This window comes from Rhineura floridana, chromosome 8 (assembly GCF_030035675.1).
Source record: "Rhineura floridana isolate rRhiFlo1 chromosome 8, rRhiFlo1.hap2, whole genome shotgun sequence".
Lineage (NCBI taxonomy): Eukaryota > Metazoa > Chordata > Lepidosauria > Squamata > Rhineuridae > Rhineura > Rhineura floridana.
Window position 1 is genome coordinate 42,191,128 of NC_084487.1, and position 119,084 is coordinate 42,310,211.

At 43.3% G+C, this 119,084-nt stretch overlaps 3 protein-coding genes and 1 long non-coding RNA gene across 11 annotated transcripts; 1 reads left to right on the top strand and 3 right to left on the bottom strand.

Moving 5' to 3' along the window:
- Positions 1 to 2,118: 2,118 nt before the first annotated feature.
- Positions 2,119 to 9,774, bottom strand: C1QTNF6 (C1q and TNF related 6). 8 transcript variants are annotated; one of them, XR_009764401.1, is made up of 4 exons: positions 7,329 to 7,715; positions 6,676 to 6,925; positions 4,702 to 5,600; positions 2,119 to 3,642 (listed from the first exon to the last, which is right to left on the bottom strand). XR_009764401.1 is itself a non-coding variant. In XM_061639057.1 (4 exons), exons 3-4 carry the CDS (start codon positions 6,917 to 6,919, stop codon positions 5,053 to 5,055), a joined length of 792 nt encoding a protein of 263 aa, XP_061495041.1. In that variant the 5' UTR covers positions 6,920 to 6,925; positions 8,163 to 8,184; positions 9,555 to 9,774; the 3' UTR covers positions 2,120 to 5,052. The 8 variants fall into 8 exon arrangements, 7 of the variants coding, with proteins under 7 accessions (XP_061495036.1, XP_061495041.1, XP_061495038.1 ...); XM_061639057.1 differs by lacking the exon at positions 7,329 to 7,715 and adding exons at positions 8,163 to 8,184; positions 9,555 to 9,774 and having other exon boundaries at positions 2,120 to 5,600; XM_061639054.1 differs by lacking the exon at positions 7,329 to 7,715 and adding exons at positions 7,920 to 8,184; positions 9,555 to 9,774 and having other exon boundaries at positions 2,120 to 5,600.
- LOC133390448 (uncharacterized) lies at positions 9,499 to 52,014 on the top strand. Its single transcript, XR_009764402.1, has 3 exons — positions 9,499 to 9,621; positions 48,039 to 48,205; positions 51,691 to 52,014. It is a non-coding gene; the product is annotated as an uncharacterized LOC133390448 (long non-coding RNA).
- Positions 52,015 to 56,589: 4,575 nt separating this feature from the next.
- SSTR3 (somatostatin receptor 3) lies at positions 56,590 to 72,177 on the bottom strand. Its single transcript, XM_061582793.1, has 3 exons — positions 71,960 to 72,177; positions 71,765 to 71,829; positions 56,590 to 59,070 (listed from the first exon to the last, which is right to left on the bottom strand). Exon 3 carries the CDS (start codon positions 59,023 to 59,025, stop codon positions 57,796 to 57,798), a length of 1,230 nt encoding a protein of 409 aa, XP_061438777.1. The 5' UTR covers positions 59,026 to 59,070; positions 71,765 to 71,829; positions 71,960 to 72,177; the 3' UTR covers positions 56,590 to 57,795.
- A 14,657-nt stretch (positions 72,178 to 86,834) lies between these two features.
- Positions 86,835 to 110,327, bottom strand: RAC2 (Rac family small GTPase 2). The gene is made up of 7 exons (XM_061639060.1): positions 110,148 to 110,327; positions 105,558 to 105,629; positions 103,017 to 103,134; positions 99,609 to 99,671; positions 98,140 to 98,299; positions 94,519 to 94,651; positions 86,835 to 88,162 (listed from the first exon to the last, which is right to left on the bottom strand). The coding sequence occupies exons 1-6, from the start codon at positions 110,180 to 110,182 to the stop codon at positions 94,521 to 94,523; spliced, it is 579 nt and encodes a 192-aa protein (XP_061495044.1). The 5' UTR covers positions 110,183 to 110,327; the 3' UTR covers positions 86,835 to 88,162; positions 94,519 to 94,520.
- Positions 110,328 to 119,084: the final 8,757 nt, after the last annotated feature.

The window sequence follows — 119,084 nt, forward strand, 5'->3', positions numbered from 1 at the left end:
TAGAGCATAAAGATGTAAGAAGAATCCTGCTGAATCAGGCCAGAGGCCTATCTAGCCCAGCATCCTGTTCTCGGTGGCCAACCAGATGTCTATAGGAAGCCTGCAAACAGGACCAGAGTGCAATAGCACCCACCCCACTTGTGATTCCCAGCAACTCATATTCTGAGAACGTAGAACAGTCACATGGCTAGTAGTCTTTGCTAGCATTATCTTCCATGAATTTGCCTAATTTGTCTTTTAAAGCCATCCAGGTTAGTGGCCATCCCTGCCTCTTGTGGGAGTAGAGTCCATAATTTGCCCATGTGCAGCAGGCTGAAAAAGTCCTTTCTTTTGCCTGTCTTGAATCTTCCAACATTCAGCTTCATTGGATGTCAGTGAGAGATAGAAACATTTCTCTCCATCCACTTTCTCCACACCATGTATAATTTTATACATCCCTATCATATCCCTAGTAGAGGCTTAAGAATATGAAAAAGGTATCTTAAATCTTGTTTCCCACATGCCTTTGAATCAAATCCTACAGCCTTCCCATGTAATTATTCCAAAACTTGTACAAGTCAATTTGGAGATTAGTTTTTCTCTACTATGGCCTGTGCGGACATACAAAATGGACATGCAAAACAGACATACAAAACATTCAGAGGGAAGTGCTGCAGTTCCAAGCCGATCAGGAAATGCTATGAGTGGAAAAGACATCTGTTCTTCCACAAGACTCTATTTCCAGCCTCGTAAGTTTTATATATAGGGCCCATGTCAGTCAGGTGGCTTTGTACTCCTCTTTTCCAGTACTTCTCTAGTGACCCCTGCAGGTTATGTTTTGTGAAGGAGAAGGCAGGCCATGATAACCAAGTTACACTGAGTGAGAGTGAGCAACATTAGTGACTCTTGTCCTATCACTCTGAAAACAGTGACTGAAGTCCCATCTGAACTATATATTTAAAGCACTATCATGCCACTTTAAACAGTCATGGCTGCCACCAAGGAATCATGGGAAGGGTAGTTTATGAAGGGTGCTGAATTCTTGTTGTTATATGCCCTCAAGTCGATTCCGACTTAAGGCAACCCTATGAATCTTTTGTTGTTGTTGTATTCATAGGGTTTTGATGGCAAGAGGTATTCAGAGGAGGTTCATTGCCTTCCTCTAAGGTTAGTCCTCTCCAGCTGGCTAGGGCCTGCTCAGCTTGCCACAGCTGCACAAGCCAGCTCCTTCCTTTTAGCATCTGTCAGCTAGGGGCAACTGGGCTCCTTAGGACTATGCAGCTTGCCCACGGCTGCGCAGGTGGCAGGGCACGTAACCCCTGAGCCACTCCCTGTGCAGGTGATCTTTAGCTGGCCCTTGACACCCAGGAGACACAAGCGGGGATATGAACTCACAGACTCTGGACTCCCAGCCAGGCTCTCCTCCCCACTGTGCTATACCAGCTGAGTTGTTAGGAGACCCTTTTCCCCTCATAGAGATACAATTCTCAAAAGTGGTTTAACAGTCAACCTCTCTTTTGAGGGAACTGTGGGAATTGCAGATCTGTGAGGGGAGCTTGACTGTTAAAAAAAGAAAAAAAGAAATGCAGATCTGAACAAGTGCTACTTATGCTAGACACAATCATCACAACAATCTCTGTGTTCCGCTTTCAAAGGGGGTCCTAACTCAGGGGTGGGCGGACTTCAGCCTTGTGGGATCCACTTTTGTTTTTTAAATATGAACATAGGAAGCTGCCTTCTACAGCTACTGGAGTCAGACTATTGGCCCATGTAGCTCGGTATTATCTACACTTTGGCAGCAGCTCTCCAGGATTTCAGGCCAGGGACATTTCCAGCCTTACCTGCAGATTCTGGGGACTGAACCTGGAACTTCCTGCATGTGTAGCCGTGGGCTTTGTCACTGAGCTACAGTCCTTACCCAGTTCCAGCCCTAGCTCCATCCTGAGTTTCCCTCTTTTTAGAAAAGCCTCTCTTCTGCAAAAATGAAGTTTGTCATTCTTAAGGACCTCAAATCTAGACAGATTCTGCAGTGAAGTAGAAATGATGCAACATGGGTCTCACACTTACAACAGTGTCATAACTACTTCTGAGACAAAAAGAACAGAATGCAAGAAAGAAAATCCATCTCCAAGTGCAATAAAGAAGTTTTAATATTTAGGAAAATATATATATACACAAGACATCTGGTTGGGTGGTTTGGGTTTTCTATAAAGCACCATAAATCCTACAGTCCACTGTGTCCATATTTCCTCAACATATCTCCAAGTAAGCACCAATTATTCTCCAGTATCGTGGTTTAGCACCAAAGGGGCTCCTTTTAACACCAAGGACCAGAAGCCTTGTTTAGCACCAAAAAGCAAGCAGCCAACCCAGTCAACACTCTCTACACACATACTTAAGTCTACTTGACTTTAAAAATGCAGCTTCTTCGTAGAAACGCTTGAGAGCTCTGCTGACATTGGAACAGAGGCAAAGGATCGAAGAATGTAGAGCTCAGGTCTGGAAGCTATTCAGTGCTAGAAATTCCTGCTGTTCCCTAGAGAGACACAGGGACGCCACGCGTTGCAAATATATAACAGCTGGTTTCCCAGTTTATGTCTTGCAGAGAGGAGGAATTTCGTTTCTTGTTCAATCAGTCTCAGACTTCCCTAAGGAAGCATGATCCTCTTTCCTGCCTCTCTTTTTCATAATCCTGCTCTGCAGGGCTCCTGCAGGTGGGGGTCAAAACATAAATGCATGCCCCCCACTGCCTTTTTTTCTGGACACTCTTGAGCTACTTCAGGGAGTTCTATTTTTCAATCTGTTGTCTTAATACACTTGGCTACATGGGAGTGAGAGGGGCAGAGAGTGTACTTGGCAGGATGTGTTTTTAATCACCACGCATGCATAAAAGTTACTTCTAAAACACTGTGTGGCAATAGACCAATTCTTAGCATCCTTATAGTACCTTGGAATATTCTGTGCTTTACATAAAGTAATTTCTGCAATCCTAACACCAATCCTGAAGGGCTGATCAGCAATATCATCCCCACATGGAGGGTTTTGGTTGAGAGAGAGTGCGGCTTGCCATTGGTTCTGTGGGGAGGGTCATGCCTTTGTATCCTCCGAGACGACCGTGACTTGCTGTGTGTGTGTGTCATGTGGATAGGACAGGGAACCCTGGGTAATCACTGCCTACTATATCTGCAAGGCTAACACATGGTATTGCACAAGATGAATAGAGAAATCACCTGCTACTCCTTGTTCTGATGAAAAACATATGAAGATGCCTTATCCTGAGTCAGACTATTAGCCCATCTAGTCCAGTACTGTGTACTCTGACTAGCAGCAGCTCTCCAAGGATTCAGTCAGGGGCCTTTCCAGCTCTGCTATTTGTGATCCTTTTAGGTGGAAATGCTGAAAACTGAACCTGGGACTTTCTACATGCAAAGTATGAGTTCTACCTGTAGCAGAGCTGTGGCCCTGCCACTATGATGGACAGGCTGCTACCATGTCCCTGCTTTATCTTTGACTTCTGGATGAAATGCCTGGATGATCAGGAGACAGTCGATGTTGTCCCTGCCTGCCATTTGATTTCACTTTTTTTATCCCACAATTAATATGCTGCATGCTAATATAAAGTTCACCGTCTCAGTGGGGATCCTTATGTAGTGAAAACAGCACCTTCAACACAAAAAAAAGAGTTATCAGCAGTTGGGGTAGGGGCACAGGTTTATATAATAAATCTTTTTTAAAAAAATCCTGAAGTGGGGGGAGAGACACACAAAAAAGCCCAAATGAGGACTGAGCATGCCCAGTAGGCACAGAAATCTAACTGACCATTTGAAGGGGGGCAGGGGGAACAGGAAGGTAGGGGAGAGGGGAAATGGAATGGAGTATTCTCAAAGAGGGCATGGCTGGCTGGTTCAAATCCTGAACAAAAGTACTCTGCACTGCAATATATAGTTGTAGGTATCACTTGTGAAAATCAGAAAGAAAATAATCTCTCTAGAAGCCTTCCTTTGATATTTATCCATGCCCGAGCTGACCTATTTCTTCTAGTGTTAGGGTCTCGTCAAAGATAGGCCAGTCTAGGATAGTTCATTGTCTCCATATTTGCAAATGGCCCTTGATGCCTGTGGTAAACAGAGGCTGGTACAAAAGTAGTTCTTTTGCTTATAGTTTCCTGTATCTTTTGCACATGTATTTTAAACAGTGACTATTCAGCTAACAAGTTCTAAAAATCACATTCCACAATCCAGCTCACAGTGTTGTAAGATGAATCCCTATTGATTTTATGCACAATTTGTGGGCTGGAATTTGGCCTTTGCTCAAACAGCCTACCAAAGAGTTCTAAATTTCAGCCTAACCAATTGCAACAGAGCTGTAAAACCTGTTCAGGCATTACCGTGGAAGATCCTTAGGTACATTCTAGCCTTCTGATTTCTGCGATATGTCTGATTTAAATCATAATACAAAAAGGCTAACACCGGTTTAGCTTGCTACTAGGTAATGAAGGTACCTAATCCTATATACTGGAATGGCTAATTTAACCATGAATTGTAGACCTATCTACATCAGACTTGCACAACTTGTGACTCACTGAGCTGTCTGCAGCCCACCAGCCCTGCATGGCTTTTGTTTCTGCTGTGTTTACCATGGAATCTATATGAAGACATAACTCACTTGAGACATCACAAATCAATAGTTTCCCCCATGTAAACAACAGCACTTTCAACCTACTGGTTAGGAAGCATCACTTGCAAGTCCATGCGTCAACATCTGCACGAGGGCAATGTCTGAGGTAACAGATGCAAAGGTTTCAAGCAACCTAGGAATCCCAGCTCCAATCTCATGGCCTCACCTGAAAGCAAGCGGGCTTATGAATCAGTCAGCACAATGTTTTCCTTGAACAAATGATACCTTTTGATCCCAAGAGACTGCTTTCTTCTGTCTTAATTCTCTAATACAAATACCTTCTTCAGTGGCCCCACTCTTCAGATCCTTTCAGTCCTTCTGTACATGATTTGCAGCAGTTTGCAGGCAGTGAACAATATGCTGAGGAGGCAGCAGAGGTGCTCAGGAGGAAAGCAGCTACTCAAGGCTGGGCTTGATCAGGTAGCCGCTGAAGGTGATGTAGATGTCCACGTCATCGCTGTAGATGGCATTGTTCCGCTCTCGCTTGTAGAGGCGCACCCAGACCTCATCGTTCTCTCGCAGCTCCAGCATCAGGCTCTGGCTCTGCATGATGCTGCGGTCGCTGGGCTGGGCATAGAGGATGACCTCCTCCTGGTCATTCCGCATGACGTGCATGTAGGTCTCCTTGAAATTCCAGGTGTGGACATTGAGGCTGAAGAAGTAGAGGCCAGCCACATAGCAGTAGAACTTGCCCTTAAACATGTCAAAGTGGCTGTAGAGGTTCACAAAGACAGTGTCGAATATCAAGGCCTGGTAGCCCTCGCTGCTGTGGAGTGCCTTCTTCCGGCCCACCGAGAAGGCTGCATATTGGTGCTTGCAAGGATCTCCTGGGGCGCCCATCTGTCCCTTGCTGCCCTTTGGGCCCTGGGCTCCCTGCGCACCTGGGGGTCCCTCTTTTCCCCATTTCCCAGGAATTCCAGGTTCTCCTTGATCTCCTTTTTCTCCTGGGGGGGGAGAGGAAGGGAGAGAAGAAAGGAAGACTACAATGGAGGTTCAGGATACCCATGGCTTGTGGGTGGCCTTGGAACTCTCCCCCACAATGTGTCTCCATGCACAAGCAGCATCCTTGGCAGTCATGATAAAAGGCTAACACAGCTGCCATCGAGGGAGGTGGTGTGTGGATGGGGAGGGGAATGACACATGGTGGAAGGCAGGGGCAACTGCAGCAGCTCTGTTCCAGATGAAGTCCTTGAAAAGACATCTGGAGAAGGAGATTCTTTAGAACCTCTCAAAGAAAAGAGGCTTCAACCAAGTAAAGTATATGGTACCACTAGAGAGCCTTTCCTTAATTAGACACAGGCTGCTGCATGCAGCTATCTGTTCTACAAGCAGTCTTGCATTTGGCCTGATGGGGAAGATATCTTTGATCCTGGGCCTGTACTGATTCTGAGCTTTTCTAACCAAATGGAGCCATTCTGCAAAATTTTATCATTCTACTACAGGGATCTGCACAACATCCAGCACTGAGAATTGTCGCTGATGGGCAACAGTAGTTACACATATGGTTGTACTAGGCACGCACGCAGGTGGCTGGTCCATTTGGGCAAATGGGGTACTGTCCCACCAACCTCAGCAAGCCCTTAGCCAGTCCCCACCTGCCTGCCTTCTTACTTACAAGCTATTCAGGGGGTGGCCCTAGCTGTCAGCTTCCTCCTCCTCCTCTGTCTCAGTTTTGCCTTCGTAGAACTCAGCATGGAGGAGTATGGGGGCAAAACTAGAATTAGTTGGCTCTGCTGGCTCCATCTGCCATTGGCCTGCTTGCCTTCCGCCCTACCAGTCTCAATGGACACCAGCCATCACATACATACACATGTGTGTGTGTGTGTGTATATACAAAAAAATTATACATTTACACACACAGAGTACCAACAATGCATATGGCAACTGACAAAGAGGCAAACAAAATTAAAGTATTTGCTCTGGGGAGCTTAAAATACGATTGTAGGCATTGGGGGGAGGAAAGAATGAAGGGAGAGGAGGGTGAAAGGCAAGGATATCAGAGGCCAAATAGGCACTTACCCTTCAGAATGGTAATGTTGATATATGGACGCACCTCTGGCATTATATACGGCAAGGACGAGGGATTGTTTGTGCCAGGCCGGGCCTCAGGGGAGCCAAGTGCGTCCAGTGAATCACAGCAACGCTTGCAGCCGTTCGAAGTGATCGTGACTTCTTGGGGGCCAGACTCATCAGTGGGAGCCCCAAACACAAAGAATGGAAGTACAAGGAAGGCCAAAGGCACTTGCATCTGGATGGTTTCCATAGTGACCTGCAGAGAAGAGAAAGAAAAAGAAAGGGCAGCAAAATGGAGAGGATGCAGAAGGGCAGGGTGTTGTTAGGCCTTGATTTTCCATGACTAAAAACACCTCAGAAACAAGAAGAAGAGAGGGCAAGCAGAAAGAAGATGAGCCCTCTCTACAGAGGTGCTGTATCAATCCTTTCAGGTTTCAAAAACATGGCCAAGTTCCTCTAACCACAAGGGAATAACACTCTTTATATTTTAGGGGAATTGAGGAGGGGGATTGTGCAAACCCCTACAGTACAGGTATCTTCTGTCTGCAGAGATGGGAAACAGCAACACTACAATGAGCAACCCAGGTTTACCCTTAACATTCCTGCTATGATTGCAGAGGTAAATAGCTCTTTTGGCCCACAATCCTCAGCATACTTACTCGGGAGGAAGCCCTGCTGAGCTCAATGGGTCTTATGTCTGAGTGGACCCACGCAGGATTGCTGTGTTGGTTGCACAGATCGCTAGGTGGAGCTGCCCCATCCCCAGGTGGCATTTCAAAGAAATGACTTCCAAACCAGCCATTTCCTCATAACCAGCAGAAAGTTTGATAAACCCTTATAAACCACATTTCCCCCCTCAAAGAGTTCTGGGCTCTGTAGTTCACCCCTCACAGCTACAATTGCCAGCAACCCTTAACAAACCGTATAATCATCATCATCACTGTTTATTTGTATGCCGCCTTTCCATAGCAATCTATGCTCAAGGCAGCTCACAACATGAAAAAAAAAGTTACATAATTCACTGTTAGAAAATAAATTCAAATAGTCAATAAGTTAACAAAAACATCTTAAGAAACGTACAATAAATTGATTCACCCTTATAATTCCTAACAAGTTCCAACAATAAAATACAGAAGCATAAACAGCAAAACAAAAACATTGACCAGCAGAATTAAATTTGTACCCAGACAGCCGCCCCTAAAGAACACCACACAGCCAAGGTGGTCTCTGACATCTTCAGGTAGTGATACCTTTTATAGCTGCAGTCAGTCAAGGCCCCACCCTTCCAGGCCAGGTGGAAAGAGGCCAGCAAGCAGGGAGAGGGTCTTGCAGGTCTTACAGTCAAGGTGGTCTCACCATAGTGCCATAGAATTCTTTGAGGGGAAAAACCGTGCTTCAAATGTGCTTTAAAGATGGAGTGCTTAACAGCTTTGGGAGGTTAAGATTGGGAAACAACATGGGGAGGGGTTAGAAAGGGTAACCCCTTTACCCACCTCAATCCAAATTCTCCTTCCCCTAGAAGTTGTAAAGAAAAAGACATAAAGAGAACTGATCAACAGATCCTCCATCTCACATCTAGTTTTGGCCCTATAATTTTCTATCTATGAATTAGAAATGTACTTTAAGCTGAAAACCAACATTTTTCACGTTCAGAAGCTTTCACACATCCCTTAAATAAATAGTAACTTCCTTAAGTTACCCTTTACACCCTCCCTTTAAGCATCCTGCCACTACAGTAATTATCACAGTAATTACATGGGGTTTTTTTTCTCTTCAGGATGATTTAAGGCTATTTATAGTGCTCTTAAAATATCCATTTTGCTTCTGGAGGAATTTTGAATGAACAGACCTGGGAAGCTCAGGAGGGTAGAGTTTAGATTGTAAATGTGTTTTTTTTTTCTCACCAGAAAGTTTCCTGTTCCAAACACAAGTTCTCATTCTTTAAATTGAAGCAATCATGTTGGAAATGTTAAAAGTCTGGAGCATATGTTTAAATCTGGGGAACATACGAAGCTCGCTAAGTCAAACGATTGATCCATCTAGCTCAGACTGACACAGTGGCTCTCAAGGCTTTCAGGCAGGGGATATTCTCTCCTTAACTGGAGATACCAGGGACTGAACCTGATACTTTCTGCATGCAAAGCTGATCCTTTACTACTGAAGTAAGGCTTTTCCCGGTATCAAATCTTAGGTGGGGCAGTTTGTTCACGGCCTCTTAAAATCCAAAAAGGATGTGTATTCCAAATTGAGGGTGTGTGTGTACAATTTAGCATTCCAAATAATCCAGATATATAGAACATCCTGCCTCAGTTTTGTGATCTGCTAAATGGTAAGAATCGCTGGAGCGAAAACAAAACGCCAGCATTCATAGGAATGTTGTTTGATGGGGCATTTGCAAGTATTTTTAAAGTTGCTATTTTTGCTGGGGTGGGGGCGAGGAGGAGAGAAGAAGTTTGCTCGCTTTCCAACAATCCGTGCCTGCTAAGACCTACCTCGCTGCAGTTTCTGAGGATTATCAAACAGGAGATGCCTTCTACCCTCGGGTGAAACTGCACCCTTGCATTTCAATGCAAAAAACCCAAATACATCCAAAAGGATGCGTATTCCCCTCCCCTCCTTTGGAAGGTTGCAGCGTGGCTTTGGAAGCAGAAATATGCAAGCTTTGCAGAAGAAGCGGAGGGCCTGGCCTGGAAAGGGAACAAGGCATGTGCATCTGATTAGCGGCGCCTTGGCCAGAGTTTGGAAAGTTCCACATACGCACACAAAGGTGATGCGAACAGGCTTGCGAATGGACAGAAGGGCCGTGAGCTGGAGGCGGCCCTGGCCAGCTTCCTCTGCCCGCCCGGTTCCCTCCCCCGGGGATATCTCGCCACCAGCAGGCTCACCCGAGAGGAGAGGCGCATCGCCGCAGCCTTTAAGAATCCCTGAAAGTTCCAGCTCCTATGCTTGCGGGTCAGTTCCCTCTGCTCACTGGATAACCTCTGCTAGCCAAGCCAGCCTGGAGTCCCATTTCTTTAATAGCGTGTTGCTGGCAGAGGCGCCTCAAACCGCCGGCTTTGGTGCGCAGCCCGCCTGCAAGCCTCCCTCGCTTCTTTCCCCCTCCTCCCTGGCTCCCTTCCCCTTTCTTCCCCCTGCATTTGGGCTCCGCGGCTCCAGTGAGTGTTAGGTTTCTGCTGCGTTTAACTCTTTCCTCTGCAAAAAGAGCAGATGTCGACTTTCTCTCCCCCACCCCCCAAGCTAGGGCCTGGTTCCTCTAAGAACAGAAGGATCAGGCCAGTGGCCCATCTAGTCCAGCATCTTGTTCTCAGAGTGGCCAACAAGATGCCCGTGGGAAGCCCGCAAGCAGAGGTGTAGTCATCCAGGGTCTCAGTGGTCTTAGACCCCTTACTTTTTTGGGAGCATGGTCCCAGCAGGGTCCCTATGTCTCCAGCATCCTGTGAGGCAATCAGCATGAAAAGGGAGCATGTTAGCCTCTGAGAAGAGTCTTCTCACATGCTTCCTTGTCCTTTCCTGGTGACTGGAATCAATTAGAGTGAAAGGAGGTGAGTCGGCCACTGAGAAGATCCCTTTCATGTTGATTGGCTCCTGGGGACATCTGTTGTTGTGGGAGATGGCATTAACAAGGGTCTCATTCTCAACCCAGCAGCAAAATGGGGGAGGGGCTGTGACTAACATGAAGGGACCCTGCACTTCTGAATATGCCACTACACTACTGCCTGCAGGAAGGACCTCACCACAACAGCAGTCTCCCCTCCTGTGCCTTCTGTCAGCTGGTTTTCAGAAGCATATTGCTTCAGACTATGGAGGCAGAGCACAGCCATCATGGCTAGTAGACACTGATACCGTTATCCTCCATGAATGTGTCTAATTTTCTTTTAAAGCCATCCAACTTGGTGGCCATCACTGCCTCTTGTGGGAACAAATTTCATAGTTTAACTATGCGCTGCATGAAGAAGTACTTTCCTGACTGTCCTGAATCTTCCAACACTCAGCTTCATTGAATGTCCACGGGTTCTAACGTTGTGACAAAGGGAGAAAAACTTTATCCGCTTTTTCCATGACATGCCTAATTTTATACACTTCTATCATGTCGCCTCTAACTTGTCTTTTCTCTAAACTAAAAACTCCCAAATGCTGCAACCTTTCCTCATAGGGGAGTCGCTGCATCTCCTTGATCATCTTAGTTGCCCTTTTCTGAACCTTTTCCAACTCTACAATGTTTTTTGGGGTGAGGCGAACAGAACTGTACACAGTATTCCAAATGCGGTGGCACCATAGATTTAGATAACATCATTAATGATATCAGCAGTTTTATTTTCAATACCTTTCCTAGTGATCCCGAGCATGGAATTTGCCTTTTTCACAGCTGGCGCACACTGGGGCGTCATCTTCATTAAGCTATCCACCATGAGCCCAAGGTCTTGTTCCTTGTCAGTCACCACCAGTTCAGACCTCATGAGCATATATCTGAAATTAAGACTTGTTTACATTGAATTTCATTTGCCATTTTACTGCCCATTCATTCAGTTTGGAGAGGTTCCTTTGGAACTCTTTGCGATCCCTTTTTGTTTTAACAACATTGAACAATTTAGTATCAAAAGCAAACTTGGCCACCTCACTGCTCACCCTTAACTCTAGATCTGCTGGCCCCGTGCCTGCTCATCCCGGCTTCCTTGGTTGGGCCTGTGGAGGGCCAGTGAAAGGATTTGAGGAGGGGCAGCTCCATCCTCTGCATGTCTACTTGAGAGTAAGACCCACTGAGCCCAGTGGTTCCTTGGTCCCAGCCCAGGGAAGGGAGTAAAGGATTGCAACCCATGGTCTGTGGAACAACGTAAATGAATGATCATTTTAACAGCAGAATTCTAAACTGAGGTCAAAGGAAGAGGACTCCTGAGGTACTGCTGTGTCTTTGCATCACCTCAAAAGATCTACCTAAAATTTGCACATGCTGATTTTTAGTTGTTAGATGCCACTCTAGAAAGATACATCTCAACACAATGAGGAAGGCTAACCAGGTGACCTGCATGACTGCTCAGTTTCCTGTCCAGACTCCCCCCCCCCAAATAAACCCAGCAGCAAAAAACCCCAAAGTCATATATCATCCAGAATATAATCTCCATGGTGGCTATTCTGATACCTATGGAAAAGCCCCCAAGCAGGACAATAGCACTCTCCCATTTGTGATCCCCAGCAACAAGTGTTGCCTGTGATTTTGGATGTAGCCATGATGACTAGGGCCACATTCACACCATACATTTATTCTGTTATTATTCCACTTTAAACAGTCATAGCTTTCCCCCAAAGAATCTTGGGAAGTGTAGTTGGTGAAGGGTGCTGACAGATGTTAAAAGACCCCTATTCCCCTCAGAAAACTACAATTCTCAGAGTGGTTTAACAGTCAGTCCCTCTTCCCCAATAGTGTAGTGGCAAATTCAGAAGTGCAGGGTCCCTTCATGATAGTCACAGCCACACCCTCTACAATACTTTTTTTTTGCTGCTGGGTTGAGAATGAGATCCTTGTTAATGCCCTCTCCCACAACAAAGACATCCCTAGGATCCAATAAGCATGAAAGGGGAGAGTGTTAGCTACTGAGAAGATTCTTCTCAGTAGTTGACTCACTTCCTTTCACTCTGATTTGCTCCAGTCTGCAGGAAAGGACAAGGAAGCATGTTAGAAGACTCTTCTCAGTGGCTAACACTCTCCCATGCTCATAGGATGCTGGAGACATAGGGACCCTGCTGGGACCCTGCTCTCTGAAAAGTAAGGGGTCTAAGACCCCCTGAGACCCTGGATGACTGCACCCCTGCTCTTTCCAGAGAACTCAGGGATTTGTAGCTCTGTGAGAGGAATAGGGGTATCCTAATGGGATTCTTTGGGGAAAACCATGACTATTTAAAGTGGAATAATAGTGGAATAAATGTACAGTTTGAATGTGGCTTAGGATTCATTGATAGTCTTATCTTCCACAAATTCCCCTCATGCCCCTTTAAAACCATCTAAGTTGGTGGCCATCACCGCATCTAGCAGCAGTGAATTCCATAGTTCAACTATGTGCTGTGTGAAGAAGTACTTCCTTTTGACTGTCCTTTTACTATTCAGCTTCAACTGGTGTTAGAAGGGAGGAAAGAGAGGTTGTGTGAATTGTTTCTATTCTAATGCATACTGTAGGAGATCAGGATCAGGCAGAGCTTAAACACATTTGGTGCAATTGTGAAGAAATATTGGATCTGTGCAATTAGAGTAATAGAAGGAAATTATGGATACACGTTATTAATAGTTCCCACAGTTGCTATGCTGTTGGGTAGATTGGATGGGTTAATTCTGACTAAATGTAAGAACATGGTAGGCGATATATTAGATCCAGCTCAAATATTAATGGCCAAAAATGGAAAGAAACAAGAACTTCCATCAGTAGAGGACTGGAAAAGAAGTATATGGCACAGAGTGATGATGTATAAGATAATGTATTATAAAAATATGTGGGAAGCATGTGTGATATAAAAAGACTCTCTGGGTTGTTGGCAAAAGTTTATTCAGTACTGAAATCAAAGAACAAATTATGAGAATGTTGGGAAAGGAGTCTTGGAAATAATTTAAGTAAACATGACATGAAGGCAACACAACAGTAACAACAATATGGTTTAAATAATAGATAATTAAAGTTAAAATGTGTGCATTTGTATATATATTCATCTGTGTAAATGACCTTTTAAAGAAGATGATACAGTTTTAAAAAACTGAAAATAATGTCTACCCATGCTGCACTGCCACTGAAAATTGCCCCACTGAAGTTGCCGTTTGCCCTTGGAGGGAAGCTTCTGTTGGTGCCAATATCTGAGCTTAAGTGAACAGGTGAAGTGAATGCTTTTTCTTTCCCCATTACCCCCGCCTCCCTCTTCCTGCCTTCCCACTGTTGCCTTCCTTGTGTCAAATTTTTAGATTGTAAGCTCCTTAGGGCAGGGATCTCTGTTCGTGTTACTTTGTAGAATAATGTGCACACTGATGGCACTATATAAATACTGTAACCACAATAATAAGATTGTAGCAGTCGAGGTGAGACCTGACTAGTTATGTGAACCAGAATTTTAGCTGAGGAGTCTTCTGGTCCCTCCACTGTGTCCTGGCAGAACCATTTAGAGCAGGGGTAGCCAGTGTGGCACCCTCCCTCTAAATCAGGGGTAGCCAACATAGTGCTCTCCAGAAGTTGTTGGACTACAGCTCTCACCATCCCAGATCATTGGCCATGCGGGCTGGAGCTGATGGGAGTTGGAGTCTAACAACCTCTGGAGAGCACAATATCGGTTACCCCGATTCAGAGTGACGCTTGGCAATTTGTTACAACACTGCGTTAAGCACTTTTGAAAGGGGAGAGTGGGTATGCTTCAGATGCTTGCAGAGTGTGCACACTGTCCAGTATTCTCTGGTACAATGGAAGAACAACAGGCAGAAGAGTGGAGCACTCATGCATCACTGGGGAAGGTTCATAGCTCAGCAATAGAGCATATGCTTCACATGCAAAAGGTCCCAATTCCTGTCCCTGGAATCTCCTGGTAAGGTTGTGAGAGACTCCTTGCCTGAAACCCAGGAGAGCCACTGCAAGTTAGTGTAGACAATAGTGAGATGGACCAATGGTCTGATTCTGTATAAGCTAGCTTCCTATATTGTGTCTATGTTGCTCCTGTGTTCATGGCCTGGGATCTGCCTTGAGCGGTTGCTAGTTTGTGTTCTTTGATAACTGTGAGACCGACCCATGCAAATGCTAATCTTCCCAGATGTACCCTAAAATATGGTGCCAGTCATCTCTTTGCACCTCTTGTTTAAGGGCTACATAGCATTCACATGGACAGCTACCGCCACTGTGCAGTACTTTAAAGTGCATGAGCGCACTGTAACATTCAATTCATGCACTCTTAAGTGCTTCATTGGAAAGGATTTTTCTGGCTTTGCACCCTCCTGTTTTGGCAATTAGCAATGAGGTTATTATTTCTGGCGGGTTGGCAACCCTAACTTGGAGAATTTCCTGGCTTCTTCTCCTAAACCCTCCAAGAAGGTTTGATGGGGCCATTCCTGGTTGAGGCATAGGGGAATGCAGGGCAAAGGGAAATCAGTTTTGCTTCCCACTGAGGGAAGAACAGCCGCATCAGCAGGTTTACTGTATCTCTCAAGTTATTTGAGGAAAAGCTGGAGAATGCCTAACATGAGGCTCTGGAGCGGACAAATTGTTTCCATTTGTTTAGATTAGGGAGTCAGAGATGGCTGCAGCCAAATCTGGTTTTGCTTCCCACAGCTTGGCAGAAAAGCAGAGAGCGCTGAGGAGTAAATGAAGAGCCAGGGAAAGTATGCCGAGGAAACGTGGAGGGGAGGAGAGAACAGAAGGTACTGGGATGTTGTTGAAAGCCATCAGGGAATGAAAATGGAGTGGATTTTCTTTGCATTCCTGGAGGAAGTGAGGTCCTCGTAGGCCAATGGTGGCTGAGATGTGAATCTGAGAACAAACCAAGATGTTTCAAATAGTCATCCCAGCTCTGCTACTGGTCATCTTGTGACCTTAGCTAGGTCATTTCATCTTTGGGATACTTTGATGGCTCCTTAAGGAATTCTCCAATGTGTCTGGGGTAGGACTGGTGGAACCATTCCTCTTTGGCACGTTCTCCCTCCCTCCTTCCCCCACCCAGAGTTCTACTTCCAAGACGATTCCTGTCAAATACATAAAGCCAGATCCAATCTTCTGCCATTAGGTTTCCAGCACTAAGATAAATCTGACTGTTACATCATCTTCAGATTTAGGGAAGCGGCAGCAACCTCGAGTGCTTGCCAAAAATGTCTCCTGTGTCCCCCCGCTCCCAGTATTCTCCATCAGGTAACGAGGAAAAAATGCATTTGAAAAATTATCAAATACAAGATAATTTTTTTTAGTAAACTTCTCATTGGTAGGATGCAGGGTTTTAGTTTCACTCACCTTACTTTCAAGGTGTCCAAGTGGTGTTTGTGAGTGTCCTTTCTTTCATCCTACAAATCATCCCACTAGTGGTCTGCGGTCTGCAGCCTTTCCATGTGTCTGTGCTCCAACCAAAGCCCAGGAGAAGATGTCATTAGGTAACTCCTGCCATGGGGGCTTTTTCAGATCAGGGAGCATGAGCAGCTGGGGAGGCTGCAGGGAAGCCGGAGAAATGTGTACTGGGAAGAAGAAAATACATGCCTGTCCTGCCCAGAGTGCGAATCACGAAACGGAGGCGAGACTGGAATTAATTCCTGTTTTATTAGAGTAACATCAAAGGCAATGCAATTCATAGACTTAGCTATGCTAACTCACTACAGTCCCTAACTAAGCTACCGAGGCGTACTCTGCAGCGTGTGGACTCAGCAACCAGGTCGGGGGGAGCGCCACCTTATGTAGGAAAGGTCTTCGCCCTCAATCCCTGACTCCTTCAAGTCCCACTTTCTCATGATGTCTTGTACACCCCAAAGGGGGGAGAGCCTCTGCCGGCTCATCTGACAGTATAGGCTCGCTAGATGCCTCAGGAGGTGGGAAAGCATTTGAAGTGCCAGGCGGGGAAACCTGGGTTGTGTGTGTGGAGCTGACGCGCCCACCCGGTCATCCCCAACGGCTCTGTTGGGGCGTCTAGGTGGTGCAAAGTCTGCTTCGGTGGGAGAACTGTCTGTGGGAATTGGCAGGCTGTCAACTACTCCCCCTCCCTCATTGTCCTTGAAAGTCTCATCTACCTCTGATTCCTCCCCCTGCTCTATCTGAGGAGGCTGGGGCTCTGCCGGCTCCCCTCCCTGATCCCCCTGGGAGAGCTGGGGCTCAACAATACCACTTCACAACCATAAGGTAAGCTCAAAAACCCATATGGAAATTCTTTTTTTTTTTTTATAATTTTTATTCAAATTTTTCAAAAAACAAACAAAACAAAATCAAAAAAACATAACAATACAACAAAAAATAAAAATAAAATAGTTGACTTCCGATTTGTCGCAGATCAGCTAAAAGTATATAATATACATCAAACCTGTCCCTTAATATATACATACAGAATCCCTTTTCTCCATAGGCTATCTTAATTAGTCGTCAAATCCCAGTATCATCATTTTATTTTGATCTTTCAACAAAAAGTCTAAGAGAGGCTTCCATTCCTTAAGAAATGTATCTGTCGATTTTTCTCTAAGTAAACATGTCAATTTATCCATTTCTACTAAGTCCATTAATTTCAATAGCCATTCTTCCATTGTTGGTGTTGATTCCATATTCCACTTTTGTGCATATAATAATCTTGCTGCCGTGATCATATATAGTATTATTCTTCCATATTTCTTTTCTATTTGTTTATCCATAAAACCCAATAAAAAAAATTCTGGTTTTAACTGAATATTTATCTTTAGAATTTTTTGCATCATCCTACCTATCTGTGCCCAAAATGATTTTGCCTTTTTACACAGCCACCACATATGATAAAATGATCCTTCTTGTTGTTTACATTTCCAACAAACATTAGAAACATTACTATACATTTTTGACAACTTTTCTGGAGTCATGTACCAACGGTACATCATTTTATAAAAATTTTCTTTAAGATTATAGCATAGTGTAAATTTCAAGCCTTTTTTCCACATATTTTCCCATTGATCCATTTGTATGTTATAACCAAAATTTTTTGCCCACTTTACCATACACTCTTTTACTTGTTCTTCCTCCATATCCATTTTCAGTAAGAGTTTATACATTTTCGCAATTATATTTTCATCATTTGTACACAATCCTATTTCAAAATCAGATTTACTTATTTCAAACCCATACATTTTCTTGTCCATTTTATATCTTTCTAACAATTGTAAATAGGCAAACCATTGAAAACTATATCCTTCCTTTATCAGTTTTTCTTTCTCTTTCATTATATATTCTCCATGTACATTTTCTAATAGTTCTTGATAAGTTAACCATTTCTCTTTTCCAGCCATTTCTCTTCTGTAAAACGCTTCTTGACTTGAAACACATAATGGTATTTTCGAATAAAACCTTGGTTTATATCTATTCCATATTTTCAACAGAGGACGTCTTATAAAATGATTATTAAAGTCTACATTTACTTTTACTTTGTCATACCATAGATATCCATGCCATCCCCACTTCAAATTATGTCCCTCCAAATCCAATAGTCTTTTATTCCTCAGTAAAATCCATTCCTTTATCCAGACTAGACAGCAGGCAGCAAAATAGAGTCTCAAATTTGGTAATCCCAGTCCTCCTCTTTCTTTGGCATCTTGTAGTAGTTTAAATTTAACTCTTGGTTTTTTTCCTTGCCATACAAATTTAGAGATATCTTTTTGCCATTGTTTAAAAGGTAAATCAGAGGATATTACAGGTATTGTTTGAAACAAAAACATCATTCTCGGTAGTACATTCATTTTTATCACAGATATTCTACCCATTAATGACAGTTGTAGTTTATCCCATCTTAGCAAATCTTTCTTAATCTCTGTCCATAATTTTTCATAATTATTATGAAACAACTTTGAGTTTTTATTTGTCATAGTGATACCTAAATATTTCAACTTTTTCTCTATTGTAAAATCTGTCTTGTCCATTAACTCTTTCTGTTCCCTTAAAGTTAAATTTTTCACCAACATCTTTGTTTTTTGATTGTTGATCTTAAATCCTGCTAATGGTCCAAATTCTTTTAATTTGTCCATCAATACATTAATTCCTTCCAAAGGATTTTCTAGTACAATTATCAAATCATCAGCAAATGCTCTCAATTTATATTCTTCTTTTTTATCTTTAATCCCGAAATTCTTTTATCTTGCCTTATATCTCTAAGCAGCACTTCTAAGACCAGAATAAATAAAAGGGGAGATAAAGGACATCCCTGTCTTGTACCCTTTTGTATTTCACATGAATCCGTTAAATCTCCGTTAACAATTATCTGAGCCTTCTGAGATGTATAAATCGATCTAATCCATTTTATAAAATTGTCTCCAAACTCCATTTGCTCCAAAACCTGAAACATAAATTTCCAATTCAAATTATCAAATGCTTTTTCAGCATCTAAAAAAATCAAAGCTGCTTGTTTATCATTTCGTTGTTCTAAATATTCCAAGACATTCAAGACATTCCTGACGTTGTCACGTAATTGTCTTTTAGGTACAAACCCTGATTGATCTTCCTGAATAAATTGTTGCAATATTATTTTCAATCTTTCTGCCAAGATCATTGTAAAAATTTTATAGTCATTGTTCAATAGAGATATTGGTCGATAGTTTTTTGTTTTAGTTAAATCTTGCTCCTCTTTAGGTATTAATGTTATGTTAGCATTTTTCCAACTATCCGGTATCTTTCCCTCTTGTAAAATAAGATTCATTGTAAACTGTAAAGGTAGTAAGAGTTCTTCCTCCAAACATTTATAATACATTGCAGATAACCCATCTGGTCCTGGTGCCTTTCCTAATTTAATTTTGTTTATAGCTTCAGATATCTCTCTTGACGTAATAGGGCCATTAATAGCTTGTCTCTGAAAGTCTGTAATTTTAGGCAAATTCTGTTTAGATATATACTCTTCTATTTTTTCAGATGGAATTTCCTGACATTTGTACAATGTTGAATAATATTGATGAAAAATCTTTTTAATTTTTACATTGTCTGTCAACGTCTCATCTCCTTCTTGTATCTTTAAAATAATATTTTTTTGACGTTCTTTTCTTAATTTATATGCTAACCATTTCCCAGGTTTATTTGCAAATTCAAAAGTCCTTTGTTTAGCAAAATTTAATTTTCTTTCAATTTCTCTAACTGTCAGCATTGATACTTGCTTCTGTAACATTTTAATTTGATTTACAATAGAGACTTTAGTTGGATTCTTTTTCAATTCTTCCTCTTTTTGTTTTATTTCTTCCAAAATTAATTGCATTTTCTGTTGTTTCTTTTTTTTTAATTCAGAGTTACATTTGATAAAATATCCCCTCATAAATGCCTTACTTGTATCCCAAACGATATTTTCACTTGTTCCTTTATGTAGGTTATGTTCAAAAAACTCTTTTAATTTCTTCTTACATTCTTGTACTACTTTGTCATTCTGTAATAAAGATTCATTTAGTCTCCATGTAAATCCAAGATTTTTTTTTTTTAAAGTTAATATCACAGGATTATGATCCGAAAAAGTTTTTGGTAATATATCCATTTTAAAAGTATCCTTCGCTAAAATTTTAGACATCCAAATCATATCAATCCTCGAGAATGTTTTGTGTCTTTCTGAAAAATAAGTAAATTCCTTTGCATTGTCATTTATATATCTCCAGGTATCCACCAATTCTAAATGTTCCATCAGTTCAAAGCAAATCTTCGGTAATTTACCCTGTGTCTCTTTGATATTTTTTTCAGAAAGCCTATCAATTTTTGGTGAGATTACCCCATTCCAATCACCCATGACACACCAATGATCATATGAAAACTCTGACAATTTTTCCATAAGTCCTGTGTAAAACCTTGTTTTATCTTCATTAGGGGCATAGATACCCACTATCAAAATGTTTGTACCCTGTAGAGTAATTTCAACCCCCACAAATCTACCACTATCATCCAATAATACCAATTTAGGAAGCAATTGTGGGTTAATGTAGAGAACAACTCCATTTTTTTTTTTTGGTCCAGCCGAAATAAATTCTTCACCCAAATTTTTACAAATCAAATATTTGGAATCTTTCTTCTTAATATGAGTTTCTTGTAAACAAATTATATCCAATTTTAATTTTTTCAAATAATGAAACACTTTCTTTCTCTTCTGCGCCGTATTAGCTCCATTTATATTCCAGGTTAGATATTTGTAATCCATCTTTAAGCGTGTATTTTAAAATGTGCCTGATGCTCCTTTTAATCCATCATCTTCCTTCCCTTCCTCTGCATATCTTTGTTGACTTTGTTCCCCAGGAATTATATCCATATCTTTAAGTTTTAAAACTTTTCTCAAGAAGTCCCTTGCTTTTTGAACAGTATTCAATCTATATTTCTGTTGTCTGAATGTAAAAATCACTCCTTCTGGAACATCCCATCTAAATTGAATTTTGCGTTGCTTAAGTTTCTCTGTAAGGAAAGCATATTCTTTTCTCTTACGTAAAAGTCTAGTAGGAATTTCTTTCATCACCAGTATTTCCTTACCATCAATTTTAAAGGTATTTTTAAAGTGTTGTTGTAATACCATATCTCTGGTCGTCTTCTTTATAAAATGAACAAGTACATCTCTTGGAATTTTATTCATTGTTGCATATCTGGAATTGATTCTATACACTTTGTCTATTTCAAATTCCATCCTATCTTCATTCAAATCCAGAAATTTTACTAGAGCATTAACAATTTTATCTCTGATGTCTTCACCTGTTTCCTCAGGGATTGCACGGAATCTCAAACAATGTTCCTTATTTCTCATTTCAGTCACAGCCATATAGTCCAAGTTTTTTTCTAATTCCAGATTTAATATATCTGTTCTATTCTCCAAGATTTGTACCTTTTCTTTAGTGTTTTTTGCATCCTCCTTTATTTGCCCAATTGTCCCTTTAATCTCATCCACTTGTGTTTTAATATAGTCTTTTATATCTGTCAGTTCAGTTTTCATTTCCTGTTTTATATCATTAATCCCTTCCATTATTTTTTGAAACATATCTGGGGGTATAGCCCCTTCCTGTGGTTCAGTAGAACCTCTTCGCTCCTGGGCCTTAGTTGCTCTTTTAGTTGTCATTTTCAAGAGAAGCCTTTAATTTCTGTTATTAATCACTGTTCCAAAACCTAGAGGCAGTCTATTTCTTTTTTTTTCCTCCACCAACAAAAGAGATAATATTCCAGGCCTGTTATTGTAGTCCAGCCAGCACAGCACAGTTCTTATCTACGTCCAAGAATGCAAAACAATTCTGGTTCCCAACACCAAACGTTTAGTAACATATATGAGCAGCAGATTCGTCCAAAAAGAAATAGTCCAAGGAGAAAAATAGTCCAAAATATATTTCCATCAAATAATAATTACCTCTCATCCGTTTTTAAACTTTAAAACTCCAAATTCAGGCCAGCTTTTTGTCGTAGAAAAAGTATATAAGTTGTTTACATTTTCTTTCTTCCTTAGTTATATTTAAAAGAGAAAAAGTATGACTCACCCAGGTTTCTCAGTTGCTGATTCGTAAACAAATCCCTTTTATTGTAGTAATTTAAGCCGAATGATAAGATTTAGACAGAAGTAGGCTCGCTGGTTAAGGACTTTTTTTAAGAAGAAAAAAAAACGCTTCGCTTTTTTCCAGTACAGCTTGCATGGAAATCCTAGCTCCGTCTTCAGCCGCTCGGCATGCCTTCTTATCTCAGGGCTTTCCTGATCAATTCCAGCTGCCGACAGCTCAACGAAGCCTTGTGGAAAATCTGATCGGTTCTCCTATACCTTGGAGAACATTTAAGCCAGTCAAAGTTTCCTCTTGACTGGCTTTTAACCTGAAAAAAGCTTTCTCTGAGGCAGAGATCTCTCAGAGACAGTCACCAGCTGAGCACTCACTTCCGGGAAGTCAAAAACCCATATGGAAATTCTAAAGAAATTCTCAAGTGTCCTGAGAACAAGGCAGAAAAATGGAGCCCTCTTTTACAGAGGAAGAAAACTTTTAACAAATTGGAGGACAGATTTTGACACAGTATTAATTATTGGTTTCAAAGTGGGTACCACACCCACTTATCTGTTACTCATGTCTTGAGCCTCTAAACATGGGTGAGGAAAAAATCCATTAAATTTACAAATAAAGGGATAAGCAAATGAAACAAGAACATTATTGTTGTAAGTCGTTTTGGGTCACATTTGTGAGGAAAGCGACTAATAAATATAAATAATAATAACGATAATAATTCCCTCTCAAGAATCTAATGCTGGCTCTTGTTGTTTTCAGGAATCATGACAGTGTTCCCCAAAAGTAGCACAATGAAAACTAAACAAAATATGCTTGTGTTCACTTGGATGGTTAAAAATGCGGAGCAGCTCCCCTGCAAGAATCCCGGGAACTGTCATTTGTTGAGGGTGCTGGGAATTGTAGCTCTGTGAGGGGTAAACTACAGTTCCCAGAATCCTTTGTACTTTAAATGTATGGTGTTAATGTGACCTTAGGTTACTGCAAACCAAACCTCACCTCAGTTCCCTTTGGTTAAACAGCCCGAATCACAGACCTTGCAGATTTATTTGATTCAGTATTTGAATTACAGGAGGTAGCCTTTGTGATCCCCCCTCCCTTGTGAGCTGCTCTGAAAGGTTTTTCTGAAGAGCAGCACAGAAATACTTTTACATAAACAAAAATACTTTCGGCATCCCCACGTGCCATGCATGCACACTGATGATGGCACCCTACCTTCAGTGCCTTTATGTATTCACAAACAACCAGCAAAGTGAGTTACCGCTTTAAATAAACGGTACTGACAATTTGGCCCATGGTGTTTCGTGCTACGCACACAGCCAGAATCCATACCATAGTCTTAAAACAATACGAAAGCACTTTCTGGCTTGAAGTTTGTTCAACTGACAAACCAGAGATGGAATGGAGAGCCTTTGGCCCGCCAGATGTTGCTGGACTGTAACTCCCATTGTCCCTGACTATTGGCGCTGCTGGCTGGGGGTGATGGGAATCAGAGCCCAACAACATCTGGAGGCTTGCAAGTTCCCCATACCTGAACTAAAAGAACTTGGAGGTTCTTGGGGAAAAGGACTGTGAAAATCCAAAACAAAAACCCCTTGCAGTTTAAGAACGTACTTATAGCCAACAGATATTTCTATCAAACTTTTAAAAGCAGGTAAATGGGGCAGCTATAGTGAATGCACCAGGGGAGCAGGAAACCTGGCCTTCTCTTTGAGATACTATACTGCCCTCCAAATTTATAAAAATGCAAACACAATTTGGGTTCGTCTTTCATAGTCTAATTCACTTCCTGCATGAAAAAAATGGAAAAGGACTGCCTTCAAGTTGATCCCGACTTATGGCAACACTACCCTATGAATAGGGTTTTCATGGAAAGCAGTATTCAGAGGTGATTTACTATTGCCCGCCTCTGAGGCTGAGAGGCAATGACTGGCCCAAGGTCACCCAGTGAGCTTCATGGCTGTGTGAGGTAGCTTGGAAAAATTTGGTAACATGCCTCTGAGCATATGGTGAGGGGTGGCAACACCTGCAATCAGGACTACATCTCCAAAGATGGAGAATTACATTTTTTGTATTTTGTTGATATTCTTACTTCTTTCTTGTGTTACTACTATTTCTACAGAGAATCTAACTTAGACAATTATATTTCTCTAGAAATCTGTGTTAAATTTATTTTCATTAATTTCAAATCCATTTTATTAATCAATTTATTTTTTATTATTTATTTTATTTATTAAATTTATATCCCGCCTTATGGCCAAAAGGCCCTCAAGGCGGCTTACAAAAACATGAATATAACACATCATAAAGCATAAATACAATAATGCAATTCTCAAAATTAAATAACAAATAACATTATTAAAAGAAAAGAAAAAACATTTAAATGTGTCACAATAAGAGAACCAAACAATTTATAAAAAGGCCTAGATAAAAATCTTCAATTTCCCAGCAAATAAGTAGCATTTTTATTTTTAACATATAAATATACACAGTATATAAGTAGCCAAACAATAATAATAAACAACAAACTAATGAGAACATCTCAATAAATATTCAATTAAACAATCCCCACACACTTCACAACAGTGTTTAACAAAAATATGCTATAGTCCAAATAACAGCAATGTCATATGATGGTGAAGACAGCCTTTTGTGTTTCAAATTGGAGGTTATGTTCTATTTCTATTTTGGGTGCATTAACAGTTGAAACTGAAACTGCAGTTTGATGTAAAATCAGACAGATTACAATATGTTGCTACTTAAGCAATGACTCTAGCTGTTGGAAAAAACAAACTTGGCCTGCCCAAGATGCATTTGTTTAGCCTGCTATGCTTAAGTCACACCACTTAAGGAAGGGTGGGTATGGTCAAAACATCTTGACATTTGCTAGAATATATTTCACCTCCCACTGTTTTATCTTGTGCAAACTGAGACATTCTTCATCTCCATTGGAGGCAGAATCGTGAGTGCCATTATTCCACAATTGTTTTTGGAGTTTTATTAGTGTAAATTATGCAAAGTGTTGCTGTACTTCAGGTATTCACATAAATAGAAAAAAAAGAAAATGATTTACTATAGGAAACTTCACTAAAATTGCAAAGTAAATCAAACATATTTAAAGTGACTATCTGAACTAAATCAATTGTTTTAATATTCTTGCTTCCTCCCTGCTAAAACAAGATCAGGACACCACTTGTCTTGTTTCAGTTATTTGGGCTGATTGCAGGTGTTGCCACCCCTTACCATATGCTCAGAGGCATGTTACCAAATTCTTCCAAACTACATAGGAAGTCGATTGGACTATGAAAGATCAACCCAAATTGTGCATGCATTATTACAAATTTATAGGGCAGTACAATATCTCAGAGAGGTCTCCTCTCCCCAGGTGCATTCATTATAGCTGCCCAATTTACCTGCTTGAAAGTTTGATAGAAATATCTGTGGGCTATAGGTACATTCTTAAACTGCAAGGTTTTTTTTGCCTTTTAGTGAATTTCTCTGCTTTTTAATCCGGGTGGTAAGAAATGGAATCCTGTGCAAGTTAGCTGAGAATGGATTGATCACTTGCATACTTATTGAGTTCAGTGGGATCTACTTCCCTGCAATCATGCTTAGGATAGGTGAAACTGACCATGGGGGGGGAGGAGAAGGGGTAGGGAAGGGCAGATTTGAACATTTGCATGATTGAGTTCAGTGGGATTTCCTCCCATGCAATCATGCTTAGGATAGGTGAAACTGACCATGGGGGGGGGGAGGAGAAGGGGTAGGGAAGGGCAGGTTTGATCATTTGCATGATGGAGTTCAGTGGGATTTCCTCCCATGCAATCATGCTTAGGATAGGTGAAAGTGACCATGGGGGAGGAGAAGAGGGAGGGGGGGCTGGAGTGGGCAGGGGAAGAGGAAGAAGGGAGGAGAAAGTGAAAGGAGAGGGGAAGGAGAGAGGGGGACAGGGAGGGGAAAGGCAGATCTGATCATTTGCATGCTTATTCAGTTCAGTGGGATTTACTCCTATGCAATCATGGTTAGGATAGGTAAAACTGACCATGGGAGAGGAGGAGAAGGGTGGAGGGAAAGAGATGAGGGGGAGGGGGAAGAAGGGGGGAGGAGATTGGAAGGGGAGGGGTGAGGGGGAAGGGGCAAAGGAATGGGGAGGGGAGGCAAGAGGGAGGGAAGAGGAGGGGAGGGCAGGTTTGATCATTTGCATGCTTTTTGAGTTCAGTGGAATTTACTCTTGTACAATCATGATTAGGATAGGTGAAACTGACTTGGAGGAGGGGCAGGGAGGCGGGCAGAAGGGGAAGGGGAAGAGAAGGGGAGGAAGGGTATGGGTAGGAAGGGGGTAGGGGTAGGGGTAGGGGAGGGGATTGGGTGGATGGCACTGGGCAGAGGGAAAGCCCCTTTCCAAAAGGAAAACAATGTAAGCAGTATCATTGTTTTTCAGGGTTCCCTCCACCTTTTTATTCTACAACATGTGTAGTATCCCACCCAAATTTAAACCAAAGCTGTCTCTGGCCACATCCACACCAGACCTTTATTTCACTTTAGACAGCTAGGAGACGCCCTTTTCCCCTCACAGAGTTACAATCCCCAGAAGAGGGACTGACTGTTAAACCACTCTGGCCGCTGGAGCTCTGCCAGGTGAATAGAAGTCTCCTATCAACTCTCAGCACCCTTCATAAACTACACTTCCCAGGATTCTTTAGGGGAAGCCAAGACTGTTTATAGTGGAATAAAGGTCTGGCATGGGTGTGGTCCCCTGATTAGCCAAGCCAAACAGCTGTGAGTCTGGCTTTTAGAGAACTGGCAGTTGGTTTTTACTGAGCATGCCTGTACTTATCATTGACTCCAGTGTTAAATTTATTAAATTAATTAAAAATCAGCCAAGGCATTTTAAAAAAAACTTTTAAGCAGCAGAAGATGAAGGTTAGGGTATGGGGCAAGGTCAGTAATAGGATTACAGATACTCTGTGAACATGGATGAGTTTTAATTAATATCAACCAATCTTGAGATCACTGTCAGAAAAAAAGTCCAACAGGGATCCGGATTTTTTTCTTTTATTTTACAATTTGAATTCTTGATTCTCTCTGAGTGTTTTGTGTGTAGCTATGAAAACGTAGAGGGTTGTTAAGCGTTTCTGAATTCAGAAGTTCGTAAGTTTTCTAAGATTTTGTTTTGAAGGGAGTTTATGGGAAGCAGTAAAATGGTATGTGGGGTGTTTTCAATTTAACATTGCAGAATGTGAAAAATCCATGCTGGCTATAGCATGCAGCCACTCTTCTGGTGCCTTTCTCACTATGCCTAAGGTTCCTTAGTATTTTTATATATTCCAAGAGGAAGCCTCCTCCCCCCCCCCTCTCTCTCTCTCTCTATATATATATAGAGAGAGAGAGAGAGAGAGAGAGAGAGGATGCTTGCGGGAGGATGCTTCCTCTTGAAATACATAAAAATATTAAGGAACCTTAGGTGTAGTGAGAGAGGCACCACAAAACATTCCACAATAGATGGAACAATCTTCTGTGGAGGACTGTGTAATCCATTATAAAGTTTTTGATGATTAAATATTAGGTAGGTCAGTATGAAGAATAATGATGTTGATGATAAACCAAAACAGGAAAGAAAAACAAGCAGATGCTTTTTAAAAAAGAAGAAATCCCACCTCCCACCACACAAAGCAAACAAACAAACATGGCTGGGGAGACACACTCCTTGTTCAGTTCCAAGGTATTCCACAATGCAAGACCACGTCTTTTGCTACAAAAGCACTGGGCCATGGTCAACAGTCTGAGATGAACCAGGAACGTGAAGCTAGGGATGGATGGACCCATTACAGCCCAGTCTGTCCCAGTTCTACATGGGAACAGGACCAAATCTGCCCTGCAGAAATCCTTTAAAATCCATGTGGAAATGCAAACGTAAAAAAAGAAAAGTATGTAAGAGGGAGTCTGAGCTTTTACAAAGCTCATGAAGCCTTTCAGCTGCTCAGAGCTTGGGGCAGTGTGTGTGTGTGCGTGTGTGTATGTGCGCGTGCGATGTGTGCGCGTGTGTGCATCCGTGCGTGCACACACACACACCTGGAATGCCTTGGGAGTGCAACATGATCTGACATATATGGTGTCACTTCCAGGATATTCCAGGAGGTATGGCGAGCTCAGGGCTGGGGAACTAGATCTTGCTGGCAGACGTATCTCTCCTACCACTACCACCCCCAGTGGGTCAAATTTGACAGAAGGACAAGGCTGCTCACCTGTCAATCACCTGATGTCACATTGACATCAGGCAACATGGTGCTTTGAAGGCCCGGCTGTCTACTGATTGTTGGGACTTCAAAGCACTGCACAGGGCTCTTTGTAAGGGGCATGCAAGGGGCCCTACATTCTGAAGGCTCAATGATGAGCTGCTGGTTGTCGGCACTTCAGAAGCATTTCTGAAGCTCCTCCAATCATTTGGTCATAAGGACTTCAGAAGTCCCTTTTGACCCAGCCCAGCTCCCTTTTAACCTGCCCATGCTTCATGCCACTTCATTATGTCAGGTGATCGATTGGCTGATGCGTGTGGCTTGTCCCAAATGGTGTGGCTGTCTTAATTAGGCCCACCGACTGGAGTCTCCCCATTCCTGGGCTAGCTGGAAAATTTTGGAGAGAACCTCAGGTCACTTTCTGTTGGCTACATTTCCCAGAATGCCTCAGGAGTGATGGATGTGGGGCTTTAATTTAAAAAAAAGAAAAAAATTGAAAGTCCATGTGAGCCTCATAAGGTTAAGCAAGATAAATGGCAATTCTCTCCTGAAAAATTCAGATAATTTTCTCCCTGCCCATTATTTTAATTTCAGAAGGGTTTAATTTCACCCTCACCCACCCAACAAATGATTGCCAAACAATTTTTCAGCACAGATCTAGCATTTACAAGCAGAACAGAGCAAGTCTGCAAATCTTGCTATGATATTCTTAAGTAATTGCTTTGGTGATTTTACATTTTGTTAAAGACGCCCAAGACTTCACCCTGCAGCTTAAGATAAACTTTACAAGGGGTTGGTTTCCAAAATAAAAGGTTTACAATTTATAGCAGGTCAAATTTTTGTTAAACAGCATAAGATTGTTCTGTACAACTTAAGATAAGCTTTACAAGAGGCTGGTTGCCAGAAGCAGGATTGTATATTTAAAAGCATGCATATTTTATTAAAGCTTGATATATCCCTGAACCCATCTTCAGTGCTGGCCCCATCTGCAGAGCAAGAAGATTGGGGCAGACAGATCAAGGGAAAATGGGGAGGCAAATTTGTAAAGGACCGTAATGTGAGACTATAGAATGTGTTTACTTCTTACATTGTAAGAAAACCACAGCAGGCATTTTAACAATTTTAACATGCTTTTTTGGATACATGAGTGTATGTGGAAGTACCTTAAATCTTTTCTTAAAACAAAGAGTGTTTTTTTAAAAAACAACAACACACATTTAAGATCAATGTACACATGTGTAGGTACTGATTCATATAATGGTACCATCAGGGCAGTACTTGAGGGCCCTGAATGAGCACCAGGATTTCCAAACACAGCAGGCCATCTACCCTGCCCCCCCTCAAATAACAAGGAATAAGAGGAGAGGCCCTCTTGTGGATCAGGAATTGGTTAAGTAGCCATGAGCAGTGAGTAGGAATAAACAGACAGTTCCCATAGTGGAGGGCTGTAGAAAGTGGAGTCCCCTAAGAATCAGTACTGGGACCTGTGCTTTTTAATTTGTTCTTAATTGATCTAGAGCAGCCTTTCCCAACCAGTGTGCCTCCAGGTGTTGTTGGACCACAACTCCTATCAGCCTCAGCCAGCATTGCCAATGGTCAGGAAAGATGGGAATTGTAGTCCAACAACATCTGGAGGCACACTGGTTGGGAAAGGCTGATCTAGAGTTAGGGGTGAGTAGTGAGATCGTTAAGTTTGCTGATGATACTAAATTGTTCAGGGTCACAAAAAATGGCATTATTCGTCTTGCTGTCCACTATGGTGAAATTATGAAAATTAATTTGAGTAATTAATTTCATAAATTACATCATCATGACATTATCCCACCCTATTCATTTCAGTGCAAAGGACACACAATGCCAGTGGAGGGTGGGGGACTAAAGCAATTATGTATAATTTGTGCACTGAAAGCAACAGCAACAGTGAATATTGATAGTGCTCTCTGGAATGATTTCTGTTCTGGACATGGGACAAATATTTCCACTCCCATTTCTGTTTTTGTTGGAAGTCTCCAAAATACCTAATCCACACACACATAACTTTGTGAGCTAGCCCTTCATTTATACTTCGGTCTTGGTTGAGATTATACAGCCATTACTATAGTCAGTATGGATTTTTTGCATTCTGCAATGTTAAATTGAAAATACCCCCCATGCCATTCTGATGCTTCCCATAGGCTCATTTCAAAACAAAACCTTATAGAACATATAGTCCTGAACTCAGAAACGCTTGCTTAACAACCCTCCAAAAATTTTCATGGTGCTACACAAAACAGTCAGAGAGAATCAAGATTTCAAAGTGTAAAAAGAGAGAGAGAAAAACCAGACCCCTTTTGGACTTTTTTCTGTCAGGAGTTCTCATAATTTGTTGAAATTAATTAAAAATCAACCATGTTCACAGAGTACCTGTAATCCTTTTAACTGACCTTGCCCCATACTCTGATCTTCATCTTCTGCAGTTCAAAAGTTAAAACAAATGCCTCCCCTTCAAATCCTCTCCTTCCCCCTCCCCTTCCAATTCCCTCCTTCTGCTCCCCTCTCCCCCCTTCCTCCTTCCCTCTACTCTGCCCTCCCTCTCCTCCTCCCCTATGGTCAGTTTTACCTATCCTAGCCATGATTGCACGGGAGTAAATCCCACTGAACTCAATAAGTATGCAAATGATCAGACCTGCCTTTCCCTTCCTTCCCCTCTCCTCTTCCTTCCCCCTCCCTTCCCTCTTCCTTTGTCCTCCTCCCCTGCCCACTTCAGGCCTCCCTCCCCATGATCAGTTTTACCTATTCTAAGCATGATTTCACAGGAGTAGATCCCACTGAACTCAATAAACATGCAAATTATCAAACTTGCCCTCCTCCCGCTCCTGCCTGCTCCTATCCCCCTCCCCCCTCCCCATCCCCTGTGGTCAGTTTCACCTATCCTAAGCATGATTGCAAGGGAATAAATCCTACTGAACTCAATAAGCATGCAAATGATCAATCCATTCTCAGCAAACCTGCACAGGATCCCATTTCTTACCTCTCGGATTAAAAAGCAGAGAAATTCACTAATAGGCAAAAAACCTTGTGGTTTAAGAATGTGCCTATAGCCAACAGATAATTTCTATCAAACTTTAAAAAGCGGGTAAACTGGGCAGCTATAGTGAATGCACCAGGGGAGCAGGAGATCTGACTTTTTCTCTGAGATAAAAGAATCATATATAACAATAAAATGTCTTTGTGCTGAACAAATCCCATCGATAACAGTAAAATGTCCATATTAAACTTATATGTATAAGATACAAGTTGGTGGCCATCCCTGTCTTTTGTGGAATTCCATAGTTTAACTATGCACTGTGTGAAAAAGTACTTCCTTTTGTGTGTCCTGAAATTTCCAGCATTCAGCTTCATTTGGATGTCATCAAGTTAAACATAAGAACATAAGAACGTAAGAAGAGCCTGCTGGATCAGGCCAGTGGCCCATCTAGTCCAGCATCCTGTTCTCACAGTGGCCAACCAGGTGCCTGGGGGAAGCCCACAAGCAGGACCCGAGTGCAAGAACATTCTCCCCTCCTGAGGCTTCCAGCAACTGGTTTTCAGAAGCATGCTGCCTCTGACTAGGGTGGCAGAGCACAGTCATCACGGCTAGTAGCCATTGATAGCCCTGTCCTCCATGAATTTGTCTAATCTTCTTTTAAAGCCATCCAAGCTGGTGGCCATTACTGCATCTTGTGGGAGCAAATTCCATAGTTTAACTATGCGCTGAGTAAAGAAGTACTTCCTTTTGTCTGTCCTGAATCTTCCAACGTTCAGCTTCTTTGAATGTCCACGAGTTGTAGTATTATGAGAGAGGAAGAACTTTTCTCTATCCACTTTCTCAATGCCATGCATAATTTTATACACTTCTATCATGTCTCCTCTGACCCGCCTTTTCTCTAAACTAAAAAGCCCCAAATGCTGCAACCTTTCCTCGTAAGGGAGTCGCTCCATCCCCTTGATCATTCTGGTTGCCCTCTTCTGAACCTTTTCCAACTCTATAATATCCTTTTTGAGATGAGGCGACCAGAACTGTACACAGTATTCCAAATGTGGCCGCACCATAGATTTATACAACGGCATTATGATATCGACTGTTTTATTTTCAATGCCTTTCCTAATTATCGCTAGCATGGAATTTGCCTTTTTCACAGCTGCCGCACACTGGGTCGACATTTTCATCGTGCTGTCCACTACAACCCCGAGGTCTCTCTCCTGATCGGTCACCGCCAGTTCAGACCCCATGAGCGTATATGTGAAATTAAGATTTTTTGCTCCAATATGCATAATTTTACACTTGTTTATATTGAATTGCATTTGCCATTTTTCCACCCATTCACTCAGTTTGGAGAGGTCTTTTTGGAGCTCTTCGCAATCCCTTTTTGTTTTAACAACCCTGAACAATTTAGTGTTGTCAGCAAACTTGGCCACTTGACTGCTCACTCCTAATTCTAGGTCATTAATGAACAAGTTGAAAAGTACAGGTCCCAATACCGATCCTTGAGGGACTCCACTTTCTACAGCCCTCCATTGGGAGAACTGTCCATTTATTCCTACTCTCTGCTTTCTGCTTCTTAACCAATTCCTTATCCACAAGAGGACCTCTCCTCTTATTCCATGACTGCTAAGCTTCCTCAGAAGCCTTTGGTGAGGTACCTTGTCAAACGCTTTTTGAAAGTCTAAGTACACTATGTCCACTGGATCACCTCTATCTATATGCTTGTTGACACTCTCAAAGAATTCTAATAGGTTACTGAGACAGGACTTTCCCTTGCAGAAGCCATGCTGGCTCTGCTTCAGCAAGGCTTGTTCTTCTATGTGCTTAGTTAATCTAGCTTTAATAATACTTTCTACCAGTTTTCCAGGGACAGAAGTTAAGCTAACTGGCCTGTAATTTCCGGGATCCCCTCTGGATCCCTTTTTGAAGATTGGTGTTACATTTGCCACTTTCCAGTCCTCAAGCACGGAGGAGGACTCAAGGGACAAGTTACATATTTTAGTTAGCAGATCAGCAATTTCACATTTGAGTTCTTTGAGAACTCTCGGGTGGATGCCATCCGGGCCTGGTGATTTGTCAGTTTTTATATTGTCCATTAAGCTTAGAACTTCCTCTCTCGTTACCACTATTTGTCTCAGTTCCTCAGAATCCCTTCCTGCAAATGTTAGTTCAGATTCAGGGATCTGCCCTATATCTTCCACTGTGAAGACAGATGCAAAAAATTCATTTAGCTTCTCTGCAATCTCCTTATCGTTCTTTAGTACACCTTTGACTCCCTTATCATCCAAGGGTCCAATTGTCTCCCTAGATGGTCTCCTGCTTTGAATGTATTTATAGAATTTTTTGTTGTTGGTTTTTATGTTCTTAGCAATGTGCTCCTCAAATTCTTTTTTAGCATCACTTATTGTCTTCTTGCATTTCTTTTGCCAGAGTTTGTGTTCTTTTTTATTTTCTTCATTCGGACAAGACTTCCATTTTCTGAAGGAAGACTTTTTGCCTCTAAGAGCTTCCTTGACTTTGCTCATTAACCATGCTGGCATCTTCTTGGCCCTGGCGGTACCTTTTCTGATCTGCGGTATGCACTCCAGTTGAGCTTCTAATATAGTGTTTTTAAACAACTTCCAGGCATTTTTGAGTGATGTGACCCTCTGGACTTTGTTTTTCAGCTTTCTTTTTACCAATCCCCTCATTTTTGTGAAGTTTCCTCTTTTGAAGTCAAATGTGACCGTGTTGGATTTTCTTGGCAATTGGCCATTTACATGTATGTTTAATTTAATAGCACTGTGGTCACTGCTCCCAATCGGTTCAACAACACTTACATCTGGCACCAGGTCCCGGTCCCCACTGAGGATTAAGTCCAGGGTTGCCGTCCCTCTGGTCGGTTCCATGACCAACTGGTCTAGGGAATAGTCATTTAGAATATCTAGAAACTTTGCTTCTTTGTCATGACTGGAACACATATGCAGCCAGTCTATGTCTGGGTAGTTGAAGTCACCCATTACTACCACATTTCCTAGTTTGGATGCTTCCTCAATTTCATATCTCATCTCAAGGTCTCCCTGAGCATTTTGATCAGGGGGACGATAGATCGTTCCCAGTATTAAGTCCCTCCTGGGGCATGGTATCACCACCCACAATGATTCTGTGGAGGAGTCTGCCTCTTTTGGGGTTTCGAGCTTGCTGGATTCAATGCCTTCTTTCACGTATAGAACGACTCCGCCACCAATACGTCCTTCCCTGTCCTTCCGATATAGTTTATATCCAGGGATAACCGTATCCCACTGGTTTTCTCCATTCCACCAGGTCTCCGTTATGCTCACTATATCAATGCTCTCCTCTAAGTTCTAGTATTATAAGAGGGGGGGGGGAAATTACCTGTATTCATTTTCTCCATATATAATTTTATACACCACTGTCTTGAAGCTTACTCAAAGGCCCCATCTGCACTACACATTTAAAGCAATATTCACTAATAGGCAAAAAAAAAAACCTTGCAGTTTAAGAATGTACCTATATCCCATAGATATTTCTATTAAACTTTAAAAAGCAATTGGGCAGCTATAGTGAATGCACCAGGGGAGCAGGAGACCTGACCTTCTCTGAGATATTGTACTGCCCTACCAATCTGGCAAAATGCAAACACAATTTAGGTTGGTCTTTCACAGTCCAATCTACTTCCTGTGTAGCTTGAATTTGGTAACGTGCCTCTGAGCATATGGTGAGTGGTGGCAACAACTGCAGTCAGCCCAAATAACAGAAGCAAGACATGTGCTGTCCTGATCTTGTTTTAGCAGGGAGGAAGCAACAATATTAAAAGTTGCCATAGTTCAGATAGTCACTTTAAATATGTTTGATTTACTTTGCAATTTTAGTGAAGTTTCCTATAGTAAATCATTTTCTTTTGCTTCTGTTCTGTGAGCATGTGAAGTGCAGCAACACTTTCCAAAATTTGCACTAAGAAGTCTCCAGAAAGAATTGGGGAATAATGGCACTGACTTCTGCAGAATTGTCTCCAATGGACATGAGGAGTGTCTCAGTTTACACAAGATAAAACAGTGGGAGGTGAAATATATTCTAGCAAAATTCTAGGTGTGCTCTACGTTTTTAATTGACCATGCCCACCTTTCCTTAGTGAAGCAGTTTAAGCATAGCAGGCTGAACAAATGCATCTTGGGCAGGCCAAGTTTGTTTTTTCCAACAGCTAGAGTCATTGCCTAAGTAGCAACATGTAATCTGTCTGATTTTGCATCAAACTTCAGTTTCAGTTTCAACTGTTAATGCACCCAAAATAGAAATAGAACATAACCTCCAGTGTGAAACACAAAAGGCTGTCTTCACCATCATATGACATTGACCAATAAAAAGGCTTTGAAATTAATAAAAATAAAATTGACACAGGTTTCTAGGATGAATAATGAGAGAAATATAATTTTCTAGGTTAGATTCTCAGTAGAAGCAGTAGTAACAGAAAAGAAGCAAAGTAAGAAGAACAGCAATAAACATACAAAAATGTAATTCTCCATCTTTGGAGATAGCAGGTGTTGCCACCACTCACCATATGCTCAGAAGCACATGTTACCAAATTCTTCCAAGCTACATAGGAAGTGGATTGGACTGTGAAACCCAAACTATGTTTGCATTTTGACAAATTTATAGGGCAGTATAATATATCAGAGAGGAGGCCAGGTCTCCTGTTCCCCTGGTGCATTCACTATAGCAGCTCAATTTCCCTGCTTTTTCAAGTTTGATAGAAATATCTGTTGGCTACAGGTACATTCTTAAACCGCAAGGTTTTTTGCATGTTAGTGAATTGCTCTGAAGAGGATGATTGGGGCATGCCTCCTTCCCTCAGCCCGAGTTCACAAGCATTGCCTACAAAGCCAAGTTGCTTGTTTCTCAAAATAACAGAGGTGGTAATAATTCTTCCTGATAGCAGCCCCCCCCCCATCAAGAAACATTATTTTAACCATTTTATAGGACAGACTGACTTAATTCCCTCTCAGAAATGAGACATTTCTTCTGTGGAGCAGCTACTTAAATTGGTGACCCTGACATAGTGATGTTGTGAATCTGTCTTAAAGGCTTTCACTGTGATGACTTGCTCACTTGCCAGACTGGAGTCTGGCTGCTTTCCTCCACTCATCAGCTCAGCTCTTTTGAAGTCTCTTGAAGAATTGTCTGATTCAAAGTACAATTATTTACAGTTTGCACATCAGGTTTTGAATTTTGGATTGCTGTCTCCTGACCCAGAGACAACACATATTTGTGGGTTTGATCTCCCATGCTAGTGCAGCAGAATCAGTGGACCATTTCTCATCCTTAAGACCAGTGGCAGCTGGCAGCTTCATGTCAGTGAGGCAATGAAATCCGCTCCAGGTTTTAGTCTTAAGTTTCTAGGAGCTGTCCAAGGTGCTGAAGCAAATTGAACAGCTCCTTGAAAGTTCAGACTAAAACACAGAGTGGATTCTGCCCCGCTGACATGGGGCCACCAGCGACCACTGCTAAATACAGTGGGTGCTTTCAGACAACTTGTTTACTGAGCATTCATCCTGATTTGTTTGCAGGGAGATTAGATGACATTGGCTATTATTTATGGAGGATAAGTCTATCAATGGCTACTACCTAGGATGGCTATGCTCTGCCTCCACCTCCTTCTGAATACCAGTTGCTGAAAAATGAAGGAGGGGAGAGTGCTTGGAAATTGTGTTTTTTTTGGGGGGGGGTGTTACTTTCTTGTGGTCTTGCTAGGAATTTCAGCAGGTTGGAATCTGTGGAGAAAGTCCCATGCCACTTCCTGGAATGCCCCAGGAGCAAGGCATTCCAGAAAGTGCAGCCAATGGGAAGCTGTGGAGAAAGCCTTGTGCTGCTGTGAGCAGTGTAGACCTTTTTTTTTTAAGCTTAAAACAATTGAGGGAAAAGATGAAAAACTCTTGGCCTCCTTGTCAGGGTTAGTAATGGCAACCTTCTCCCTGAAAATTTTGGAGAAATTTCTTCCCCTCCCCAAAATGGTTTTTAGGAGGATTTCGTTTCAACCCCACCCACACAATCCACACAATGAATGGGGGGAGAAGATCAATTTTTTCAGCCCCACTCCATCACAGAGCAATCACATAGGTACACTTGCTCTAATCTGTCATTAATTCTGGAACTTGTGTGTCATTTCCATGCCAACTAAGAACGTAAGAATTGCTTTGCAGAATCCATCCAATTTCTTTGCCCGTCTCCATCAGTGGCCAGCTGTGTGCATACTGTGCAGCTCACAAACAGTCCAGTGATGGTAGCCATCCCTTCTTGCTTGTCCTCAGTTGGCTACTACCTAGGATGGCTATGCTCTGCCTCCACCTCCTTCTGAATACCAGTTGCTGAAAAATGAAGGAGGGGAGAGTGCTTGGAAATTGTGGGTTTTTTTGGGGGGGTGTTACTTAAGGAGAATATTGCCTCTGAACATGGAGGGTCCATTTTTTGTTGTTAGGGCTGATATCCGTTTATGCTAGAGGCCATTTTGGTCAATAAAATAGGTAGATCAGGGATGGGGAATGTGTGGCCCTCCAGATGTTGCTGGATTGCCATGCCTTTCATCCCCAATATGGATATGCTGGCTGGGACTGATGGAAGCCACAGGTTCTGCATCCCTGCCATACATTGATTATGCACTATGCAAGAAAGGAAGGAATATTTGCTTTTATTTGTCTGGAACCTAATGCCTATCAGTTTCATTGAATGACCCTGAACTGAGGGGTTTTAAAGAGCAATCTTTTGGTCTTTCTTCACTGCATTGTATCTAATTTGGTAAACCTCTAGCATGGCTTCTTGGCTGGTGGGGTACATCCCATAGGTCAGTTGTGCCTCTGGGCAGAACCAATGTACAACTAATTGTGGGTTTGTACTCTCTTCAGGCCACATACTTGCAAAAGAAGCAGATACCACCTCCAGCGTGAGAGATGGCCTATTTTGGTTTCATTTCTATTAACACCAGTTACCTGACTTTTCCCATAGAATTCTGGGAATCATAGTTTGGTGAGATTGTTGAGAATTCCCTATTAAAAAGTTGTGGTCCCTCACAGAACTACCTTGGAGAGAGGCAATGACTGTTAAACCAGTCTGTAGTGTAGACACATCCTATAAACCAGGAGGTTTTCCCTTAGTTATCTTTATCTATCTAAGCCTTCATTCTCTTGGCTGGTGTGTTCCCTTCCCCCTCAAATCTCATTTGATAGAAACTGGACTTGGAAGGCAGGGCTTTCACCTGAACTGCATAATTGTTGAGGGGAAGGTGGGTTGACGATGACATTTGCATTATGAACCTCTGTTAGGTGAATGGCTCCTCCTACAGGAGAGCTGGGGAATTGCATGTGGGTGTGGGTGTGGGTGCGCGTGCACACACAGAAAGAGCATCTGTTTCTGCAGTCTTTAGCCTTATAGTATTAGCACAGCACATGGTCTCCCAGTTTCCTAAAGCGATCCACAAACTTGGTCCCAACCTTTCACCTGGAAGGGAAATTCTGTTTGTACTGCTGCATCTGTTGGACAGATATTGTGTTGGCCTATATTGGGTGCATTTGAACATGTGCACAGGCTGGTGTTCAAGATCTGTGGCATGCTGGGAGAATCCACTAGTGGGATCCAGATGTGAATATATTTATATCTTAGCATATATTACATTACAGGGGCCGTATAGAAGGGGGTATTCAGACATGGTTTTGAATATAAGGCTTTTAAAAAAGACTAATCTCTCCCTATCGTCTCCCCCCACCCACCAAAAAAAATATAACTCAGAAGTTTATTTTTATCTATATATGCAGTCCATTTCTCATTCTATTTCTTTTGATCTCTGTCCATTGGGTGGTGCCCTCCTGTTGTGCTATATTTGAGGTGTAAATTAGAAACTAAGATGAACTGAAAGCAAGTCAACAAGATCAGTCAAAGATCAAGGGTGTTCAATTCAACCCTCTTTCGGTCACACAATACATGCATATATAGAGAGGAAGGATTGTTATTGCTCATGTGTGGTCAATGGCAGAGTGCAAGTGACCAATGAATTTCACCAAGGTAAGTCAGCAAGGATGTGCAAATGAAACACAATCCAAGTTGGCAAATACGTGCACATAAAATGTGTTGGAGTCTTGTTGCTTGTGTGTGGGCTAGGGATGGAGGAGAAATGTATATATTGGGAGAAAGTGTGCATAAAAAGGAATATATTTATGAAAATAACATACAAAATGCATTATAGTAAAGATACTTTTTGCAAAACTGTGTATATTACTTAAAGCTGCATACAAAAATTGTTTATTAGGAGAAATTCACACTAGAATTTATTTTTGAAAAATTGCAAATTGCTGCAGAAATATGGAGAACTGAATTTAAGACTGGGAAAATGAGAAAACCGAAAGTGACAGATCCTTCCATCCCTAGTATAGGCAAGATTTGTTGCTGGGATATGGACCCTGAGATAACATCTTTGAAATAACCTTCAAATCCTAAATTGTCAAAACCAGCTCTACATCTTGTTAGGAGTCCCAGTGCAAACTCGCTGAGGCTAATGGAGAGAGAGAGAGAGAGACCTACTATATACTAAATAAATATTTTATTTTATTTGGCTGTGGGATGGTGGATACAATGGGGTGGAAAGCTATTTCCACACTCCTCTAGCAATTAAATTATTGTTCTCCCTGGGAGCAGCTGCATCTGTTGTTGAGAACAGCAGGGACAGGATGTGCTATGCAGGAGGACCTCAGTCTGCAAACACCTGTTCTTGGCTTAGCAGGGGGCCTTGACACAGGGCCATCCCACGTACAATGTATGTACTGTAGGCATACATTTGGTATAGCACAGTGGGGAGGAGAGCCTGGCTGGGAGTCCAGAGTCTGTGAGTTCAAATCGCCGCTCGTGTCTCCTGGGTGTCAAGGGCCAGCTAAAGATCACCCCCACAGTGAGTGTTTCAGGGGTTATGTGCCCTGCCACCTGTGCAGCCGTGGGCAAGCTGCATAGTCCCAAGGAGCCCAGTTGCCCCCACCAGCTAGTAGACAAGGAAGGGGCTGGCTTGTGCAGCTGTGGCAAGCTGAGTAGGCCCTAGACAGCTGGGGAGGACTAGCCTCAGAGGGGGCAATAGTAAGCCCCCTCTGAATACCGCTTACCATGAAAACCCTATTCATGGGATAGCCATAAGTCGGGATCAACTTAAAGGCAGTCCATTTTCCATTTTTAATATTCCATGTTAAGACACAGTGTAAATATTATTTTTTCAGGTAGATCCACTTGCATTCTGTTGGCCTAGATATGTTCCCAGGCAGTTGCCGGTAGCTGTTGGCAGAGTGAGATGGGGTGGGGTGGCTCACCTGGCTTTTCAACGTGGAGGTTGTTGCCAGTAACTGAGAGGAAGATGGGGTGGGGCGAGGTGGCGGGGAGATTGGTGTGGTGCAGGGGCAGCATCAGGAGCATCAGATTGGCTCCAATGCTGTGCCGCACCATGCTGACCACCTCCCCACCTTGTCTCTCCTCATCTCCCACTTAGTGACTGGTGAGCAGAGGATTCACTCCTGCGGGGTGCAGGGGGCTGCTTCGAAAATGCCTTCCCTGCAGGGAAGATGCTTGCAATGGAGGGCTCCACAGGATCCCAACTCCCCAATACACACCAGGCCTCATTATGGTCCATTCCCAAGGCCCTGTTGCCACAGCAACTGCCCATGCCTATTGTTTTGGCACCGTCTGCAGAATCAGACTTGGGATTCTTGGCCTGGTTATTGCTCATGGCTTTAACCCACAGTTGAGCACAAGATTGGGATGCAGTTCACGTTGTACAGCACTGAGGTCACAGCAAGGCACTAGTAGGTGTGGCTACCCAAGCCAAGACACCCCCTGAATCTCCCTTATGAAAGACAGGGCAAGCACAGGACTTTTTTCTCCGCTCGGGACTGGGCAAGCAAGTGGCCATTCTGACAAATATGCTGGTTCACAGGTGCAGTCCTCTGGTGAATCTGTGGCTTTGGGGGCGGAGATGCCTTGACCAGATAATCCCCTGGCTCTGCCTCTGGCACCCTCTCCTATGCCAGAGGCAGGTCAGTGGAGAAACCACTGCCAGAGGCAGGGGAGGAGACAGGACTAGCAGCTCAGCCTCTTCATCCATGTCAGAGGATCCCTCGGGGGAGAGGCTGTCAACAGGTAGGTCATGTGGCCCTTCTCCAATAGCATCCATCACTCCCAGACCACTCTGCTCCTCCCCTGGATCCCAGACCTTCTCCTCAGATCAATCCTGCTGAGAGTCCTGCATGATACCTACTACCCGCCACAGCTGGGCTTTAGGTGAAACCAGAGGAGCTGTGCTGTGAAGGCCCTGCTCTGGAGGTTGTGCTGTGACTGGAGGTAAGGCTGGGCAGTTGCTGCGGTGTGGGGTCTTTGGGAATGGGCCGTGAGAAGGCCTGGCAGGGAGGTATTTGGGGAGGGGGAGCTGGGATTCAGTCCTGCCAGGCCCTACTTCTTAGGTGCCTTCTCTCTGGCAAAGGAGCACCTGCAGGACTGTATCCTCCTGTTTTTGGTTGGTAGGGGAGGAGACACAGCTTCTTCTCCTGCCTCCCTCCTGGCCACATGTTTAATTAGGGTCCCCTCCTCAAAGTGATCCATAGCTGGATCCAGGGCAGGGTGAGTGGTCCCCAGGGCAATGAGGAGCCATATAAAGCCCATATAAAGACATAGAAGAAGAGAGAACGGTAGCAGGGAAATTGCCCATAAACAGTTAACACCAGAACGGCAGACTGAGCAAGCACACAAGCTAATCTGCTCACAGACTTCCCTACTATGATGAAATTATTATGTTTATTTATAGCAATTTATGAATTTGCATCAATACATATACAATTTGCACATGCAACCTGTACACAAACATGTCCTCATTGTTCTTTTTTTTGCTGATGAGTTTTTTTGGGGGGATGGGGTGATACTTAAGTGGCTACCCTGAGTACATTTCAGACCTGCCTCTTGGTGGAATAGAAAAGTACAAATGCTCTGCTTTCAAACTTTGATTCATTTTTCTTGTTATCTTTCAAGTACCTTAGGCATTTGGGGCCTACTTTGACCCCCTGGACAGTATTCATTGAAGTGTTTCCACTAGCGCAAGGAGTTTTGGCTGCACAACAGAAACTTCCCCTCCCTTTCTGCTCCCTCCCTGTTCACCCCTTAAATTTGTCCTAGAGTTTTCCCCTGCCTTCCAGAGCAGATTTGGGGAGGTGCATGGAAAGAGGAGGAAAAATTCTGTTGTGCAAGCGAAAATCCTTGTATTAGCGGAAGCACTTTATTATATCTGTTTTGAAGAAGAAATGTGCAAATGTACCATTTTTTATTTTTCTCGTAATTCAGATACCTTGAAATTACACTTCTACCACATTTCTCTAGGTCTTTGTGGAAATCCCCATACAACTGCAATTTCCGAATGCATGTGTATGTAAATGAATGGAGTTCACATGGACACCCTCATACATTGAGACCATGGTTCATTGGTTTACAGGGTCGTGCTAGTCAGCCCCACCTTTCACATGCACAGTTCAGCAGCCCTGCATGGTGGAGGAGCCACAGATGCACACATCTGTGCATGTGAGGGACTGGGTCAAAGAGGGGGGAAAGCACCAAGAAGTAATCAAAACAAAAGGGGACAAGCTCTGGTGCTACATTGATGGTTTATTACGTGCTGTACCTCTTTCGGAGAATGTATCTCCTTCCTGAAGAGCTAAAAACAAAAACATTCAACTGGATAGAACTGATATCATAAAGACAACACCTTGGTCATTGCTATGGACATACTTTTACTACAATCCAAAGACTTTATTGTTAAAACTTAACTTTCTAAAAAAAACACATGTTTTATTGCAAATGGTTGCATCCGCAGTCACACAGCATAAAATATTACCATGCCCTGACCTTTAGCTAGATGAATAATCTGCCATATTTTGCAACTGCATAGCCATTGACAACTCCTGCTCCCCCCAAAACAACGCCCTGTACTGACCTGGGGAGCTGTGTGTTTTCTTCGCTCTGCCAAACTACCAGTCAGAACAATAAAACATAAAAATCCTTTGCCCTGATAACTGTGTTTTTTGGGGGCATTGGCAAAGGATTTTTATGTTTTATTGTTCTGATTGGTAGTTTGGCAGAGCGAAGAAAACACACAGCTCCTGGGGAAGGAGATATATTCTCCAAAACACGTAGAGCACATAATAAATCATCTATACAGCACCAGAGCTCGTCTGCTTTTGTTTTGACTAGTACTTGGTCCTTTTTTCCTCTGGACTCTCTCCAGGCAGTGCCTCCCTAGCCACGCCCCCTCTCCCCAGGCCTCACCCCTCCCCAACCCTTCTTTGCACCCTCCATCAATATATTGGCCTGGCTGGAAAGTGATCTTGAACGCCGATAATGCCTCTTCCGTGCCAGGATGGAGGACAGAGAGGGGTGTGTTCAAGTATGTGTAGAAACTAGCCTGCTGTACAAAGGTAAAATTAACACTCATTGGTCTGCCCACTTTGCCTTTGGCACCACCCCCTTGGCATGTCCCCCCACCCCCAAAGATTGCCCAGAGGGGAATGTGGAGTTTAGGCTGAAAATGCTTCCCCAGTCCTGCACTAAATTTTCATTTTGGGGCAGGTATTTAAACTGGGCCATTAAAAAAAAGTTGGCAACCCTAGTCAATGTGGCAAGTCGGCATTCTCAAAGAAATTGATAATATTCAGCTGTGGTATGAGGGGTCTGCCATGCCAAAGATTCAGCAGGAGGGTGGTTTAGGGTAATATGCCTGTGTGACGTGGGAGGGTGGGCATGCTGTGTGAGACTCTTGTATAGTTTCTGCTTGAGAAAGCACAGAACAGCAAGTTTTTGTCAGCAAATATTTGCATATTTTCCACTCATTCAAGCGGATGAAGGGTTTTGGTTCCACATTACGCATCCCCAAAAGAGTTGGGGAAGGGGGTAGGGTTGATTCTTACCCATTTGTGCCACTGATGTGAACAAAAAAATAAAACCTACACCATGCCCATTCTTCATCAAGTGTTGCTCTGATTGCCCGCACTGAGATCAGAGGCATGATGTGCTGTGTGGCTAGCTCTTCACCACATCAGAACTGCAGCGAGCAAGCAGGCAGCCCGGGCCTCTCCTCCTCCTGATAATAGTTGACTGCAATGGCAAGTGTTCAGGCAGCCTGCGCAAGTGATTAAGATGCATCGCCTTGGAACAGGCACTACGTTATGCCAAGTCAACCCACTCCTCCCTGTCTCCCCTCCTCCTCTTGAAATTTCTTTAATCCCAGCCAAAGTCTTCTTTTCTCTCGTTCTCTCTCTCTATCCCCCCCCCAGCTCCCCAACGATGCTATGACTGTGGCTTGAGGGGCTAAAAAGGCAGCATGGGAGGAAGGAGACGTGACTGATTAGTGTGGTGGGTACATTGAGCTGAGGGGTGTGTGTGTGTGTGGTGGTACGTGGTGTGTGTGCTGCCTGCGTGGGTGAATTTTGTTTGCTTGGGAGTGTGGTGTGTTTGTGCAGTTTGTGGGGGCGGTGGCGGTGGTGGGCCAGCTGAAACTCTATGTGGTCACAAAAGAGAGCCCTCCCTCTCCACCAGGCAGGCGGACATAGACTTGCTTTTGCCTTTACAACTGGTGTGTGTGTATACTTGTTTGTATGCAACCTGCCTGTGATCAAACAGAAGCTGGGAAGAGGCACTGCAGGCACTGGTGTGGCCGCAGCAAGCCTTGCAGCTCTGATTCCTGTGTGCTATAACAAGGAAACCTTTTGCCCACTGAAGAGCCTGAAACCCCCTTATCTCTCAGCCGCTGCGCTTGGAATGGAGGGCTGGGAATCCATTTCGACAGTGGACTGGAACAGATGCTCGTCTAGGACATGTCCAGAATGCAACTCAAATGCTGCTGCTGTCTGTGATGCTCCTCTGCCGTCATCTCCAGCACATTCCTGTTGCGCAGTGCGCAAGCCAGATGGGACTCTCCAGGCTGTTCAAAGTGCAGGAGCAAAAACGCTGTTGGCACGTCTCTAGGATCACAAAGGCCCTAGAGGCTCCATGAGAGCAGATCTTTCCATGCTTCCCCACCTCTTCCCAAACAGAACGGCCAGTGGGGTGGGGTGCAATAGCCTCCAGCCTTTTCCTACCCACAAAGATCTAGCTTCAGCCTCATGCTGTAACGTGGGATCCACTTGTGCAGCCTGAGCTGAGGCATGTTTACTTGGTTGGAAGTAAGTCCCATTGGGTTCAATGGAGTTTACTGCCCAGTGAACAGCCAAAGGCACTGAAGCCTTAATTTTTTTATCATCTATTGTCATTAAATGTTCACTGTGTTTGTTTTATTTCTTTTTTAAAAATTCCACATTTTTGTGTTAACTCTGTAGACCAAAAAAGAAAATGGAAATAGACATAAATGTGACTCGCTTTAGGTCAGGATGTGACTCAATAGGGGGCCTTCCTGTCCCATTAGCTAAAGACCAGTAAAATAATGGATGATGTGTAGAGTGGGGACAGCTGGGTTCAGATCCCTGCTAATCACAATAAAGTAGTCAGTTACTCTATCTCAGCTTAATATACCTCAAAGGGTTGTTGTGAGGGGGGAGATTAGGATAGCCCCACGTACACTTCTGTGCACCCTCAGATGAAAGGCACGATGTGTGAAACATGAACTGACATGTTTCTCCTTCCCTGAATAAGATACTATGCCTTTAAAATGTTTTAAGTTTGTATTTCAAAATGCTTGGATTTTTTAAAACATTGCATTTGATGTCATTTGTTACTTGCTTTCATTGGTTCACTTTTTCATTACCCTAAAAGTGGGTGGAATTGACTGAAAATGGCACACTCAGGGCACAATCCAGCCAAAGTTAAGGACAGTCAAGTCCATGTTCAGATCTCTCCCACTAAAATCAAATGGCATTAAATAAAATTAAATGTGTTGATTTTAACCAAGCTCTGCTCTTAGTAATCATTCCCAAAAGCATAAGTGATAGGTGAAAACCCAGTTCAGGTCCAATTGATCTTAATCCAATAAGCTTCTTCTGGGAGGAAGGGCAGGATATAAATTTAAGTAAATAAGTAAATAAATAAGCAAGCAAACCAGGGTTTATGAAACTGAAAGTGAGTGTTGTGCTCCCTCCTCCCCATCCCTCTTTCCTTCTCTGTTGCACCCTTCACACACTTTACAGGGTTTGCTGAACTATAGTTTCCCATGATACCTGAGCCAGGAAACTGATTTAAGCTCCGACTACAAACCAGGATTGCAATCCATGGTTTGATCCTGGCTTGGAAGACGGGATTGTAGTCAGAATTTAAGAGTTTAAGCAACAGTTTCCCAGTTTGGAAGACTTCCATTAAAGCATGTGTGAGATAGAAGGAGGAAGAAGAGGGAAGAGAAGGGAAGGGAATCAGCAGCTACAGTGATAATTGATTGCAGATTCCTACCCTAGGCTAATGAAAACAGACAGTTTAACTCAGTAGAAATCTCATTTCCTACATTGCCACAAAACCAATCAGTCTTGTAGCACCTTAAAGACGAATAAACAGATTATGGCATAAACATTGATGGGCCAGAATTGGGTCCACACCAAGCATGACTAGGCCCTTGGGCACCAGACTCCCCAGGCCCAGGTCATCATGCTCCCTAACGCCCCCTCCTGATGCAGGCAGCGCGGGCTTAAAAAGGCCTGCCTGCCCCACCTCCTGCATTGCCACATCAGTGTGCTAGCACACTATGTGTGCACCACTGGCATCATTCAGTTTAATTAAACATAAACATCCAAGATGGCATCAGGGGCATCAACCCCTTAGGGACACCCCCACCCCCACCATCTTGGGTGATAGCAGGTGTGTGTGCACAGCATGCAAATGCAATGTCGCAGGGAGTAAGTGGGGTGGGTGGGCCTGGCCAGAGTCCTCAGCTCACATCTGACTTGCAGCCACTAGAGGTGAATAAGCATATCAGCAAGATGAACAGTGTAATTAATAAACAATTAAAGAAATTGTGGTGGGCTAAGCATTCCCAATGTCTATTGAGATGAAAGTCCATTGGGTCAGATTTGATAAAATGAATATAACTCCGCAGGTTCCATGTTGGAGTCTCCCTTTGAAACCTTTTTTGGTGGAGCATGCTATGTCTATTGGTGGTGATCATTACACCCACCCTGATTGGATCTTGTATGATTCTGCTCAGAAGGATTGTGTGTTTGACTGATGCCACATTCAGGTATTTGCCTCCATACATGAGCTGAATTGCATGCAGGAGGGAGTGGAACCATACCTGCTTGCCCTGGCTCTGATATCATGCACCATGTTCCTCCAGATTCATGCATTTGGTATGGTGTGTAAAAATGGGTTGCTGTGTTATCAGCACATAATGAATGAAGAAAATTCCCCTGTATCCACTTCTAATATGCAAAACCAGGAACAGCCTAATACAGGATCAGGTTCCAGAATCAACAAGGAATGGAAATTCAAGATACCTTCTTGGCAAGGCAAAAGGCAAGAAATACAAGTTTTGCAGAGTACTCTTGAAGGACAAATTGCTAATGAATCTGCAAGGGAGTGAGGAAGCGGAGAAACCGTCTCCCCACTTAGAAAATGTCAAAGGGCTCCTCCAGACATCCTTTTTATTGCACATTCATGATGATTTGTACTCTTGATGTTATCAGAGAGGTCACACATGATCTCACTTTCAATACTGTTTGCGCCTGCAAAATTTTTGTATACAACTTTTGTTGCTCTATAAGCCCTCCAGACAGCAATAATGTGGTAGTATTGGAGAAGCACTGCACAACAAACTAAAGCAGAATAAACCCACCACTAATGCATTAATTACTATTGTGTCAAGAACATTGTTGCAGAATACACCCGCAGTAAAACACTAACTGGAGGGGTCCAAGATTCAATGGTTTGGTTTCCTCAGTCCTTCATTTCCATTGATCACTGCTGTCCTTACTGGCTCTGATAACTGTTGCTTTAATAGCACATATGTTGATTGCAGCCATCTGAACTCAGATTGGAATATGCAGAGTACAGACAGAACAAACAGGGAGAGATGGCTTATTCCTGCCTCAACTGGGAAGATCTTTCAGCCTGTCCTACTGTGTTGATGCCAGACTGCTCCTGAGAGTCTGATAGCCTGGACACCATCAGTCTCATGCTAGAGAGGTGAGGGTGTGCTATTTTGCACCTTTACCATTTTAACCAAGGTAATTGTGCATGACAGGACCTGTTCTTGCATGTTTCCAGCTCTGTAGTAAATAAGGCCAGAGTGAGACTGTCTGAAGTAAGTGCCTTTCTGTTCACATTGCTCTGGTTTCGTACTGTGGGAAGTACTTCCTTCCTCCTTCTGTTGCCTCCCTTCAGTTGTTGCATCCTGGTCTTCAAAGCCAGGATCCTTATTCATACATTTTACAGTGTCTTGAGTCCTGTGCAGCAAAGGTCCAGCGCAACTTTAATTAGAAGTTTTTTCCCCTTGTGGACTCTGTTTCTAATTGCTTTCTGTTGAGCGTGGCAACAGCACAACTGATGAATTTATGTTGAATTGTATGATGTCCTTCCCTGGTTCTCCCTGTCAGGTTCCCACCTGCTTGTGGCTACTGCCTTTCACTAGGCACCACCAGGGATACCACCAGTCCGGACCGTCCTTTATATGGTTTCTCACTCTGCTCTAGCACAGATCTCACTAGATCCCCCTGCTAGGCAGCACCACCAGTCACGTCCTATAACCAATACTCCCAGAGACTTTGCCTGAGTCTCTCTCTAGCTGGTTACTTTTGTGACTGCGTGCTTATGCTGTTCCCAACCCCCTTGTATCTTTATAGATAACGCATACAACTCTGGGTTGCTCTGGATACTTGAATTGTTATTATTCCTCCCTTCACCGCTGCCACCATTAGATACTGTTTATGTTCAGCTTTGGTAATTACCTTGCCCTCCCTTCTGATATGTATATCCCCCAGCCAAGGATCAGGCCTTTGGTAAACCAAATAAGTATTTATTAAATATCAGAAATAACAAGATTAGTTTTAGAATGTTTCACAAGCGTATGGTTTCATCTATTCCTGTTTTATACTTGACTTATTATTAATCAGAACTCCAACTCCCTCTTTCTCCACACTCCTGACCTCCACCCTCAAACACCTCTTTCTCCACCCTCCCAACATCCACCACCAAACACCTTCTTCTCCACCCTACTAACATCCACCACCAAACACCTTCTTCTCCACCCTACTAACATCCACCACCAAACACCTTCTTCTCCACTCTACTAACATCCACCACCAGATTCAACTGTCATTCTTTCATTTATACTCCCAGCCATTCAAACGCTCAGCCAATCATCCAGCATTTTACTGCTCATGTACTCCCCCCCTCCTCTTTCACTCCACTTACCATATGTCTTCTATATAAACAGCACTTACCATATTTACACTATAAGCAGGAACATCACAAATTGCCCTTGTTTCCCTTGTGGGTGGGAATAGCCCACTTATGTTTCTATAAGAGAAGGAAGGAGAAACTAGTAATAAATGTCCTCTTTCTCTGCAATGAAAGGAATGGATTAATTTGAGAGGAATTAAGAGTCAATTCATTTGTTATTCAGTGAGACTCTTGGCTGCATCAAACAGGAAGCAGTGTGAGGCACGGGAAGCTTTTCCTTCCAGGGTAGGAAGTGCCTAATTAAAGACACAGTAGCCTGAAAAATCTGAGGCTGGGCTAGCACTTCAAGGGTGTGTGTGGAATTGCCGCAAAATCATGTATACATTGGCCTCCCACCCTTCCCCCATCACTCCCCTGGAATGAACTTGTAAACTTTGAAATCTTGAAATCTTTTTTCTCAAGCAAACCCAGCACAGGAAAGATGCATCCTGGTTGCTAGGGTAAAAGGAAGGGCAAACTATGGAGATTCCAAGGACTAGAAAAAAAGACAGAAGCAGGAAAAGTGCTCTCCAGTCCTTCTGGGAGGAAGAGTGGGATATAAACCTAATAAATAAATATTTATTTATTTATTTAAAATATGTTTATCCCGCACTTTTACCCTGCAATAGGGCACTCAGAGCAGCTTACAAAAATAAAATCAAACACGTACATAATAAAATGTAAACAATAAAATAAAACATTAAAATACAATTAAAATACATAAAATACAATTGAAATACATAAAATACTATACACACACACACATATATATAGGGAGTGGTACTAAAGGAGACTACAAGGGTAAAATTTAATGTAGAAGGCATAAAATCATAAAATCAGTGTCAGGCTCTACCTTCAGTCCCTCCCAAAGGCTCTCCGGAACAAGATCATTTTCAGAAGTCTCTGGAAAACCATCAGGGAGGGAGCAAAGTGAACTTCTTGGGGTAAGGTGTTCCAAAGCTTGGGGGCCACAGCTGAAAAAGCTCTCTGCCGCTTGCCTGTCAGTCTAACGTCTTTCACTCCAGGCACGCAGAGGAGACCAGAGGCAGATGATCTTAAATCCTGGGCAGGTACATATGGGTGTAAGTGGTCCCTCAGGTACACTTGTCCAAGGCCGTCTGGGCTTTAAAGGTCAGAACCAGCACTTTGAATTGACCCTGGAAGCAAATTGGGAGCCAGTGGAGTCAATAAAGCACAGGGGTGATATGCTCCCTGCACCATGCTCCAGTTAACATTCTGGTTGCTGCATTTTGAACCAACTGTAATTTCTGAACCATTTTCAAAGGCAGCCCCACATAGAGTATGTTACAGTAATCAAGCCTTGATGTCACCTATGCATGTGTCACTGTGGCCAAGTCAACTGCCTCCAGGAGTGGATGCGGCTGGTAGACCAGTTTGAGTTGGCCAAAAGCACTCCTGGCTACCACAGCCACCTGCTATTCAAGCAGCAGGGCAGGATCCAGGGGGACTCCCAAACTGCGGACCTGCTCCTTCAAGGGGAGTGCAACCCCATCCAGAACAATGCAACTCCATCCCTGGTGCAGTTTTCCCCTTGACCAGCAGTACTTCTGTCTTGTCTGGATTAAGTTTCAGTTTGTTAGTCCACATCCAGCCCTTCACAGCCTCCAGGCACCGGTTTAGGATGAGCACTCCCTCCCTCCAATCCCTGCAATAATAAAAAGGAGGATGAAACAGCAGCTATTTGGGACCCCAGGATTCCTGTTTGCTGGTGTCCAAAAAAACTCTCTTATCACTTGTCATGTGCCAATGAGCAAAGTCAGAGCTGTGATGTTGACATTTCACAGAAAATGCTTAGAAGGGTACCTGCACATTTTGCCCCATAACATTGTTTCTAGGAGGGCTAGAGACTTATTTTTAATGAAAGCTCAGTTTAACTGAGGGCACCACTGAAGACCTTCACAGGTGTCATGGTGCCTGCAGGTGATGGCTTGGCAACCCCGACCTAGAAGAACAATATTATGGTGATATTTATATCCCAATCTATAACGTAGAAATGAAATCAGTAAGCCCCTCGAAAGCTTTCCTCAATTTGGGAAATATCGTTTTCCCCATACATATATATCACTAGGCTGGGAAGGTGGAATGTTGTCTACAGAACAATAGTGAACATTACTTGATTCAGTATTCACTATGTTCACATGAAAGATATCTCAGCTGTATGACAAACCCTTTACTCACTTTAAGATCCTATTCTATTTTCTCTTAAACAGGTGTTAAAGCAAGGGTGAGGAACCTTTTGTTGGACCACAATTCCCATCATTCTTGATCATTGGCCATGCTGGCTGGAGTTGGTGAGAATCAGAAACAGCATCTCGAGGGCCACAGATTCTCCATCCCTTTGTTAAAGTTAAAAGTCAGATTATGAGTAGCATTGCATACATAAACACCCTCTCTGTGACAGTTTGTAACAAAGCTCTAAGGCCACTCAGAAGATTTGTACCAACAAATTTTGAAAGCCCATAGTAATATCATAGGTAATACTTGGATGGCATGTAGTCTGACTGTATATGTGTACACTCAGAAGTAGAAATGTGAACGATTAAGTAGTATATAAATGTCTTAAATATAATAAAGTAAATCCCACTGAGTTCATTGAAACTTACTCTCAAATGAGTGACCAAAACTGCTCATTTTCTCCAGCCCTCTCTCACAATCAGTTGCCTAGTACTAAGTTGCCCAATGCAACTGTGACATCACAGCAGCTAAGCCAATTGTACCCAGAAGGTCTGTTACTAACGCTAACTAGAACCCTTACTTTACCCATAGATATGCATTGAAAGGGTGGGGAAGATCTAGCCCATTGATTGTTTTTTAATGACTTTGCACATGAGGCCAGGTTTTAAAAGAGTAACATAGCAGCTTTAAATTGTTTAGTATAGCTTTCAGAACGGGCTCTTGTGTGTTTCTGCTCCCATGACTGAAAGCAGTTTCAGGCAGGAGGGGGTTGGTTTTATATTGGTGAATCTTCATAGTCCTGATCCAAATAGGGTCCTCTCTCTCTCTCTCTCTCTCTCTCTCCCTCTCTCTCTCTCTCTCTCTCTCTCTCTCTCTCTCTCTCTCTCTCTCTCTCTCACACACACACACACACACACACACACACATATGGAAATGTGCATCGCATCTTCTTTGGCCCATGCAGGATAAGAAAATGTTCAGGTGTTAAACACAAACACTATCATGGTTTCTCACAATTACAGCAAGGCTGTGTGGTGGGGGGAGGGAGATGTTTTGGAAAAAGCAATGTCTGAAGTGAAGGCAAGATTTCTCAGTTTGCATTTCCCCATCCCTCTCATTTTTTTCCCGTCAGCGCATCAAACCCCTTGTCCTCCTGGTCTCCATGAATTTTCTTTCTCGCCCACCTTCCTATTCCTGAAAGCTCCCTCTGGAGGATGGTGCCCAAAATCACAGGACTCCAGATTGAAGTTGGTCTGTATGTATCTTAGCAACGGCCATGTATAGAAAAGTTCAAAGTGTGGGGGTGAGGGAAAGGTATATATAAGCACTTGTAGAAGCGGAATAAGGCTGAAGAAAACATATTTGGGCCCACTTATCCATCATCCACCCACATGCCCTTATTCCTTGCCATACACTCTCCCATGCATTACATGATTGGGCTCAAAGAAATGCACTTATTGAGACGGCTTCTCGGCACAGGAAATGCAGTGAAGAGGCCACCAAATTTTGCCTAAAGCCAAAAGCACAAGCAGCTGCAGGCAATTCAAAGAGGCTGAAAGGAATGTTGACAACTGATGACAAATGTTGAGGGCAAAATATCTTGGAAGTGTTTGTGTGTGTGCTTGTCTGCCTATGTTCATACATCTCTCTTAATCTGCTGGATTTTTGTCTGTTTAGCTTTTAAAAGCACAAGAGCTCTACTCAGGGACTTACAGAGGCAGGGGGAGATTGTCACATGAACATAGGAATATCAGAATAGCCTGCTGGATCAGGCCAAAGGCCCATCTAGTCCAGCAACCTGTGCTCACATTGGCCAACCACATACCCCAATGGGCAGCCTGCAAGCAGGACCTGAGTGCAACAGTGGTTTCTCTGCTTGTGATTCCCCTGCCTTCTACTACGTATATTAGATGTTAATAGTGCTATCAGCAGGATAAGGCTTTGGGACAGATGTCCAGGGCTCTTCTCAACACAATGAACAAGAGAGCCTCAAAACACAACAGGGATGACCTACCCCATTTTGAAGTAAGTAAAGTAATAGACCCTCCGTGAGTAAGTAAAGACCCTCCGTGAGTAAGTAAAGACCCTCCGTGGTGCAGAGTGGTAAGCGGTGGTAACGCAGCTGAAGCTCTGCTCACGGCCGGAGTTCAATTCCAATGGAAGGAGGAAGTTGAATCTCCGGTAAAAGGGGTCGAGGTCCACTCAGCCTTCCATCCATCCGTGGTCAGTAAAATGAGTACCCGGCATATGCTGGGGGTAAAGAAAGGCTGGGGAAGGAACTGGCAATCCCACCCCATATATACGGTCTGCCTAGCAAACGTCGCAAGACGTCACCCTAAGAGTCGTAAACGACTCACACTATAAGTGTGGGGACACCTTTACCTTTAAAGTAATGCAAATCACCTTCAAAGGGGGGGGCATAAGACCATTGAATCCAGAGTCTAAAATTACTGAACTGTGCTGCTGTTAGCAATGTATAGATATATGCTTTATGCCAATTGACTTGTCATGGCCTCCTCCAAAGCCTCTCAACCCCAAATTGTAGTTTGGTGTGGGCTTTGAGTTTTTTTCTGAGCTGGAGAATGCTAGACTCATTCCTATAGAATTCAGTTCTCAGAATTTCCAGATCAGGTGGCATGGCTAATTAACTCTTTAAAATCTGTAATATTAATATGTCCCTAGGGTGCCCTACAATTAGGGATGTGCGAGAAATTTGATTCAGTTCACATTTGAAGCCAAATTTGCACTTTCTGAAACAATATGAGAACCAAAATGCATCAATCCTTTAAAATTTGCACTTAGTTTACAAAAATGCATATGCTGGGGGAAAGTCTGTGTCAAAATGAAAGTGAGTGAACATAACATACAAAAATGCGTTATATGATGAGAATCTGCTTGCAGAAATGTGTACATTTGTCAAAACTGCCTACAAATATGCATTTACAGTAGGGCCCCACTCATACGGCGGGTTACATTCCGGACCCCCGCTGAAAAGCGGAACTCATTGAACAGAATGGTGCATGATGCCTGAAAACCGCCGTAAAAATGGAACAAGCACCGTATGAGTGGGGCTTTAGTCTAATTGTGTCTAATTGAGGCAGCCGCATTAATGAAGCGCCATAAAGCGAAGCGCCATAAAGCAGGGCCCTTCTGTATTAGGAGAAATTTACACAAAAATGCTGGAGAATTTGCATGAGGATTTTTTTTTTTAATGCAAATTGCTGCAGAAATGTAGAGAACTGAATTTAAGATTGGGAAAATGAGAACCGGAGAGAACTGAAACTGACAGAACGTTCCATCCCTACCCACAATACATTCCTGAAGTCAACACACTCAAGAAGTGCATCTGGTATCTTAAGCAAACATCCCCAAATCTGCCCATCACAGTCTGTGCCCCTCTGCCCTTTCCATCAGAATGCACATTTTCACCCACACATCTTTGAACAATTCTTCACCAGAAACAAAAGGCAGTTACAGCCAGCATCCTCCTCCGTATTACCATCATCGTATCCACAGGGGTTCTTTAATTTTTGCTGCCATTTATCCCAACATTATATGGGTGGTTTATATAAACATGGGAGGCAGAAGGGCAGGGTTCTCCCGCCCCTGTGGTTTTAAATTAGGGGTTGGGAACTTGTTTCAGCTTGAGGGCCGCATTCCCTTCAGGTGGGGCAATGTGATTTCTGGGCAGGGGCAGAGGCAAAAAGTGGGCAGCACAACAGAAGCTGCTCTTAGCTTCATACATTAGGCTACATTCCAGCCACACAAAATTCTACACACACACATACACACAGGCACACGCATCTCCACCCAGATAGGCAAGAGGCATTGCTACAGTCCAAGGATATATTCCACTACTTGAAGTGAACACAGAGCAGGGACAGTGAAGAGGTTGGACTGGGGACATTCCTGACAGATAGAGAAGCTGGGGGGGGTATTTGGCCCCCAGGCCTGAGGTTTCCCATCCCTGTTTCAATTTCAAATTCATTTTAGGGTACAGAGGATTGTTATGTGAATACTCCTTAAATGTTTCTCCTATATCCTCCCTACCCTTCCCCCCCAGAGCTTGGAAAAGTTACTTTTTTAAACTACAACTCCCATCAGCCCCAGCCAGCATGACCACTGGATTGGGCTGATGGGAGTTGTAGTTCAAAAAAGCAACTTTTCCAAGCTCTCCCCCCGCATCCCACCTAGAAACCACCACAGGTGCTAAAATGAAGGACAGTGCATTTGGGAGAATTCTAAAGATCAACGTTTTTATTCTCCTGAAACATAAAGGCCACAAAGACAAAAGTGGGCTAATACTTGTGGAGGGAAAATATTTATTGTATTCGCTTCCTGAGGAAGTGGTTCCTCATCAGAAAGGGTGAGTATATGTGGCAGCTCATCATAAAAACAAACTCTGCCTCCTTTACTGGTTACCACAAGGGCACATGACAAACATGAACCTTTACATTTAAAATAATGCTTTACTGAACAACCTGTCCCTGACACATTCCATATGCCGGAGAATAAAGCTGCAGTGAGGATAATCACAATACACATCACTTTTTTAAAGATAGCATCCCAGAGTATTCATTGTACCACACATTCCTTCAGTCAATAATTCTTACAACAGCCCTGTAAGGAAGGTGTGTATGATGATTCCCATATGGCAGATTGGGGTGCTGAGATTGACAGAGTGGTGGCCTTAACCAAACCTCCATTGAGTCAGCCTCAGTACTCCAGTATGTTGTATGGAAATAATAATATAAGAGAGGAAGTGAGAGCTGAACCAGGGACTCCCTGGTCCATAACTCAAGTTGTAATCCCATGGATACTTTCTTGGGAGTGAGTCCTACTGAATGTGGGATGTACTTCTGAGTAAACATGCACAGGATCACACTGCACTTTATCATAGTGACTGAGAAGTGCAGTATGATCCTATGCATGTTTGCTCAGAAGTACATCCCACTATAGGGCTAACCGCTAGGAAAGTACCCATAGGTACTCAGCCCCTATGATGCACTAACTCTGAAAAGGTCTGATCCACATTCCTCCAAGAGACCCTATTTTCCAGGAATGCTGACAATTTTCTAGTATTTTTCCTCAGTCATCACTGTTGTCCCTTTTTTGAAGGGTTTTATTAATTTAAGTACATGTGGAACCTAGGGAGCTGCCTTATACAGAGTCAGACCACAGGTTCATCTAGCTCAGTATCTGCACTAATTGGTAGCAGCTGTCCAGGATTTCAGCTGGGGGACATTCCCAGCCCTACCTGGAAGATGCTGAGGACTGGACCTGGGACCTTCTTCATGCAAAGCGTATGCTCTACCATTGAGCTATGCCACTTCCCCAGATCTTCCTTTCTTCCCAATTGTCCCATCCCCATGACACCTAGTCAAAACAGTAATAAACAGTACTGAATGCATTTGAGTTGTAGTTATTCTCTAAGACAGGGGTAGCCAAAGTGGTGCCTTCCAGATATTGCTAGACTACAACTCCGTCATCCCTGTCTATTGGCCACGTTGGCTGGGGCTGATGGGAGCTGAAATCCAGCAACGTCTGAAGGACGCCTTGTCGGCTACCCCTGCTCTAAGAAGCACAATCAGAGTTGTTGCAAGATTCATGTTATATTAAGGGTGTGTTTGTGTTTTCAAGGAAACTTATGGTCAGGTTATTAACAAGCCCTGTTACAGAAGACAGCATGGGAGGGGCTCTTGCAGAGTATATTAATATGGAATGCCTTCCGCAATGTGTAATAATGCGTGGGTGGAGGTGGGATCGCTTGTTGGCAGTGATCCTTGATGGCATAACAGAAGTTTAATAAATAAGAGAACCCCTGTTTTTCAACTGTAGAATGTTGGAGAGTACACTTAGACTCTCTTGCCCTTGCTCAGCTGACATAAAAATCATTAGAGTTACTTTAATAATCATGCCAGCTGAAGGAGGACACTTCTTCCAAACCAAATCCCAGAAGACTTTGCTCTACCCATTGCTCTGTTTATTAGGCATTGCTTTGGGGTTTGAAAGTGGATCTTTATCTACCTACATCCCTTGCAGGCTTTCCATCTTTTGGGAATCCTTTGAATTATGAATTCTCCTCTGTTTGTTGCTCCACATGAGTCACTTCCAGAGCACTTCAAAAAGAAAAACAGTCCCTATAAGTAGCTAATATTCATAATACTGGGTTTCTCAGAGCTAACCGGTTCCTCGGGGAGTTGCTTCTGTTCACTGCCTCCCCCTGCCCCACTGATGGGGGTGCACTCCTGCCTGCCATTGCCATTTTGGGCAATCTTGCAGACCTCACTTGCTTCTGCCTCCATTTCATTTTCCTCCTCTTCCTCTTCTTCCATCCTATCACCTGTGGTTGCTGCTGCTGCCATTTCTTGGCTCAGCACCCGACGAGAGGGTCTCAGGATGGCTCTACGGAAACCCTGCTTGAAGCGATAAGAGAGGAAGCCGTAGATTATGGGATTGGCACAGCTGTTGGCGTAGGGCAGTACCACAACAAGGAAGTAGATACCAAAAAGGGATGGCTCCTCAGGCAAGGTCCAGGTGACATTGATGATGTTGAGCACATAGAAAGGGAGCCAGCAGAGTACAAAGACAGCCACCACAGCTATCACCATGCGCGTGACTCTCCGTTCAGAGTGCTTGCGCTTGGCTGTCAGTGCTCGAACCTTTCTGCCTGTTGACCGGACCTTGACAACAATAAGCAGGTAACACAGGCAGATGACCAACAACGGCCCAAAGAAGCCAAGCACAGCTGTGTAGACAATGAAGCCAGTTTCCCATACTGAAGCTGGCTCAGGCCACTTGATGTGGCATGTGCTCATGCCCTGAGGGACATCTGAAAACACGACCACTGGCAGCACCACCACTGAAGACAGCACCCAAACGGTGGCGCTGACTGCCTTGGCCACACGTGCTGTCCTCCATTTTGATGATTTCACTGGGTGCACCACTGCCAGGTAGCGATCAACACTCATCACAGTCAGGCAGAAAATACTAGTGAACTGGTTGATAGCATCCACAGCCATCACAAGCCGGCACATGAATGAACCAAAAGGCCAATAGGACAATGCATTTTGTGCAGCTAAGAAGGGTAGGCCAAACATGAAGAGTTCATCTGCCAGGGCCAAGTTGAAGATGTAGACATTGGTCACCGATTCACTCACAGCATGACACAAAACCACATAGATGACCAGGGAGTTTCCAGCTAGTCCCACCACGCAGACGATGAGGTAAACCAGAGGGATGAGAATGCCGCTGACATCCAGACCAAGATTGGCAGATAGGGATAAATTCCCAGAAACAGAGGCTGCCCTGCTGGCTGTTGAATTCTCTTCCCATGAAGCCAGTATTCTGGAGACGTTGAAACTGTCCATGGCAGAAGAGTGGGTGATTTTCCCACTGGATCAGTTGGGAAGGGTCTGTATTTGGGAAGAACAGAAACAGAGAGAGCTTAGAATTCATCTTATGGTTCAGAACTGAGCAAACTAAAGGTAGAACCAGAGAGAAAAATGAGAATTGGCCCTGCCCCTGACAGTGTTAAAGAACTGGTAGGTAGGTGGTAGGCTATGACCCAATTGGCCTGCTGCCGAATCTCAGTGCTGCAGGTAATACTCACCTGCACATCTCTGCTGCCTCTAACGTTGGCAATAGGGAAAGCCAGGGATTTGGCCCAGGAGCTGCCAGTTGGTATTTCCTGTCCTCCAGTCATAGCATGGCCAAGAGCTGGAGCCAGCAGGGAAACTTCCAAAGATGATAGAAACGGAAGAGGAAACGGAAGCAAAAGCAGAAGCATGCAATGTGTGCAAGACTGCTGAGAAAAGCAAGACAATCTTTGTCTTCACTCCATCGCAAAGCAAAAGGTGGTTGTGAGGAACGACTGGGCCATTGGACTGTTATGGAAAGTGGGAGATATCTGAAATCTGTTGAATTAATCAGAATAAGATTTGGTCTCCATTAGTTTCTCATCCATTTGTAGATTGTCCCATTTTAAAATGAGGCAATCTACAAATGGATGAGAATCTAATGTACATTTAATTGCAGTCCATTTTTTTTTTAAATCTTCATTTGTTAGATTCTTACTAAAAATCCAGGAGCACATCCCCCAAAGATACCTAAAGAAGGAGAGCTTGGAAGGAGGATCTCTGAACAGAGAAAGCCCATTTAGCTGGGCATGCATATGTTGTTCTTATATTCTGGCTGAACAATCTGTTGCTAGATCATTTAACCTGTACCTTTTAGCCAGTTACTATGACACCCTACTTCATGGCTGGATTAATCATTATGCTCAGTGTATCATAGAATAAAGGCCCCTGTTAAATTCAGTTATTTGTTGTACTGTAATCATCCAAGACACATCTATACATAGGAGGGTACTGTCCTACAGTGTTCTAAAAGCTTTGTTTAAAGCCTTGGTGGCTTTAGAATGTGGTGGCTGTTCCTCCACAGGGGAACAGCAACTATGTTTCTTGCTGAATCCATGGGAAACTTTTGTATCCATCATGGAAGAAGTTTTTGGATCCTACTAATTTAAGGGAGTTGGATTAGTAGGGAAGGAGAAGAAAAGTACATCTCCCTACATCAGAGTCTGGAGAACCTGGTGCCACTCAGGAGTTGTTAGGCTGCAGCACCCATCAGCCCCAGTCAGCCTGGCCAACCGTCAGGGATCATAGGGAATGAACAACACTGGAGGGCCACAGATTCCCCATCCTTCTTCTAGGAATACATAGAAGCTATAATGATGGCCACTGGCCTGAATGGCCTGAAGCGGGGAATAGACACATTCATGATGAACAGGCCTTAAAAATCTCTATTTGTCATGATAACTGAATGGAACAACCATGTCAGGGTGGATGCATTTGTGGAATAGGAAATTCATTATAAAAAGAGGATAAAAGAGTTTTGCTTAAAATTCACATATGCTGATTTGTATGTATAGATATACATTTAGAAGGGATTTCTGTAATTTGAAGAGAAATACAATGCATACCATGGTGGGGAAGACTGTCATCAGGTGACTTGTGTGCCTGCTCAGTCTGTTGTCCAGGTGCTGTATTGATCGGCAACTTCAAGGCACCTGCTCTGTGCCCTCCTTTTTTTAGGGCTGTTTATCTTTAAATTGGATATAGACTAGATAGCCCATCAAAGAGAGGACTCTTTCAAATAGAGAACTCTCCTGTATAAATTTGGCCACCCTACTCCATGTCCAGAGGCAGTATACCCTATGCATGTAAGTCCTATTGTGTTAAATTTCAGGAAAGTGTGCACAGAATTGTAGCCTACACAAATCAAATATGTGGGAGGCAAACAGCAGCGGAGGCTGCTGCCTTCATTACCTCCTTGTGGACTTCCCCCTCTGTCTGGTCATTGTAAGGACCAGGGTGTAAAACTAGTGGGCAGTAGGGATGGAATACTCTCCTTTTTTAATGAATTTTTAAAAATAAACATTTCAAGGAGCTGACCAAGGTGCTTCAACACCTTGACCCCATTTATTGAGCATTCATTCTATTTGTTTGCAGGGAAGTTAGGTGAGGTTGCATCAAAGCAAGTGTCATGCCACACTTTGCAGTACATCTCCCCTTCACTTTCCTTATTGCAAAAAGTCCAGTCTTCTTGGGAAGTAGGTTTGTTGTGCACGATCTTCCATCCCAATCAACTATAATTGTACAACTGAATTGCCATGACTTGTATGCAAAGCATTTTGAGAGTAAAATTGCTTGTATCCACCAGGACCTTGATTCTACACTTATAGCAGATGAGTTTCAAGAGGTGTCCAGATCATAGTCTTGTCCAGTTGTGGATGAGCTTCAGTTAGTGAGGTTTGAGGATGTAGACAAGGTGCTCGGTTTGGTCTGGGCAACCACTTGTTCTCTTACCCCTTGCCCTCATGGCTGATAAAAACTAGCAAAGAGAGGACAGCCAACTGGGTCAGGGAGGTGCTTAATGCTTCCTTGAGAGAGGGGCTGTCCCTGCCTGTCTAAAGGAGTCAGTGGTTAGACCACTCCTTAAGAAACCTTCCCCGGACCCAGAAAATTTAAATAATTATTGACCAGTTACCAATCTCCCCTTCTTGGGCAAGGTTCTTGAATGTGTGGCTATGGACCAGATCCAAGTTTTCTTGGATGACATCAATTTTCTGGATCCCTTTCAATTGAGGTATACGTACTGGCATGGAAACTGCCTTGGTCTCCCTGTATGATAGCCTATGTCAGGAGAGAGACAGGGGGAGTGTGTCCCTGTAAAGTCTCCTTGATGTCTCAGTGGCTTTTGATACCATCAACTATGGTATTTTTCTGGAGTGGTTCTCTGAGTTGGAGGTGGATGCTACTGCTTTGCAGTGGTTCCAGTCCTACTTGGATGGCTGTTTTCAGAGGATGATGCTTGGGGAATTCTGTTCAACCCAGTGGAACCTTCAGTGTGGGGTTCTTTAGGGTTCGGTTCTATCCTGCATGCTATTTAATATCTACATGAAACTACTGAGTGAGGTCATCTAGAGTTTTGGAGTATGTTGTCAGTGGTGGCCTTCCAGTTGTGTAAGGCTCTCCTCAAGTTGGCCTGCCTGTCACCATCTTTATCCATCCTTAGGAGCCAGCCAAAGACTTTACTCTTCACCCAGGCCTTTGGCCATTGATGTGTGGCATCCCAGCTACTCTTTTTGTATTCTGTGCTCCTTTTGGGAGGAAGGGTAGGATAGAAATTTAAAAATAGTAGTCATAGCAGAAATAGTATTAGTAATAATAATAATAAATAATTGATGGGTTTTAAGCTTTCAGTAAGTTCAGTAAGTTTTTATAGACTACTATATATTTCTTTGTTTGACTTTTAATGTATTGATGAGTTCTAGATTCAATTGACTATGTGTGTTTTTTATCCTTTTTTTACTATAAGTTGAAAAATGGAAATGGGCTGCCTTCAAGTCGATCCCAACTTATGGCGACCCTCTGAATAGGGTTTTCATGGTAAGTGGTATTCAGAGGGGGTTTACCATTGCCTCCCTCTGAGGCTGAGAGGCAGTGACTGGCCCAAGGTCCCCAGTGAGCTTCATGGCTGTGTGGGGATTCGAACCCTGGTCTCCCAGGTCATAGTCTAACACCTTAACCACTATACCACACTGGCTCTCGCAACATCATCTAACCTCCCCAAAACCAAATCAGAATGAATGTACATTAAATAAAGATGAAGCCTAACCAGTGCCAAATGAAATGGACTGCCTCCAAGTCGATTCAGACTTACGGCGACCCTATGAATAGGGTTTTCATGGTAAGTGGTATTCAGAGGGGGTTTACCATTGCCTCCCTCTGAGGCTGAGAGGAACTCCCCTTGATGACAGTTTCTGAAAACACAATTTCTCTTGACACAGTTGCTGATACCAGCTGCTAAGTGGCTTTTAACTCAGGCCAGATTCCCTAAACCTTCCTCCCCAACCAAATACTTGCACAACTCAGTTCAGCTACAGGGGACGATCTGTCTCTGTACCCCAAAACTCCTCTGGTTGTGCTCCTTGCTGCTGGGACAGGTTGAAATGGAAATGGACTTCCTTCAAGTTGATCTCAAATTATGGCAACCCTATGAATAGGGATTTCATGGTAAGCGGTATTCAGAGGGGGTTTACCATTGACTCCCTCTGAGGCTAGTCCTCTCCAGCTGGCTAGGGCCTGCTCAGCTTGCCAGTCCCTTCCTTGTCTGCAACTGCCAGATGGGGGGCATCTGGTCTCCTTGGGACTATGCAGCTTGCCCACGGCTGCACAGGTGGCAGGGCACGTAACCCCTGAGCCACTCACTGTGGGGGTGATCTTTAGCTGGCCCTTGACACCCAGGAGACACAAGTGGGGATTTGAACTCACAGACTCTGGACTCCCAGCCAGGCTGTCCTCCCCACTGTGCTATACCAGCTGTCTTAATGTAGGTTGCTTTGAGTCATTTCGGTGAGAAAATTGTCTAGCTAATTAAATAATTAGTTTGGATTGGATCCAGTCCACCTGAAAATATCAAATGTCTGGAAGCACCCTGAATGCATTGTATTCTGTTTCATGTCTGTGCTCTGTTGTGTCAGGTCTAGTGATGGTCCTGTGCCATGTTCTTTATTCTCCATATTCTTTATATATGTAAACAGTACATCCTGCAATGACACTGCCACAACTCTAGATGTAAGCACAACCCCTGCAAAGGTCTATTTCAGTACAGTTCTGAGCAACTGCTGGTGCAACTCAGGGAACCTTCAAGCATTGTAGATTAAATGAAAGCACTTTTTAGAATCCTTAAACACTTTCATTTGGGGTGGAAGATGAAGACCATGTTGCTGTGACAAGCCTTTGGAGTCACACCTGTATCTTAGAATCTATTCAAGTATAATGAGATCTCGAGGCTTCCACAGTAAACAAACAGGGGTGGCCCTGACATTTTGCTGCCTGAAGAGGGGCAGCAAATGATATCCTCCATCCTCCAAAGTCAAGGTGTGTTTTGGTCAAGGTATTTTGGTACCTGAGGCATAAAATCCGATAAGTGCCTCTCCCATTCCTGGCTGCAAAACTACCACAATAATAAACTAAGTAATTTATTTGCTGTGCTTTCATGGCACCCTAAATCAGCTGCCTCCTCCTTCTGCCTAATGGTAGGGCCAGCCCTGTCTTCCCAATGGTAGGGCTGGCCCTGGCAACAGCAGACCTTACTCAAACAACTTGTTAATAAACATCAATAGTACTTTCTGTCCTAAATTTGTCAGTTCCTTTATTTACTTTTGGCTATCCCTACACGATATCATCCTCATGTCCTTGATGGCATTTCTGCATTCAGTGCTCTGATTCTCCATGCAACAACAACAAAAGGCCTTCTATATGAATTGTTTAACTATGTTGGATGAAAATGCTACAAGTTCAGGAACTGAATTGTTTTGTGAGACAAAGTGGGAAGAAATTGAATCATGGGAAAGTCAAGCTGAGAATCCAGAAATGCAATACTTCATTGTGCCAGAGACCCTTCATTATTCAAATGTTGGGCATTCAAAACCCCTTATTATGATCTGAATTTGCTGCAGGGCTTTCTAGTTCTCCTGTGTCAGTATCACCCTGTATTGAGAGCTCTCCCATCTTCTCCAGATGTCTGATTACATTTCCCAGGTCATTTGGAGAAATGATTGTAATACACAGTGAAATCACTAATCTTCCAATGAAGTCTCATCATTTGAGTCTCTTGATACTATGTTAAACAAAGCCCAGAACTCATTGTCTTGTTCTCTTCGATAAGAGGGAGGCCTAATTAGCTCTTTTCTGCTTCTAATTCCTTTTGTTATTGTTATTATTTCCTTTCTGCTGTTTTCATCCATCAGAATAGATATTATTCTTGGAGGCATGGTTAGTGCCAGAGGATGGCAAGGCAAAGCAGTTGCCACGAGACGGACTGGGGCTGAGTGGGGAGCGAGCACCACTGTAGAGGTGAGAATTAGCTGGACATAACCTTCAGACATAGACGCCATGTGGGCTTGGTTGCCCCTTGACATTTTAACTAGGTTTCCCGTTGCCCTCATTTGATGCCAGGCCTGTATACAAAGCTCCCAAACAACATACTTATATAGCAAGTTATAACAGCATTGCAAATTGGGCAGCTTTGGAATGGAAAATGAGGGAGCTGATTTAACTTATGCCCCATCTGCACTTTTGTCATAGCCCCATGGAGAACGCTTGGCAGGACTGGTCAGAGGAGGAGGAGGTTTGGCATCTAGGGGAGGGGCCCGGTTGTCTGGGAGTGTTGGAAGAGGTTGCCCGAGAGGGGCCTAGTGATCTGCTAGCTAACAGTCCCTCCACACAGATGTAGATAGAGTTGGAGTCTGGTGAACTGTCTATCTAGCCCCAAAGCCTGTCCTTGGCAGCTGAGCCACTTCCTTGAGAATGGAGTTGCTGAGAGTTATTAGGAGACCCCTATTCCCCTCACAGAGCTATAGTTCCCAGAGTTCCCTGGGAAGAGGGATTGACTGTTAAACCACCCCGGGAATTGTAGCTCTGTGAGGGGAAAGCAGTATGATACTGCTTTAACTGTACAGAGCAGATGAGGCTTTAGATCAGAGGTTGGGAAACTTTTCCAGCCCAAGGGCCACATTCCCTTCTGGGCAACCTTCCAGGGGCCACTTGTCAATGGTGGGCAAAGCCAGAGGCGAAAGTGGTCAGAACCTCAAATGTCAATTTTACCTTTGTACAGAAAGCTAGTTTCTGCCAACACTCTCACACACCTCTCTGTCCTCCAACCAGGCAAGCAAAAGGTATTATGAGAGTTTGAGGACACATTCAAACCAGGCAAAAACATGAAAGGAAGGTGCAAAGCAGGGCAAGTGAGGGCTGTGGCCTGGGGAGAAGGGTTGTGGCTGAAGAGGGGGTAGGGTGTGAAGAAAGTCAGGGGGGCTTGGAGGGCTGCCTTTGGCAGTTGGGTCTGAGGTTTCCCCTCCCTGATTCACACCATGGAGAGATCTGAAAGGAATTTTGAGAAGTCTCTTGGCTTAGGGTGAGCTCTCAGATTGTGACCCCTTTTCCCATTCAGCGCTTCACTGGCAAAGGGGTGTCTGACCTACTGAAGGTATTTTGTTCAGGGGCCACTCCCCAGACCCCAAATCCTGAACCAGCCCTATTGAAAGCCTTCCTTCCTTCCTTCCTTCCTTCCTTCCTTCCTTCCTTCCTTCCTTCCTTCCTTCCTTCCTTCCTTCCTTCCTTCCTTTCTTTCTATATCTATATCTATATCTATATCTATATCTATATCTATATCTATCCCAACTTTCCTCCAAGGAGTTCAAGGTGGCACACAAGCATGGTTTTCCCCCTCCCAATTCTGTCCTCACAACAACCCTGTGAGGTAGGTTAGGCTGAGAGACAGTGAGTGGCCAAAGGTCACCCAATGAGTTTCATTGCTGAGCAGAGATTCAAACACTGGCCTCCCAAGTCCCAGTCTGACACTCTAAGCACTAAGCAAAAAGGAGCAACAGTCACAGGCTTTGGAGCAAGCAAGAAATAATGACTTGGTACAGTGTAAAAGAGAAGCAGAATGAAGTTATGAGTTGTCACCTTTCCAATGTTAAATCATAACGACCTATGGGAAATTTGCATACATTTCAATGCAGTTATGTAAATGAGAAACGGCAAATATATGTGCAGCTTCCCCATGCCCTTAAAATCTGCTCAAATGATTAGGAGACTCTCTACAGCAGATTCTGGGTGTGCACAGTAACAGGAGAGGAAGGGGAAGTCCCCCTGCTTGAGTGGAACTCCATGCATACTGGATACGACCCCCAAAGTTACCTTTTTGTAGCTCCAGGTACAATTGCTAGTGGAGTGATTGTGGAGAATGTGGTGAAAATGTATAGGAGTGGGATGCAGATAGGACGAGCCCTTTAGAAGGGCATCTAGGTTATTGCAAGAATGCTGTGATTCAAGGATCACCATCACCTATGGATCCTAGTTGCTGATCTCATAAGCATATAAGGTCTTCTTAGCTGCAGTACTATGAACTGGAGCTTGCACTGTAGCAAGCTACATTTTGCAAAATGGGGGAAGCCATACAACTCTTCCCCACTTTCACTTGAGAGTCTCATTGCAGGAAAATAACCAAGAATGGGAGGAAGCCAAGGGATGGTCCTCTGGGTTTTTGCTCATGGGCGATTACAATATACTGCCAGCTGCAGAAGGTGCTGACTTCTGATAACAGCAGCAGAGCTTGGAAAAGTTACTTTTTTGAACTACAACTCCCATCAGCCCAATCTAGTGGCCATGCTGGCTGGGGCTGATGGGAGTTGTAGTTCAAAAAAGTAACTTTTCCAAGCTCTGATACAGCAGCCAGTGTGAACTGGGGTTTGGGGCTACAGCAGGGGCCATAAATCTCTACCAGGTGCTTACATAGCATTTTATGGGCCATTAGGTGACCTCTGTCTTTGGAGGTTGTTTTTTTTTTAAAAGGTGTTGACTCCTCATTTAGGTTTGCTTCAGCAGTGAATTTGTATCTAGCGCTCTGATCTTTCATCTCCTCAGTTATTATTAAATAAGTGACTCCTCTGTTTGAAGGGAGTAGATTACTCTGGGGCCAATGTGGCTATCTGTCAAAATGTTGGACAGTAGTTGCTGGTTTCCATCAACTGTTTAGCTTTTGGAATACCAACCTCTTCCATTCCCAATCATCTTGAAATAAAATCACTAGAGCACAGCATAACTGCATATTGTGACATTGATTGCATCTGTTTCTGAGTTAATTTCTCATCATGGACGCTGCTCAAGGATGAACGAATGTAGCTCAGCAACTGTGCATTCCTTGGAATGACCAGCTTGTTGCCTTTGTAATTTGGACACCTTTTCAGAGCTGTATGATTTGGTTTTTAAAAAGAGAACACACAAAATGAAACCTCTATCTTTTAAACCAAAGGCATGAATGAGATATCATTTTGATGGTGGATCTATGGGATTTACATCCACACACCTTGTGGGGAAGGGTGGTGGCTCAATGGAAAAGCACTGGCTTTGCAGGCAGATGGTTCCAACTTCAGTGTCTGGCATCCCTAGATAGGACTGGAGAAAACTCTATCCTGAAACGTTGAAGAGCTCCTGGTAGTAAGTGTAGTGAATACTGAGCTAGATAGCTCAGTGGTCTAACTCAGTATGCGATGGCTTCCTGTGTTCCTGAATGTTGCCATTCAGTGAAGCTGGAAGGTGGAAAATTCAGACAGATAAAAGGAAGTATTTCTTCACACAGTGCAGAGTTAAACTAGACTGTGGGATTTGATACAACACGATATAATGATGGCTGCCAATGTGGACAAATGTAAAAGGGGATTAGACTAAGATCACATCCATGCCATACATTTAAAGCTCATTTAACATATATTTAAAGCACATGGCTCCCCCCAAAGAATCCTAGGAACTGTAGTTTAGCCTTTTACAAAGCTATAATTTCTAGCACCCTTAACAAATGACATTGACCAGGATTCTTTGGGGAAAGCCAAGTGCTTTAAATGTGTGGTGTGGATGTACCCAAATTGATGGATGAAAGGGTTATCAGTGGCTATGAATCATAATGACTATGTACTGTCTCAATATCAGAGATGGTATACTTCTAAAAAATGCCAGATGTCCAAGCTGGATTTAGAAAAGGAACAGATACCAGAGATCATATCACAAACATACATTGGATAATGGAATGGACCAAGGAATTTCAGAAGAAAATCACCCTGTGCTTTATAGATTACAGCAAAGCCTTTGATTGTGTAGATCATGAGAAACTGTGGGATACTTTAAAAGAAATGGGGGTGCCACAGCATCTGATTGTCCTGACGCGCAACCTATACTCTGGACAAGAGGCTACTGTAAGGACAGAATATGGAGAAACCGATTGGTTCCCAATCGGAAAGGGTGTGAGACAGGGGTGTATTTTATCACCCTATTTGTTTAATCTATATGCAGAACATATAATACGGAAAGCGGGATTGGACCAAGATGAAGGTGTGAAAATTGGAGGGAGAAATATCAATAATATAAGATATGCAGATGATACCATACTACTATTATCAATATCTTGGAACAGTCATTAACCAAAATGGAGACAATAGTCAAGAAATTAGAAGAACGCTAGGACTGGGGAGGGCAGCTATGAGAGAACTAGAAAAGGTCCTCAAATGCAAAGATGTATCACTGAACACTAAAGTCAGGAGCATTCAGACCACGGTATTCCCAATCTCTGTGTATGGATGTGAAAGATGGACAGTGAAAAAAGCTGATAAGAGAAAAATCAACTCATTTGAAATGTGGTGTTGGAGAAGAGCTTTGCGGATACCATGGTCCATGAAAAAGACAAATAATTGGGTGTTAGAACAAATTAAACCAGAACTATAATTAGAAGTTAAAATGATGAAACTGAGGTTATCATACTTTGGACACATCATGAGAAGACCTGATTCACTAGAAAAAACAATAATGCTGGGGAAAACAGAAGGGAGTAGAAAAAGAGGAAGACCAAACAAAAGATGGATTGATCCCATAAAGGAAGCCACAGACCTGAACTTACAAGATCTGAACAGGATGGTTTATAACAGATGCTCTTGGAGGTCGCTGATTCATAGGGTCGCCATAAGTCGTAATCGACATGAAGGCACATAACAACAATAACATACCTCTAAATTCCAGTTACTGAGGACCACGAGCAAGAGACTATTTTTGCTCTCAGGTCCTCACTGTGGGCTTCCCATGGGTATCTGGTTGGCCACTGTGAGAACAGGATGCTTGACTAGATGGGACATTGGTTTGATCCAGCAGAGCTCTTCATACATTAAACTGAAGGAGGAAAATTACTTGCCTTTCTCTATGCCAGTTTATTTGGAAGTAGCTATCGGTTAAACATTAGAAACAAAAACTTACTAGCCAGGAGAGCAGTTCCTGGTATAAATAAGAATGACAATGAAATACAGATAAAATAACCAGATTTCTGGTAGTGGATTCAAGGCTGTATCATGCAGATCTGGGCAGAGACTCCTAAAGGGGTTTTGAGGAGTTAAAATACTACGAAAAAGCAATATCCCAGAAACAGAAGCGCAACTTTAAGGAAAGACATTTGGATCCCAAAAAAGGAATAACAAGTGTGCATTGCATTGTACAAAAAAAAAGAAATCATCCAAAACGATGCAGGTCAAGTGTGCTGGACTACAACCTGGGAGACCAGGGTTCGAATCCCCACACAGCCATGAAGCTCACTGGGTAACCTTGGGCCAGTCACTGCCTCTCAGCCTCAGAGGAAGGCAATGGTAACCCCCCTCTGAATACTGCTTACCGTGAAAACCCTATTCATAGGGTCGCCATAAGTGTGAATTGATTTGAAGGCAGTCCATTTCCTACTAGCACTGAACTGTGATAACCTCCTAGTGCAGACTCACTGTTATTCTGTAAGCTTTTGGGGGCAGTAACTTACGCATGGACAGTGTATAATTCAATAGAACCTCAGTTTGGTATTGGCTATAAGTGTTTCAGATATGCACATTCTTAAGACTCCTAAATGCCTAGTTATCAGGCTCCATTTTTATCGGTTCAAAACGTCAAGCAGTCTTTTGGAAATGAAAGCCCTCTTTACCATTTCATCATTCGAGCAATGAACAGGGGAGGAGGAAGGGCCAGGATCCTACAAGAAAGAATGCCATCTCTCCCCAGATGAGACCATGTTGACTTTTACTCATAAAGAGAAATTTGTTTGTTCAAAATTGCCTTCCACTGACGGGGGGGGGGGGGAATCACAGTGACTTCCACCTGCCCAGTAATCAGTGTGGATTATATTTTAAACCAGCATGGCAATAAGAATCTCTAAATAGCATCAAAGACTTTTGAAAGATTTCAACAGGATTCACATTCGTGTGCAGATTTATAAACTTCCCTTATGAGGACCTCATCTAAACTGTAACTCATTTCCCAAATCTGCATGCCATCATTACTGCTTCCAGAGTTCTTTGTGTGTGCAGTGGTGTCGACAAGTACCAGTTGTTGCACCCTTTCCCTTTTTATTGTTCACAGCATAGTCACAAAGTCCCAGTCCCAAGCAAACCCCTGTCATGCCACTCAGTACAGATAGTCTCTGCCCCGAAAGGCTTACAATCCAAGTCTGCAATCTGCATCCCAGTTACTCCGCAACAACCCTATGAAAGTCAGTGGAACTTTCCTGGAGCAAACAGTCGCAGACTGCAGCGACAATCAAAGTGTGAAATGGAAGGCAACAGGTGGATGCTGCGGACAGACCCAGGAGAGCACAAGCCAAGGATAAAACAGCAATGAACTTGAAGAGAGACAGCTCTGTCACCTAGCCCATTCCATCATCTCACCTGTCTCATCCCACTTTAACTCAAAGCTCAGGCTCCCTCTGTCTCTGGCATGCAGAAGGTCCCATGTTCCATCCTCGGCATAGCCAGATAGTTTAAACAATACTGAGCCAGATGGGCCAGTGGTCACCCTGACTGTAAGGAGATATATATATATATATATATATATATATATATATATGAGAGAGACTGGGGTGGTGGTGGAGTACAGCAGAGAGCTTTAGTTTTACAGGTGCCCAAAGTAAACTTTTGCATGCAACAGAATTTGCAGGAACAGGAGGCAAGTTGGTACTCACGTATCAAAAGAACGGATATCTGCCTTCAGTCCCCAGGACGATATTTAATATTTCCTTTTCTTCCTCTTTTTTTAAAAAAAGAGAAAAAAAGAAATGAATTTCTGGGTTGGTTAAATCCACAATCTGTGATGCCTTCTTCCATCTCTCCTCTCGCCGCCCCGCCCCCCGCTCCTCTCCTTTCCTCCTTTGAGGTACCTGGTTGTTTCCCCTTCCTCCTCCTCCTCCTCCTCCTTCTGCTGCTGCTGCTGGAGAGGCGGCATCCCTGCTCAGGCCCCCTGCGCTGCCCCCTCCGCTGCCGACACTCTTCCACCTAGTCTCCAGGGCAGGTAAGAAGGCAGCCTTCTAGCATTGGCGGAGTGGAGCCCAGCCGGACTGCCCCCGCCCCCAGCTCTCCTTCTGCTGAAGTGGAGGGAAGGGGGGGGGCTTGTCTCACAGAGTTAGGTAGATCAAGCTGTACGCCAATTACTCCCGCTGGGCTTGGGGCCACCAGCCAATCGGGAGAGTATCCGAGGGGAGCGACCGGGAGAGGAGGCACGCGGGGCCAGGATGGGGGCTGGGGGAGAGAATGAATGGTTAAGGGAGAGGGCGAACGAGGAGGGGACGAGGCGGAGTGACCTGGTGATGGTGACGGAGAGAAAGAGCAGGACAGAAAGGGAGGGAAGGAGGAGGGAGGGAAGGAGAAAATGAGGGGGAGGAAGAAGGGGAAATGAGGGGGTGTGAGAGAGCAGTTGTGACAGATGGTGACAGAGGAGAGTACGGGGGGGAGGGAGAAGGAAAGAGAGAAGGGGGAAATGTAGAGAGAAGCTCCGGCAGGCTCCTGGAGTGGAGTCGAAAGGGAGGCAGAGTCGAGCATTCAGCGCAAATGCGGGATTTCACACGCATCCCATCATCCCCCCCCCCCAGTCTTCTTTGAAGTTTTGCAGACTTTCGGCATTCAGAGCTAGGAAGAATGCTCGCCTGCTTCGCCTTCCGTACCTCCACAGACCAGCGTTCCAGGCTCGTCAATTCATAGATGCGGTCTGTCCTTTATTGATTGGGTGTTATGTAACTTGTTTATGACTGTCTGAGCCCGGGGCCATCTCCACAAGTGACACTTAAATGTAAATGCTTCGCATTTTCGACGTCTGTAACGAGAATCTATTCATAGGGTCTCCATAAGTCGGAATCGACTTGAAGGCAGTCCATTTTCATTTTTCAACTAGAATCCTCATCAGAGGAACAGAGGAAGCTGCCATCTAGCTCAGCATTGTCTACACTGACTGACAGTGGCTCTCCAGGGTTTCAGACATTCCCAGCCCTGCCTGAAGATGCTGGGGATGGAACCAAGGACCCTCTACATGCAAAGCAGAGGCTCGACTTCTAAGCTACAACCCATCATCATAATCATCATCATTAAAAAATAATAATCTATGACTTGAATATACATTTGATTTTTAAAATACTCCTCACCACCATTTTGAGTTCAATAAGTATATAATTTTATTGCTGTACGTGATCAGACCAAGTTCTATCTTGTCCAAACATTCTGCAAAGACCAACCAGATGCCTGGGTGGATGGTGGATGTCCAACCTGTCCTGGATGGCATTGCACTCCCCCTGAAGGAACAGGTTTATAGCTTGGGGGTTCTCCTAGAACCATGTCTGTCACTTGAGGCTCAGGTGTGGCCCAGCTATGCCCCTATCTGGAAAGGGATAATCTGGCTTCAGATGGCCATGCTCTGGTAACCTCCAAGTTAGATTACTGCAATGTGCTCTACGTGGAGCTGCCTTTGAAGATGGTTCAGAAACTGCAGCTTATGCAAAATGAAGCGGCCAGATTGGTAACAGGGACCAGATGGTTCGAACATATAAAAGCGATTCTGGCCCGCTTACACTGGCTGCCTGTATGTTTCCGAGCTCAATTCAAGGTGCTGGTTTTAACCTATAACGCCTTACATGGCTTAGGACCACAATACCTGATGGAACGCTCTCCCGACATGAACCCACCCGTACACTACGCTCAACATCTAAGGCCCTCCTCCGGGTGCCTAGTCTGAGAGAAGCTGGGAGTCTGGCAACAAGGGAGAGGGCCTTCTCAATGGTGGCCCGCAAATTATGGAATGATCTCCCAGATGAGGTGTGCCTGGCGCCAACACTGTTAACTTTTTGGTGCCAGGTCAAGACTTTCCTTTTCTCCCAGGCATTTTAGCATGTGCTTTTAAAAAAATTTAAATTGTGTTTTTAAGTTGTTTTTGTGTTTTTAAATTTGTATATTTGTTTTTAATGTTTTTAATTGCTGTAAACCGCCCAGAGAGCTTCGGCTATGGGGCAGTATATAAATGTAATAAATAAATAAATAATGCCTCTGTAAAAACACACAAGCAGGGCACCAAGGTGACTGCCATCTCAGATCTTAGTGCCTTCATCTCACCAACTGTTCTTCAATATTTATTTATTTATTTATTTATATCCCACCTTTCCTTCCAGTAGGAGATCAGGGTAGCAAACAAAAGCACTAAAAACACTTTAAAACATCATAAAAACAGACTTTAAAATATGTTAAAACAAAACATCTTTAAAAACATTTTTAAAAGCTTTAAAAACATATTTTAAAAAGGTTTTAAAACATCTATTTTTTAAAAAAGAAGGTTTAAAAACATATTAAAAACATATTAAATTTTTTAAATCAACATCAGTGATCCTTTCTGTTAGTGTGCCTAACAGGCATTGTTAGATGTGTTTTTCATGAATTTGCCTAATCCACTTTTAAATCCAGTGGATCTAAGCTGGTGGACTTCACCACATCTTGAGGCAGTGAATTCCATAGGTTAAATTTATGTTGTCTGTAAATCATGCCTCAACACCATTCACAGGTGACTCATTCTAGACCATTTTGTATATTACAGTCAAAGAAGTTTAGCTTACATCCGAAATGTGTGTTTGTATGGACTTGTCATTTTTTCATGATTTGTGTACCATGGAAATGTGCTGTGTGGAGCAGTGATTGGCTCTCTTGCAGCTTGTCAGGAGCAGTGATGTTCTCACACTGAAAAACAATTGTGTGATTGCCTCACATATTTGTTTGTTTGGTTGGTTTATATTCCGTCCTTCCTCCCAGTAGGCAGAAGCAGGTGTATATGCCTGCTATATTTTTAATTTCTTCCTGCTTTTACTGCAATGGAGACAATAAAAATGCTGTTTAGGGTCATCAGTGAAAGCGTTCTGAGGTTTGCTTGTCACATTCCACTTTAAAGGCAAGTCATACCAGTTTCTAAGGATACATGTAAATGGAGTCAGTTCACATGATTACTGTCTGCATGGCTGCTGCTGTTATGTGCCTTCAAGTCAGTCATGACTTACGGCAACCCTATGAATTAGCAATCTCCAATGGTATCTGTCGTGAACCACCCTGTTCAGATCTTGTAAATTCAGATCTGTGGCTTCCTTTATGGGATCAACCCATCTCTTGTTTGGCCTTCCTCTTTTTCTACTCCCTTCTGCTTTTCCCAGCATGATTGTCTTTTCTAGTAAATCGTGTATTCTCATTCTCGTTATGTGTCCAAGTATGATAACCTCAGTTTCATCATTTTAGCTTCTAGTGATAGTTCTGGTTTAATTTGTGCTAACAAACAATTATTCATTTTTTGTTTGCAGTCCATGGTATGCACAAAGCTCTCCTCCAACACCACATTTCAAATGAGTTGATTTTTCTCTTATCTGCTTTTTTCACTGTACAACTTTCACATCCACACATAGAGATCGGGAATACCATGGTCTGAATGATCCTGACTTTAGTCAATTCTTTGCATTTCAGGACCGTTTCTAGTTTGCATTTGAGGACCTTTTCTAGTTCTCTCATAGCTGCCCTCCCCAGTCCTAGCCTTCTTCTGATTTCTTGACTATTGTCTCCATTTTGGTTAATGACTGTGCCGAGGTATTGATAATCCTTGACAAGTTCAATGTCCTCATTGTCAAGTTTAAAGTTACATAAATCTTCTGTTGTCATTACTTTAGTCTTCTTGACATTCAGCTGTAGTCCTGCTTTTGTGCTTTCCTTTTTATCTTTCATCAGCATTCGTTTCAAATCATTACTGGTTTCTGCTAGTAGTATGGTATCATCTGCATATCTTAAATTATTGATATTTCTCCCTCCAATTTTCATACCTCCTTCATCTTGGTCCAATCCCATATGATATGTTCTGCGTATAGATCAAACAAATAGGGTGATAAAATACACCCCTGTCTCACACCCTTTCCGATGGGGAACCAATCAAATTCTCCATATTCTGTCCTTACAGTACCCTCTTGTCCAGAGTATAGGTTGCGCATCAGGACAATCAGATGCTGTGGCACCCCCATTTCTTTTAAAGCATTCCATAGTTTTTCATGATCTATACAATCAAAGGCTTTGCTGTAATCTATAAAGCACAGGGTGATTTCCTTCTGAAATTCCTTGCTCCGTTCCTTTATCCAACGTATGTTTGCAATATGATCTCTGGTACCTCTTCCCTTTCTAAATCCAGCTTGGATGTCTGGCATTTCTTGCTCCATATATAGTAAGAGCCTTTGTTGTAGAATCTTGAGCATTACGTTACTTGCATGGGATATTAAGGCAATAGTTTAATAATTACTGGGATCTTTCTTTGGAATTGGGATGTATATGGAACGCTTCCAGTCTGTGGGCCATTGTTTAGTTTTCCATATTTGTTGACAAATATTTGTCAAACTTTGGACAGATTCAGTCACCACATTAAGGTGTGCATCCTAGAGGGTGTGTGCATGGACTGACTTCTAAAAGAAAGTGGGCGTGGGAGTCTGGATTGCTGTGCATCTAACAGACAGCTTGACTGCATTCATATGATCATGTCTTGCCTTAATAAGCTGATATATGAATGAGCCTTATCCCCATGCACACAGTCCTTTTCTCTCTTCCATTCAAGACACATCTGCATGTAATTTCAGAGTGCTCAATTAACCATTGTTTCCTGTTTTGTCTGCACAGAGAAACTATGGTTACCAGCTTTGGAACAAGCCATGATTTTAAGCCATGATGTGAAGTTGGTTCAAGATCCTGGCTTGTTCCAAAGCTGGTAACCATAGTTTCACAGTTTGGATGAAACAGGAAACTATGGTTAATTGGAAACTTCTGGGGGTAACTTCTGCACATCATGAAGGTAAGAGAGAATGGACTGCATGTCTGGGCAAAAAATCCATATCTTAGCTTATTATGCTGAGATATGATCATCCAAATGCAACTGTATGAATTATTTGCAGGGCTGGCCTGAGTCTTTTTCCTCCCATGGGCAGAATTGCTAAGCCCCCTCCCGCTTGTTGCCTTTGTCCTCTTTCTCTTGAATTAGTGTCCTCCTCCTCCTCCATACACATGGAGCGCATGAACAGACTGCTTCTCCTGCTATTCTGGCAGTGCATGTGTTGGAGACACAGCCTATAAGATGGCAGGCAAGACACATTGATGGCAGGCAAGATCACAGCATCTCTGGTGACACTGCTATAGAGAGAAACTCTGTCATCGTGAAGTATCAGAGAAGTCCCTACTTCCAAGCAGGTTACAGTCTAAGGCAAGTCTTTTGGGAGCACAAATCATGACTGGCTTAGTGGTGCATCCAGATTTTCAGCATGGGATTTACACTTTACAGCAAGACTAAACCACAGGGCTGCATCCTAGTTAGCCCAAGTATTACTGCATCATTCTAGCTCTGTACAGCCTGTCGGCACTTCCAAGGGACCCACAAGTTGGATCATTTTGTTTCTAAATTTGCCTTGTAGGGTCGGCCCTACCATTTGACAGAGTGAGACAGCTACCTTATGTGCCAGGTCCTTGGGGCTAAGGGAGCAGTGGTGGCAAGCAACCCTCACCAACCATTCCTCCTAAGCCCCAAGCCATGCCTTTCTCTTCAAGGACAAAGTTGTATACATCACCCAGACAGAGTGTGCAATCCCTAAGCTAGCCTTTGACACCTGAGATATGTGTTTTCAGGGCCCACCAATTTCCAGTGACTGTAATTTGTTTTAACTGCTCGGGGACCTGCTGGTGAAGTGCAGGTACTGAATAAATAAATTTGATAATAATAATAATTCATAACCATAGCCTGTAGCCATCAGATGTGGTAGAGGATGCTGTCCTATTGGCAGTGTTGAAGCAAGGTTCAGTTGACAGTTTGGTTGGCTTCTGCCTGTGGGATGGGGTGCAGGATAGGGGGAAATGCTATTTTATCATTTGTCGCAAGCAGCAAAATAACTTGGGCTGGTCCTGTTGCTTTATGTTCTTCCTTGAGAGCTGCATGTTTATGCCACCGGCATTTACCAAGAGATCTATGGCACCCATAGGAACACAAGAAGGCCTGTGCTGGATCAGGCCAAAGGCTTATCTAGCTCAGCACCCTTTTCTCACCATGGCCAACCAGATGCCTGTGGGAAGCCCATGAGCAGGAACTGAGAGCAACAGTGCACTTCCCTCGTGGGGTTTCCAGCGATTGCTATTCAGAGGCATACTGCCTCTAACAGTCAAGGAAGAACAGAGTCATCATGGCTAGTAGCCCCTAAAACATTATTCTCCATGGATTTGTCGAATCCTCTTTTTAAGCCATCAAAGTTGGTGGCTACATCATCTTGTGGGAGTGAATTCCATAGTTTAACTCTGCACAGTGTGAAGAAGCACTTTCTTTTGTCTGTCCTGGTCCTGGATCTGCTCACATTCAACATTACAATTGCAAGCTGGTCATTCAGATATCGCAAATGAGACATTGGCAACAGTTGGCATTTTTATATCAGTAGTATTACGTGGACAATGTCTATGAGAAACATGCATGCTTGGACAGCACTGATCCCACAATAGACACCCCTCTGGAAGCACTCATATAGGTGTTGTTGTTTTTTTGGTGTTGTTTTTAGTGTAATTTTATTTTAACACAATTTTTTGGACCAAACAAAACAAAACAAAAGGCTCCCAGAATAGCTTACAAATAATAAGGCAGTCTCGGCCCTCAAGCTTACACTCTAAAGGACATGACACAAAAAGAAAAGGGTTTGGGAGGGAGAAGGAAAAAGCAAACTCAGGCACCAGTTCTTAGTTATAGAGTTCTCCTAATGACCAGCTGGAATGGAAAGAGTTCAAAGAAAGGAGGAGCCAAAAGTTGTTGATCTCATGCCAACCATTCCAATAGAATAACTTCAGTGTGCACTTTGGATAAGGCGGGCAAATTGTTCTGCTGGTTTTCCTCTCACTGGAAAGCAGAGTCTTGGGTTTCAGGGCATGTGCAGAGAAGAGAGCATCTTTGGTCAACTGGCTAGATGATTCCAAGAGACCAATATGAGTAGCTTTGTGTATTTACAAACAATCATCCCAGAGTGCAGGAAATGGAATAATGGGCTCAAGTGACAGGAAGCCAGATTTTGACTGAACATCAGGAAAAACTTCCTAAGTGTTAGAATGGTCCAACAATGGAACCAATGACCTAGGGAGGTGGTGAGCTCTCCAATATGGAGGCATTCAAGAGGCAGCTGGACAGCCACCTGTCGAGTATGCTTTAATTTGGATTCCTGCACTGAGCAGGGGGTTGACCTCTATGACCTTATAGGTTCCTTCCAACTCTACTATTCTATGGTTCTATTATTCTACATACAATTGGGGCATAGGTAAAGCAGTAAGAGCACTCCTAGCAGGTAACAAATCTCCAACATACCACATCCACAGAGAACAGAGCTCTCCTTGAGCCCTGCTGGATCAGACCAAAGTGCGGGGCAGGAGAGACTATGTTTGCCATCAAGGGGATGACTGCTTCCACCTGCCATGCCTCACCCTTCTCCTGCTCAAGGAGCTTTCACCAGGGAGCTGCTAAAAGAACTCTGAAGGGATTTCTGGCCTTTTGAGTCTAGGTAGAAAGGAAGGGGTGGGTTGCTAATGCAAGGGTCACCAGCCTTTGGGGGCCCTGTGGCGCCTCGCAAACTGGAGAGACTTGCACACACTGCAAGCAAACACCCACTGCCATCTATTCAAATGTTTTAACTGCTGTGTTGTTTTAATGGGATTGTTTTATTGCATGTTTTAATTATGGATACTTATATTTTAATGGTTTAATGGGATTCCTTAATGTGTATTTTAATTATGTATGCTTATAGTTTAATGGTTTAATGGGATTGCTTTACTGTGTATTTTAATTATGGATATTTATAATTTAATGTTTGTGTAACTATTCTTTGCAAACCATTTGGAAGCCTATTTTGGCATTAAGTGGTATATAAATTAATTTAATATATATTTCTTTCAAGCCATATTTCAGCTGGGGGAGGGATAGGAGAAGGGATCCTGTGGGTGCCAGGGAAAGCCTCTGTGGGCACATGGGCACCCATGGGCACCAAAGTGGTAATCCATCTACTAATGCCATCAGCTTTTGGGCTACTTAGGGATTTTGTTAATTGGCTGATTGATAAGCTTCAGTTCTGATGTATTTTAAATGAATTGTTAACGAAGTTGTTATAATTTTTATTATGTATAACGGTTATTGTATATTGTACTATTGCATTAAGTCTGTTTATTTTTTGTAAACTGCTTTGAGCACAAAAGTATCTGTGGAAAAGGCAGCATATAAATAAACAGACTATGACTATTTAGTACAGTATTTTGTTCTCCAAGCGGCCAAGCAGATGCTTACAAGAAGCCCCAAAGTCGCATTCTCCTGATGTTGATCCCCAGCAACTGACACTGGAGGTCATAGCCATCATGATGAGTAGCTATGGACAGCTTTATCCTCCAAGAATTTGCCTAATCCCCCACTAAAGCCATCCAAGTTGGTGGCCTTCACTACTTCTTTTAGGAGTGAATTCTTTAATTTAACTATGTGCTGTGTGAAGAAGTATTTCCACTTATCTGACGTGAATCTCCTAACCATCAGCTTCATTGGAGAAGCCTAAGACCTAGTATTAGGAGAAACTTCCCCGTGCCCATTTTCTCCACACCATGCATAATTGTTTAGACCTCTATCATGCCAACCCTTACTCACCTTTTTTTCTATGTTGTAACCTGTCCTCATAGGGGAATTGCTCCAATATAATGTATATTTCTCCAATCCCTTGATCATTTTGGTTGCCCTTTTCTAAACCTTTTCCAATTCTGTAATATTCTTGTGGGATGTGAAAACGGGAATGGTACATAGTATTCCAAGTGTGTTTGCCCCAAAGATTTGTACAGGGGCGGCTGTTGGCTCTATGTCAGTGGGGTAGTGGAACCTGCTCTAGGTTTTAGTTCAAACTTTCAAGGAGCTGTCCAAGCTGAAGCACCTTGGGCAGTCCCTTGAAAGTCTGGACTAAAACCCAGAGCAGATTTCACTGTCTCACTGACATGGAGCTGTCGGAGCACCGACAGGAGCTACCAACTGCCGCTGGATTTGTATAAAGGCAGAGAGAAGTACCTGCAGTTCAAGGAGCCCTCAGCTTACTGCTCACACAGCTCAGTTATCTTTCTCTCTGAATCTCTGTCCCAACCCTTATTTTGTTTACACACAGAGACGCATGTACACACGTCCATACCTATCTACATACCTTATACCATCCCTCTCCCCAGAGCTAAGGTGGGATGGGATCACCTTCCAGGTCCTACTGGCCTCTCCAAGTCAAACATTGACGACTACTTTCTAATCATACACTCTCACTGAGAAAACATCAACAGGGTTGGAAATGTTAGGGTGCAACTGAACTTGCTCTAAAGACTGATATGTCTGTATGGGAAACACTAGAGGAACGTCCATGCTTCCTAGACCGTCCTTTCCTTTCTAACTTGTGCTGATCTATTTTCCAGGGCTTGACCGATATTCTTAGGGTTGCTGGCCTCACTTCCTACATCTTCCCTCTCTTCTTCCACTCCTCTCTTGGAGAGGAGCCCTTTGGATCTCTCTTCTTTTGAGATAAGGGAGCAAGCATAAGAAGCTGCTTTCTATAGAATAGAATTAAGAAACAGAGTAAATAAATAAAATGCTCTATCAGACTATTAGTCCATCTAGCTCAGTACTGTCTTGTGGTTTTTATGGCATTTTAAATATATCGTAAGCTGCCTTGAGAACTTTGTTTAATAGGTAGGGCATAAATACTCCAAAATAAACCAATAAAATACATTGATTGGCAGAAGGTATCCTGGGCTTCTTTCCCAACTTTACCTGGAAATGCCAGAGATTGAACTTGGGGGTCATTTGCATGCAAATCATATACTCTGCTACTGGGTTCTTATAGCCCTTATGTTAAGAGTTCGTTTTAGTTCACAGCAAAAATGACACAGTCTCCCAGCTGGTAATTCCAAAGAACTGGCTTTAAGCCTATTGCTGTAGTTAGTCTCTAAAATAAAATGCCTGGTAGAGAGGATTATCCCATGCACAGAGTTGTTCTGTGCTAGAAACTGCCTCTCTCTCTCTCTCTCTCTCTGTGTGTGTGTGTGTGTGTGTGTGTGTGGTTCTTCTTGGTGGGCAACAAAGCAATGGGACTCCTGTAAAAAAAAACACCACAGTCCTTTTGGGGAGATGTTCACAAATGTATCCTACCACCAGACATCAGGTTGTGCCCCTCTCCTCTCCCGGTCCATAGGGCATCCAGCGTCAACCCCAGAGCCCTTGAAATGAGTCAGTAATACAGGTGGCAGCAGCTGCCAATTCTATTGCACCACAGGGACAGCTCTCCTCAATTTTATTTTAGCAACCCATAGGCTATTAGTCTTGATGGGTGACTCATTCCATCACCTTCTTGTTCTTTCCAGCTTTCAGTTTCTGTCTCCTGCTCCTTCTATACGAATTACTGTGTGTATGAGATTGGAATATAAGTGGAGCCGTGCACATAATTCCTCATAGGTATCCTTGCGGACTCTAGTAAGATGAAGCAGCAGCCAAGAGATGGTCCTCTCCCCGAGTCCAGAGTGTCTCCAGTCCCCTCATAAATTATGCAGGCTCAGTAATTGCCAGGCTAGTAGGCACTGACTTTAATTGTGATGCGCTGGTGCAGCAGCTATCCCTTTATGCCCTTTGGCACCCTTTCTTGTGTCTGGGGGATCAGCCAGCACACTGATGTAAAGTGATCTGACGTCTCAGTAAAAATAATCATCATAATTACCATCCCACGGAAGTTGTTACCAACCCATCCCACTCACACGCACAAACCGCTGTGTCACAGGGTAGCTTGAGTGGCAGGTTAGGCAAAGCAGCTGCCCATAAGGAATTTCACCTCGAGTGGATGGTGGGGGAATTTGCAGCAGGTGTTGGAGGAGAGGGAAAAGCAATGGCAGAAAAGGAGGTTTACATAGGGTTGGCCCTAACATAAGGAAGAGTGAGGCAGATTACTCAGGTGGCAATGGTTGCAGAGGGAGTGGCTGCAGCTCCCTGGACTAGGCATGGAAGGATCTGCCAGTTTCAGTTCTCTTGGTTTCTCATTTTTCCAGTCTAAAATTTGGTTCTCCACATTTCTGCAGCAATTGATGATTTTTGTAAAAAACATGAAAATTCTTCAGCATTTTAGCGCACATTTCTCCTAATAAACACACTTTTGTATGCAGTTTTGACTAATGTTCACATTTTTGCAAGCAAATACATTTTAGTATGTTATTTTCACTAATGTATTCACTTTTATGCACACTGTCCCCAAATATGCTTGTTTGGAGAGCTGCATTGCAAAATTTAGATACGTACAAATTTTGAAGGATGGCTGTGTTTCAGTTGTCAGATTGTTTCAGAAACAGCACATTTGATAGATTTGGCTTAAAATGCAGACTGAATCAAATTTCTCCTCCATCCCTACCCTTGACCATTTGTGTGTTGTTTTTGTGAGCCCATAGGGCACCCTCTTTGGTTTGAAGACTGAGCTATACATGCCACACAGACAGCTGTGTGTGTCCCCTAAGATAGCCTGTTGCCCTCAGGTACAGTGGAGGATGCTTTCCTGCCACTGAGGTTGAAGAATACAAGAAGAGACCTACTGGATCAAACCAAAGGCCCATCTAATCCAGCTTTCTGTTCTCACCGTGGCCACAGAAAAATCCACACACTAGGAGCAGCCAGTGTGTAGAGGAGTGCACCTGGCCTCTCTGCAGCAGAGTCTTTGCCATTTACCCAGAGGGAGAGGGGCAAGGTGGTGGGGAAGTTGGCCCTGTGCACCCCTGGGAGTTGGTTCTGCTAATGTGCTGTGCAAGGCAGACCTCCTCGTCCTCTCCCCCACTCCCCCTCTCTCCCAATAAGTGATAGTGATACCACTGCTGTCCCCCCCACCCCTCCCCACCCCTCCCCACCAGTCACTCCTCTCACACCCAGGACATGAGTGTTACAGCACTCTTCCCACTCGTGATTCCCAGCAACTGGTATTCAGAGGCATACTGCCTTCCAGAGTGGAGGTGGAACATTATATTGCCATCATGGCCAGTGGCCATTAATAGCTTTATCCTCCATGACTTTGTCTTAACCCCTTTTCAAGGCCTCCAAGTCGGTGGCCATCTCTACATCTTGTGGTAATGAATTGCACAGTTTAACAATGCATTGTCTGTTCCTTCCTTTTGTCTGTTCTTTTTCTTCCAACATTCAGCTTCTAGTATTATAAGAGGACAAAAATGTCTCTGCATCCACTGTCTCTACATCTGATAAGTAAGATGTCATTGCCAGTCCAGTTGACTTCTGCATATGGAGTGTGTGTGTGTGAGTGTGCGCGCATGCGCATGTGCGCCACCTTGTTCTTTTCCTCAGGTAGCAAAGTGTCATGGGCCGCCCCAGGATTTATGTGTCCTGAATATTTATTTATCATTCTCCTAAATGAATCTCCGTATATCAAGGACAGGAGAGAAGGTAAATCAGCACCTAATGATAGATCACTGGATGATTTGCACAGGCTTCTGATTCTCAGTTGTTTACCAGCAGCAAGAACAAAAAAGGCTCCCTTCTCCCCTCCCAGTTTTGGCTGCTAGAATCCCTGGTCTTTCATAAGTGTAGGTCATTCCAGTATATGGTTCAGGGGGGTGCTGTAGATAATTAGCCTCTCCCCTGAACCACCTCTTTGTGGGGAAGGGCCGTAGCTCAGTGGTAGAGCTCTGGCATCTCCAGGTAGGGCTGGGAGAGAACCCTGCCTGAAATTCTGGAGAGCTGCTGCCAGTCAGTGTAGACAATATTGAGGTAGATAGGCCAAGATTCTGACGCAGTATAAGGCGGCTTCCTATGTTCTTTATCTGGATCTGCCCCTGAGCTTCTAATTTACACTTGACTCCAGCATGTGGTCTTCATGGTTCCAATATCACAGGGTAGCTCCTGGAAGCAAGGTGTCACTGAAACATGTACGGGGAACCTGTAATGAAGTATTTCCCCAACACTTTCCAACCCACACAACCTTAATATAGGAGAGCTGCATAAATTATTCTAGATCCAAGCATCAAAGACATGCTTATTCCACCCACCAACATGCCTCAAGGCTTTCTCATACACAAAGACAGACATGAAACAAGAAAGGCCCTTGGCTGAAGCTCACTGAAGGCTTAGGCTCTTCTTCTGTAATGTGAAGCCATGGCAACACATTGACAGGAACTTAATATATTAGGTCTGGGCTCAGAAAGCTAGAATTTCAGTAGGCCTGGTCTGAATAATGCTCGTCATCAGTCACAGTGGGAGATGGTTTACAGGTCCCAGTAAATGTTATTGCATGTGGCATCATTAACATATCTACTCTTATTGTGTATTAGATCCTGTATCAAGTGAAAATTGTAAGACGTGGCAAGGTCCTTGGTGCATATACAGGCAGAGGAATACCTGCAACAAGGAACAGTGGTGGCTTGTGTCCATTTGTTAGAGCAGCCTTCACTGACCAACTGGGTGGCCTCCAGATGTTTTGGATTACAACTCCCAGCCCATCAGCCCCAGCCAGCAGTCCAAAACATCTAGAGGGCACTCAGTTGGTCAAGGCTGTTTTACAGAGAGCACAGAAATGAGCCTCATCTAAGCCTTGTCACATCACCTGTTCTGGCCTGTTAACTGTCCAAGTGGCTCCTGCAGGTTTTCTTGCAATTGGCCCCTGTCAGATGTCACTTCACTTGTAGCTCTGCAGCTCAGCTGGCTTGATCAAATGTTTGCACAGCTGGACTAGAAATGACACAGCACAGCCATCTCAGAAGCCCATTAAAAATATCCTTGAAGGAAGAGACAAGAATTGGAGGACTGCAACCAACTTTGTAAGGGCGGGGGGTAGGGGAAAAATACAGAGACACTAGCTAATGGGTAGGAGGAAGAACAACCAGCCACCCTTCCCAGAAGACTCACTGGTATAACAGGTTTCTGAAGGTGGGAGAAAGAAAGCAGCATTGACAGAACACCTTGGGTAGCTCACCTACATATCAAGATGGCCACAGCAACAACATGGGATGGACCATCAAATGATGAAGTGAATCTTTCTCCCCTTAGTCATTGGAGAAGGAACTCAGGTTTATGCCAAGGATCGGGGCTGAGCTGTCTGAGGCAAAAGTGGCCATGACCCCGCACTTACCAGGACATTTCACATTTCCTTTGGCTTGAGCTCTGTAATAGTACCCAGGTTGAACTCCTGCAGAAAATCCCCAAGGTCCCAAATTCAGACTCTGATGTAGACCAGAGTCCTTAGGGTTGCCAGGTTCAGGGCCTGAGAATGATTTTGTATCTTTAGGAGAAAAGAAAGTCAGCCAAGTGCAGGTGGTCTTGCAACACTGTAATGGGAAAACCACAAAGTGGAATTCTCCCTTCCCCCTGCACAACTTTTAAAGATACAGAAGACCTCTTGGAGGCCGGGCCTGCCAACCAAGAGGTCTTCTGTAGCTTTAAAAGTTGTGCAGGGGGAAGGGAGAATTCCACCTTGTGGTTTTTCCCATTACAGTGTTGCAAGAAAACATGCACTTGGCTGACTTTCTCTTCTCCTAAAGATACAGGATCAATCTCAGGCCTGGCAACTCTAGTCCTCATAGCACTTTGCAAAAGGAGATTCAATGTATTAGCTATGCCTTCCTAAGTGGCTGATATGACACCATCAGAGCAGCCCAGTCCAGCCCTGAATATCCATCTCTTTATCAAAGTCCTAAGGAACCAACAAAAGACATGGGTGACAGGAGCAAAGAGAGAGCGTTTATTGAGTCTTATTTGCTATGCAGTGATCAGTGGCACGGGCAGAGAGATTGTACCAAGAGAGAACTAGGGTTACATGCAAGAGCCCTTTAGCACAGGTGAAGCACTGCTTTTCCACAATAGACCAGAAGTGGAATGAAAATGGAGTTATTGCATGAGACACTTTACATACCACTGCATTATCAAGCAATGTTCTCCCTCATTCTGTAATGATCACTCAGAAGAAAGGTCCATTCAGCAAAGGTCCTTTCTTATGCCAGTAGCAGCTAGTGGTTCCCTGTCAGTGGGGCAGTGGAATCCACTCTGGATTTAATCCAAACATTCAAGGAGCTGTCTAAGGTGTTGAAAGCCAGTCCTATTATAAACTCAGCACCTTGGACAGCTTCCTGAAAAGCACGGACTAAAATTCAGAATGGATTCCACTGCCTCACTGACATGGAGCCACCAGCCACCACTGTCTAATGCTATTTGAAAGCCTCCTGTTTTACCGGTTTTATGGCTTCCTGTTGATATGGGTTGAGGATTAGTGGTGAATAGTACTCTTAAATCACCTCAGTGTCAGTTTCCCTTCCACTATGGGGCAGGGAGATTATTTACTTTCTCTCACTTTTTTCTCTTTTCTTGTGTAAATGTTCAAATGGCACTTTTATTATGCTATTTCACCATTAAAACAAGTGAAGAAAAGAATAATAGATATGAAATCAATAATTAAAAGCTCTGTCCCCATTCACAGGGGGAGAAAATAAATTGGAGCAATTTAAAGAGGCTATTATTTATTTTATTGTATTTATTATTTGATTTATATCCCACCCTTCCTCCCGGCAGGAGCTGGGTGCAAACCAGACTCTGTTAACCAAAAATCTCCTAGCCCAGATCAACAGGAAGCAATAAAACAATCTGAACTTGCAAATAGAAACTGGAAAGCACAGATGCCTTGAAACCCCTTGATAGTTTTTTTCCTGTCCACAGTGCAGAGGCTGGTGCTACGATCAGATTTAGATTTTTTTAAAAAAATAGCCACAACTCAGGTCTGCGGGGGGGGGGGAGGGACAAAGATTCAGAAAACACTAGAATGCAGGAAACTTAACTATGATGTCATGTGAAGGCTCCATAAAAAGAAAGCGAGCAAAGGATGGCAGTTCCAGAATAAACAGCCAGTGTGGAGGCATCCCTCCCAAAACACTGGGGTCACTTAGGGAGACACAGGAGAGGAGCCCAGATAGTGCCAAAGTCTTCAGTCTTTGTCCTAGCAGCAAAGCCCAGCAAAAGGAGCAATTCAATTGGGTGAGGGAGCAGAGTCTGGAATCTGTAAGCCAAATAAAGAGAGATTCAGTCTGTGCTGATTGCAAGGAGCTTTGTGTTGGAGTGCAGTGGGGAATCCCAGGCAACCTTTATAAGGCCAGGTTTCCTTTGGGGGAAGAGAAAACTGGAAACTTCTGGTCAGTGGAGACTTCTTTTGCAATGCACAGGATTTGCTTGCTGAACCCCTGTCCACAGCTCTAACCAAAAAGTGAGGAACTAAAGCTTGCAAACCATTGCTTTTAATATGTTTTCTTTAATGATATGTTTTTAACCCTTTTTTTAAAAAAAGATGTTTTTAAAGCTTTTTTAAAAATGTTTTTAATGTTTTGTTTTAATGTATTTTAATGGTCTTTTTATGATGTTTTGAAGTGTTTTTAGAGTTTCTGTTTGCTGCCCTGGGCATCTGCTGGGAGGAAAATCAAATAATAAATAAATAAATAAATTTCCCCCCTCATTTTTGTGTGTCTGCAAAAAGGGTGTTGGATATTGCAAATTACCACCAACAAATCACATCAGGGCTGGCTTCCAGGAAGAGGATTGCCCTTTGATGTGACCGACAGAACTTTGTACATGCTCAGACAATAGTGCATGCTGTCAGAAAAAAAGAACAATGCTGGGCTGGTTCACAGGGAGTTCTCTAGTGCTCCCAGCAGCCCTTTTGTCTTGTTGCTTCTGTCTCATACATTAGCTTCTCTGCCCTTTGTTGTTGAGGGTAAGTAGAGCTGCTCAGTAAAGATCAGTCTCTCTGTGCATACAGATGATGTCATCAGCCTGGGCATTGCTGATTAGAGCTTAGGAGAGCCGTTTCTCTTTGTATTGTTGTTTTGTTGTTGTTCTTAATTAGATTTATTAGTCACTTGATACCTGAAGGTCCCCAAGCGACTTACACAATGTTAAAACAAAACACACTATAAAAAATAACAATAAACAACAACAAAACAATAGCAATAGCACCCCCTCACAGTCACAGGAAGACTGGCAGCATATTAAAAGCAAAACATCATCTCAATCTATCAAATGCCTGGGAGAAAAGGCTCGTCTTTATCTGGCACTAAAAAGATGACAATAACAGTGCCAGATGGACCTCACTGGGGAGCATATTCCACATATGGGGAGCCACAACTGAAAAAGCCCTGTTCCTTGTCACCACCCTCCGAACTTTCCTCAAAGGGGGGGTCTGGAGAAAGGTCTCAGAATAAGATCTAAGGGTCCGGGTAGGTTCATATTGGGAGAGGCGTTCCAGGAGGTATTGGGGCCCTGAGTTATAAAGAGCTTTATAGGTCAAAACCAGGACTTTGAACTGGGCTCGTAAGCATATTGATGCCAAACCAGTGGTAGGGGCTCCTGTGTAGATAGTATCAGGAGTCATCTATTCCCAGCAAATGCTAAGGATTGGCCAGAGGTTGGAAAAGTTACTTTTTTGAACTACAACTCCCATCAGCCCAATCCAGTGGCCATGCTGGCTGAGGCTGATGGGAGTTGTAGTTCAAAAAAGTAACTTTTCCAAGCTCTGGGATTGGCAAAGGTCGGGGAAGTCTGTTTTGGGACAGGGTGAATGAGCTTCCAGCTCATATGGAGCTGAAAGTTCTTTAAAGTTTCCTTGACTTCTGCATGGAACATGTAAGAGGGAATTTGTAGTTTCCCCTGTTACACATTCAGCAAATATGTGAGGGGGATGTGGACTGCATCTCCTGCCCATGAAGCCGACACACCAGCATTGTACTGAAGAAGAGCCCCTTCCCATTAAGTGTGTGGACATTGAAGGCATGGCCACTGCACACAGTCCTGCTTCTCCCTCACACACATGGGGGATGGAGGATGAGTAAATGGCCATCATATTTCCCCTTTGATCTCAGCTTGCAGATTCAGATTCCAAGCTGCATCACCTTTCCTCCATAAATACCACCTAACTAAATCCTGTTGCCACCTCAAGTCCTGGGCATATACAAACACATGCTCTGATCCTGACAAAATGCTCCCCTCTACATGTGTCACATAGGTAGGCATGTCAGGGAGTTCCAATGAAAACAGAAATGCAGTGGAAATTGTCAATGCTTGCATATTCATCCTATGTCCAGAATGGAAATCAATCCAGTGAATATGATCAGTATTTGTTGTTGTTGCCTTCAGTATGCAAATGATACATAATTGATTATGCCCCCCCCAGTTTGCACTGCATTTCCTTTGCACGGAAATGAATAGGGTGTAATAATATCATGACAATGTAATTTATGGAATTAATTATGTAAATTACATGAGTTGCGTAATTCTGCCATAGCAGACAGCAAAACAAAGAATGTAGTGCTTGGTGGAAGATGAACTGCAGGGGAAGAGAAACAGTGATGTATGCCATGAATACAGTGAAGAATGGAAAATGATGCCTTCTTATATCCCTAGTCTTACAGGCTCTTTGTATCAGATGGCCACAGATTCATTGTCTGTCTTTTGCCAAACTTTCTTTCAACCTTATTTACAGTTGTGGTTACAGCGGTGCTGCTGCTTGCCAGGACTGGAGGGAAAGGGGCAGCAGCAAGGGCAGGGGATGCATCAAGTTGGGGGTGGAACACCTACTGCCAGTGCTTTCCCCCCCACACTCACCACTGCCCTGACCCATCACAGTTCCAGTGAGCAACAGCAGCACCATAGCTGGAAGGACAGAGCAATGGTAATGCCCCTGCCTCACATGCCACAACTGCTTAATTCTCATTCTTTTAATATAAATAATTATCTATAGTTAAAATTTACATACAGACCTTATTTCTGTTTTGTTAATATATACTTAGCATCCAAAAGCTATCTCATGCTTAGAAAATCTTATGCCACTAATTCACCTAATCTGTTTTGATTCTGCTGCTGAATAAAGGACATCCAGTTTCTTTGATGGGTCTGTATTTCCCCTTTCCATAACAGTTTGCAGCTAGTGATTTAATTCATGAGCAAGATGTTCCAGAATTTCCACTGATCAGCTGTCGGTATACAGGCTGTTCTCCAAGCTTTTGCTAGCAAAGGCAGTTAGCATATGTATAACAATCACGAGATCTCTTCCTAATTGGTCTTTCACATGCCCAAAAAGTATTATTAGAGAGTTAGTTGGAACTCAAAGCTTGTGATATTTCAACTACCTTGAATTATCCTTTTCCAGTATTTGCTGCCCAAGCTGCATCTCCACCAGATATGGGCAAAAGTGCCCCCTCTTCTTCTATACCTCCAACACACATCTGATATGGCTAGGAACATTTTTGATATTTTAACAACGGCACAATGCCACCAATGTATTATATGTTTCCTTTGAATTTATAGTGATTACATATCTTTCAGTGTTCGTAGATACATACTGTGCTTTTGACATAGTCACAGTAAACTTTCTTTCCCAATTCTATTTTGTTATATTGATTTTCCGACTGCTTGGGACTAGTAAAATGTTATACTTTTTAGACAGCAACCCTTTTTATTTTCCAGAAACTAATTTTCTCAAATAACATGGGATCACTTCCTATATCTACTCCTCTTGCAATAGTTTCAGTATAGCTCCTTATTGGCAGGTTCTGCAAAAAACAGCAGATGGAGATTGGAGTGTTTTTGTGCTAATTGAGTATATGAGAGTATAACTCCCTGAAACATAGTGTCTTTGAATCTGGTTATATCCCCTCTAATCCAAATGGAACAGTCTCCTAAAGTCTCCTTATGTTCTCCTAAAGTCTATAATTTGGGGGAACTTACAGGGCCAAAAAATTATACATGCTTTCTCCATATATGTTCTCCTGATTTCATTTTTGTGGCACTTTCCCCTGTTTCTGCTTATTAAACCTGAACCAATATAATAACACAGAGTTGGCCCCTTTTTACTCTTCCATCTATGGTGGAGTGTCATTGAATTCTGAATCCATATAAGGGAATTGACAATAAGTCATAGGCTGACTGCATTTAGGGATTTTTTTCCCCTGCCACAGTCTCATTATCTCACCTTTTCAAGCCACTTTCCCACAAATACTGTTAAGGTGGGAGTGGTGCAGGGACTGGTGTTGGTGCTGGTGGGGGCTTGGATAGGAGACAGTGGGTCTGGGACAGGTAGGAAGACCTTGAGGGGGTGGGTCTTTGAGCATCACTACTTTGGAGAGAGGACACCAGTTCCTAGTGAATCACGTCTTCTCATTATGTGTCCAAAGTATGATAACCTCAGTTTCATCATTTTAGCTTCTAGTGACAGTTCTGGTGTAATTTGTTCTAACACCCAATTATTTGTCTTTTTCACAGTCCGTGGTATGCACAAAGCTCTCCTACAACACCACATTTCAAATGAGTTGATTTTTCTCTTATCCACTTTTTTCACTGTCCAACTCTCACATCCACACATAGAGATAGGGAATACTATGGTCTGAATGATCCTGACTTTAGTGTTCCGTGATACTGATAACTGGGTGTTAGAACAAATTAAATCAGAACTATCATTAGAAGCTAAAATGATGACAATGAGGTTATCATACTTTGGACACATCACGAGAAGACATGATTCACTAGAAAAGACAATAATGCTGGGAAAAACAGAAGAGAGTAGAAAAAGAGGAAGGCCAAACGAGATGGATTGATTCCATAAAGGAAGCCACAGACTTTAACTTGCAAGATCTGAACAGGGTGGTTTACGACAGATGCTGCTGGAGGTCACTGATTCATAGGGTCACCATAAGTTGTAATCGACTTGAAGGCATGTAACACACACACACACACTCTAAATTGAAAATGGTTCCATTTGGCTTTCATTTGCCCCACACCCTATAATTGGGCCTAATTCTCAGTCAGGTCTGTAAATAAATCTGTATCTGTCCTTAACAACTTCAAAATGCAGGTGGGGGAAGACTGAATTTTCCTTAACAACAAAACAGCTAGAGCTAGATGTAAGAAAAAAGTGTTCTCCCTACCATACTAATTTCTAGAAAAGCTGTGCCAACCACCACCCATGGAATCTTTGCCAATGCAAAAGTGGGGCACAATTTTCTTTCGGGGGTGTGAGAATTTCAGTAAAATATTTTGGGGGGCTGCTTGGAGCTTACTGAGTCAGATCATTGGTCCATCGACACTGACAGGCAGAAGCTCTCTAGGGTTTCAGACAGGGTGTCTCTCCCTGTCCTACTTGGAGTTGCTGGGGACTGAACCTGGGGCCTTCTGCATGCAAAGCAGATGCTCTACCACTGAGCTATGACCCTTGACAAGATGGCTAATGGATTTTCCTTTCTTTCAGGACTTTTTAGAGTCTCACACTCTTCCTGAAATGCCCATAGGAGGACATCATGTCCTCCCATGAGCATTCTAGGAAATGCGGCCAGCTGTGAGGCTGTGGATGCTTAAAAAAGAAAAGGGCAAAGAAATGGAAACCCCTCAGCTCCTCAAAAAGTTACGGGTAAATGTCTATCCTACACTCCCCTGAATGACAATGTTAAATGTCACTGGAATGTCTTCCAATCTTTGGGGGCATCTTTGTTCCCACTCACCAGCGGCTGAATAAAGTTTGACAGAAAATTTTGGTTCAGCTTTAGGTGCAGGGATTTTTACAAAAGAAATAGTAAACAAGGTTAGTCACATAAGCCCCCTCACACACCCCCAATCTGCATTCTGAGGTGTTACAAGCCAAACACAGGTCTAGCTCCTCAGTGAGAAATAGGCCTCAACTTCGCAGCACCACTTTCAAAACCTACTCCCAGTCCTCAGATTGGCATTAGCAGACCAAATATGGTTTTCTTTTTGAGAACCCATTATGAGAGGTCTGTAATATGAGAGGCCCGTCATCTCTCATATGTATTCAACTGCTGGCTGGCTCACATGACCAAAAAACCTGACGTTTTGAAAATGGGAGGACCTAGGCAAAATTTGGCATTGTGGCAGGGTCATGTGATTATTTGTTACTGCCAATAATGATCTGTGGGTTGAAATGCAAACTAGGTGGGTGGTGAAGCCAAGCCATGGCTGCTTAACCACGCAACAAACCCTACATGGATCCACTCAGCCCACATTTCCATGTTTCCAATTTGGTCATGTGCATGTAATTATATGAGGGGTTCTGAAGCAAGTTTCAGACCTCTTAATGCTGGGTTATCAAACCATGCCAGCTTTTCCAGGGCAGATTTATTGCACCCAATGAAGGAGAGACTCACAAACTGGCATCGCAAAAATAGCATACTTGTAAAAGGAAGAGGTGTCAGGAGTGAAGAATTCAAGCACTGTGAGGTTGAAGAAGACTCCCCTGAGAACAGAATTAGCAAGGTTTAGGCGTTCTGAGATTGTATGGTCGCTGGCAATCCTATTGGTACAGTTGACCTATTCCAGATCAGGAAGCAAGGAAGAAGCCCTTTGTTAGTATTTACTTACCCTTAAAGGATGCTGCATCCCCTTTTCTTTGTCTTTGTGGGTTGTGGACAGAGAACCGCCCGAATTGCCTCATCAAACACTGTTTTCAGGCCACGCTGGGTCAGTGCTGAGCACTCAAGGTATTTCACTGCATCTGCGAGGACAAGAAGACATCATTTTGAGAAAGGGGTAGGATTGCAGGAGTTTCTCTTGCCAGCCCTACCAGCATACTTGGTGCCACATATGGCATGTCTGGGCAGCTGTCAGGGCTCCAGAAACAGGACTGGGGTCACCACTGACACCCATCCAATTTGTGCCATATGACCACCATTTTAGTTAACCACAATGCCACTGATGTACTACTATACCAAAGCACTGTGGGCAATTACAATAGCAGTGGCCCGACACTGTAACCAGGTATGCCTGTTAGAGGGGGATGGGTGCTGGCATAGGAGGGGCCCATCAGACGACACTATGCTGAGGAGTCCTCAAGCCTGAAGCTGGCCCTGCCTGCCAATGCAATAGTGTAGGTAGTTGTGACAATATATATATATATATATATATGCAAATATGTGACAAACTAAATGAGGTAAGCTGGCTGGGGCTAATGGGAGTTGTAGTCCAGCAACATCTGGGGACCCAAGGTTGAAGAACAGTGCTCTAAAGCTTGTACTCTTTCCTCTCACTCTGCCTATGTATCCCAAAATACCCTGCCACTTAGGTCTTGGAGCTGTAGTCAAAAGGAAGGATTATTCTTTCACCTGCATGGGAAAGGATGGCTTGCTTGTACAATGAGTAAAAAGGGCCTTAAGAAAGAGCTAGAACAGAATGTCAGCTTTTGCTGGTTAGCTACAGATCACAGGGCAGGAAAAGGAAGTTGTGGCTGAACAGTGTTTCAACTGATAGGTCTTGAAGACCAGTTCCGGACCCAGAAAGTCAAGGAGCAGAGGAAGGAAAGAGGAAGGTTGCTAAGGTCAGCAGCTCCAGTGTTCACAGATAAGGCAGAAGCAGTTGGAAGAACTACATGTACTGGAAGGGTGTTGGCCAGAAAATAAGCAAGCAGCAGGTGGGACTTCTCCAGGACTACCTTTCACCTTCTTGCCATCTGAGGCAAAGGATTGCTGCTTTTCTCCATCAGCAGCCTCCTCTGTGCATATGTTCTATAAATTGTTGCCTCTGCTAGGAAAAGCAAGGGAGCTATTCCAAAATAGGGCCAGCAAGCATGCAGACAAAAGCCTCCTAGAGTATTTACTCTAAGGTGGACACGGATTTACTCAAGACAGTGTTGCTATCTGGACCAACCACTCTAGGAAGCATGGGGACGTGCCCCTCTATTAGCACTGCCTTTTCTAGCCCTTAAAAGATTAACACATCTATGACAGCATAAGCTTTTGCAGGCTACAGATCTCCTTCACCAGATGCATTTGATGTGCCAGTGGGAGATATTCAAGAGGATTTTCAGTGTTTTCCTGTTTTTCAGTGGTTAACCTGTAACCCTCTAAATCAGCCTTTCCCAACCAGTGTGCCTCCAGATGTTGTTGGACCACAACTCCCATCAGCCTCAGCTAGCATTGCCAATGGTCAGGAAGATGGGAGTTGTAGTCCAACAACATCTGGAGGCACACTGGTTGGGAAAGGCTGCTAAATGTTCATGAGATACAACTCCCATCATTCCCTGACTACTGGCTGCACTGGTCTAGAAGAATCCAGAGGCTACATGAGATGCTCACTTAGGCAGCAGATGTTGGGCTTCATTAAGGGCAGTAGATATTGGTTATCTTATTTAACACATTGTAAAAACTGGTTTTCAAAAAGCTGTTTGTGGAATTGCAGCAACCAATCAGGTGGCAGGGAAAGAAAGTGCATCTAAGATAGGGGCATTTCAACAGGTTTCCTAGAGTAATTGGTCCAGACTGAGCAATGCTGTCTTGTTTTTCTGTTGTTTTTTGTTTTCCCACCCAAAGTTACTCCCCATAGTCTGTGAAATCCTTAGATTAGACTTTGTTTTCCAGGTTATCTCTTGTGAGAAAAAGACACACATTACCCATAGCATAAAAGTGCACAGACAATAAAAGCCATCTACTACAGTAGCAACATATCCCTTGTGCTTGAACATTTTATACGACAACAGAATTGCAGGCCTGACCTTTGTGTGTATGATGTATAGTATTTGCTGTAATGGGAAAAAGCCTTGAAATGGGGGCTCACACATCACCATATTTGTAAATATTTTGCAAGGGGAAAATGTTCCACAGGAATCCCGATTCTGGATTTTTCCCATACAGAGACAATTTTGCAGATGGATATAAATGTATCCTCAGAAATGTTCAATCCTCCAAGCAGAACTGCATTACTACATCAAAGGTATGTGTGGTGGAGTTCCTTGCCTGTTTCTGCGCATTCACTTCCCTATGTGCAATGTTGCTCTCCAGTCTTCATATCTCCACAAGCTTCTGGACACTGCAGCAGACAGAGTCAGTTTCTACAGTTGCACAAGGAGCTAAGCTGCAGACTTGTGGGGTAGAGAGAAGGGGGCGAGCCCACTAGGTTGGATCCTTCTGCTCAGGGGTCGTGTTAGGGAGTGGCCCATGGGGCCAAAGGTCTCCTGCTCTTTTCCGCCTTTTTAACCATAAAAAACTTTGCTTACAAAGTAGAGTCCTGGTGAGAACTCAGCCACTCACCATCTTAATTTGCCCAGAGGCAAATTTGTGTCACGGGCTCATGCTCTGAGAGTTTTAAGTCCCTGGCAATGCCCCTGCTGTATTTTTGTGGCTTTCACACTTTGGCAAAACAGCTTAAGGAAAGAATAAGAAGGGCTAGAACAGCCTTTCCCAACCAGTGTGCCTCCAGTTGTTGTTGGACCACAACTCCCATCAGCCTCAGTCAGCATTGCCAATGGTCAGGAAAGATGGGAATTGTGGTCCAACAACATCTGGAGGCATGCTGGTTGGGAAAGGCTGGGCTAGAAGATATGGTGAATTTTCTCCAGCCCAACTGGTATGTGACATGAAGATGCTGCATGGAAATCTATGCTAGCTAAGGAACATAACAACATAAGAGCCTGCTGCATCAGGCCCAGTGGCCCATCTAGTCTAGCATTCTGTACTCACAGTGGCCAACCAGATGCCTATGAAGCAGGACAAGAGCACTCTCCCCTCCTGCAGTTTCCGGCAACTGGTATTTGGAAACATATTTCCTCTGATTATGGATGCAGAACATAGCCATCATGGCTAGTAGCCACTGGTTGCCTTACTCTTCATGAATCTGTAATCCTTTTTTTAAAGCCATCCAACTTGGTGGCCATCACTGCCTCTTATAGAAGTGAATTCCATATATAATTATGTGTTGTGTGAAGAAATATTTGTTTTTATCTGTCCTTAATCTTCCAAATTTCAGCATGTATGTCCACAAGTTCTAGTGTTATAAGAGAGGGAGAAAAACGTTTCTCTTAACTGCTTTCTACCTGACTTGCATAATCTTATACACTTCTATCATGGCTTGCTGGCCTTTTCTCTAAACTAAAAAGTCCCAACTTTAAGATATCTAGGAACAGTATAGGGATCTGTCTACACTTGCTCTCTTCCACAATTTAACTGACAGGTTGAATATGGGCATCTTTCTCTCATCACCACTGTCACATACCAATCTCCTTGGCCAGTGCAAGGCCTTGTGGGTATGTAATGGGTGCCAACTTCTTCTCCTTGAGCTTCTCAATGGTGTCCTTGTCATCTCGGAGATCCAGCTTTGTGCCCACAAGGATCATAGGAGTGCTAGGACAATGATGTCGTACTTCAGGGAACCACTAGAAGAAAGTTCAAGATTTGGAGTAGGGGAAAGTGAGATCAAAAGCAGAAAAGAAACTGGGCTGCCTCTTGCATCAATGCAGTCTACTTAGCAACACTGTGCAAAAGATGAAAATTGTTTTGCTGGATCAAAACAAATCTTATATGCCAGCCTTTGCCAACAAGTACAGAACAAGGTATTGGTATCTGTATCCCCCCACCAAGTGTGGCAATATCATCTTTGCAGGTGGGTGAATTTAAATTAGGAAAGTGAGAAAAAGTGTATTAAATTAAATTAAATTCAAATAGGGAAAGTGATACTGGAGAAAGGGTTAAGCACTGCCTCCACAATGCTGCTGCTGCTCTGATCAAAATCAGACCTCTCCACAATTGTTTTAAAGTAAAATTAAAACAAAAATCTGGAAATCTGATAACAAATCTCCTGTATCTCATTTGCTTTGCCTAGAGCCAGCTCCCGTCAACTTGCATGGCTCCCCCCATCATGCGGGTGCTCCCCTACCCAACTCCTCTGTCACGTCCTTCCATTCCTCCATCCTATCAAAGTCCACTTTCTGCAGGTAGATGGGTGGGAGTAAGCTACCAATAAATAGCAGAGGGGAAGAGGAAGAGGGGGGAAGCATGAATAGAGGAGGAAGTGGAAGCAGCAGTGCAGGCAGAGAGAAGGAAGGGCAGTGGTACAGGGACCTTGGTAGCTGCCTGTCAGCACCACTTCATGCCTCTGGGCCTCATTTGGACCATGATGGTACAAGCTGAAATGAATGGTGTCAGTTTTGGTTTCTCATTTCTCTACTCTTAGGTAGAGTTCTCCACATTTTCACATCAGTTGGATTTTTTTTAAAAAAAAGATTCATCAGCATTTTAGTGTGAATTTCTCCTAAAATACACATTTTCTTGCAAAGCACTTTCCCCTAATATACATTTTAATGCTATTTCCACCAATATATACATTTTTATGCACACTTTCCCCTCTTGTATGCATTTTTGTACATATTACTTGGCTGAAGAACTGCATTGCAAAATTTGGAGAAGTGTGGATTTCAAAGGGTGGCTGTGTTTTGCTTTGTGTATTTCTCCACCATCCCTAATCCTGATGGTGCAAATGAAAGAAGCTGGTCTTTCAAAACCTGGGCATTGACATTTCAAACAGACTCCTGGGCTAGGCGTTGGCTAATTTGTAAATTATAGGGGGATCAAAGCATTCAGGCTCATTACAAAGTTTTCATGCTGTAGTTGGTCCTGAGACTATGATCAGTTTCTTACATGCCCTGCACCTCCATCTCCACTGTACAAACACCAAGATGGTCTCACCTTAGCACGGACATTTTCATAAGATGCAGGGCTGACTAGAGAGAAGCAGATCAGGAAGACATCCTATAAGTATAAAATAAAAATAACACTTGAAAAGTTATTCTGAGGGTTTGAGCTGTAGTGAAAAACACAATTTACCGAATACTTATATAAAGCTTGGCCCAGGTGACTTCACCTTAGTGATCCTTACAACAGCCCTGTAATGTGGGCCATTATAATTATTTCCACATTAGCCAGTAATAAAGTGACAGGAGTGCAAAAAAAGAGATGAGTTAATTAATCATAAACAGTGTATTTAAACCATGTGGGTCAAACTAAATCAGTATAATCAGTAAAACAAATACAGAAAGAATATTTGCATCCTGCAGTGGTTTTTCAGTGGGCTGCAAAATTAGAGCATGATCCGATTAAGCATTTTTACAATTCCAGTTAAATAGGAGAGTTAAATATCTGTTTTAGTGAAATCAACCTTAAATGAACAACAAAAGTAATACACCAAACTGAGAAGGAAGATCACTGAAGCACCAAATTGACTGAGCAACAGAATAAAACCAAAACTTAGCAGGGCTGATTCAAGAATTAGTGAAAGAGTGAACTTAGAAATTGGAAACTGAAGAAGATCCTATGGCAGGGCAATGTTCCTTCTGGCATCCTAGACTAATCTTTACCAGTTACCTTTGATTCATGTCATCGTCCCACTTATGGGCAGGTGTGTATGTTTCCTACATTACAGAGAACAGCCCTCTATTTGAAGGGCTATCTGGTCCAAGTCCTGTTCAAAGATGAAGAACCGCAGAAAGGGAGAGCATTGGTTGTTGCCCCCTCAACCCAGTTAGCACCTGGGCAGATGATTTTGTGGACACAAAGTATTAACTTTGTACCTCATTTCAGGCTCTCCCTGCCAGTGCAGTTTTAGCCTTTGACAGTTAGGACGAAAAGTCAATTTTGGCCTATTGCAGCGTTTCATGCAGAGAAGCTACACCTGCTTAAAGTCGCTCTTCTGTTTTACTGTTTAAGGTAAAGAAGCCCTGATCTCCTTTGTATCTGTGGAAGGGAAAGAATGGCAGCATGAAACAGCAACACACATGCCAAGTTTCACCTCAGTACTGAAACGGATGGCTTAATCTTGCCGAATAAAAAAATCATTAAAAAGCCAAATGCATTTTGATTAAAATCTTGTCCTTTAGAGGCAGAGCTAGCCCTGCCATTAGGCAGTGTTAAGTGGCCTGCTTCAGGCAGCAAATTGACAATTATTCACTATATTACGTTTTTACTAGCCTTTGGGTGCCATTTGGATTTACAGCCTCAAGCACAAAGATGTCTTGGGCTGTCTCTGTTTACTGGCAAATATCTTGGGATCCTTTCTCGCCTTTCTTCTCTTGCATTTTCCCCTTTGTGTCTGATCATCCTATGAAAACATAATATTGACATCCAGGAAGGCTATATGTTGCAGCCCTCAAAGACCGAGAACGTTGTGCCCACAATATTGGAAGACTTCCGCAAAGGAAGTGAAGATACTTCAGTTTCATTTAAAAAGTGATGATGAAACTCTCCAGGGCCTTGAGAAGTATCAGAGACTGATCAATATAGCAAAAGCTCTTGCTTTTTATTGATTTTTAAATTGCAATTTCATTAAAGCAAAAAGGAAGACAAGAGAAAATAAGGGAAAAAAGAAGAAAAAAAGGAAAAGAAAAGGGGAGGAACCCTGTCAGCTCACATTAACAGAACATTTAAACATCAATACACCCATTTTAGTTTACACATATAAATCAATATATGCCATCCAAATGTCCGAATATGAATCCAGGCAAAGTTGGTGTTTATAGAAAATACACTCAAATGTAGCAAGGGCCATTGCACAATAGTTGGTGGGTCTTTGTCCTTCCAGGCTCAAAGTATCTTAGCAACCTTTAGGGCATATGGAGTCTATTCTTGTTGCCCTGCTGTTGATCCCCATATAACAGGCATATAGTTTTAAAGTGCATGGATTTTAAGGATTTTGCCAATACAAAGTTAATATGGACAATTACTTCAGACCAAAAAGAAAATATCACTGGGCATGCCCATATCATATGCTTCAATGAGGCATTTCCAGCTTTCTATCTCCAGCATCTAATTGAATTAGACAGTGCCTTCCTATAATGATGTCGAGGAGTCCATTGTACCTGAAATATCAGTTTTTGCTGAATCAATCTCAATTTTAAACCTATAGAAACATTTTGTATAGATTCTAAGTGATTTTCCATTGTTTAGGTTATATAACATATTCTAACTCCCTGTTCCATTCTTCCTAAGTTCTTGAACTTCCACTCTACATTATTATTATTATTAGTATTAGTAGTAGTAGTAGTAGTAATAATAATAATAATAATAAATTAAATTTCTTCGTCGCCTATCTGGCCAATGGCCACTCTAGACGACTTACAAAATTGTTAAAATACAATTGATAAAATACAGTAATACAATATAAAAACAACACATCTGCAGCAACAATATTAAAACTGGGCAGGAGGCATTTCAGTTATAACAATTAACCCTCCCCAGATACCCCGAAGGCCTGCTGAAAGAGCCAGGTCTTTAAGGCTTTCCGAAACACATTTAAAGAAGAGGCGTGCCGGAGATCTAGTAGTAGTAGTAGTAGTAGTAGTAGTAGTAGTAGTAGTAGTTAAATTTTATCCTGTCCTTCCTCCCAAAGGACCCCAGGGAGACAAATATAAACAAAAACAATTCACGTGACTTTCAATAAATATTTATAAACAACATTTATGGGGGTTTTTTTCTGTGAAGATCCCATTATTCCTTCCAATAATTTAGATGATGCTGAGGTACTCAAAGCAGACTGGCCATAGATGGTCACCAACAGGTGTTGTAATTGTAAATATTGCCATTCAGCACTCACTGGTAAATGATATCTAAACTGCTGTATAGGAAACTGCAAACATTATCCATCTGTTCTTATCATGCAGATTCACAAAGTTAGACTGTAAATTAGGTACATTGCAAAGGCCTTTTTAAAGAACCCTGAGGACTGTATCCAATGCTCGTTCTACGAGTAGACACAATGAAATTCATGGTCATGACTAAATTAGGTCCATTAATTTCAGTGAGCTTACTTTGAGTAGAACTTGGTTTAATCCAGCCCTCAGGCCCACAACACAAATTTGCATATACTAATATATATGTAAATTATGGTGAGTAGCTGGGGTTTCAGCACTACTGCGTTATGCAATATGCAAAGTAAACACATACACACACATTTAAAAGGGGGAAGAGCAGGAGATCCAAGGCCTAGCACAAACCTGGGGCTCGCTCAGGACTGATGGGTTACCTCCTAACAACATCTCAGCTGTAAACAGCTCTTCTGTACAACAGATGTGAGCTGGAATCTGAGAGAAAATACTGACTCACCGTCTGAGGATAGGAGAGAGGCCTCAAGCGGTCATAGTCTTCCTGGCCGGCTGTATCCCACAGTCCCAGGTTTACAGGTTTGCTATCAACCATCACATTGGCAGAATAGTTATCAAACCTGTAATAAATGGAGGTGTCAGTGCTTTAAAGTTTAAAGTAACATGAGGTGCTTGGAACAGAGAGATCTCTGCCTGTGTTGTGCCTTGGACCCTAAGTTAACTTAAGGAAGTTCACAGAAGGAATGCTTTCCTGTCTCCTCCTGCCCCCGGCAGCCACATGCCCCATAAAAAAAAGCCTCTCTGGAGGGTCAGGGTCCCGTCTAAACAATGTGGGAATAGGTTTGAGGGAGGGGCTGCTTGGGAGGGAGAGAGGAATTGCCAGAAATTGGGCCTCGGGGCATATGTGGAAAATGTTATGATATAGTTTAATCACTAGGAGGATTTAAATTTATTATTATTATTATTATTATTATTATTATTATTATTATTATTATTATTATTATTATTATTATTATTATTACCCCACCCTTTTTCCAAAGCTGGAACTCAGGGCGGCTTACAAGTAAAAAACGAATACATATAATAAAAACATACAAAAACCTGCAATTAAAATTGAATTAAACTATATACGACATTAAAACCTTTAAACATAGACTTAAAATGGTTAAAAACAGTTTAAAGATAGTGCAATTTAGGCAGTAAAACAATACTGCACACCTCTTAAACGCTATCCTTAAACATTTTAAATGTATCTGGGTGGAGTCAGATGTTTCCTGTTGCCATTCTATTTTCATTTAACAGAGAGACAATAAAGGTCTTGTCCCGGCTTCTGGACTGGTGTGTCAGAAGACTTCCATGACAGAGCCTAAGATAAGTTAACTTAAGGAGGTTCACAGGAGGAAAGTTTTCCATTCCTTCCTCTTATAACATGTTAGGAGAAAGGATAACTACAGCCCTCTAAGTTGTTGCTACGTAGGGGACTATAGTGGTGCCTGGGATCCATTTGGGACTGGTAGAGCGGAGGTCAGGTGGAGACAGAACCAATGACAGGCAGAGCCAACTAATTCTAGTTTTGCCCCCATCCGCCTCCCTGCTGAGTTCTACAGAGGAATACTGAAAGGAAAAGAAAGCTCACATGTAGCACTACCCCCTGGATTAGTTGTAAGTAAGGAGATTGGCAGGTAGGGGCTAGCTGAGGGCACACTGAAGTTGGTGAGGCACTGGCCTATGCACCCTAATGAAACCACCTCCACCAGGGGACTGCATATGACATTCCAACATGCTGCCTTTGCAGTGCCACTGCTTTACCAAACACCAAAATAGTGGCCTGTGGATTTTTTTATTAACAAATTATTAATTTTTACACAATCAAGATCCGGATTAAATGGGATACATATTTGTTTATAAGGGATTCAGCACTCAGCTTCCACCTTTGAAATCAGTGTATTGGTTTCCATTTCAACCCTGTGTCGGTTGCCTCATCCCCATGCCTGCAGAGAAGTAATTGTGTTGCATGCAAAGAAAGCCTTTCAGATTGCAGCGAGCAACAGTAGCATCTATGATGGCCTAAAAGTGAGTATCTCACGACCACACCACACATTATGCAGAATAAGCCTCGGGTGGTAGAATTCTAGGCTGCACCACTTCAAACTGGAGAGGTATTTGTGTGTCATAGCTTTGAATTCTCTCCCATGTATGTAGCTTCCTACATGTATGCTAAGTCCACATCCACACTAAACTAATCCTCTATACCGAGGATGGGTAGCCTTTTCCAGCCCAAAGGCCACGCTGCCTTCTGGATAACATTCCAGTGGCCACATGCCAGTGGTGGGTGTGGCCAGAGACAAAAGTGGGTGGGGCAATACACACAAATGTTACCTTTGTACAATAGGCTAATTTCAACATACACTCACACATCCCTCCCTCTCTTCCATCCAGGCAAGCAATAGCCATTTTCAGAGTGCAAGGATATATTTCAGACAGACAAAAACACTCAAGGAGAGTGGGTGTGGCCTGGGAGAGGGGTGTGGCCTGGGGAGAGTGCCCCCCTGTACAACCATACTCAGCCCCTGGGCCTAAGGGTGTCTATCCCTGCACTACACTAAACCAACACATAAATAAAAGAATAAATTCCCACCAATAGTCTGATACTGCAGCCCAAGAACACTGCCATGTCCCTCTGCCCCAGGGTAATCCACATGGTGCCCTCCAGATGTTGCAGACTCCAACTCTCATCAGCCCCAGCCTGCATGACCAATGGTCAAGGACGATGGGAGTTGTAGTCAACAACATCTGGGGTACAGATCTTTTGCTTATGATCCCAATCCACTTTTTTCCTCTTGGCATTCACATAAGGAAATCCACATATTCTAATGCTGTATTTCCTTGAGCCATGGAGACTTGCCACCTTGTTTTCTCGCTACATGCCAAAGGTTTAGATAGCAAAGAAAAGAAATATCAGCGTTCCACATTACTTCAATTCTTCTAAAGTCCAAAGTTCACATTATCCAAATCCTCTGCCTCTGTGCTACATCATACTCACACAGTAGGGATATATTCTCCTGGGAAGGCATTTGTGGTATAGCTGATCAGGAGGCAGGTTTTACCCACAGCTCTGTAGAAAAGGGAAAAAGCACACGGTACATATTGTTTCAGCTTTAGCGAAGAATATGTCACCCTTGGTCCTAAGGTAAAGCAGAAAGCATAGTCAGTATGAACGTGGGAGCCTCCTCTTGGCTGCCTCCTAATCCAAATGTAAGGAAAAGCTCGAAGCAAGAAAGGATGTCACTTTCATTTATGTATTCATTCATTCCTATTATGAAGGGACACCTTCCCATAGACAACAACAGCAAAGAAACTGACATATTGAAATACACGTAAACAAGGAGGGGGGGAAACCCCCAAAGTGCCAGTGAAAGTGCCAGTGAAAGTTAGTTGGCTATACTGATGAGGCGTAGCATGAGACTTCCATTAGATTGCCCTTGCTAAAGGGTTCTTTCCACCTGAAACGTGTCAGACAGCAATAAAAACACTTTTGTTTCTACCTTTGCCTTTTCACTTGGCAAGGCACTTTGAGGGTTCCCCCTCTCCTTGTTTGCGGTACTTTTGGGTGCCTCCCTCCTTGCTTTTCCCCATGTTGAAATACACATTAAGAGTAAGATAAAAATAATTTAAATTATTTTTAAAACTCCCAATAGATAATTTAAAAGCTATGACAGCAGGATCGGTTAAAACACACATGCACAAGATGTTAGTGGAGGGGGGATTTCAATCTGCTGCAAATCTTGAGCAGTGAAAAGGACTAGCAGGGTGTCTGGCCAGTCACTCCACACTGTGAGTGCCATCTCTCCAAAATATATAGGCATTTAGAGCAAGATGTCATACGTGGGGAGGAATACATGATTGGAGGCACTGCTTCAAGTCTACAGGCTCCATAAAGATCTCTAACAGTGCAGTCTTATACATGTCTGCTCTGAAATAAGTGCCACTGAGTTTAGTGGGTCAATGGGTCTTACTCCAAGGTAAGTGGGTATAGGATTGCAACCTAAATTGGGACCTGAACCCAATGAAACTCGGGTGATCTCTGAACGATTGCCAAAATGGGAAGCCCTTTTTGCAGAGTGTGAATAGTTTTATGGAAAGCACCCCTGCAGCCTCCACCTTACCACCCGGCCTTCGCCCACCTGCTCCAGTACTAGTCCCATCCGCACCCTAGCGCCACCAGCTTCTTTGAGGAGAGCCTCCCCTCCCAGGCCTTTGCCCCGGGGAGCCTGCTCATCCTACCCTCCTCGCTGGAGCTGTTGGAAGCCAAGCCCAAGAGGGGACACCACTTCTGGCCTCCCAAATGGACTGCCATCTACACATGCTCTTTCACTGGCTGCGAGTAGATCTACATCAAGAGCTCCCACCTGAAGCCGCACCTCTGGATCCACACAGGTGGGGGCCACACCCTGGGTTGCCCCATGGCCTTCCTGCATCTGCGGAGACCCCCTGCTTGGCACGCAGAGGCACCCTGCCTTCATCTCCAATGTGGTAGTGTCCTCTTTGTTTGTTTCTGAGATGACTTCTGCCACCAAATATACCTGAAGTGGGGCTTGGTTTTGGAAGATCATGTTCATCTTCCCATGCACCCACATATGAACACATGAAACTACCTTATATTGTGTCAGGCCCTTGGTCCCTTCAGTCTAGTATTGTCTGCTCTAACTTGCAGTGGCTCAAGGTGGAGTCTCAGGCAGAGGTCTTTCCCGTCACTTAGTACCAAGGCCAGTGCCAAAGGTTGGCATGGTTATTGGGCACCTGCCAAGGGCCCACACTCTAGGAGGAGGCCCACTTGACAGGTGCCCCCTGTCCCTCCTCTTCACCATTGCAACCTGCTTATTCACCTGTCTGTCACTCTGGCCCAGAAAGCAAAGCAAACAACTGCAATGGTGAGAAGGAGAAGTAGCTGTCACTGTCTGCTTGCTCATTCACTCTGTCTGGAAGGTAGGAGCAATGAGGAGGCAGAGGAGGAGGAGCCATGGCAGTGAGGGGAACCCACTGAGGTGTCTTGCCCAAGAGTGCCCAGAACCCCAGAGATGGCACTGTCTAGTACCTGGTTCTTTTAGCTGGAGATTGAATGCATAATCGAGTGCATGCACAGCCTGTATTTTCTTTCCACTGAGCTGTGACCCCCGCCCTCTTTGTGTGCGTGTGAGAAAGAGAGATTACAGACTTCCTCCTTGGGACATTTTTAAGGGGAAGTGACTGGTAGAGTGCAGGGACTGCAAATGTCAGCTGCTGGCCCAGATGACACCATTATGCAAAACTCCTAGCATAATAATAATAAGCGCACCCTCTTCATTCTGATCTCAACATCTCTCTTTAAGCTCCTCTCCCCCTCCCTATATGTCCATAGTGCTACTGAGCAGGTTTCATGCACAGATGTAGGAAGCTGAGGCTGCAGTCCAAGGAAGTGAAGTCCCACTTCAATTCAGTTCACATTTAAAGGTGAACCTACCAAATTTGCACTTTCCAAAACAATACATGAACTGAAACCTAGCCATCTTTCGAAATGCACACTTCTCCAAATTTTGCAGTGGAGTTTTCCAGCCAACTAATGTGTACAGTGTTTTAAAAATGGACATATTAGAAAATGACATGCATAAATGCATTACATTAGGAAAAACTGCATACCAAAAAAAGTGTATATTAGGACAAGTTTGTAGTGAAATGCTGGTGAATTTTCATGAGCACTTAAAAAAACCCCAACCCTCAAACTGATGCATAAATGTGGAGAACCGAACTGAAGATTGGAAAAAATGAGAAACTGAGGGAAACCAAAATTAATAGAGTCATCCATCCCTAAGTCCCACTAAATGCAGTGGGGCTTTCATACAAGAAAATGTGCATAGGATCAGGCTGCAAGTCTCAAACACAGGCAAGTTTAAAGCTTGTATTGAGCTGGCTCCTATTTGCAGAAAAGAATATGCTTTTGGGTCACCCAGAGCACAGCAGCAGGAAGGAGGTGCCAATGCTGCCGGATGAAGAGTCCTTTCTATTGCAAGCACTTGCTTGAGCTTCACAACTGTTTGCAAGCTGATGCAATAAAAAGTGCTCCCATTTTGAAGTGCTTATTTCTTTTTTCCTTCAGTTGTGAGGTATCTGGCTATGGCCCTCTGTAGTCAGCAAGTAGAGAGTACTTTGGAAAAGGAAGAGGTGTATGGCAGGCCAAGGGCCTAACCCTCCAAAGCCACTCCCTCCATGCTCCTCCCTGGTTTTGCATCTGAATTGGAAACTGTGGGACCAGGTAGCATTCTTCCAAGCGGCCACATTTTCCCCTTGAGCCTCCAGCTGCCAACCTATACGTTTATATTTAAGGAAGTGATCATTCTTATTACACCCTCAAGGGTCACACAGGTGCCTTATATACTTAAGAAACTCTTTGTGCCATATGGCATCAGGGTGCAAATGTTCCAGGCCTCTACTTTTCCATCCAATATTTTGACAAGGATGGTCACATACATTCTCCCTCGATAATCTGTAGGGGTGTTCACATGTTATATTCGATAAAGGTGTACATAAATAGTTGAACCGTACAGTCGTAGAGTGGCTCATATACAACGTTCAATGGGGGTACGTTCTGTGTTCCTGTGCACACAGTAGTTGAGTGGAACAAATCAAGAGGTGTACACCTTCACACAAACATTTGTACATGTGTAGAGTTTGTACCTGCACTCAGTGTAACGTGTGAACTAGCCTAATGGAATACAGGAAGCTGCGTTATAACAGCTCAGACCATTAGTTCATCTAGCTCAACACTGTCCACACCGACTGGTAAGGGGCTCTCCAGGTTTCAGGCAGGGGACGTTCCCAGCCCTACCTGGAAATGCTGGGGATTGAAGGTGGGGCTTTCTGCATGCAAAGCAGGTGCTGTACTACTGAGCTACAGCACTTACTCTAAAGATTTGTCAAATCAATGGATCCTCTTAGGATAGCAGAGAAAGGTCCCCGAGAAGAGTTTGGAAAGTGTGTGTGGGGAGGGAGGAATAATGCAGAGAAAGCATGACCTAAATGTGAGGTCATCAGCACAAGGGCCACACCTTAATTTGCAATACATTTCAGCGATGGCTATGCCGTCCTAGCCTTGTAGCCCATCAACCCACAGAATGTAACTGTTTCTGGAAATGTTTTTGGAAGGATCAGTGAGGTTCTCCAAGGGTGCTTATAGAAAATGACCATGTACTGTTAGGAAGTGGACAATACTCTTCTGCACTCCAGCCCCAACTCCACCATCAACAGCATAGCAATGCAATAAAATGCAACACAGAAATAACACAGTCTCTATACAGGCTACAATTTAACTGAAAGTTACCTCTCTTTATGATACATTTTGAAAGCCTAAAACAGGGGTGGGAAACCTGTGGCCCTCTAGATGTTGTTGGACTACATCCCCCATCATCCCTGACCATTGATCATACTGGCTGGGGCTGATGGGAGTTGGAGTCTAACAACATCTGATGTCCCCACCCATAATTGCTCTTGAAGCAAGGCCCAGTTCCTTCCCCTGTGTCCTCTCATGAAGGGGCATCAGAGCAGAGAAGGTCACCCCTTCCCTTCACTCTCCCCTGTCCCTCAAACAAGTGGTACATACCCATCTCCCACCACCACACATTTGATGGCTTGCATGACTGTGGCCTTGCGCAGGTATGGCGTTCCGTGGGTCCCTCGCTCAAAGATAACGGCTCACAAACATTGATGGCGGAAAGACTTCTGAAGTTATGTCAAAACCGAAGCTGAGCTGAACAGCAGGTTGTGGGTTAGGGAGGAAAAGGAAGAGAGACTGTTTCTCAACCCGCCCACTGCTCCCTTCCCCCCATCCAAGGCAGCCCTGACTGCTTGCCAGAGGAGGGGCATGCAAGCGTGCCATTTGAGAGATATTTTCTATCTTTGCTTGCCCCATATGGCTAAGCATTTCCTTTCATCACACTCCTTGGACTGTAGGGGAAGAGGTTGCTATGTAGCTTCCAACCATCCAGAGGAGCAGATGGAGGGGGGTGGGGGATCATAGAAGGAGGGCCTCATCTCTTTCATAGTTTTCTTCGTTTGGGAGAAGATATCTGGTTGAGGAATGGTTTTGCCTTCATAGTTTTCTTCTTTCTGGTGAAGAAAGAGAAAAGTTACTTTCTTCCAATGCAAAACAAGGAATTGCCATTAAAAAACACACTGAAAAATGTACAGGTTATCTTCAGACTGGCAGTATTTTGCAGGAGAGATTCAAGCAGCTACCAGAAATTTAGAGTTATGCAATTAAAGTGGATGAAAGTGCTCTTTCACCCTAGTGAAGGTGTGGGGAACCTTTGGCCCTCCAGATGTTGCTACGAGGACACCCATCAGACCCAGCAAGCATTTACAATTAACAAAGGGGAGAGTGTTAGCTACTAAGAGGAGTCTTCTAACATGCTTCCTTGTCCTTTCCTGCTGATTGGAACCAATCAGAGTGAAAGGAAGTGAGTCAGCCATTGAGCAGATTCTTCTCAGTAGCTAACATGCTCCTCTTTCATACTCATTGGCTCCTAGGAACATCTGTTGCAGTGGGAGAAGGCATTAACAATGATCTCATTCTAAACCCAGCAGCAAAAAAGGAGGGGGTGGGGAGGGGGCATGGCATGATTATGACTATCATGAAGGGACCCTGCACTTATGAATTTGCCACTACACTACTGCTCAATATTATAGAATGGACAACAGTCCAATACTCTCCCACTTGAGATCAGTCAGGCTCCAATGTTGAGTGGGTTCCGATAGCTGGTTAAAACGCTGCTGTTTTGTTAGGCCTTCAAAGAAAAGTAGTGAGTTATAATTTGTATTGTTCTTAGACATAGGACATATATACCGAATTGTAATGTTGAATTTTTAAAGTGATTTATTACTAACAAATACACTTTGGTTGTATCTCATTGTATCTATTTTGATGTTTTGTAACCCATCCTGTGACAATGTGGTGAGGGGCAGGATACATATTCCAAAAATATTCAATACCCACACTATTTTCATCCCAGTAATAAGCATGTGTAATATTCACCTTAATTCTGATCTGAAATATCTCTGATAGCCATCACAACTATGTTACAATTATCTTCAAGAGATCTGCACCTCCCAAAACAGAGAAAAGGCACCCATTAATATTGAGTCATATACTTATCCACAAATCCTACTGTCCTACTATCACTCAGTTTATGTGCATCCTTTACATGACTATATAAACACTTCCACTACAACCACCACCAACCGCACAGCTGTTCTGTTTGCCATCTCCTAACCAATAGTGTAGTGGGAAATTCAGAAGTCCAGGGACCCTCCATGATAGTAATGCCAAACCCTCTCACAGCGACACCCCCTTTTCCACTTTCCCTCATCTCCCTTGCTCTTCATATCATCACCGAGTCCACACCCCACTACAACAGATGTCGCTAAGAGCCAATCAGCATGAAAGGGGAGGTTGTGTGTTAGCTAATGAGAAGAGTCTTCTCAGTGGCTGACTCACTTCCTTTCAGTCTGATTGGCTTCAATCAGCAGGAAAGGACAAAGACTCTTCTCAGGGGCTAACTCGCTCCCCTTTCATGCTGATTGGGTCACACTTAGGGCTGGGACCCTGCTCCCCCAAAACTAAGGGATCTACGACCCCACTACCTGACCCTGGATGACTATACCCCTACTCTTGACACCATGATAGGAGCACCTTTGATAATTTTGTAGCTTTATACACTAGATGGGGAACCTTTTTCAGCCCGAGAGCCACATTCCTTTCTGGGCAGCCTTCCAGGGACTACATGTCAGTGCTGGGCAGGGCCAGAACCAAACATGGGTGGAGCAATGAATATAAATTTTACCTTTAGACAGTAGGCTAGTTTCAGCACACACAGCCCTTTCTGTCCTCCATCTAGGCAAGCAAGAGACATTATCAAGGACGTATTCCAGCCAGGCAGAAGTGCTCAAGGAGGATGCATAGCAGGGCCCGTGAGGGGTGTAGCCTAGGGAGAGGGGGCTTGCTTAGGGAGAGGGTGTGACCTGGGGAGAGTACCCAAGACCAGATAGAGAAGCCTGGCAGAGGGGTGTATTCAGACCCTGGGCCTGTCATTCTCTACCCTTGCACTAGATAATTAATAGCCAATAAATAATGATGCCCAAGAAAACAGTGAAAGAATATCTCTGCAGTTGCATTGAGCCACTTGTTCTGCTATCACCATGTACAGGAATACCACGCTATACGGACCTTCACTTTACGGACACTCGCGAGTACGGACATACGCCATTCTCCACCATTCCCCTTACGTATGCTCGCTTCACACTTATGGACACTGACAGATACTTAAGTACTGCCCGAACTTGCGTTCCATGTGTTTTGTGCCTTGCGGCAGCAGCAGCATCTTCCTGTTGGCATCTGAGCGACTCTGAGCGACTCCTGACCTGAAGGCTAAGGAATTTGTTTTCCTGACCTGAAGGCTAAGGAATTTGACTCCTTTAAGTTGTTTACAGTACTTTACAGTACTGTACATTACAGTCCCTTGGTGCAAGCCCTAGCGATCCGAGCTTAGCAGCAGCCTAGGTCGTCGGTGGCTTAGTGTGTGTGTGTGGGGGGGGGCACCTCGTGCTTACAGTAGAGTACTGTACTGTATTGTAGATTCTAATTCTTCCTTTCCTGCTTTATTTGACAAAAATAAATTGATTGTGATACAATTAAAAAAAATTCTAGTTTTATGACTTGAGTTTACAGTACAGTATTTTATTTTATAGTATTTTATTTTATGTTTACATATATTTTAGTTATAAATGCATTATTTACATCAATTATGTCCGTATATGACGACTGCAATGCAGTACATGCATCGATGTGGAAAAAAAAGGCAATGCTTCACTTTAAGTACATTTTCAGTTTACATACTCGCTCCGGACCCATTGCGTATGTTAATGCGGGGTATTCCTGTACCATTTACAGACATCCCCAGTGCACCTCTTTGGTTCCTTCCTCCTGAACTGAAAATATATGCGCGCACACATGCCCAGAAGATAAGTAACATGATCCAAGCAGAAAGTATGTGCCCACACACCTGAAGTCTGACCCTTTAAAAGCAAATTGCCCATCTGATAATTGCAGCTGTCACTTGATATCTTAAATTACTGCTTTCATTAGTCATTCCTTTCTTCTGCTAACATTAAACAAACATATGATTAATTATTGTGGTTGCCTCTTATCATACCAAGTAGTTACCAAATAATGGCGGTTAATGCTGCTGGTCAGCGATCTACCCTGCGTCAGCTTCCTGTGGAGGAGCGGGTGGATCATGTCCTCAGACATTATGAGGTTGACTTAGCTTTCCAACGGTATTCTCAACCTTTCAGAAAAAAGCATTGTAAGCAACACTGGTTGTTGTTGTTATGTGCGTTCAAGTCGATTACGACTTACGGCAACCCTATGAATCAGTGACCTCCAAGAGCATCTGTCATGAACCGCCCTGTTCAGATCTTGTAAGTTCAGGTCTGTGGCTTCCTTTATGGAATCAATCCATCTCTTGTTTGGCCTTCCTCTTTTTCTACTCTCTTCTGTTTTTCCCAGCATTATTGTCTTCTCTAGTGAATCATGTCTTCTCATTATGTGTCCAAAGTATGATAACCTCAGTTTCATCATTTTAGCTTCTAGTGACAGTTCTGGTTTAATTTGTTCTAACACCCAATTATTTGTCTTTTTCACAGTCCATGGCATGCACAAAGCTCTCCTCCAACAATGGTTACACAATACAAAAGGTAATTGCTAAATTACCATCAGACTGTCTTTCTATTCCCTTGCAGTCTCTAGCTCTTCTGTCTGCAGGTCTTTCTTCCAGTGCCCTCCAAGATCTCTCCTGTGGAATCTTTCTCCCACTCTGCTCTCCAGTGGCATCTCCCACAGTGGTTCAATTATGAAATTTTAGACTCTGAGCTTAGTGATCTCACAGGGGACGCCCTCTTTAGAAGGTAATGTGCATTAGGGATAGATGAATCTGACAATTTCACATGCTCTCAGCTTCTAATTTTTCCAACCTTAAGTTCAGTTTGGTCCATTTCTGCATCAATTTGCAAATTTTTCTTTGAAAAACCAGGCATTTTTGTGTGGATTTCTCCTAAACTTATTGATTTTTGAATGTGTGTTGGCCTAATGTATGCACTTCTGAAATAAGTACCTATATTAGTGACAATGATATTTAAAATTATACTAGGGAACATTTGTCATGAATATATGCATTTTTGAGCACACTTTTGGGTTGCAGAACTGCATCGCAAGATTCAAAGAAGTATGAATTTTTAAGGACAGCTGCATTTTGATTCGGGGATTGGTTCAGGAAGTGCAAATTAGATAGGTTCACAAGAAAATGCTTGAACATTAGGTAGGTTCACAAGAAACTGAACAAATCCCCCCAATCCCTAATAAGTGTTACTTCACTTAATTCAAAATGTGGTAAGAGATCCCAGGTACGTTTGGGAGCCCTCCAGCTCATTCTGCTGCCAAATCCTATCCTGATGTCACGACTAATCACTCATCATCAGCCTCTATTTATTTTATCTTGTTATCATACGGCTCTCACACACTCTTCAGGCCTCTTGCTAGACCAGTTGTGGGGAACCTTTGGCCCTCCAGATGTTACTGAACTACCTCTTCCATCAGCCCCAGCAAGCACAGCCATAGGCCATGCCTGCTGAGGCTGATGGGAGTAGTAGCTCACACCCGTGATAGACTTTCCACCACTATAATACAAGAACATTGCATGTTTTTAATTGTTTTTAGAATTGCTTTGTTGTTGTTGTTGTTGTTGTTTTGTTTGCCACCCTGCATTTCTTTGGGAGGAAGGGCAGGATATAAATTGAATAAATAATAAATAATAATAACTGCACAGTCAACAGGAGCATAATACCAGATCTTATTTTTGCTGCCTCTGTGCCATTATATATAAACCTCTCCGGGCCACAAGTTCTGTTGAGGGAGTCTTGATCTAACCAGGTCCCAATTTCCAGAAAATGAGAACTTGTAGTGCTCAGAGCAGGAACTTTTACAGTAGAGCACCATGATGAAACATGCCACCCAGATCAGCCTTCTTTTGCTATATAATTTTGCTGTATGACTTTTTGCAGAAAGGCAGGCCTGAAATTTCTAAATAAACAAATCCAAGTTTTATTAATGTTGTTCTTCAGGGTCCTTCAAACTGTTTTAGAAATGCAGCTCCCCAGAGAATACTCAGTGAAATGCCTTCCCCTGCCTCAATAAAGTGGCATGACTGTGGATCTAGTTTTACTATTGTTATGTTATTACGTTAATATTGTTGAGGGAAGCAATGGGCTTGACCCCCTTATGCCAGGCAAGGAGAACCTCTGGCTCTTCAGATGTTAGACTATAACTCCCATCATCTCTGATCATTGGCTGTGCTGGCTGGGGCTGATAGGAACTGGTGCCCAACAACACCTGGAGTGAGATAGGTACTTTGCACCTTCCAGTCCTCTTCTCTTAGCCTAGTGCAGCCTTTCCCAACTAGTGGGCCACTAGATGTTGTTGGACCACAATTCCCATCTTTCCTGACCGTTGGCAATGCTGGCTGAGGCTGATGGGAGTTGTGGTCCAGCAACACCTGGTGGCCCACTAGTTGGGAAAGGCTGGCTTGTGCTTCTTTCATCCACCAACAGAAACGAATAATATAATTTTATTCAGTCTTAACTGAGCTGAATTTGATCAGAACAGAATTTACTGAGAATATTTCTAAGTTTCTTTTCTTTTCCTTTTTAATCCATTCTGAAACTGTTGGAGAATTCTACCCACACACACACACACCTTTCTACAGAATATTTGGCAATTCTTTTCCCCAACCCACTTGGGGTCACCAGGAAACAGGATACGGAATATTTAGGAGTTGTTTTCACACAGCCCTAGGTGAAAACTTTTCTGGTTTCTCTCTGGCATTTTAAATGGTTACGAGTGCAGACATGGGTTGGGATTGCTTTGCTTTTATTTTACCTTACTTGTTATGGCTTTATTACATTTACACAATTTTCTGTTTCTGCACTGTCTTGAGTGGGGCAAACACAACAATGGGTTGTATGCAGCTAAGACCTACTCAGAGTAGACCTACTGAAATGAATGAACCTAAGTTAGTCATGGTTGCCAAGTTCAATGGATCTATTCTGAGTAGGGCTATCATTGCATGCCACCCACTATATATACTGGTAGTATAACATATATTCTTCCCAGTCACTGGCATTGGACCGGTTAAGACGAATTGCAAAGTTTAGCCCTTTGCATTTCTCCTTATTCTCTTCTCTTTCCAGCTGGGGGTGCTGTTGGTCAGGGCTTTCCAACTGGAGCAGAATAAATGGTGAAAAGGGTGGTGCCACCTCTTGAATGTTTCCTATTTCTCACCCTTCCCTTTTGAGGAAGAAGTTAAAGAGAAGTGGAAGAAGAATTCTTGAGATACTGGCTCCACTTGACTAGGCCTTGTGATCCCTAGGAAACAAACAGATTGCTGCAATGTGTAACCTTGGGAAGGAGAGGGTGACATAGGGGTGGAAGGCAGAAATGGTGGCAGAGATGCGTGGATTCAGATGGGACCCTTTCTCAAGCCACAGATCCAAAGGAAGGGATGCTCTTGGACAACCCCTTCTATACTCCAGTAAAATGGTGTAGAGTTTGGGGAGTGTGTGAAGATCAGTCATTTATGGAACTTAAGGCTACCAATGGCTACCAGAAATGTCTTAGTGGGTGTAGCAGAACTTCTATGCTAGCTTCTTGGCATGTGAGTTGCTGTTGCTTGGGGGAGGTGGCAGGGAGGTCGTTGTGGTGCAAATGCACTGACAGGAGTGTTGGATTGGCTCCCCCGGTGTGTTTGCACAGTGCCAATCTTCCTGCTGCCTCATCCCTTCCCCTCTCCCTCCTAGTAAGCAAGAGTGACTCACTTGCTGGGAAGCTGGTGTAGCAGCTTCACTTCACTCCGTGAACCACTGCTGATGGCTACTTTCTGTGATTGCTATGTTCTACCTCCACTGTTGGGGGCAGTATTCCTCTGAATCCCAGTTGCTATGAATCACTAGTGGGGAGAGTGCAGCTGCACTCCAGTCATGCTTGTAGGCTTCCATAGGACAGGTTGCTGGATAAGGTGGGCTTATAAGAGAGGAGTTTGTGGACCAAAAACAACAACAACAGCAAATACTGCTCATATTCACTTTTCATTCCTGACCTTGGAGGGACATGCAAATTGCAGCAATTCCCACTCCCGTTTTTGCAGAATTCTCTGACATCCTTATCCCCAGTTAACACTGTGGGACTGACTGCCATATAAAGATGAGGACTGTGTGAAAGGAATAACAGGAGTTCGGTTGTCAGGGCTGATTCAATCTCCACTGATGCTCAGAGATGCTTCCCAAATGACAAAAGCATGCCAATACAATATTGTACATTTACAGCCTTCAAAATGTAACACCTGCTCATGTAATTTTACTCACACTGATACACATTCATCAGGGTGCAAAGATCCATCATGACACCTTACCTGTGGAGCCAAATTTGTTTCCCTTGGGTAGGCTACCATTCGAAATTCACTTACTTGGCAGTAAGTCCTACTGAACTCAGTAGGGCTTGCCCCTGAGTAAACATGTATAGAATTGCAATGAACAATGAAAAAGGCATAAGCTATAAAAGTCCTTCAAAGAAAGAGCGCTGCATTATGGCTCCAAGTTGGGGGCCCCTATGGGAGATATCTAGACAACAGACCACCAGACACCACAGTTTATGTCATAATTGCACTGTAGGTACCTAGAAGTCAGAACAGTGTCAGGTTAGGATCTTTGTGCTCCACACACACTACCCTTTCCCCACAGCCCCTCCTTTCGCTTCCTGCTGTGTTGAAGAAGCAGAAGTGAGTTATTCACACAAGCTCCAAATTTTCTTTAATTGGCAGCCTGGGGAAACAGAGGTTGTGTCCACCCTAGGGTGTTACTGAATACCGGGGTCAATTTTTCTATCTCCACATTGGTGTGCTTTCATCCACACATGGGCGCTTTCAATTTTATGCCTCCCAAATCTGTCTTGATGTTTCCTGTCCACATTATGGGCAGTGCTTGATGGGATATATTCACGCTATGTCTTGTTGTCCCTTCCCCTCAATTACTACTCCCCCAGCTCCAGATATTCTGGCAATCTGAGGTCCTTCGTGGACACGTGTGCAGGTATTTTTCTGTGTATGCATGCACCTTTTAAAAAATGCTTTGCCTATGGAATTGTGTAACAATGATTTTTCAACAAAGCAAACATTTCAAGTATGTTTCACAGTGGACAAAATGACCATTTTTTTAAAAAAATGATTTTGTTAAATACATGTTTTTTGATGTGCTGGTTTTGGGTAAAAAAAGCCATTTCGGAAATAAAAATGTGTGTGTGTCATGCCCAGCTAAGCACCTCTCCAGGGCAAAGAACAGCCAGGCATGGGGAGACATGGGTATGTCTGATCTCCAGACCCTCTCCCCTACACAAACAACACAGAAAGCTGCAGTAGAGAAGAAAATAAACAGTATT

Coding starts and splice junctions, on each gene's coding strand:
- C1QTNF6 (XM_061639052.1), bottom strand. CDS start 7,442: ATGCCACCTGGGGATGGGGCAGCTCCACCTAGCGATCTGTGCAACCAA. Junction 6,926..7,328: donor TCAGCAGGGCTTCCTCCCGA/GTAAGTATGCTG, acceptor TCTTCTCTGCAG/GTCACTATGGAAACCATCCA. Junction 5,601..6,675: donor CAACATTACCATTCTGAAGG/GTAAGTGCCTAT, acceptor CTCCCCCCCCAG/GAGAAAAAGGAGATCAAGGA.
- RAC2 (XM_061639060.1), bottom strand. CDS start 110,182: ATGCAAGCCATCAAATGTGTGGTGGTGGGAGATGG. Junction 103,135..105,557: donor GGAGAATATATCCCTACTGT/GTGAGTATGATG, acceptor CATTTATTACAG/GTTTGATAACTATTCTGCCA. Junction 94,652..98,139: donor TGCACTGGCCAAGGAGATTG/GTATGTGACAGT, acceptor TTGTCCTCGCAG/ATGCAGTGAAATACCTTGAG.
- SSTR3 (XM_061582793.1), bottom strand. CDS start 59,025: ATGGACAGTTTCAACGTCTCCAGAATACTGGCTTCATGGGAAGAGAAT.